At 41.3% G+C, this 144,179-nt stretch overlaps 5 protein-coding genes and 1 non-coding gene across 18 annotated transcripts; 3 read left to right on the forward strand and 3 right to left on the reverse strand.

The window, feature by feature from the left end:
* Positions 1–849: 849 nt before the first annotated feature.
* LOC105096732 (major allergen I polypeptide chain 1) lies at positions 850–84,560 on the reverse strand. 6 transcript variants are annotated; one of them, XM_064489227.1, is made up of 3 exons: positions 4,700–4,762; positions 4,382–4,569; positions 850–3,437 (listed from the first exon to the last, which is right to left on the reverse strand). In XM_064489227.1, the coding sequence occupies exons 1-3, from the start codon at positions 4,758–4,760 to the stop codon at positions 3,408–3,410; spliced, it is 279 nt and encodes a 92-aa protein (XP_064345297.1). In that variant the 5' UTR covers positions 4,761–4,762; the 3' UTR covers positions 850–3,407. The 6 variants fall into 6 exon arrangements, 1 of the variants encoding a protein (XP_064345297.1); XR_010382339.1 differs by lacking the exons at positions 850–3,437; positions 4,382–4,569; positions 4,700–4,762 and adding exons at positions 22,843–23,032; positions 64,575–64,741; positions 83,941–84,560; XR_010382340.1 differs by lacking the exons at positions 850–3,437; positions 4,382–4,569; positions 4,700–4,762 and adding exons at positions 22,843–23,032; positions 61,597–61,723; positions 64,575–65,277.
* Positions 8,519–10,736, forward strand: LOC105096740 (major allergen I polypeptide chain 2). The gene is made up of 3 exons (XM_010989139.3): positions 8,519–8,668; positions 9,130–9,311; positions 10,505–10,736. The coding sequence occupies exons 1-3, from the start codon at positions 8,605–8,607 to the stop codon at positions 10,604–10,606; spliced, it is 348 nt and encodes a 115-aa protein (XP_010987441.1). The 5' UTR covers positions 8,519–8,604; the 3' UTR covers positions 10,607–10,736.
* Positions 14,136–93,402, forward strand: LOC105096730 (zinc finger protein 181). Of its 8 annotated transcripts, XM_010989130.3 has the most exons (6): positions 84,722–84,857; positions 85,495–85,629; positions 89,665–89,785; positions 90,049–90,147; positions 91,136–91,209; positions 91,429–93,402. In XM_010989130.3, exons 2-6 carry the CDS (start codon positions 85,621–85,623, stop codon positions 92,620–92,622), a joined length of 1,497 nt encoding a protein of 498 aa, XP_010987432.1. In that variant the 5' UTR covers positions 84,722–84,857; positions 85,495–85,620; the 3' UTR covers positions 92,623–93,402. The 8 variants fall into 8 exon arrangements, with proteins under 8 accessions (XP_031314460.1, XP_010987432.1, XP_031314459.1 ...); XM_031458600.2 differs by lacking the exon at positions 84,722–84,857 and adding an exon at positions 14,136–14,390 and having other exon boundaries at positions 91,136–93,402; XM_031458599.2 differs by having other exon boundaries at positions 91,136–93,402.
* TRNAT-GGU (transfer RNA threonine (anticodon GGU)) lies at positions 54,135–54,206 on the forward strand. The gene has a single exon. It is a non-coding gene; the product is annotated as a tRNA-Thr (tRNA).
* Positions 57,953–61,584, reverse strand: LOC105096731 (tetratricopeptide repeat protein 1-like). The gene has a single exon (XM_064489226.1). The coding sequence runs from the start codon at positions 60,730–60,732 to the stop codon at positions 59,863–59,865; it is 870 nt and encodes a 289-aa protein (XP_064345296.1). The 5' UTR covers positions 60,733–61,584; the 3' UTR covers positions 57,953–59,862.
* An 8,638-nt stretch (positions 93,403–102,040) lies between the features above and the next one.
* ZNF599 (zinc finger protein 599) lies at positions 102,041–114,858 on the reverse strand. Its single transcript, XM_031458598.2, has 4 exons — positions 114,440–114,858; positions 112,105–112,231; positions 110,682–110,777; positions 102,041–104,510 (listed from the first exon to the last, which is right to left on the reverse strand). Exons 1-4 carry the CDS (start codon positions 114,455–114,457, stop codon positions 102,985–102,987), a joined length of 1,767 nt encoding a protein of 588 aa, XP_031314458.2. The 5' UTR covers positions 114,458–114,858; the 3' UTR covers positions 102,041–102,984.
* Positions 114,859–144,179: the final 29,321 nt, after the last annotated feature.

Consider the following 144,179-nt stretch of genomic DNA (forward strand, 5'->3'; position numbering starts at 1 on the left):
CCCCAGTCATCTTGGGCCTTGCTCTAATTTTTTTCACTCAGACAGCTAGACCTAAATGGTTTAGATATCTCTCTGATTTATTATCATTCCTTCTGTGTTTCTCCTGAAAGCATGTAGGATGGGCCTACCCCTCATGGACTGAGCGTGGAAGGTTCTCCTGAGTCGGTGCCCATCCTGTGTGTCTGGTCAAAGCTGGCTTTGTGATGGAAACAGTGGTGATGTGAGTCTGAGTTTGCCCTGCTATCGTGAGCAGGGCTTCTTCATCTGACGATGCTGTGTTGGCCCAGGCCAGTGTCTGTGCCCCTGCTGCCCAGGCAGGGGGCTGTGTGCATCTCTGTAGGCTTCAAAAGTGGGGCCTATTTGTCTAGCCAGGAGGTGAGTTTGCAGTTGCATGAATAATCTGAGAACGGTGATGATGAATCTGCATGCGTGTTTAATGCTGTCTCATCAGGGCATGTGTTTCTGTCTCATTCAACTATTTCCTCTGCTGAGCACCTCTCAGGATCTGCTAAATACTGTGCCTCCTGGGGGAGACCCTCCTGGAGCACATAAGAGAACACTGCCTCTTACATATGGACCCCTTCCGTTCTGGGTGTGAAGCCGTGGCTAATTTTCCTGAGTCCTGAGCCCATCAGCACACCTAGCCTAAGGATGAGTATAGATACGTCATATTTGTGAAACCATAGTCAATTCTATGTAATAACTAAAAAAAAAGGAATTAAAGGGAAACTTGCATCTAAGATCGAAGTGCAGTGCATTTATCAATGCAGCTCTTCACTGCAGTCATGGGGGCTAGCCCTGTCCACTGCTGTGTGCTAAAATGTAGGGCTTTTCTCTGTTGGGGCTTGTCTCAGTCCTGTTGCCTCTGTCCTGGCACCAGAGTTTGCTCCCATCTCTCTTTCTCTTTCTGGCTCCCAGGTCTCGATCAGTGGAGCAATGTGTACTTCTGCCTGGAATCCCTCAGTGGATTCCCGTGGGCTGGATTGTGGGTACGCCCCAAAACATCCTTGTCAGGTCGGTGTGGGAATTGCACAGTGCGAAGTCCCTGGAGAAATACATGGCAAGAGGGCACCTTCCTTTCCTGCCAGGGTTCCTTGTTGTCTGCGTAGAGTGGATGCTGCCTCTGAAGGATCAGCTGGGGTATCGCACTCCCTTCCTCCTGCTGCCTTCACTGGGCCTCCTCTGCATGAATCCCTATCCTTCCTGATCAGGCAGATGGACATGGGTCGCTATGATAGTTTGTCTTCCCACTAAAGGAGACCCAGACACAGGGACTTGGGGGCAGGCAGTTTATTTGGGAGGTGATCTCAGGTGCTCAAGTAAGGAACTAAGGAAAGTGAAACAGGCAAGTGGGAAAAGCTGGGTGAGGTGGGCAGCCGGGACTCAAGGCCACTGAGCACGTTTCAGAGATTGTGTAGAACCTCACCTCAAAATAGACTGGCCAGGAGTCAAGGAGGCTGTAGTGTTTGAGGGTTTCCCCCACAGTTCCGGAGTGAGCCTGACAACGGTTCAGCAGGCTCCCTGGTGCTGGAGAAAGCCACCACGCAGGGAACAGATGCAAGTGTGTGAGGAGCGGAGACGTCTGCTGGTGGGGGATCATCCACACAGTTGTGGGTGAATTCAGGTCAAGGTAGGTGGAAACAGGGTCTATGCCTCTATGATCTCAGAGGCAAATGTGTGTATGAGTCAGAGATCAAAAGCCACAGGTTTTTGACGTTTAGCTTCTGAACTATTTGAGGTTTGAATGTTAGACGGAAAAAGATTTGGGAGAACACCTGATTCTGACTTTTCCCTGAACCCCAGATTAGATAACGATTCTGTAGGTTGGAGGAGGGCAGTGAGAGGGGAGGGAGCACGGGGACAGTATCGAAGGGTCTCCCCAGCAGCCCCTACGGAGTTCTGTGGGAGCTGAGCAACAGCCCAGATACGGATTGTGTCCCGGTGAGGACAGAGTGCCCCGCATTTGTCCCCGCCTTGTCTTTGGATGGGTCACCGTCACACCTGTACACTCACTGCAGAGCAGGGTGAGTCTTTACCCAAGACAGGATAAGACCCACCCAACTCATCTGGAGTGGCAACTCTGCTTTCAGGAGCCCTGGGGTGTTTACAACTGTAGGACACGGGAGTGGTGGAATGCAAATCCTCTGCCCCACGCCCTGCTCATACCCCCTAAACTCCACTTAGTGCCCTCAGAGGCAGCGCTCCATTTTAGAAGAGCCCTCAGCCAGACCCTGAGGAAGGCGGAGTTGGGGGGCATAGACAAAGAGCCAGGTCTCACTCTGGGCAAGGTGGCCATCCCCTGCCACCCCCAGAGAGAAACAGCGGCCCTGGCTCACCTCTGGGGACCTCCCCTAACCTCCTCACTGTGAAGATCGTAGAGATCCCCGCCCCCCTCCACCGTGCAGAGCCCTGTGGTGTGCACCCAGCAGACCCTTCTCGGGGGGAGCTCCGGTTGTGATGAAGCTATGAGAGAGGTGGTGGGGGTCAGGCCAAGAGGAATCAGACAGGGCGACAGAGGGGCCTGAGAAGGTCCAGAATCACGGTCATGGAGCAGAGCTGCAGGTGGCCTTGGAAGCTCTCTGCCCCTGGATGTCCCCTCTGAGCATTAGACCCAACTTACAGTGTATTTACGTGGACGCAGCTGAATCCACAACTGGGTGGTTGGCGTTAGGATAAAGTGAGGCGCCAGAAGTGACCAGATTCAGCATTGGTACCTTGACCCTTTGTTCCTTCTCTCCTGTCAGGCCCTTAGGACAGGGGCCCCTTCTCACCCATGATTTCACTTTGGCCTCACCACAGCCTTGGAGATTGGAAGTATTTCCATTTTGTAAGTGGGAACCAGAGGCCCAAAGAAGGCCTCTGAGATGTGCGGGGTCCTCCGGTGTGTTGGCCGAACTTGTCTCCCCAGCTGTGGATGGGGCGGGGCGGGGGGGGGGTTAGAGATTCTGCTGCCCGGGAGCTGTGTCATCTTTGCTAGAACTTAACCTCTCTGAGCCTTAGTTTCTTCATTTGTAAGACTGGAATGGTTACCTTTGGCTCTCAAGGTTGCCAGGAGGCTAAAATTTAGTCGCTCATGCACATGGCCTGTGAGTCCTGGTCACAGAAGTGACCAAGCACTCTGATTGTTCTCATTGTCCCCACCCACCCCCACCTATGGAATCTGTAGGGTCATAACAGCTGACAGCATTCAAATCCAGCTGCAGTTGGAAGGCACACTGCTGGTCTCCAGTGTAGGCACATCCCTCCTCCCCTGCCACCCCGAAGCCCTCTCCTGTGAGCTGCAAGGCTTTTATTTCTGGAATCCTGTAATCAGACACCTGGACACGGACACCTGGACGTGGCAGCTTGTGAGACTACTTAGTGATCAGGCCGTGGCTTCCTTGGGGTCTCTGGCAAGGCCGGCTCCATTAACACAAAGGATCTGTGTATATTTTATCCTGTAAACAGAAGGTCAGGGAACATGGTGAGGCCTCAGGGGTATAAGAGACATCGAGCTGCTCTGAATGCTCGCTGGGCACTTCCTGTGGAGGGGCCCGCAGGCTTATTTGGAGGCTGGCCTCTGGATCTGAGCAGGTCAAGGTGGATTCCTCCCAGTGAAAATTCCACCAATGGAACAGAGAGAAAAGGGGTCTCCCTGGTGGGGTTTGGGCAGTCTAGGACAGAACAGGGAGAGGCTGCTGAAGTCGACCTGGCAGGGCTCCAGAGTGGGCACCTGGGAGCTGACCTCAGTCTGTCTCCTCCATCTGCCCCTTGGACACTTGGCCCTGAAACAGCAGCTTGTTCCTACCACCTCCTGGGGCAGCAGAGAGCAGATTCACTCTGATCCTCCACTCTGGGCATCCCAGGCCTGGGGAGAGCAGGAGGGCACTTGTGGAAGACACAGAATGGCCCTTTGAAGTCCAGGGAATAAGGACAAATGTAGTTTTTAGATGGAATAGAGTAAGGGACATGTGGCTTTAAGGTAAAGGAACTGATGTTTGGAGAAGGGAAGTACCCAGTGCCAGTGGTTTACAGAAGATCCAGGTTCATGTGCTGGAGAGGCTGGAGTCAGGGAGGCCAGAGCTATGGGCCGAACACCAAGGCCAGGTGGTGCCACAGAGACAGGAGGGCCTGGAGGGTCCCAGGCCTGTGGCCCAGCAGAGCTGAGCAGTCAGGGCCAGCTCAGGAGCTCGCGGACTAGACTGAATTCTCCCGATTTTTTCCTGCATTGTGGGTGTGTGCCCCACCCTCTCTACCCCCTCATTCATGAGGTTCTTTCTCCTCCCAGATTCCCAGGGAAAGGCCACAGTGGAGAGGAAAATGAGTTCCCGCACCTCCCACTGCCCTGAGCAGACCCACCCAGGCAGGCACCAGAGGCACAGATACACACAGCCGGACCCACCAGAGCGCTGAGAGCATTCTGCTTATCCTCCAGTGTCAGCTTCCCATCAACGCAGCTCTTCAGCTTCCTAGCATTGGCCTCTATCAAACTGTTCGAGTTGTACTGTCTCACTATTGCAATATATTCTTCAGGGGTTCCAACCAGGAACCTGTTAACATCGTCCTTCATGACTGGGCATATGTCACAATCTGAAACACAAAGATAAAGTGACACTCATTGAAAGAAACAACACATTCTTCCCTTTTGCTCTCCCAACATGCTCGTGCTGCCCTGGGAAGGTGCCAGAATCATTGGGGAACCCATGTCCCTGTCACCCACTTCCGCCTAAGATCAGGAGCAAGGCAGCCCCGAGCAGCAGGAGAGCTCCAGCCGGCTTCATGGTGCAGGTGCCAGGTGTTCCCTCCCCACCTGGGGCCCTTTTATAACTGCCTTTGGCTCCACAGTGGGGGCCGGGGGGCGGGGTGGGGGGCTGTGTCTGATGCTTCCTTTTCCTGGAGGTACTGCCAGGCCTCTCCCAGGCCAGAGCTTGCAGTTGCCTGGGGCTGCGCAGGGAGGAGCTGTCTGTGTTGGCGAGATGCTAAGTCCTTGAGCCAACAAGGGCACCGGCTCAGCCTCCCTTCCCATCCTGAGGGCTCCATGCGAGGGTCAGGTGACACGGGAGGCTCAGCAACGTAAATTTCCCAGGTTGACTGAAACAAGGGACAAAAGACTCCCAAAAGAGGCCTCCTGAGTGATGGCCGGTGCCAGCCTGTCACAACTGGCTGCGACTTTGAAGACAATCTGGTCTCGACTTCATGGAGTTCGCAGGAAAGTCAGTGCTTAGCCAATGGTCTCACAGCTAGTAAGTGCCGAGGGAAGGGCAGCGCTCAAGCCCTGAAACCCTGGCCAGACTCTCCTGCAGCTCCCGCCCTGCCCCGCTTTCATCACTTTGTTCTTGATCTGCTCAGCGGCCTCCCTTGAGCCACCCCCTAAATCTGTTTCTGGAGCCCTGAATCCCCCTGCCTGCTGGCCCAGAAGTTCTAGTTGTCTGTTGTCCAAGTCCTGACACCTGGTTACTTTGACAGCACACACAATATTTTCCCCAGCCTGCTTCTTCTCCTGAGTGCCTCTGTCCTGTTCGCACCATCCCCCGTCCAGAGCTCCAGCCTAAAGAAAAGCCAAGCCCCTTCTAATCCCAGAACTTCTGGTAGATTTGCACAACCAGCCCCCCACCCCTGCTGCTTCTTTGAATTTATCCCTACCGTTCTCTCCTCCCTCACTGGCCTCCTTTCTGCCTCTTGACCAGGCCAAGTATGTGCCTGCAGCAGGGCCTTTGCACGTGCCGCCCTCCCTGCCTGCAGTGCGCTTCCTCCAAGTGGCTGCATGATTCCTCGCCTAATTCCTCAAGTCTCTTCATATATCACCTGTCAGAGAGATCTCCCCATACTCGACCCCTTATGTTAAAGGGCGCTGCCTCCCTCCTTCCCCCCACGGCCCTCTCTTCTCCTCCAGCTTCACCTTCCTCCACAGCAGGGGGCGGATTGCCTTTCACTCCCTCTTAGATGTGTAATGAGCTCCACATGAGCAAGAACTTTGCTGTGTGCACTGCCGCCTCCAGAGGGCTAGGACAGGGGCCAACACACAGTAGGTGCTCCACCAGCGTTTGTTAGATGAATGGAAGGAATATCCCATTTTTCTGAAGTCGATCAACAAGACCATCTGTACTTCTGCGTGCTATACATATGCTTATGAATATTGCCTGGGATTAAACAAACAAGGTAAAGTTTAAAAATATTTAGATAAGTCAGAATGAAGTAGCTTTTGCTGGAGACACCTGACTGACCTTTTCTCTGAGCCATCTGTGGGAGAAGAAGGTTGGCTGCAGCCCCGAGCTGAAGTTGGGACACAGGTTTGTGATGACAATCAGAAGCGTATGCCAAATAAGATTCACATCCGGTAACTGCTCTTGGCAAAGTGGCCCCAGGTACTGAGCTCCAGCTGTCAGCTGGCCTCTGCGGAGCCTCTCCTTGCCATGGCTACTGATGCCTGGGGGCTGTACCTCTGAAGGTCACCGCATGAGGGGTCCAGGTGAATGCAGGTGTGCCTCAGAGGTTCTGGGCAGGAAAGTGAACGCCATATGCCCCAGGAGGGACATGCTTGCTCTTTGTCTACCTGGGACAGAATTTCAATGTGGTGGGTCCCCTGGGCATAGGTCACATGCCTGCTGTTCTTCACAAGACACCCCTCACCCCTCCAAGTTCTGTGAGATGACAAAGCCAGGGCTTGGAGCGCTGAGATAACACAGGTTGCTGATATCCAGCCCAGTGCCCTGCCGAGGGTGCCACAAGACCATCTGAGACATCCCCATGGGGTGGGCACACGTGGTTAGGTCGGGGGGAGGTGCTGGATGAGGTCACTCAGCAGCTGCAATGGAATCAGCCCTTTCCTAAGGCAAGTTCTTTTCTTTAAATCAAACTTTATTTGGGGAGAATTTTAGATTTACAGAAACGTTGCAAAGATTTGCCAAAACCAAGAAACTGGCATTAGTACCTTCCTATTAACTGTACTCCAGACTTGGTTTGGATTTTACCAGTTTGTCGATTAACGTCCTCTTTGTGCTCCAGGATCCAACCCGCAGCCTAGACACACTGCATTCATTGTCATGTCTCCCCAGTCTCCTTCGGTCTGTGACAGTTCTTCATTTTTTCTTTGTCATGCTCTTGGCAGTCTTGAGGAGGACTGGCCAGGTATTGCAGAATGTCCCCAAGCTGAGTTTGCTGTTGTTCTCATAAATTAGACTAGGACTCAGACTTTGGGTTGGGGGGGACACGCCAGAGGTGAAGAGTCACCTCCCATCAGGGTATACATGACAACGGTATGTCTTACCGCTGGTTCTATTAACCTCGATTAATTGATTTGTGTGTCTACCAAGTTTCTGCACTGTTTTCCCCTCTCCCTACTTTTTGGAAATGAGTAACTTAGTCTAGCCCATTCTCAAGGAGGGCAGGGCAGTAAGCTCCACCTCCTGGAGGGGGAGTGTCTACATATATTATTTGGGATGTTTCTGTGAGGAATATTTGTCTTTCTCCCCCATTAATTAATTCATCTATTAAATCATTTATTTATGTCTGTATGGACTCCTGCATATTATTTTATACCTTGTGTTATCACCTAATAGTATGTCATTCATTTTGTTGATCAAACTGTTTCTGATTTTGCCATTGGGAGCTTTCCTGGGCTTCCTTCTGCTAGAGTTTTATGGACTATCTCATCTACTTTGTGCCAACAGGCTGCTTTCCTGGAGGAAACGTTGAGCTTGACTCTTGAGAGAGACTTAAGCAGGTGGGGCGCCACCTCTGGCTGACCCAGCCCTCTGGTCTGTAGAACCCCAGTCCACAGTGGCCTGCAGGGCTGTGGACCTCAGTGTCCCTGACTCAGGAGACAGACCACACAAGCTACAACTGCTCACTGATGTTTCTGGTGCAGTCCAAGCATCTCTTGGGGCCAGGTTCACTGAAGCAGGAGGGTGAGACAGCCAGGAGAAGGGCCAAGGTGGGGCCGCTGTGAGTCAAGAAGGTGCCCAGGAATTGGCTCCCTTAGAGTGAGAGGGAAGCTGGTGCTAAGACCCCAAATTGCAGAATCACTAGCCCCTGAGAAAAGCACATGGATACAAGCCCTGCAACTTCCCTGGGAGGGAATCATTCAGAGCCCAAGGATGGCGTCCACGTGTCCTGGGGGCCCAGTCCAGACACTGCAGCAGTTAAGATGTTCAGGGACTTCCGTCAGGCCCTGCTCCCCATTCTTATCTCCAGGACCTAAACTTGGGCAGAAGTAAGGTTTCTGGATGATCTTCTGTCTACCTGTAGTAGTGACGCCCTGTCCTTGACCCGTCCTGTGATTTCATCTCCATGTTTGGGAAAGTATTGCCCTTGGAGCCAGGATGAGTTGGGGGAAGGAAGACCAGGAAACACAGGTGATGGCTGAGGCTGGGACAACAGAGCATTTGGCTCAGAAAAGAGTCACTGAGAAATATCAGCTCCAGTTGGCAAGGATGCTACCACATCTCCAGGAGCTCTTCTGGGTTTCTTACACTGCACACCTCAAGTGCCAGGGGGGCCCCTTGTGCCAGGTCCCTGCCCACAGGCCTTTGGAGCTCCCGGGAGGGGTGAGGGCTGGGCTCAGGGAGCTAGTAGTTTATAAAGCAGCAGAAACCCTTCCCTGAGGAGAGCATTCCAGCAGCTGCCATGATGAAGGGACCACTGTTTGTGCTGGCCTTGCTGGTGACCAGAGAGCTGGCCTTCGAGATGGGTGAGAGTAGGAAGGAGGGAGCAGGTGGCCTTCCTGGTCTGTGCCCCCCTGTCTCACTCCATCCTTCTGTAGCCATCTCCAAGCAGCTTCGATGGACAGAAGTAGGGGGTGGCAGGCAGATTAGTGTCCAGGAGCCCTGCAGAAACTCCCCGAGCCCTCAGTCTTTGAGTGGAGGGAAAGGTTCAGAGCTGGAAGGGTCATTAGTTGTGCACATATTAGCTGAAAGGAAGAAGCAGGCGGGCTGGTACACCTGGGTCCTCACGCTCCTCCCTCCTGCTGGGAGTGCCTCATAGAGAATGTTTTCTGTCTGGTTTGTAAGCAGTCCTGGGAGAGGGAGGGTCTCTGTGGAAGGTGAGTCTGGAGGCACTGGATATATGTGAGTTACTATCAAGTGATGGGTAAACAGGGACGTCCTACTCTGCTGATTCCTTTAATGAGATGTTCTCTGTCTTTTCCTTCAGTGGAAGCTTGCCCTATTTTTTATGAAATCTTTGGCACAGTGGCCCTTGGAAGAAGGACACTGTTGGACAAGTCCCTCGATCAGGTCAATGCTACTGAACCGGAAAAAGCAGCCTTTGGGAAAATCCAGGATTGCTACAATGAGGCGGGACTTACCTCCAAGTTCTTGGATCTGCTCCTCATGGTAATTTACTGTCCCCCAACCCTTACCCTAATGACATACATGCCGCATACTGCAATATGTCACACAGTAATAGACCACACAGTCATGGGATTCATGACAGGCAAGAGCTACAAAGGATGAAGCCCATAAACCTTTGCTCCATTACAGCACATATAATATGCAACCACATTCCACCTGCACATCTAGCCTCTGCTGCTACAGAATATGTACGTGTCTTGCCAATGAGCTCACACACAATTGGAAAATAGGGGACTAGTATCAATGCAACGTGGAAAGTGTGTTGAATAACTCATGTGATTTTTTCCCTAGGTTAGAGGAGCTAGCGCTGCGGTAGAATTTTAATCTTTGGCAGGAAAGAAAGAATTCAGCTCCTGCACATATAAGAGTCCTGTCTGTTCCGTTTTAGGAATATTGAAAATGAGCCCCTGCCTTTAGACTCTCTTCCCAGGAAGGGACACCCTGGCTTTGTAAGGTTCTGGCTCGTGGCCAGCTTCAGTTCCTCCTGTGCCCACTTTGATGGCTAGTCCTCTGGCTCAGAGCCCCATTGCACCTACACTGTCTCAGTGCCTACAAGCCAGAACTTCCACTCTGTTGTTTTAGTGCCCGAGGACCCTGGGCAGTTTCTGGCTACAAGCATCTGCTCAACCAGGACTAGCCAATGTATCTCCTGATGAACTATCTTTTTAAAAATTGTTCGTGTCACACAGTGTTTTATATTTTGCATAGTCTGTTTCTTACCTTATTTTCCCCAAAGTGCTGATTCTGCAAAATGAGAGGTTTTCCAAGAAGCAGAATTTCTTGCAGTAATATGAGCACACAGGGCACACAAGACTGTTTATAACAATGCATGTGCATTCCGTACACCCAATACACCTGTCAGAAGGGGCTCAGGGACAGGAGAAACCCAGACTCTGCCCTTCACCATGCCCTCCAGAACCTTCCATCTCCTCCCCTCCCTGGCACGGCTGGTTATTTAGCTCTCTCCTGACAACTGAGCATGGGCGATTAGGGAGCCGTGCTCCTTCCAGCCGGCCTGATGGCAGCCCCCTGTTCAGGGGTGGGCCTGTGGGCCGGAGGGTCTTACTGGGGATGGAGCTGAATCACTGAGGATGAGCAGTGAGGTGATCCCGGGGAGACAGGAGAGCCGTGCTGTGGGCTCAGGTCCTGTCCCTCCTCATCCTGCTCCCTCCCAGGGTTCCATCACCTTCAGCAGTGACTGCACCACCTATGCAGGGGAAGACTTGAAGGAGGTTTTTCAAGGAAACATTTCCCAAGTGATCCCTTTCAGGAGATAATCTTTGCCAGTGAGGCCTGGTCTGCACTCGATTTTCCCGCCCTTTTCTCCTTCTCAACTGAAGCTGGAATCCGGACACCTGTCCCCACCTGATGTGGTCTCTATCAGGCTGACTCTAATAAAATACCTGCAGCTTTGCCCAGTTGCCTCGTGTCTGTGTGCTGTGCGGGGAGCATGTGAGGCTGCAGGAGGCCTTGGGAGATGGTGAGGAGCTGTGACACGCGTGGTCATTGAGAGCATGTGGACCGGAGTCAGGCGGAACAAGGGTAAATCTAGGCCCTGTCCCTGACAAGTTGCAAGACCACTGGCAAGTCTTTTATCGTTCTCAGCCTGTTCTCTCATCAGTAAAACCGGGACTGTGTGTGAGGATTAAGTTAAGTAACCAAAATTTAACCCCTGACTTCACCAGCCTGGAAGGCTCGAAGTGTTGTCCCGGCCACAGTAGCATATGTCTGACTCTGGCTTTAACCAGAGCCTCTGGTCCTTTACATGTCACTCTCGTAATTGAAAGGTGACTCAGGAGATGACGAGTGGGCTTATCACACGTCCTTTCTTTTTCCCAGTGGCATTCGCCATGTTCTTCTTCTTAGACGGATGCCTTCTGAGGAGGCCGACCTTTCTTCAGGGACACTGAGTACCTCTGCTGTGTTTATGTTCTACCACTGGGACCAGGACCCCCACACAGTGTTGGCCCAGGAGGAAGGGAGAAAGGGAGCAGATGGAAGAAGCTAACCCAGAGGGAATGTATTGCCATGGAAAGAGTTCAGGCTCTGAAGTCTTACTTGCAGGATGTACCACACAGGACAAGTGTCGCAAACACTCTGAGCCCACTTCCAAAAGCATCACACGGGTAACTGCATTGCTAGTAGGAGTCTTGTGAAGGTACCGGGTGGGGGACTAGGTTTTACGTCTGTTTCCTAGAGAGTAGAGCAGTGTCAGGTTACTGTGAGTATGACCCACAGAAATTGTGGCATAACTGGTATAACCTCTTTACCTTTTGGGCCAGGCGGGCATAATAAGGTCACATACAGGGAGGTGAACTTGGGACTTGGGGCTAAATGGCCGGGGCCCTAAGTCCCGGCTCTTCTTTGACCTGCCAGCTGAACTTAAGCTCTTTAATTCACCTGTTTGCTCATTCTACACTTGATTTTACATCTACCAAGTGCTGGACACTCTGCTAGACTTAGTATTAAGTGTTCAGGTCATACTAAAAAGGTCTGAAATTTTATTGAAAGGTACAAAATAAAATTTGAACTGATAAAGAGCTAAATCATTCCCTTGTATGAACTGACCTTGTAGAAACATCAGCTATTCCCAAACCCATTGAAATTAACCCTTGTCCTAATGAAGACTGACTCAAAGTCTGCCCACCCCAAAGAAATGCCTGAAATCAACCAAGAAAGTTTAGAAACACAGGAACTGTGAGGCAGCTCTTTCTCACCAGGTATTGCAGCACAGGTGTAGGTCTACAGCTAATAAACAGTATCGTTTTAGTGGAAGACTAGAGAGACCGTCATCGTCACAGAAAAGAAAACACGTAGGTTTTGGAAGATGTTTAAGATATAATAATCACAGCTCATTGAATCATGAAGAAAGAATGGATTATTTTTTGAAATGGCACTGAGAAGAACGGCCAAACATTAAAAAACAATTGGGATGGACCTGCCAAGACTTTTCCTATGGAATAATGTAGATTAATGAGTTAATTGCTGTAGTTCCAATGGTTATTCATTTGTCACAACTGATCTCTTTGTCTCTATGTTTCTCGGTCTCTCTCTTTCAGTTTGACTTTCGCGATATCACAGTCTATTGTTTTCTTTCCTGTCTTACTGGAGAATAACTTCTCGGCTTCTTATGGTTCTTTGTGTCCTATACCAGGGGTCATTTTCTTTGCATCTCTTTTCTTTTTATATATGCACTTTCTTAGTGATATCATCTAGCTTCAACTTTATCTACAACCTTTGAATTTATATCTCCAGCCCCAGTACTAAAACATTGCAAAACACAGAATAGACCCTCACGAAATATTTGTTAAATTTATTAAATTAATATTTTTTTTCAAAAGTTCTAAAATTTTCATGAGGGACAGATATACACAGAATTTAAATAAATGAAAATACCATGAAAGGGAAATTTCACTAGAACAAAAATGTCATTTCCCCCTAAAAATAGAAGTCAGTTTAATGTAAACTTAATTTAAATTAACAGGATTTTTTTTGAAGAAAAAATGAACTTTTTCTTATAAAATTGATCTTTTCTTATCATATGACCCAGAAGTCCTTCTCCTAGGTTTACACTCAAAAGAAATGACAAGTTATCCTCACATAAAAACCTGCCTGCCAGTGTTTATAGCAGCTTTATTCAGATTTCAGTTTATCAAAACTGGAAAAAACCTAAGTGTCCTTCAATTAGTGAATAGATCAACCAGACATGTCACATTCCTACAATTGAAAGCTACTCAGCAATAAAAAGGAACAAACTATTGGCACATGAAACAACATGAAAGAATCTGAGAAATATTATAATGAGTAAAGAAGCTGGACTCAAAAGATTACAATTATATGGTTTATTTGTATGCCATTTGTGTTGTATTTGGAAAATAAGCAAGAATAGCTGTGAAAGAAATTTATACCCTAAACCAGCCACATAGCATAGTCACTGAACTCCCAGTTCTCTGATAGATACTGATAAAGGTCTGACACACATTCCTAAGTTGTTTTTACAGGAGGCAAATCCCCACCAAACGAAAACTGCTGACTGTAAGCAGGCAGACCCCCAGACCAGTTGAAACCAGAAGATGGGTGATGCTCAAAACTTCATCCTGATGCCAACCATTCTGAGAATTGTGCAGGTGCTGTTCACCACCCTGCAGTCCCCTCCCTCACACTGCCTTTAAAAATTTTGTCCCCTAACTGCACCTTGGGGATGGTCGTAGGACATTAGTCCACCATCTTCCCAGGTTGCTGGCCTCCTGGATAAAGCTGCTTTTCCCTTTTCACCAACACTCGTTTCTCAGGTATTGGACTTTCCAGCAGCAAGTAGCTGAACTTGGGTTCATTACCGGCTTCCTCTGGTTACACTCATGGGGTGAGCACAATCACTGACTACAAAGACAGGCGTGCTTGCTGTGGGAACTGCAGGAGGGCTCCATACTCAGCTCACCCGACATCCGTCTCTCATCTTCCCCAATATGACCCCGTTTGGAGTTTTTTCTCTCTTGTCATTGCGCGAACATACTGTAGTCTACAAAATTGACTTCAGCCCACATGCATTTGAAGAGAATAAGATAATACTTATTAGCTTCCAGGTAACAGGTGGATACAGTGCGTATCGAACTAAAAAGGTTTCACGTGTTTATAAATTTTTTAGCTGTGTGAAGCATCTGAATAAAATGTCTCTAAGTATTTCTGTAATCCGTTGCAGGCTACACGCCACGGAAATCTTCGTGGGCCCCTTTAAAAGGAGCGAGACCCCATCTCTTCATGGGAACTTCTAGGCACTGCTTCTGAGCCCCTCTCCTGGGGAACCTTGGCCGGTGCCCGGATTGCTCGAGAGGGCGCGCCTTGTTAAGGTACGTGGCCCAGCGGGAACTACATTGCCCATGTGCCTCTGCGCAGCGCGTCTGCGGCGCTGGGCCAATAAAGGCCGAGGAGAAAGCCGCCCTCGTACTTTGCGGAACCTGTCAAGGCGGGACTTCCGGCGTCCTCCCTGCGGCGGTCATTTCGGTGATGGTTGAATCGGTTTGTTTGATCCTGTTCTGAACGGTTGGTCTGGCCCGAGGAAAGGTAAGCGGGAAGGGGCGCGAGGAGACGTTTTCCACAGCGCATAAAGGCGGGTCGGTGGCTCGGAGAGGGCGCTGCCCCGGGTGACTGCGCGAGGCGGGTAGGCCGAGGTAGGGGTTTGTCTGAACCCACGGCACCCGGCTTGGTCGCCAGCGTTTCTGGGCCTCGCTCCGCCACTGGTTCTCGGGCGGTCCTGCTGTGGGACCCAGAGCAGGTTGATGCTATATGTCTTAGGCCCTCACTTGCCCAGACCCCCACCTCCGAATCCTGAAGCCTGTGTGTAGACTGGGATGGAGCTGTGAGTCACATTTAGGAGGGGGAGCCTTCAGGTCATGGTGACAATGTTGTAAGGGGGCAAGGAAGAGGAGGGCCAGGTCGGAGGACTAGGCCTCTCTCTCCCTGTCTCTTTTTTTTCTTGGGAGCAAAGAAAAGAGCAGCTTTGCTTTGCCCGGCAAAGGGAGTCACAGCAGGCTAATACCTTAAAGACTGTGAGCCCATCTTCGGGTTGGGGTCTTAAGGTTTTATAGAAAAACTGGATGCTGGGCCTCTCTCTTGAGCACCTGACTGGGGTTAGTGAGCATCACACAGGCAGATGAGGGAAGGTAGTGGCTGGGGGAAGGGAGGAGGTGGGTCTGGTAGGAGACTAAGGCTTCCAAGGGAGGGGTGCACATAAGATGGATGTGGAAGCAGAGCAGTGATGGAGGTGAGAGGCCAATGTTTAGGTTGGCAGAGAAGCTCAGAGCAAATGGGCCAGCTGGGAGAGTAGCTGGGCCCAGTGCTAGGTGTTGAATGAGTCTTGGGTGGAAAGAGGAAGGCCAAGACTGGTGATGGGACAGCATGGGCAACACAGCAGTAAAGTGGGCTTTAATATGTGACACCTGCATGTGATTCTGGTGGCTGAGGCTGAAGCAAGGAAGGAGCATGGTGGAGAGGCCTTTGAAGCAAGAGTAGGGGCTTTCCCTGTCAGTGTGGGCCATTAGAGGTCCGGGCCAGGATGGAATCCTGATTGCATTTGCCAGGCACTCTCTGGGAAACATGTGCAGAGTGGCATGTGGAGGCCGAGGAGATGCCTTTGGTGTGGGCTGAGGTGGAGGAGGTAGCAGTGGCTGGGGCGGGGGCGTTTGGAGTCGTGGAGGAGGTGTGGCTATGGAGTGATGTGTGAACCGAAGGTCCCAGGGACCTGCTCCCAGCAGGAGAAAACTGAGCCCATGTTTATGTCTGGGAGGCATGATCTGGGAACCCCTGGGGAACTCGCTGCAAGAGAGGAGGTGGAGCCTTTCATGCCACGCCCAGTGCGTGGATGGCATTTATTTGCCCAAATGCCTGTAGTTGATGTGGGGTGGCCCAGTGATCAATAGGCAAGAGGAGAGTGCTGGCACCAGTGGCTTCTGGGCCTCGTATATCCTATCCTGGAGCTGGAGAGGTGAGTGGGCAGGGAGTGGATGTTTGGGGGATAAACCTGAGGGTCCTGGTGAGAGAGGCTGCTGAGGGACACTGCCCTCCCCATCATGGTAGGGCAGTGTAACCTTTGAGCATATGTCTGTGAACATGTCTCGGGAGGAGTGGGAAGTTCTTGATGGGACTCAGAGACTCCTGTACTGTGATGTTGGAGAATTTTGCATTTGTGGCCTCACTGGGTATGTTCTCACACTCAGCTCAGCATCTTTCCTTCCCTAGGCTCTTTTCTTCCCTGTTTCTCTACGGGCTGCTCTTTCCTTCTCGCAGCCAGACTATAGACATTTGCTTACTTCCTAGGCTTTCTTGGCATAAGTGTTGTGGGTGCCAGGCTTGGTTGAGTGTACTTCCTTATCCTCTCCCAAGCAGCCCTTTGGCATCCCTGAAGTCTTACAGGGAAGGATATGGGGGTAAGAAGTCTTGTGGTGAAACCAGTGGATCCCAAAGAAAGTCGCTTGGCAGGGCGACTCTCCAGATTCATTGCACCTCTCGGCCCCAGATTCTGCCCTCTTCCCTCCAGCTGACATCTTCTTATGCCTGACTGCCAGGAATTGCAGACACCAGCATGGTCACCACTTGTGGGGCCACTGGGCTATTCCTATAAGACAGTCATCCAAGGCTCTTTTTTGTAATATTAGGTTTTTTTCCTATGGTCTGTCCTGGGGTGGGCTACTCTGCACCAGTGCTGTCTCCTCATCTGCCTTGTCTTTCATTTAGGACTTGCACCTTCCAGTTTCCGTGTAGATGCCCAGCTGGATTTGCGGGGAGAGATGTGGGTGCCTGACAGGGCAAGCGTCACTCCAGCCACAGCAAGAAGGCCCTGGAGGGGGATTAACCTTGGGACGTGGGATGTGGGGGATGACTCCATGTTAGGGCTGGGTTCAGATCATACCAGGAACCTCTCCAGTGCGCATATCATTGTTTTCATACCAATGATGGGCCATATGACAAGGGCTGTAATGTCTATCTTTTAATCCTCATTCTTGACATTTTGCCCCTTTATTGTTTCTACTCTTGACTTCCGGTCAGGGCTAATCCACATCTGTCTGGCTTGCAGGTCTCCCTGTTCGTCTCTACTGCTCCCTTTGAAGTGCTCTCTGACACTGAGCTACGTATAATGTGTTGAGATGTCGACATATTCTATGTAGTCCACGAACACCAGCTGCTTGGTTGCAATTGATTTTCTCTTTTGTTCAGTGTTCATGTCACCAGCAGACAAAACCCTGCAGAAAGCCTTTTGCAGAGAAGTGAGTTGGAGACTTCCTGTGCTGTTTCCCATCACTGTGTCCTTGCACAGTAGACCTCTCCATTGTGTGATCTTGCCAGGCTCAGCAGACCCTTTCTCACCCCCACTTCAGTCCCCTTGTCCTCCCAGTAGTCCTAAGTACTCATTCCTGGGTTTGTAAGAAACACACTTGTGATAGGGCTTCCCCCTACTATCAGGGTCTACATGTGCTTCCCCAGCATTTCTCTGCTTTTGGGTTGTTGGTTTCCAGTGGAGGATGAGCCACCTTCTCAAGGCATGTCCCAGCTCACGACTCCCAGGACAGGTCCAGCCACCCAGAATGCCTGTCCTTGTGGGATGTGTGGTCCAGTCTTGAAAGACATTCTGTATTTTGCTGAGAACCAAGGAATACACCCCAGGCAGAAACTGTGCATGCATGCAGCATGTGGGAGACCAGTCTGATTCAGTGCAAGCATTCACCAGCAACACAAGCAGCACAGAGAAGAGAAACACCTCAGAAGGGGTGAGGACTGGGGTTTGTTAAGAATTGCGGAGTCCACATGTCAGAGAATTCCTTTATGTGTGGGGACAGTGGGAAGGACCTCCTGCCTGGCCTGGGCCTTCTCTAACACCAGACCACTCACAGCAAGGAGACTTCACCTAGAAATACTGAGGGCAGGGAGGCTTTTCACATTGGAGAACGGCATTATAGGTGTGGTGAACGTGGGAAAGCCTTTACCTGCAAAAATAGGCTTGTTGAGCACCAGAGAGTTCACACTGGAGAAAGACCTTATCAGTGCATTGAATGTGGAAAATTCTGTAGTCATAACTGTAGTCTTACTGTACACCAGAGAGTTCACTTGGGCATAAGGCCTTATGGGTGCAGTGAAGGTGGGAAAGCCTACAGCAAAAGCTCCCTCCTTGTTCAGCACAAGAAAGTTAACACTGGAGAAAGGCCTTGTAAGTGCACGGAATGTGGGAAAACCTACAGCTAGAAACATAGACTTGTTCAACACCAGAGAATTCACGCTGGAGAAGGACCTCATGAGTGTAGTGAATGTGGTGAAACCTTCAGCTAGAAATAAAGACTTGTTCAGGACTGCCACAGCAGTTAGCATCAAAATGGTGAAAGATTCAACCCCCAGTAGGCCTTGAGGCTCAGGATGATGAAAGATTTAACTTCTAGTAGATCTTGAGCTTCATTATATGCCCATTGTAATATATTAACATGGTGACGAACACGCCCACAGGCACCATGGCAGTCCAAAGGCTAGCCACAAAAGGTCAAAGAGTGGGAAATGGCCAACTTCCTGGGAAACCCAGCCCCATCCCCTTAGACTGCTCCTTCCACTTATTAGCATATGAAGCCACCAAGCCCATAAAAACCAGCAACACGGTGCCTCACGGCTGCCTCTCTCTCCCTCTTTGGAGACGGCCCACATTCTGCCTATGGAATGTGTACCTACTTTTAATCTGAGTACCCAACCCCCACATCTCATGGCCCTTCTCTTGCCTTTCAGTGTATCTCTCTGAATAAATCTACCTTCACTCAAAAAAAAAAAAAAAAAAAAAAAAAAAAAAAGGACTTGTTCAGCACCAGGAAATCCACACTAGAGAAAGAACTTACAAATGCAGTGAATGTGGAAAATTCTTTAGGCAAAGCTCTGGTCTTACTGAACATCAGAGTTCACACTAGGGCAAGAACTTATAAGTGTAGTGAATGTGGAAGATTCGTTAGCCACAAAAATCACACCTTTCTGGCACCAGAGAATTCATACCAGAGAAAGGCCTTGTAAGTGCACTGAATGTGGGAAATTCTTTAGCCAAAGCTCTGGCTGTATTGCACATCAGAGAGTTCACACTGGTGAAAAGCCTTATGAGTGTAGAGAATGTGGCAAAGCCTTCAGCCTTAAATCCACATTGTTTCGATGCCAGAGAGTACACATTAGAGAATGGCTTTATTAATGCCTTGAATGTGGGAAATTCTTTAGCCATAAGTCTACCCTCATTAAACATCAGAGAACTCACATTGTAGGAAAGCCTTAGGCTAATGGCCTTTCCTTATATGTTACCAGAAAGTTCAAACTGAAGAATGGCCTTTACAGCGTAGGATGTGTGCTTTCTGCTTGGTCAACAAGAATGACACCAGGGGAAAGTTCTGAGAGTAGCCTTTATGAAGTAGCCATCAACCAAAAGTTGTATCTCCTACACCTGAATACCCATGGTGGGGAGGCTCCCCATGAATGCTGGTTATGCGGGAAGCTTTCAGGACCTGAGTTGCAGTTTGGCCTGCCCAAGGCCCTTGCCTGTTAGATCACTGCCAGTGCCTGTGGCGGCAGCCATCTCACCTGTACTGGCTGGCCAATGTGCATCAGGTTACCCGGTGTGCCCAGGGAAGGCAGCCCTCTGTGCCTCCCCCTTCCCTGGAGGAAATCATGAGTGGTCTAAGGTCATTGAGGAGTCACCATAGTTACATTCACACACTGGATGTGATTCATAAGAGTTGGGGGAAGCGAGCTGAAGAGGCTGTACACCATCTAAAGATGCTTCCAGAAATATTCTGGTCACTAAAGCTGTGAGGGATGAGCATGTGTGAATATTTGCAGGACTTCCAGATTTACATTTCCCCTGTGGACAAGGTCACTGGCAGAGCACATCATCTTCAAGGTTTCTGGATTCTTGAGGCTCCCTGGGCTGTTTACTGCAAAGCCACCATTACACAGGCAAGTAAATGGAGACCAAGAGAAGAGAGAGAGTGTAGTCCAAGAGTGTGACTTCTGTGACTCACAGTCTTTATTGCTTGCTGGTCTTTCCTTCCATTTAAGTAGGGGTGCCCCACCAGAGGGATGAGAATAGTTACAGTCAGTATCTTTGTCAAATCTTCCAGTTTTTCAAGAGAAGCAGGAGATCCAGATATTTATGTGAAGCCATTTTTTGGAAAGCTCTTTTGAGATATAATTGGTGGGCAGTAAACTGTACATTTAAAGTGTAAAATGATGTTCTGTCATATGTATAGGCCCATGAAACCATCACCGTGATACATAACATATTCATCACTCTCCACATTACCTCATCCTCCTTTATAATCCCTCCTTCCTCCCAGCCTGGCCCCCCCTTCCCATGACCTTTGACTTACTGTCTTTCACTACAGACTTCCAATTCTGGATATATAAATGGATTAACAAAAATAACAAAATGTTGACTCTTTTGTGCCCTTTTTTCCTCCACACATCATAATTATTTTCAGATTCCTCCATGCGGCATGTATGGGTACGTCATTCTCTTTATTAGAGAGTAGTATTTACTTGTATGGATATACCACAGTTTGTTTTTCTTTTCATCTTGTAATGGATTTGGATTGATACTAGTTTGGAGCTACTGCAAATAAAGCTGCTGTGGATGTTTATGTACTAGGCTTTCTCTTGGGTTTATGTACTAGGCTGTCTCTCAACTTAAAGAAAAACACAACATAGGAGTCGTGAGTTTAAGTTTTATTGAGTCTTACTGAGAACTATAGCTCAGGAGACAGCTCTGAGGAACTGCTGCAAAAATATAGGGGAGGAGCCAGTATATATGATTTTTTTCTTTTTTCTTTTGGCTAGGAAATACACGGAGTCAAGCATACATCTTGGTAAAAGATTACTGCTAATCACAAACAGATTTTTCAAGTCAATGATTTTAGTGCTTATCTATGTATGGGAAGAAGCAAGAATCTGGGGTTACTTAAGTTTTTCCTGAGATACGCATCTAAGTATCTTGGGGTCTATCCAAAGCATAGAGTGCCTCATCCTGTTTTTTTCATCCTGCATTCTCAAGGTACACTGTTGGTGGGTGACTGAAGTGGATTGTGACTTAACCTTTGTGTAACTGGATGATAAATGGTACTCTTTGTTCTTTTTGTTGTTGTTCATGGTCCAATACTTAGGAGTAAAAGGCTTGACTGTCTCATTTGTCCCCAGAGCATTTTAATTTATGCAGTGACTGAGTGCCAACACAGAGGTTAATACCATTGAAAGGCGATTTTATTACATTTCCCAGGGAAAGGGGCACATAGGGCCATGTGGAGAGCACCTGTGTTGGTCAGGAGGCAGAAGAGAGTGAGGGAAAGACAGAGGCCACAGCCTTTATTGAGATTTTTTTTTTTTTTTAAATTGAAGTACCATCAGTTACAATGTGTCAATATCTGGTGTACAGCACAATGTCCCAGTCATGCATATACATACACATATTTGTTTTCATATTTTTTTCATTAGAAGTTACTACAAGATATTGAACATAGTTCCCTGTGCTATATAGCAGAAACTTGAAGAAAATCTATTTATATATATAGAGGCTAACATTTGTAAATCTTAAACTCCCAAATTTATCCCTTCCCACCCCCTTTCCCTGGTAACCGTAAGATTGTTTACTATGTCTGTGAGTCTGTTTCCATATTGTAGATGAGTTCATAGTGGCCTTTTTTCTTCTTTTTTCTTCTAGATTCCACATATGAGTGATAGCATATGGTATTTTTCTTTCTCTTTCTGGCTTACTTCACTTAGAATGATGATCTCTAGGTCCATCCATGTTGCTGCAAATGGCATTATTTTATTCTTTTTATGGCTGAGTAGTATTCCATTGTATAAATATATCACAACTTCTTTGTCCAGTCATCTGTCAATGAACATTTAGGTTGCTTCTGCATCTTGGCTATTATATATAGTGCTGCTATGAACATTGGGGTGCATGTATCTTTTTGAATTAGAGTTCCCTCTGGATATATACCCAGATGTGGGATTGCTGGATCATATGGTAAGCCTACTTTAGTTTTTTGAGGTATCTCCATACTGTATTCTATAATAGCTGCACAAAACTACATTCCCACCAGTAGTGTAGGAGGGGTCCCTTTTCTCCACACCCTCTCCAGCATTTGCTGTTCATGGACTTTTGAATGATGGCCATTCTGATTGGTGTGAAGTGATACCTCATTATAGTTTTGATTTGCATTTCTCTGATAATTAGTGATACTGTACATTTTTTCATGTGCCTATTGGCCATTTGTATATCTTCATTGGAGAACTGCTTGTTTAGATCTTCTGCCCATTTTTGGATTGGGTTTTTTTTTTTTTTGTTATTAAGTTGTATGAGCTGTTTATATATTCTAGAAATTAAGCCTTTGTCAGTTGCATCATTTGTAAATATTTTCTCCCATTCCGTAGGTTGTCTTTTTGTTTTGCTTGTGGTTTCCTATTCTGTGCAAAAGCTTGTAAGTTTAATTAGGTCCCATTTGTTTATTTTTGCTCTTGTTTCTATTTCCTGTATAGACTGCCATAGGAGAACATTGCTAAGATTTATGTCAGAAAATGTTTTGCCTGTTTTCTTCTAGGAGAGCTATCACATCTTGTCTTATATGTAAGTCTTTAAGCCATTCTGAGTTTGTTTTTGTGTATGTGAGGGAGTGTTCTAACTTCATTGATTTACATGCTGCTATCCAGTTTTAGTGGGGTTTCTATGGGAGAGGCAAGGCAGGGCTGAGTAAGCTGCTTAGGATTGGCTAGTTTGAATAATTACAGGAGGTTCTGGACTGCAGAAGTAGTTTCAGATTGGTACCTGGCCTTGTGGTGATTTAGGGCAGGGTAAATACTGACTTGGTGTGTGAGTTAGTTGGTGGTTGGGGCTATAGATTTGGATTGGTTAGTTTGTATATTAAAGATAATTGTAGTGGATTTTAATATCCAACTTTTATAAATGGATAGAGTATTAAAACAAAATCAAAAAGGAAACACGGGCCTTGAATGACAGTTTAGGCCAAGTGGATTTTATAGACAAATACAGTACAAAAGCAACAGAATACACATTCTTCTCAAGCACATGTGGAACATTCTCCAGGATGTATCTCTGTGTTGCTGGCTTTATGTTTCTCAACATCCGGTATCTTTATGCTCATCAGTAGTGACATCTATGTTTTTCAGTTCTTCTTTGCCTTCTGGATCAGAAATAAAAAACAGAACAAAACAAAACCACTTTCCTAATCTAGTTTAAAAGCTGAAAGTCTGATTTCTGGGGTACCACCAATGACTAGTTATATATATGTAACTTAAACTGACCAGCAGGTGCTAGGCTTTCAGGTGGGAATCTGTGATACAGTGGAGAACCAGAGCAAGTGTATCTCTGCCTTTGTAAACCTTACAGGTAACCAGACCTAATCTAATTATTCTGTGTTATTCAGTGGAAAAGCTTAGAAAAGTTTTGAAAAAGTGCAATGAAAAGAAACACCGAAACTGGGGATAGAGAGGTAGTGTTACTTCATACTTGTTTTTTATTTGGATACTTAATCATTTTATGATTAAAAAATGTACTTTTTCCAGCAGTTTCAAGAAAAGTTAAAGTCACTTGGAAAGACTTGACAGAAAGTCATACACAGTCTTTGTGATTTGAGAAACATCTACTGTGTTTGCGACGTAGAGAGTTAGGGAATGTGGTGGGAAGTGAAGCAGTAACTGTGATGACGATCTGAGAGATAATGTAAGAATAGTCAGTATTAACCTTAGTCCTAAGAACAGTAACAAGCTAATCAGAGCTCTAATCAGAAGTATGACATTAGTATCTCTGCTTATTATAATTTACTAAGTATTCCATTAAAATACCTTACATATTTGGTAAAAGCTTGTATTTTTACAGCTGTCAATGCTGAAGCCAAAACCATCTGGAATATACTTGTAGTTGAAAATGTGGGTTTATGAAAACACACACTATGTAGGACCATGGGGCATGTGACTAAAGCGTATTGAAAGACCCTTAGTTTTGGGAAAGATATAAAGAAGCAGGGGTATTTTATTTTTTTCCTGCTTTGTTGCGATATAATTGACATACAGCACTTTGTAAGTTTAATATGTACATTGTATTGATTTGATATACTTACATTGCAAAATGGTTGCTACCAGTGGTGGCTAAAACCTCCATCATGTCATATTTACCATTACTTTTTTGTGCTGAGAACATTTAAATCTATTCTCCTAACAACTTTTAAGTTTATGATACATTATTCTTAACTATAACTACAATGCTGTGCATTAGATCCATAACTTATTCATCTTCTAACTGGAAATTTTTACCCTTTGACCAACACTTTTCCCACCCCTAGCCTCAGATAGCCACCATTCTACTCTGTTTTTATGAGTTTTACCTTTTTAGATTCCACATACAAGTGATGGCATATAGTATTTGTCTTTCTCTGTCTTATTTCACTTAGCATATTCATCTATATGGTCACAAATGGCAGGATTTTCTATTTTCTCATGGCTGAATAATAACTCATTGTATATATATATATACCACATCTTTGTATATTTATTCATTTACACTGTTTTCATCTTAGCTAGTGAATAATCCTGCAATAACCATGAAAATGAAGGTATATCTTCAAGACCCTGTTTTCATTTCCTTTGGATATATACTCAGAAGTGGGATTGATGGATCATATGCTAATTGTATTTTTAATTTTTTGAGAACCTCCCATACTGTTTTCCATAATGGTTGCACTGATGTACATTCACACCAACAGTATACATTGGTTCCCTTTTTTCCACATCCTCACCAGCACTTGTTATCTCTTGTCTTTTGATGATAGTCATTCTAACAGGTGTGAGGTAATATGTCATTGTGGATTTGATTTGCATTTATTTTATGTTTAGTGATGCTGAGCACATTTTCTTGTACCTGTTAGCCATTTGTGTGTATCTTCTCTTTCGTTTTTATTTTTGTTTTCTTCTTTTCCCCCCAACCACTTGTATATCTTCTTTCAAAAAAAAAAATTATTCAGTTCCTCAGGTTGTTTTTTTTTTTCTATTGAGTTGTATGAGTTTTTTATATATTTTGGATATTAATCCCTTATCAGATACAGACATATGGTTTGCAAATATTTTCTCCCATTCTGTAGACTGCCTTTTCATTTTGTTGATTTTTTTTCTGTGCAGATTTGTAATTTTTTTTAATTGAAGTATATAGTAAATTTACAGTGTTGCATCAATTTCTGGTATACAGCATAATGTTTCATATATATACATACATATATTCCTTTTCATATTCTTTTTCATTAAAAGTTACTACAAGATATTGAATATAGTTCCCTGTGTTACACAGTAGAAACTTGTTTATTTTATATATAGTAGTTAGTATCTGCAAATATCAAACTTACAATTTATCCCTTCCCACCCCCTTTACCCCCTGGTAAGCCTAAGTCTGTTTTCTATGTCTGTGAGTTTTGTTCCTGCTTTGTAAGGAAGTTCATTTGTTGTTGTCGTCTTCTTCCTTTTCCTCCCCCTCCTTCTTCTTCTGATTCCACATATGAGTGATATCATATGGTATTTTTCTTTCTCTTTCTGGCTTACTTCACTTAGAATGACAATCTCCAAGTCCATCTATGTTGCTGAAGTTGGCATTTTATTCTTTTTTATGGCTGAGTAGTATTCAGTTGCATAAATATACCACAGCTTCTTTATCTAGTCATCTATTGAGGGAAATGTAGGTTGTTTCCATGTCTTGGCTATTGTATATGTGCTGCCATGAACACTGGATATGTGTCCAGGAGTGGGATTGCTAGATCATATGGTAAGTCTATTTTAGTTTTTTTTAAAGTAATCTCCATACTGTTTTCCATAATGGCTGCACCAAACTACATTCTCACATCTTCACTGTAGTGAATACAACAGTATAGGAGGGGTCCCTGTTCTCCACACCCTCTCCAGCATTTATCATTTGAGGACTTTTTAATGATGGCCATTCTGATTGGTGTGAGGTGATACTTCATTGTAGTTTTGATTTGCATTTCTCTGGTGAATATAAATGCAAAAATTCTCAACAAAATACTAGCCTCTGAGTTCAGCAGCACAGTAAAAAGATCATACGCCATGATCAAGTGGGATTTATCCCTGGGATAAAAGGATGGTTTGACATACAAATCAATAAATGTAATACACCACATTTGTCACATTCCTGTCTTTTAAAGTATTAACTTGGGTATTTTTTAATATAGCATTTTATCAGCTTTAAAAAATTTTAAGATACACTGCTTTTTAAAAAAGCAGGTGACTATGTTGCCCCCAGGGCACATTATCAATGTCTGGTGAAGTATTTATTATTTAAAATGTTAAACTGTATTGTGGTAAGACCATTTAACATGAGATATATCCTCTTAAATTTTTAAGTGTACAATACAGTATTGTTGGCATTACATACAATGATTATGATGATGTGTACAGTAGATCAAGAATTCATCTTGATGAACTGAAACTTTATGCTCATTGATTAGTACCTCTTAATTTTCCCCTCTCTCCAACCTCTGACAACTACCAGTACAGTCTTTGATTGTATGAATTTGACTATTTTAGATACCTCATACATGCAATTATATAGTTTGTTTTTCTGTGATTGGTTTATTTCATTTAGCATAATGTCCTCAAGATTCAATGATTTTGTTGCATATTGCAGAATTTCCTTATCTTGAGGCTGAATAATATTCTGTAATATATATATACATAATGTAATTTTATCCACCTTAAAATATAGTATATTTAATAAATATTATATATTTAATATTATTAAATTATATTACATATATGTCCATTTTCTTTATCCTTTCATCTGTCAATAGGCATTTAGGTTGTTTTCACATTTTGAAATACTGTGAATAGTGCTATTATGAACACAGGAGTGAAGATAACAATATCCTGATTTCAGTTCTTTGGGATAAATACCCAGAAGTGGGACTGCTGGATGATATAGTTGTTCAATTTTTATTTTTTGAGAAATCTCCACACTGTTTTCCATAGGTGTTCCACCATTTTGCATTCCTGCCAACAGTGTACAAGGGTTCCAGTTTCTCCAATACTTGTGTTGTCTATTAGTTTTTTGGTAATATTCATCCTGATATTTGTGAGGTGATATTGTGGTTTTTATTTGCACTTTCCTGATGATTAGTGATGTTGAATATCTTTTCATATACCTGTTGGCCATTTATTTGTCTTTGGAGAAATGTCTATTCAAGTCTTTAGTTCATTTTAAAACTAAGTTATTCATTTTTTAAAACTATTGAGTTGCAGGAGTTCCTTATATATTTTGGATATTAACCTCTTACCAAATACATGATTTGCAAATATTTTTTCCTGTTCTGCAGGTTGCCTCTTTTGATTGTTGCACTCTGTTGCCTGTGCTTTTGGTGTCATATCCATGAAATCATTGTTAAGACTAGTTTAATGAATCTGTTCCCCTTTTTCTTTAGGAGTTCTGCAGTTTCAGGTCTTATGTTTAGGAATTTGTGTGTGTTTATTTTTGCAGTAGACCCCCAGGAACTTTCTTACCTTGTATATCCGAACTTTGTACCGTTTGACTAACACTTCCCCATTTCCAAGCCTCTGGAAACCACCATTCTGTTCTCTGCAGTGGACTATTTCTTTTTTCCCAGGCCTATTGAGGTATAATTGATAAATAAATGTTTTATATGTTTGTGTACAATGTGACATTTTGATATATGTGTACATGTGAAATAGTTATAAAAATAAAGCTAATTGACACAGTCCTTACATCACATAGTTATTTTTATTTATTTTTTACATAGTTATCATTTTTATGTATATGGAGAGAACACAAGATTTACTCTTCTTGTTAGCAGCTTTCACGTGTACAGTACAGTGTTATTACTGTAGTCACCAGGTTGTACCTTAGTCTCCAGCACTTACTCATACTGTACAGCTGAATCTGTACCTCTGACCAGTATCTGCTCATTACCCCCAAACTCTAGCAGCTGGCAGCTACAGTTCTACTTTCTGCTTTTATGAATTTGACTTTTTTAGATTCAACATATAAGTAATATCATACTACAGTATTTATCTTTCTCATTCTGGCTTATTTCACTTAGTGAAATGTCCTCCAGTTTCATCTGTGTTGTAGCAAATGGAAGGATTTCTTTATTTATATATATAATATATATATATATATATATATATATATTATATATATATAAATATTTCATTTATATATATATAAATGAAATATTAAGCCTTGAAATAAATTTTTTTTTCTGTATATTGTGTGAAATAAGGGTCCAGTTTCCTTGTTATGCATGTGGATACTCAGTTTTCCCAGCATCATTTATTGAAGAGGCTATCCTTTTGCCACTTTGTGTTCTTGGCACCCTGGTCACAGATCAGTTCCCTGTAAATGAATAGATTTATTTCTAGGCTCTTTATTCTGTTCCAGTAAACTATATATCTATTTTAATCCCAGTAGTATACTGTTTTTATTACAGTAGCTTTGTAGTATACTTTGAAGTCAAGAAGTAAGATGCCAGCAGCTTTGTTCTTGTACAAGATTGCTTTGGCTATTTGGGGTCTTTGTGGTTCCATATTAATTTTAAAATTATTTCTTTGAAAAAATGTTACTGAAATTGATAGGGACTGCATTAAATCTAGACATTTTAATATTAATTCTTCTAATCCATGAGCATGGGATAACTTCCATTTGTTTGTGTCTTCAGTTTTTCATTTAGTTTTTTCTTTCACTTTATATAGTTTTCAGTGCACAGATCTTTTACCTCTTTGGTTAAATTTATCCTTAATTATTTTATTGTTTTTGATACAGTTGTGAATGGGATTGTTTTCTTTTTTAGAATGTCTATTGATGTATAGAAATGGAACTAATTTTTGTATGTTAATTTTGTATCCTGAAACTACTGAATTTTTAGTTTTAACAGTTTTTTTGGAGAGTCTTTAGGATTTCTATGTATCATATTATGTCATCTGCAGAGACCATTTAAGTTCTTTCTTTCCAATTTGGATACCTTTGATTTCTTTTTCCTCCCTGATTGTAAGGACTGGCAAGGACTTCTACTACTATATTGACTAAAAGTGATAGTGGGCACCCTTGTCTTGTTCCTGGCCTTAGAGGAAAAACTTTCAGCTTTTCACTGTTGAGTATGTTGTTAGCTGTGGACTTGTCATTATAAGGGCCTTTACTATGTTGAAGTAAGTTCCTCCTATACTTAATTTGTTTGGAGTCTTTATCATGAAAGAATGTTAAATTTTGTCAAGTGCTTTTTCTGCATCTATTCAAATGATCATACGGTTTTTCTCTTTCATTTTAATGTGGTATATCACACTTATTGATTTGCATATTTTGAACATCAATGCATCCTAGGGATGCGTCCCACTAGATCATGGCATAAAATCCTTTTAATGTGCTTTAAATACTACTTGTTAGTATTTTGTTGACGATTTTTACATCTGTGTTCATCAGGGATTTTGGCCTGTAGTTTTCTTTTCTTGTAGTATACTTACCTGGCTTTGGTATCAGGTTAATAACACTGGCCTCACAAAATGCCTTTGGAAGTGTTTCTCCTCAATTTTTTGGAAGAGGTTGAGAAGGATCGGTACTAATTCTTCTCGAAATGTTTGGCAGAATTCACTAGCAAAGCCTTCTGGTCCTGGGGTTTTCTTTGCTGGGAAGATGTTGATTACTGATTCACTCTCCTTATTCATTATTGGTCTGTTCACATTTGTCTCCATTATAAAGGCATTGTATGCTTCACAAAATTCATTTCGTCCAGGTTATCCACATTGTAGTTGGCATACAGTTGTCCACAGCAGTCTTTTGAAACTCTGCATTTAGTTGGCAACTCTACCAGTTGTAATGTTTCCTCTTTCATTTATAATTTTCTTTAGTCTTCTCTCCTAAGTTAATGGTTACTCTAGCTTAAGATTTGTCAATTTTGTCCTTTCAAAAAGCCAACTCTTTTTGCATGTATCTTTTCCCAACCATTCGTTTTCAGCCTATGTCTGCTCTTCAAGCAAAAATGTATCTTTTACAGGCAGCATATAGTTAGATCCTTTATTCTTCTTCATTTAGCTACTGTATTTTGATAGGGAAATATAATCCATTTACATTTAGAGTAATTACTGATAGGTAAGGAGTTACTATTGTGATTCTGATGTTTTCTGCCTGTTTTAAAAAGTCCTTTGTTACTTTCTTCCTCTCTTCCTGTGTTCCTTTGTGATTTTTTTTTTTTTGGTAGTGGTATGCTGTGATTCCTTTCTCTTTATATTCTGAATCTACTAGAAGTTTTTTTCTTTTTGGTTACCATGAGGCTTACATAAAACATAGATATAACATCTATTTTTAGCTGATGATGACAACTTCAATTGCATACAAGAATTTCTAACCTTTTACTTCTCCTTCAGCCCATATTATGTTATTGATGTCACAGTTTACATTTTAAGTATTGTTTATGCATTGTGAAATTATAGTAGTCATTTTAATAGTTTTGTCTTCTAACTTTTATATTAGATTTAAAAGTAATTTATGCATACCATTACTGTATTAGCACATTCTTTTTTCTCGTTTTATTGATATAATTGACATACAGTACTGTATAAATCTAAGGCATACAGCATAATGACTTGGCTGTCATATATTGTGACATGATTACCATGTAAGTTTAGTTAATACACATCATGTAATTACCTAGATACCAAAAAAAAAAAAAGGTTTTTTTTCCCCTTGTGATGAGGACTCTTAGGATTTACGCTAACAGGCTTCAAATATACCATACATCAGTGTTAACTATAGTCATCATGTTGTACATTATATTCCCAGTACTTATTTGTCACTGGAAGTTTGTAGTTTTTTGTATTAAAGTATTCTGAATTTGACTTCATCTTTGCCTTTACCAGTACGATTTATACTGTCACATGTTTTTAGGTTATGAAAGTCCTTTTATTTCAAATTGAAGAACTCCACTAGCACTTCCTGTAAAGTATTTCTAGAGGTGATGAACTACTCAGGCTTTTTTTTCCCCTAAAAGAATCTGATCTTTCTTCCTTCATTAAAAAAGTTATTTTTGATGTATAATTGACAAACATAATATATTTAAAGTGTACAAAGTGACTATTCGATATAAATACACACTGTGAAAAGATTATTACAATCAAGTTAAAACATCTATCACTTTTTTCCCCTAAGAATGCTTAAAACATCCTCCCAGCAAATTTCACATATATCATACAATATTAACTACAGTCACCAAGTTGTACATTAGGTCCTTAGAACTTACTCATCTTATAATGGAAAGTTTGTACCCTTGGCCAACATTTCTCTATTTCTCCCACCTTAGCACTTGCTAACCACCGTTCTACTGTCTTCCTACCAGATTGACCTTTGTTTAGGTCCCACATATAAGTGATACCACACCGTATCTGTCTTTATCTGTCTGGCTTACTTTACTTAGCATAATGACCTCTAGATTTCCCTTCATTCTTTTTCTTTTTAATGGAAGTCCTGGGGATTAAACCTGGGACCTCGTGCATGCTAAGCATGCACTCTAACACTGAGCTATACCCAACCCCCTTCCACATTTAAAAAAAAAAAAAAGATTTAAAAATGGGCAAAAGACCTGAATAGATTTTTTCCCCAGAGAAGACGTACAAATGACCAACAGATATATGAAAAGACACTCAATGTCACTAATGATCAGGGAAATGCAAATCAAAACCATAGTGAGATATCATCATACAGTAGAATGAATATTATTAAAAAGTAAAAAGATAACAAGTGTAGGTGAGTATGTAGAGGAAAGGGTATGCTTGTACACTGTTGGTACGAATGAAAAGTGGTGCAGCAGCTGTGGACAGCAATGTAGAGAGGTTCCTCAAAAAATTAAAAGTATAACATGATTCACCAATCCTATTTTTTGTATATCCAAATGAATTAAAATCAGGATCTCAAGTAGTTATCTGTGAATTGCAGCATTATTAACAATAGTCATACAGATACAACCCATATCCAATGACAGAGGAGTGGATAAAAAAAGTGGTATATATGTACAATAGATTGTTCAACCTCAAAAAAGAAGGAAATCATTCCATTTGCAACAACATAGTTGGACCTGGAAGACATTATGCTAAATGAAATAAGCTAGTCACAGAAGGACAAGTACTGCATGATTCCACTAATACACTGTATCTTAAATAAAGAAACTCATAGATATAGAAAATATAGTAGTGGTTGCTAGGGTCTGGGTGTGAGGAAAACAGGGAGTCGTTCAATGGGTATAAAGTTTTGCTTATACTAGATGAATAATTTCTAGAGATCTGCTCTACATCATAGAGTCTATAGTTTAAAAGACCCAGGGAAGTCTGGGAGTTGTTGGATATGACTGTTACCTTGATTGTGGTGATGGTTTCATGGGTGTTTGCATATTTCCAACTCATCAAGTGGTACACGTTAAATATGTGCAGTTCTTTTAATATCAATTTTACCTCAATAATGCTGTTTTAAAAATTGTGTACTCTTCCAGACCTTGAAAAATAAATAGACCTTGATTCTACAGATCCAACAATCTTAATCTAGTTCACTGGACTCATATTACAGATTAGAAAATGAAAGCTTAGAGAAAGAAAGTGATTGACTTAAGTCAATCAATCACTCAGTCTATTTAGTAGCAGAGCTAAAGCTGTAACTGTGATATTCAGCCTCTTATGCCTGTTCTTACACTTGACATTTTTTGCTCCATCACAGATTAGGATGATTGTAACAGAGAGGGATCATGGAATTGCTTATGCATTTGTTCACTAGAACTATAAACTTGAATGTGTATTTCCTGCAATATTTAGTCATGTAATAGAAGGACATAATGTTATTTTCTGTCCTGTAAATCAGGAAAAAACACCTTCCATATCTTCCTTTATTAATGTTTTGGTATACTGTTACTCTTGGAGTACAAGAATATTCGATAGTATAATTGGACCTAAATTCTGTCTGTTTGTTTTTCCTTGTTAGTAGATGCTGACACAGAGCAATAATTGGTTACATTGCATTAGGAAAATAATTCATAAGAGTATCACTTGCCAATAAATTAATGCTGGTGTTTTGCTTTGTTCTTGTCTATAGTGGAAAATTTTTTGGCTTTTGTGTCTAAGCTGATATCTTTTCTTGTTTTTGTTTTGTAGCTGGGTTTATTTTCATCAAGCCAATCAGGTGGTATGAGATTATTTAAGAATTACAGGAAACCAAAATCTAGGAAATAAATTTGAAGACATGTTCACCCCAAAAAAACCCAAAAAGATTCAACACCCTTTCATAATAAAACACTCAACAAACTAGGAATACAGAAAACTACTTCAACATAATAAAGCCTATAAATGAAAAGAACACAGCTGATGTCATATTCAGTGGAGAAAGACTGAAAAATAAGGAACAATACAAGGATGGTTACTCTTGGCACTCATAATTAACATAGCATTGGAAGTCCTAGCCAGGGCAATTAGGCAAAAAAAGAAAAGATATCCAAGACTTTTTATGTATTAAACTCTATAACTGTTACACACACAAACACACACTCACAATAATTGTGAGAAATAATGAATTCCACAAAATTGCAGAATACAAAATCAACACTCAAAGAATGAATTATCCAGAAAGGAACTTAAGAACAGAACTACGACAAATAATCCTAAAACTTATATGGAATCACAAAAGACCCAGAATTGCCAAAGCAATACTGAGGAAAAAGAATGAAGCAGGAGGAATAACCCTCCCAGACTTCAGACAATACTACAGTAATAAAAACAGCATGGTATTGGTACAAAAACAGAATATGGATCAATGGAACAGAATAGAGAGCCCAGATATAAACCCACAAACTTTTGGTCAGTTAATCTTTGACAAAGGAGGCAAGAATGGAGTAAAGACAGTCTCTTCACCAAATGGTGTTGGGAAAGCTGGAGAGCTGCATGTAAATCAATGAAGTTAGAATACTCCCTCACACCATACACAAAAATAAATTAAACTAGCTTGAAGACTTAAACGTAAAACAAGACACTGTACGGAGGAGTATACAGCTCAGTGGTAGAATGTGTGCCTGGCATGCATGAGGTCCTGGGTTCAATCCCCAGTACGTCCATGAAAATATACACCATAAATAAACCTAATTACTTCCCCACTAAAAAAATAAAATACAAGACAAGACACTGTAAACCTCTTAGAAGAAAACAAAGGCAAAACATTCTCTGATGTAAATCTTAGCAATGTTCTCCTAGGGCAGTCTATCCAGGCAATAGAAATAAAAGCAAAAATAAGCAAATAGGGCCTAATTAAATTTAAAAGCTTTTGCACAGCAAAGGAAACCATAAGCAAAACAACAACAACCTACAGAATAGGAGAAAATATTTGCCAAAGATGAGACTGACAAGGGCTTAATTTCCAGAATATAAAAACAGCTCATACAACTTAATAATAAAAAAACAAACAACCCAATCCAAAGATGGGCAGAAGAGCTAAACAAGCAATTCTCCAACGAAGACATACAAATGGCCAATAGGCACATGAAAAAAATGCTCAGTATCGCTAATTATCAGAGAAATGCAAATCAAAACTACAGTGTATCACTTCACACCAGTCAGAATGGTCATCATTAAAAAGTCCTCAAACAATAAATGCTGAACAGGGTGTGGAGAACAGGGAACCCTCCTACACTGTTGGAAGGAATGTAGCTTGGTGCAGCTGTTATGGGAAACAGTATGGAGAGTCCTCAAAAAGACTAAAAATAGACTTACCATATGATCCAGCAATCCCACTCCTGGGCATATATCCAGAGGGAACCTTAACTCAAAAAAGATACATGCACCCCATTGATCATAGCAGCACTATTTACAATAGTTAAGACATGGAAACAACCTAGATTTCCATCAACAAATGACTGAATAAAGATGGAATACTAATCAGCCATAAAACATAATAAATGTCATTTGCAGCAACATGGATGGACCTGAAGATTGTCATTCTCAGTGAAGTAAGCCAGAAAGACAAAAATACCACATTATGTCATATATATGTGGAATCTAAAAAAAAAAACAAACTTATTTACAATAACGGAAGCAGACTCACAGACATAGAAAACAAACATGGTTACTGGGGGTGGATGGGAAGGGGTAAATTGGGAGTTTTAGATTTACAGATACTACTATATATAAAATAGATAAACAAGTTCATACTGTATAGCACAGGGAACTATATTCAGTATCTTGTAGTAACCTATGGTGAAAAAGAATATGGAAACAAATGTATGTATGTTCATGTATAACTGAAGCATTATGCTGTACACCAGAAATTGACACAACATTCTAAAGTGATTATACTTCAATAGAAATATATTGTATACAACAAAACCAAAAAGGAACTTAAGAAAATATTTCCATTTTCAGTAGCCTTGAACAGATTAAATACTTAGGAATCAATTTAACCAAGTAGGTGCAAGACTTGTATAATGAAAACTGCAAAACATTGTTGAAAGAAATTAATGAAGAAACTGATTTAATGAAATGACATCCACTGTAATGGATCAGAGAACTTAACTTTGTTACATGCCAATATTACCCAGAAAAGATTTACAGATTGTGATTGCTATAAAATTCCCAATGATGTTTTCCTTTTCTCTTTTTTCCTCTCCTTTCAGAAATAGAATTATGGAATACCAAATGACCTCGAATAGGCAAAACAATCTTAGAGAAGAATGAAGTTGGAGGTGTCATACGTCCCATCTTCAAAACTTACTACAAAGCTACAGTAATCAGTACAGTTTGGTACTGGCATAAAGAGAGACATATAGACCAATGGAACAGAATATAAAGAAAAGAAATAAACCTTCATATATATAGTCAAGTGACCTTCTATGAGAATGCCAGGACAGCTCAATGAGAAGAGTCTTGTCAAAAAAAGTTGCAGGGAAAATCAGATATCCACATACAAAAGAATGAAGGTTATCTTCTACCATATATAAAAACCAACTCAAAAATGGCCTAAAGACCTAAATGTACAACTGTAAAATAGAAGAAAACATAGAAGAATATCTTTACGACAGTGGATTTTGTAATGATTTCTTGGATATTGCCAAAACCCCAGGCAATTAAAGGAAAAACAGACAAGTGGTTGGCCTCTATCTTAAAAACATTTGAGCATCAAAGGACACGGTCAACACAGTGTAAAGGCAATCTATGGAATGGGAGAAAATATTTAAAACTCATGTATCTGTTAATATCCCAAATGTATAAATAACTTTTATAACTCAATAAGAAAATTCAAATAACCAAAGTTAAAAACGAACTAAGTACTTAGATCAATATTTCTCCATAAAAGACACAGAAGTGGCCAATAATCACATGAAAAGATGCTCAACATCAATGACCGTTAGAGAAACGCAAATCAAAACCAGAATTTAAATTGGCTCACACCACAGCTATTGTCAAAAGTTTTTTTTCCCCTCAGAAGTTTGGTAAAGATGTGGAGAAACTGAAACCCTTCTGCAATGTTGGTATTGTAAAATGTTCCAACTGCTACGGAAAGCAGCATGGAAGGGCTTCAGAAAAATAAAAATGCAACCACCAGAGGAGGTCAAAATGGCATAGAAGGACGTAGAAATCATGTCCATGGAACTCCCACAAATACATGAAAAATACATCTACAGCTGGAACAATTCTTACAGAATACCAACTGAAAGCTGGCAGAGGATCTCTTATTCTCTTATACAACCAAAGCTGCAAGAAAGATCCCCATATAACCAGGCAGGACAAAAGGTGGGCTGGGAGGAGAAGGATTGGGAAGGGACCTGTGCCCCTGGGAGGGAGCTGTGGAAGAAGAAATGTTCTCTCATCCTGGGAACCTCCTTCACCACCTGGGAGTTCTGCTGGGAAAAACGGAGTTGCAGTGGCCTGGACTTTGCCTCAGAGAAGTGTGCTGGGCAGGATAGAGAGGGAGTGACACTGATGGAGGTCGTATCCCAGCCTGACACACAAGCCCGCTGGTGTGCACAGTGGCTGGGTACTGAAACTTGAGCTTCAGCAGACAGATCCAGGGACAGGACTTGGTTTGGCTGGGGAGAGGGGCTGGAGTGTATTCTGGGCTTCAAATGGGAGAATGGAGCATGGGTCCACCATAAAAACCCCATTATCAGTGTGTGAAGCGTGGGGCATGGATCTGCCATAGTAGCCTCATTGTCAGTGTGCTCATGGTCAGGTGTGGCTCCAGCTGTGGCGGGTGTTAGGAGGCTGCATGCACTGGGGCTGAAGTTCAGCCAATTATCTGGGTTTCTGCAGAGAAAGTTCAGGGGAAGGTGCCAGCAGCAGTGGAATTCATGGGATACACACTTGGAGGAGGGCTCACACTTGAGCCGATTTTTGATGCTCCCACAGTGGGCATGGCTTTGGTGGGCTTTGAGAGCTTGTGCTTTGGAAGCACGCTCGCACTAGACTGATGTCCACGCTGATTGTTGGCACTCCCACAGCAGAGATAGGTCCAGGGGCGGAGCCAGCAGCAGCAGTTTAAAAGCACACACACCTGGTGGTGGGCAGTGTTACAGAGTCACACATCCTGGGAACAGTTCCTGGGGAGGAAAACCCAGCTGCTTTTTTTCCCAGAGGGAGTGTTCCAGTCCTGCCTACCTCACAACACAGCTTAGAACTAGATCTGGGGACCTTTACTCCAACAACTGGGAGCAGACCCTGCTCCCAACAGGACTATGACCATCACAGAGCAGAGAGGAAGCCCCAGCCAACAGTGCAGGCTCTGGTCACCACAACACCAGGCTTTCCTCCCTACCCCCAAGCAGTGGGACAATGGCCAGCACACTCTGAAGACAAATGTGACAGGTATCCATACCATTAACAGCCTTTGCACCAAAAATACTGGACTCATACAGGCTACAGAAGGATGCTACCATATAAAAACACCCTTTCAAGACCACAGTAGGTAACAGTTTCTCCTATAAAGTCAGAGAAATTAAGTAAAATGAAAACAGAGGAACTACTCTCAATTAAAAGAAAAAAAGAAATCCCCTGAAAGAATAAACAATTAAACAGACATCATTCTACCAAACTCCAGGTTCAAAAAGGAGGTAGTAAAATGCTAAAAAAAAAAATTAGATTATTGATAGAAATGCAGATCACTGTAACAAGGAAGTAGAAACTATAAAGAGGAGTCAATCAAAATTAGATAACTCAATTGCTAAGATACAAACTGAGCTAAAGGCAATGAATAGCAGATTAAATAATACAGAAGAATTAAGAAGTGATCTGGAAGATAGGATAATGCAAGTACAACAGCAGCCAGGGTCACAAAGATTGTACAACACACAAAGCAATCAGTGTGATAACACCATATCAACAAAAGGAAAGACAAAAACCACACGATCATCTCAGATGCAGAAAACGCATTTGACTAAAATGTAACATCCATTTATGATAAAAACTTCACTAAAATGGGTATAGAGGGAACATATCTCAACATAATAAAAGCCATTTACAATAACACCCACAGCCAGTATAATACTAACCAGTGAAAAGCTGAAAGCCTTCCCGCTGAATTCTGGAATAAGACAAAGATGCCAACTTTCACCACTTCTGTTCAACATAGTATTGGAAGTCCTAGCCACAGCAGTCAGACAAGGAAAGGGAATAAAAGGTATCCAAATTGGACCGGAAGAGGTAAAATTGTCATCATATGCATATTACATGATATTCTATATAGAAAATCTCAAATACTCCATACAAAAACTATTAAAACTAATAAATGAATTCAGCAAGATAGCAGGATACAAGATTACTATACAGATATCTGTTGCATTTATTTACATTTACAATGAAATATCAGAAAGAGAAGGTAAAAACACAATCTAGTTTAAAATTGTGTCAAAAAATACTTAGGAGTAAACCTAACCAAGAAGGTGAGAACCATAAAACACTGATAAAGGAAATCAAAAGTGATTCAAAGAAATGGAAAGATATCCCATGCTCTTGGATTGGCAGAATTAATATAGTTAAAATGGCCATACTACCCAAAGCAATCTGATTTATTGCAACCCCTATCAAATTAACCACAATATTTTTCAGAGACCTAGAACAAATAATGCTAAAATTTATATTCCACAAAAGACCCAAAATTGCCATTGCAATTCTAAGGTAAAAGAACAAAGCTGGAAGTATAACATTCCTAAACTTCAGACAGTACTACAAAGCTACAGAAATCAAAACAGCATGGTAATGGCAAAAAGCAGACATATAGATTAATGAAACATAATAGCTCAGAAATAAACCCACACCCCTACAGTCAATCTTTGACAAAGGCGGCACGAATATACAATGGAAAAAAGACAGTCTCCTCAACAAGTGTTGTTGGGAAAGCCGGACAGCCTCATGTAAATCAATGTTAGAACACTCATGCCATACACAAAAATAAACACAAAATTGCTTAAAGACTTAAGTATAAGACAGGACATGATAAAACTCCTGCAGGAGAACACAGGCAAAACATTCTCTGACATAAATCAAAGCAGTATTTTATTAGATCAGTCTCCCAAGGCAAAGGAAAAGCAAAAATAAACATGGGACCTAATCAATCTTACAAGCTTATGCAACAAAGCAAACTATCAACAAAACAAAAAGATAACCTATAAGCTGGGAGAAAACATTTGCAAACAATATGACTGATGAGGGCTTAATTTCCAAAATATACAAACAGCTCATACAACTCTATCAAAAAACCCCAGCCCAATCAAAAAATGGGTAGAAGACCTAAACAGACATCTCTCCAAAGAAAAGATGGCCAACAGGCACATGAAAAGGTGCTCAACATCGCTAGTATTAGAGAACTGCAAATCAAAACCACAATGGAGTATCACCTCACACTGGTCAGAATGGCCATTATCAAAAAATGTACACATAATAAGGCTGGAGAGAATGTAGAGAAAAGGGAACCCTTCTGCATTGTCAGTGGGAATGTAATTTGGTGAAGGCACTATGGAAAACAGTATATAAGTCTCTTAAAACATGAAAAATAGAGTTACCATATGATCCAGCAATCCCACTCCTGGGCATATATCCAGAAAAAGCAAAAACTCTAATTTGGAAGGATACATGCACCCCAGTTTTCACAGTAGCACCATTTACAATAACCTAGACATGGAAACAACCCACCAACAGACAGCTGGCTTAAGAAGATGTGTATATATATACACACACAATGGAATATTACTGAGCTATAAAAAAGAATGGAACATTGGCATTCGCAGATACATGGATGGATGCAGAGATCATACTAAGTGTAAGTCAGACAGAAAGACAAATATATCACTTAAATGTGGAATCTAAAAAATACAACAAACTAGTGAATTTAACAAAAAAGACTCACAAATATAGAGAACAAACTAGTGGTTATCAGTGGGGAGAGGAAGTGGGGGAGGGGCAAGATGAAGTAGGTGGTTACAAGGTACAAACTACCAGGTATAAAATAAGCTACAAGGATGTATTGTACAATTTAGGGAATATAGCCAGAATTTTACAATAACTATAAATAGAGTATAACCTTTAAAAATTGTGAATCACTATATACTACACTTTCAATTTATATGATACAGCAACTATACTCCAATTTAAAAAAAAGACATGGAAATAACTCATGTGCCTATCAACAGACAACTGGCTTAAGACATGGTATATACACATACCTATGTACATATATATGTATGTATATATGTAACATACATACAGTGGAATACTTCTTACCCATAAAAAGAATGAAATATTGAGGTACACACACACACACACACACACACACACACACACAAGCGCACGCGCGAACACGAACACTACTCAGCCATAAAGAATGAAATATTGCCATTTGCAGCAACATGACCTCAAGGATATCATACTAAGTAAGACAAAGACAAATATTAATGTGGTATCATTAATATGTGGAACATAAAAAAATCATAAGTGAACTTATTTACAAAACAGAAACAGACTCACACAGTTCTCAAAGGGGAAAGAAGGGGATAAATTAGGAGTATGGGATTAACAGATAAACACCAATATATATATGAAATAGATAAATAAGGATTTACTATATAGCATAGAGAATTATAGTCAGTATCCTGTAATAACCTATAATGGAAAAGCATATATATACACACACACACACACACATACACACACACTGAATCACTTTGCTGTATACCTGAGACTAAGAGAACATTGTAAATCAACTATAGTTATTAAAAAAAAAAAACTACCGTATGATGAAATTCCATTTCAGAGTATAATCCAGAAGAACTGAAAGCAGTCTTGAACAGATACTTGTACACTCATGTGCATAGCAGCTCTGTTCAAAATATCCAGTGAGAATCTTTTATTGACTAGTGTAGTATAGTCAGATTTTTAAGCTATAATTATAAAAAGAGATGAATGTTCCTAAAAATGGATAAATACTTTGCAATTATTGATATAATGAAATATTTTGAGAAGAAAAAAAACAGGAACACTCACCAGAAGGTGACCTCACCAGAGGATTTTAATAAACAAGTGGATATAGGTTGGCTCATTTTGTCGAATGGTTCATTTTGTGGATACCAGTCCAGTTTTCCATCATGCTTCCCTGAAGATTTCAGATTTACTAACCTCCAGAACCATGAGGCAATTCCTCAAAATAAGTCTCCCTTTAATGTATTTACTTAGACACATTCTACTGGTTCTGTTTTCCTGGAGAACCCTGATAAAATTACTTCTTAAAAATTTAGGTAAATGAATTTGACATACTTAACATATTGCATGTCCTCATTTAAGAACTTGATGAATCTTTTTTTGTTTTTTATAAAACATTTTTATTTCCCTACCATGAAAATAAATGAAGGTATTTTTGGAACACAGTTCCACTGTTTTTTATTCTCCTATTTCATCTTTGCTTTTGATCTTGCTCTCAGAAAATCAGGGTAGATACGTATCTCTCGAAATGGTTCTGTTGAAGGTTTGCCAAGTGTAAAGTGAGGAACAGAGAATCATCCTCCCTTTAAAGAGAACTATGATCTCACCATGCTGCTTTCTCCAAATGAAATCACTTTACAAGACTCTCGTATCTCCAGCTCTTAACTCTTTTTAGTTCCACATATAGGCTGACTCATTATTGGGCATTTCCAATAAGCATCTTCATTCTGTGTCTTACAACTCACTTTGGTATCTAGTGCCTATCACATCTTGGTGGTTCAGCTGATACTTCCACTGTCATATCCTGACACATGCTGCTACCTCCTCCTGTGATCAGGACAAGGTATAACTATATGTATGGATAACTCTTATTTATGAAGACTCAGGTAAAGCAACTGCTTCTCTGGGAAGTATTTTATATCCTCTGCCATCAAACTGAGCTAGTCATTCCCCTTTAGGATATACACCGCATTCCATATGAACTATTACATTTTTCTGCCACACTGAATTGCTCTGGTATCAGACCAAAGTTCAAACTTTCCTTTCACTAACTATGTGATCTTATAATGTTCTTCACCTTTTTTTTTCTTCACAGCCACTAAAAAGGCTTTATTAAAAAACACTTTTTTACATACAAAAAGTATATTCATGTACACAGCTTGATGAAATCAAAATAACCATGCAACCATTATAACATCACTACAATCCATGGCACAAACTTACCAATCACCTTCAAAACATTCCCCCTACTCTTACTTTGTGTGGTAACATTCAACATAAAGATACACTGTTTTAGTATACTTCCAAGTATAAAATAGTACTGTTAACCAAGAGCTATGTTGTAGAGAGCTCTATAAATTATCTTGTGTAATAAAAACTTTGTACCCTTTGACTAATACCTACCTGCACGTTTCCCCCTCTGCTCAGGCCTTGGGAACCTCCAATCCACTGTCTGTTTCTATGACTATTTTGATTCATCATATAAGTGCTATCACTAAATATGTGTTCTTTTGTATTTGGCTTATTACACTAACCGTAAGGTCCTCAGATTCATCCATGTTATTGCCAATGGCAGGATTTTCTTTTAAGGCTGCATAACATTCCATTGTACTTATGCCAAATTTTCTTTACCTTTATTGAGATGACCATGTCATTTTTAGCCTTCATTCTGTTAATATAGTGTATCACATTATTTTGCTGTGTTTGAACTATCCTTGCATCCCAGGGATACATCCTACTTGGTCACAGTGTATGGTCCTTTTCATGTACTGTTGAATTCAGTTTGCAAATATTTTATAGAATATTTTTCATCCACAGTCATCAAGGATTTTGGTCTGTAGTTTTCTTTTCTTTCAGTGTCTTTATCTGGCTTTGGTATCAGGGTGATGCTGGCCTCATAAAAATAGTTTCAAAGTGTTCCCTCTTCTTTTTGTTTTTGGAAGACCTTATGAAGGACTGGTAGTAATTTTTTTTTCCATTAAAAAATATAAGGTATAACTGTATGTATAGGTGACTTACAGTAATTCTTTAAATGTTGAGTAGAATTCACCTGTGAAACCATCTGGTCCTAGGTGTCTCTTTTTTGAAGAGTTTTTAAAATTTCTCATTCAGCCTCATTATTTGTATCTGTTTGTCTAGGCTTTGTTTATCTTGAGTCAGTCTTGGTAGGTTGATGTTTCTAGGAATTTACCCAACTGTTCTAGCTTGTCCAGTTTGTTGGCATGTAATTGCTCATAACAATCCTTTATAATTAAAAAAAATTCTGTGGCATTACTTGTAATATTTCCTTTTCCTTTCTGATTTCGAGTCTTCTCTGCTTTGTTCTTAGTCAGCCTAGCTAAAGGTTTATTGATTTTGTTTCTTTTGAAAGAACCAGCTTTTTTTTCCCTATAGTTATTTCATTTATTTCTACTCTAATCTTTATTTCTATCTTCTGCTAACTTTGGGCTTAATTTGTTCCTTTTCTTATTCTTTGAGGTATATTACTAGGCTGTTTGAGATTGTTTAATGCAGGAAGTTATCACTATAAACCTCCCTCTTAGTACAGCCTTTACTGTATCCCATTAGTTTTGGTGTGTTTTCATTTTCAATTATCTGCAGATAGTTTTTATTTTCCCTTTTGCTTTCTTCCTGGAGACAATGGTTTTTCAAGAGCATGTTGTTCAATTTACATTTATTTGCAAATTTTTCCATTTTCCTTTTGTTACTGAATTTTGGTTCCACTCCATTCTGGCTGGAAAAGATACCTGGAATAATTTCACTCTTCTTAGATTTGTTAAGACTTGTTTTGTGATCCAGTAGACATTCTTCACTCCTTTGTTTTCTCTGTATTTTCAAAAGAACTGATTTTGAACTCACTGATTATTCCTTCTGTCTGGTAAAGTTTGCTGTGAAAGCTCTATATTGAATTTTTTAGGTCACTGAGTTCTTTAGCACCAAAATTTGTTTGGTTATTTTTAAAGATTTCTGTCACATTGTGAACATCTCATTTTGTTCATGTTTGTTATCCTGAATTTGCTTGGTTAGATATCTGTGCTCGCTCATAGCTCACCAAGCTTCATTATGATGAGTATTTTGAATTCTTTTTCAGTCTATTTGTAGATCTCCATACCTTTAGGGTCAGTTACTGGTGCTTTATTTTACCCCTTTGGTGGCATTGTTTTTCTGATTATTTGTTATCTCTACAGTCTTGCACTGATGTCTGCACATTTAAGGAGGATACCTTTTTTGGTCATTATGAATAAGCTTCTACATGGAAAGCCCTTCACTAGTCAGCCTGGGCACACATTCTGGGAAAGGCAGCTTGCAGGTTCCTCAGGAAGGCCTGATACCAGGGTCCATGGGTGGATAGACCTGTTGTCAGGGCCTACAGGAGCCAGCCTGACACCAGCCATATAGCCCATCTACTGGGACAGGCCTGGAGCTTGGATTTATAAGGGTGATCCTGGGTCGCTGGGATAAGCCTGGAACCTGGCTGTACAGGGTCCAGCCTGTCACCAGGGACCAGTGCAGACTTGGAGCCTGGCTCCACTGTGGAGGGCCTAGGACCTGAGTCATATGGGCCAGGCCTGGAGCATGGGCCCACAGAGGTGGGCCTGGAACCTGGAATTGATGGGGTGAACTGGCACTAGGGACTCCTGAGGTAGGCCTGAAGCTTGGGTCTGCAGGGGCTGGTCTGGAACCTACATCTGCAGTGATGGGCCTGGAGCCTGGGTCTACAGGGTCCAGCCTAGGACCCAGACAGGCCTAGAACCTGAATCTGAGGGGGGATGCGTTGGCTTCAGGGTCCACTAGAGAAGGACTAAGCCTGTGTCTTTGGGTGAAGGCTACCAGGATAGTGGGTCAGGACCCTGGACCTGTGACAAAGTAAAAAACTTACATCACTCTTCCCCACAAGAGAGCTCCTGAGTGGAGGGAACTTCTCTCAGCACTTATCTACGTGGGTTTGAGGAAAAGGTGATGCATGTAACAAACTGTTAATCCTACATCCTTCAATGCACCTTTTCTCATTTATATGCTTCATCTGACTACTGTAATCTCTCACCTGGATACTAGAGCTTTCAAAAGGTTATTTTTGTGCGTGGATCACTGTCAAACTGGATTATCTGTGAGAGCATCTCCTATTCCACTGTCTTGCTGGTGTCACTGTGTGTAAGTCTTAAACTGAGCAAAGCCTACATTTGAAGTAAAATAACATGAAATGATTCATGCAGTTCCTTGAAAGGCACCATTTTAAAATGAAGATAAAGAATGTCAAGGAAACAGTCTGATTTGCCAAAATGGAAGGAAATGGTAAGGAGCTGATCCAAGTTGGGAATCTCTGTCTGGCCATCTCTGGTATCTATGCTGTTTAACCACAAAGCATCACAGAATTGCTCCAAAGTCTTAAATCCAGGCAGTGACATAGATGATGGTGATAATAATGGTGGTAAATCAATTTCAAGTAGCAAAGGCAGCAGGGATCGTAACTGCCAACCCACACACACTCAGGGAGCAACGGATTCTGTTCTCAGTTTTGTCATACATTAAGCCATTTACTCTCACAACAGCCCTGTGAAGTAAATACTTTATTATTAAAGTACCTATATTACCAATGAGGAAACTGAGGCAGAGAAAGATTTAGTAACTTGCACAGGTCAGTACAGCTTCTAGCCAGCAGAGTTGGGATTTGACACCAGGTGTTATGGCTCCAGAGACAGGGCTCAGAGCACTACACTGAGCAGGAAACACCTCACAGCTCTGTCAGGAGCCAGCAGCTGTGGCAAGAGTAGGCCATGGAGGTGGGAGAGAGAGGTGAATGAGAAAATTTACCCATGGGGAACAGGAGAGTAATGGAGGGCAATGGAGGGCCATTTTGGTATTTCATGAAGTAGTATGAATAATAGTTTCCTACAGTAAGGATCCTATAGTGATGAATGAAAGATGAGTGTTAAGTGAAGGCCATTCCACATATACTGGCTTATCTCATGGGAATCTGCTGGTGTTTTATGAGGTGTATGAAAGCTTTCTCACACTTGATGCACTCACAGAGCTTCTCTCCAGTGTGAATATTCATTTGTCAATTTAGATCAGAGTTGTAGCAAAAGGCTTTCTCACAGACTTTGCATTGAAGTGTTTCTTCTCTACTTTGGGTCATATTGATTAATACAAGATGAGTGTTGGTCGAAGGCCTTTCCATATTTATTGCATTCACAGGGCTTCCCTCCAATGTGAATCCTCATGTGTTGACTCAAATTAAACTTGGAGCAAATGGTTTTCCCACATTCTTTGCACTAAAGGGTTTCTCGCCAGTGCGGATCCAACTATGTTGGACAAAACCAGAGTGATAGGAGAAAGACTTTCCACATTTACTGCATTCATAGGGCTTCCCTCCAGTGTGAATCTGCTGGTGCTCCGTGAGGTGTGACTGGCGAGAAAAAGCTTTCCCACATTCACTGCCCTCATAGGGCTTCCCTCCAGTGTGAATCTTCACGTATTTACTCAAATTAAACCTGTAGCAAAAGGCTTTCCCACAGTCTTTGCATACAAAGGGTTTTACTCCAGTGTGGGTCATACGATGCTTAATAAAAGCAGACTGTGGGATGAAGGCCTTTCCACATTTACTGCACTTATAGGGCCTCTCTGCAGTGTGAACCCACTGGTGCTTTGTATGTTTGAAGGCTTTTCCACATTCTTTGCACTCAAAAGGTTTTCCTCCAGTGTGAATCTGCTGGTGCTGCATGAGGTCTGAGGTACAGCCGAAGGCCTTCCTACACTGTATGCACTCATAAGACTACACTTCAGCATGAACACAGTCACGCTGTGCAAGATCCTGACTCCTGGTATTCCTGCATTCACTATACCCATGATGGTTCTTCTGTGCATGATTCCTGGGGGCTTTAACTAGTCTGTGTGGGCCACTTTCATGGAGAACACCTACAGGAGGGACTTGCTCCTGTAAGACTCCAGGGTGCAGACTGTCATCTGTCCCCAGCTCGTCACAATTAGGGCTTATCTTCCCAGGGCTAGTCTTGTGGGGATCTGTCCCAGGCCTTAAGATTCCTTCCTGCATTTCTGATGGCCCTTGTTGAGTTTTGGTTTCTCCAATCCTGGAGTCCCTTGAAGCTCCCTGTCTCGGCCATACCTGAAGTGAGGGTCCCTCAGACAAGAGCAGCTGACAAGTGGCTGACTCTCTAGACTCATTTTTCTCTCGCTCCTGGAAAAGAATTCAATACATACCAATAACCTATTAATGATGCCAACAGAGAAGAAACAAAATCACCACTTTAGAGGGAAAATGAAGATGAAAATAATGCCTCTGAGCTTGTTATGTTTTGACAATCTGAAATCCAGGTTCTACAGTTTCGTTCTTTTCTGCTCCTTGGACTCTTGACATTTAAAAAGGGAAACTCAGGAGGGCTTGGTGAGGCAGAGGAGTGAGGGTCCGGCGAAAGGGTCCTCCTTACAGTCCTGAGTTGAGGAGGGTGGACAGAATAATGATGGCATACCTGTAGTATGTTGGCCCCAAGAGAACATCTCATCACGATGCTAAGAGAGCACAGGTAAGGTGCACCAGTTCTGTCCAGATGAGAGAATGAAAGAGATCACAAGAGGTCTCCCAGGAGGTGTGCCACGAGTTGTTTCCTAACAGAGTTAGAAACTGCCTGACAGAGAAATCGGAGGGATACTGTGGGCAAAGGAGACAGATTGTACAAAATAAATTCTGAGTGAAACCTGGATGCCTAGAGAACTTCAGGGCATGAGAAGATGTTGGAGATATGGAGGCAGAGGGCAAGCAGATTCCCAGGTGTCTGAGTCAGATGTCAGTGAGAACAGTCACTGCCACTCCCCAGACAAGGTTTACAAGGCAGAAGTGAGCACAGTCTGAGTGGACGTAGTGAGTCTGCTGTGCCAGAGGAACAGCCAGGTAAAAAGACACAAAACAGGTACATGCAATCTGGATAATGAACACATACAGCATATGTATGTAAATGGAAAGTTTAACAATATAAAGGAGTACATCCTTCGTCAATGGATCTATAAATTCAATAAGCTCTAGATAAATTCACAACAGGGGTTTTCAGAGAACATAAATATGGGGCCAGACAATTAATCACTAAATCCTATGATACACCTAAGGATGAAATAATACCAAATATCAATTTTGTACAGTTTCCTCTAGAAAACAGAAAAAGATGGTACACTGTCCATCTCATTTTATGAGGTCATCATTACCTTAATATTAAAGCCAAAAACATATTACAAAAACTACAGACTAGTATCTCTTAAGATTATAGACACAAATATACTGAACAATATATTTCTAACTGAATCCAACATAAGAAAGATAACATATCATAAAGAAGAGTCAATGCAGGAATGAAAAGTTGGTTCAACATTTAAAAATAAGTCAATGTAACTGACCCTATAAAATCCAGCCTCCATTCATGATTTAAAAAAAAAACACCAAAACTCAAAAATCTACAAAATTTGTTGGCAAGGATGTGGAGAAAAGGGAACCTTTGTACATTGTTGGTGGGAATGTAAACTGGTGCAGCCACTGTGGAAAATAGTGTGAAGGTTCCTCAAAAACTAAAAATAGAACCATATGGTCCAGCAATTCCACTCTTGGGTATATATCCAAAGAAAATAAAAACACTAATATGAAAAGATACATGCACCCAATGTTCACAGCAGCATTATTTATAATAGCCAAGATATGGAAGCAACCTACATATCCATCAAGAGTTGAATGGTGTGGAAAATATATATACAATGGAATACTACTCAACCATTTAAAAGAATGAAATTTTGCCACTTAAAACAACATAGATTGATTTGGAGGGTATTATGTTAAGTAAAATAAGTAAAAGAAAGACAATTACTGTATGATATCACTTATATGTGGAATCTTAAAAATAAAACAAACTACTGAATGTAACAAAAAAGAAAAGAGACTCACAGATACAAAGAAGAAACTAGTGGCTACCAGTGGGGAGAGAGAAGTAGGGAAAGGCAAGGAGGGGATAAGGGGGTTAATAGGTACAAGTTATTATGTATAAAATAAATAAGCTATAAAAATATATTGTACAGCCCAGGAAATATGGTCAGTATTTTATAAGAACTATAAGTGAAGTATAATCTTTAAAAATGGTGAATCACTATACTGTATACCTGAAACATATATAATATTGTACATCAACTATACAGCAAAATAAAAGGTAAAGTGGGAAAAAAAACCCTACAGAATAGAATGAATATCCAATAATATGTGCAGAATCTGTATGCTGAGAATTATAAAACACTGATTAAAAAAATCAGAAAAGATTTAAATAAATGGAAAGGTATTTCATGATCATGGTTTGGAAGACTCAATACTGTTAAACTGTCCACTCTCTCTAATTTAATCTTTTGATTCTACACAATCTAATCAAAATTTCATGAAGTTTTTAAATCAAGTTCTTTTTAAATATATTGAAAAGGCAGTTACAAAATTTATATGAAAAGGCAAAAGGGAGTAGAATTGACAAAATAATTCAGAAAAAGAACAAAGTCAGAGAAAATACCTTACCCAATTTAAAACCTAATTATGCTAAGTGAAGTAAGTTAGACAAGGACAAATACTGCACATGATCCCTTATGTGGAGTCTAAAAAATAAAACAAACAAATATATATATAAAACAAAACAGAAACAGACTCATAGAGAACAAAACTAGTGGTTACCAGTGGGGAGGTGGAAAGGAGGAGGGGCAAGAGACATAAACTACTATGTATAAAACAGATCAGCAACAAGGATAGGACGTACAGCACAAGGAAACAGAGCCATTTTTGGGAATAACTTTAAATGGAATATAATCTATAAAATACTGAATCACTATGTTGTACACATAAAACTAATATTGTAAATCAACTATACTTTAATTAAAAAATAATAAAACATACTATGAAGTTAAAGTAGTCAAAACTGTGCTGATCAAAGTATAGAAACACGTAGAACAGTGGAATAGAATAGAGAGCCCAGAAAGAGTTACAAATGCAGTAAACTCCTTTTTGAAAGATGCACAGTCAATCCAACAAATAGCTCTGGGTGGTCATAAGGGATCAAAAAAGGCACACCTGGACACCTACCTCACACTTTATAGGAAAAATAACTAAAACAAGTCATAGACCTAAATATAAAACATAAAAACGTAAAACTTCTAGAAAAACACATGAGAGAAAATCTGTGAGACCCAGTGTTCAGCAGTGAATATTTAGATAACAAAAGCACAACTGTTAAAGGACAAAAAACATCAAGAAATTGAACTTAATAAAAATTAAAAATATTTGCTCTATGAAAGACACTGTTAAGAGATGAAGAGACAAGCTACAGATGGAGGTTAAATATTCACAAATCACATGTAATAAAGGATTCTTATCTAGAATAAAGTATCCTTAAATACAAGAAAATAGTAACAAAATGAACAAAAGATCTGAATAGACATTCCACAAAAGAAGACATACAGATGGAAAATGAACATATGAAAAGATGCTCAACATCACTTGTCACTGGAGAAATAAAAGTCAGAACTATAATGAATTACTTCTATACATATTAGAAAAGACTAAAATTCAAAAGAAAAAAACTGACAGTACCAAAGCTGGTGAAGAACCAGAACCATGAGGAACTCTCACTCACTGCTGGTAGGAATGCAAAATGGTACAGCCACTCTAGAATGTATTTAACAGCTCTCTAAAAAGTTAAAGAAATATCAAACAGCTCATCAATCTCATTCCTAAATGTCTTCCCAAATGAACTGAAATCTCATGTTCACACAAAAACCTGTATGCGAACTGCTACGGCAGGTTTATTCTTAATAGCCAAGCACCAGAAGCAACCAAGACTGAATGGCTACACAACCTGGTGGATCCGTCCACTGTGATAATACACAGTAATCAAAAAGAATGAGCTGTAGATTCACCCAATGACATGGATAAACATTAAATGCATTTTGCAAGTGAAAAAAGCCAGACTCAAAAGGTTATAGATTCCATTCATACGACATCCTGGAAAGAGTAAAGCTATGGAGACAGAAGCAGATCAGGGGTTATCAGTGAATGGGGAAGAGGAGAGTGGCTGACTATGAAGGGGACACAAAGGAGAACTGGTAATGGAACCGTTATACTGGGGTGGTGAGAACATGCCTCTATGCGTTTGTCAAAACTCATAGAACTGTATAAACAGTATGTGAACATTTAAGTGTGCAAGTTAAAAATCAAAAAAACAAAACCCAAAAACAGGATGTCAGGGGATCAATCTCAGGATGTAATGCAGACTGTGCCTAATGAACCTAAGTGAATTAAAAACACACAGCATAACCTAACTGAGGGGAGGGAACGTGAGCTGACCTCAGTAGTGCTGCAAATGGTGTTCTACCTGCACAATGTCAGGATAATGACAAAAAATAACTATACATAAAATAAACGTACTCTACTTGGTAAATTTGTTTTCCAGGGAAACTACTTGTATAATTGAGTTGAAAAATAAGTCAATAAATGGTAGATAACGGAGCCAGTTTTGTCATGGTCAGAGAAAGAACTTACAAATAAGCAAGGAGGGAAGGCTAGAGGGAACCATGCTGAACCAGCTTAAAGTTGAGAAGTAAGTTATACATACCTATATTTCTTAGCTCTGTTCTGAGAGGTTCTAGAAACAGTGATGCAGCAACAAAACCACCCAGTGCCTAGACCTTGGTTTCCAAACACAGTCATCCTTCAGTATGTGCAGGGGGTTGGTTCCAGACCAAAATCTGCAGATGCTCTACCCTCTTACATAAACTGGCACAGTGCCTGCATATAACCCATGCACATCCTTCTGTGTACTTTCAATCATCTCTAGACTACCTGTAATACCTAATACAATGTAAGTGCTGTGTAAACAGGTGCTGGCATGTTGCAAATCCAAGTTTTGCTTTTTGGAACTTTCTGGAATGTTTTTTCCTGAATATTTTCAATCCCTGGTTGGTTGAAATCTATGGATGGAGAACCCGTGGATACAGTGGACTAACTGTACTATTATTTGATAATATTTATCAAATAATACTACTTATCAAGGGAAGCAGAGATCCTTGGAGAGAGAGCTCATTCTGTGGCAGAGACAGGGAAAAAGAGAAACCAGAAGCCTCTCACACTTCCAGAAAGTAAGAAAATCCTCAAAAACTAAAGAACAGGAATATGTCAAAGGGATACAAGAGCCAACCTGAAAGAACTCCCGATGTCCAAGCCTGAAGTAATTTACACAGCAAAAGAAATAAGCATAACAGTGAATTATAACCCAAGTATAAAACAAATATACATGGGCCAACACTGATACATAATCAACTGGATAAATAAATGTGGGAGAAAGGACAATTCTTAATAGAGGATCCCAAATAATATAACACAGTTGCAGCTATACAGTAGATACAGTGTACATACTACATGTAGTGGGCAGTACCTCCCCCTCCGCCCATAGTATGGGCTGGACTTAGGGATTCACTTTCAAGAAAGAGTACAGAAAAGGAAAAATAATAACTTTACAGTGAAGAAACCTGGCAGGCACTACCTAAATCAAGTGATTAAGGTCACCACTGCCAGTGATGTCATGTGGATATTATGTATCCCTCACACGAGGTGATGAGGAGGCCACTTCACCTCTGTGGTAGTCTTCTCAAAACTCAGAACCCCAGTCTAAACATGCGTAAAGCCTCAGAGAAACTCTCATTGAATATAGCCTTCTACAAGATGCCTGACTAACAGTCTTCAGAACTGCCAGTGTCATGAAAAATAAGGCGAGACTGAGAAACGGTCACAGGCCAAAAGAGACTAAGGGGACATAACAACCAAACACAATAAATCATCCTGGACTGGAGACAGATGGTGGAAAACTGGTGACATCCAAATAAAGTGTGTAATAAATGAAACTTGACATACGTAGCGTGACTATGTAAGATGTTAACACAAGGAGCAACAGGTGAAGGGAGAGTATATGGAAACTGTAGCATTTATAGAGCTTTTCTGTAACCCTTGAATGATTCTAAAATAAAAAGTTTACTTAAAAATGAACTTTTGAAGGTTCGTTTGTAAGCTATAGAGTAAGTTGTTACGTGGGATATCACAATTACACATAAAAATATTCTAATAAAGAAAACAATTCTCTTACTGCCATTATAAAGGGAACTTGTGATTGGGGTAAAACTCTCTTATATCAATCATGATTCCTCTCAAGCAATATAAACAGGAGGAAATATGATGCAGGCACTGTATTAGATGATGATAACACCAAATCTGAATAGCTGAATGAAATTACTGTGTAAATTGTCAAAAAGTATTCATGAGAAGTTCAATGAAAGACAGGTAAACAAAAGACAAAAGATACAGTAAAAACTAGAATACACTCGCAACATATATAGTTAACAGAACATTAATATAAGGAATGTAGAAAAAAATTCTTAAAAATCTAAAACACTTCCAGTGCAAAACATTAATTGAAAAACAGGCAAAAGATCATGCACTTTCACAGAAGATAACACACTGGCCAAAAAACATTTAATGAGGATTTCAACCTCGGTAGTAATGAGGTAAATGCAAACAAAGACCAGTTTGTACCCATTCAGCTGGCAAAAACAGAGCCCAACAGCGTCAGCTGTGGGACAGGATGTGGTCTGTGCAATCTTCCATTCATCGCTGGTGAACTTAACAAACTGATAAAGCCACGTTAGAAAACACTGGGCAACAAAGTTGTTTTCAATCATCCAGTCATTCCACTCATAAAAAGAATTACAAGTAGTGGGGTAGGGAGTGTAGCTCAGTGGAAGAGCACGTGCTTGGTGAACACGAGGTCCTGGGTTCAATCCCCAGTGCCTCTGTTAAGGGAAGGGGAAGAAATTACAACTAAAACTCCTGCACGTGTGCACGATGACACATATATCAGAATCTTCACAGCAGCATGGGGGGGACCACATTAAAAAAAAAGGAAACAAAATGGATAAGTAGATTGTGATATACTGATGTAATTAATATTTTGAGAAGGAGAAAAACTACAGCTCACACATGGTAATTCTTAGTAATTTAACGCTGAATTTTTAAAAAGCACGTATCCAAAGACTACATTAACGTCTTGGTCCATTCGGGCTGCGGTAACGACATACCACAGCCTGGGGAGCTTACTAACAACAGAAATTTGTTTCTCACAGTTCTGGGGGCTGGAATCAAGGTGCCAGCAGGGTCATACTCCATTGATGGCCTTCTTTGTGGCTCACAGCCAGTGCCTTCTTTCTGTATCTGCACATGGTGGAAGGCACGAGGGAGCTCCCTGGACCCTATTTGATAAGATACTGATCCCATTCATGAGGGCTCCACTCTCATACTTTTGCACCGACTAAAGGCCCCACCTTCTAATGCTACCATCTCTGGAGGTGAGGATTTCAACATGCAACTTTTGAGGAACATGTTCAAACCATAGCAATCAACTGTGATACCGTCTATGGTAAGTTAGAAAACTGATGATAGTTAAAAACAGCAAACTATGCAACAAACTGTTTAAGTATGCTTACAAACAGGTAATCATTAAACCAAGCCATGAATCGACAACTAGGTGAAACAAATTGCTTGAAAGACATTAAAAAAAATCCAACACAAGAAACAGAAAATCTGAAATGCACGACATCAACTAGAGAAATTCAATTTATAACACAAAACACTCCTACATATAAAGTAATGGAATTATGAAAGCAAGTTCAATAAGGTGACTATCTCTGTGGGGAAGGGAGAAGATGGGAAAAGGAAGAAATTTATGGACTGAGGTAGCATATTAGTTGGTAATTCTGTTCTTGCATTGGCTGATGGTGTTCACTGTAGCACTTTTTAGAGGAAATAAATGACTGGAAAGAGTTCAAAAACAAATTAAACATGACAGTACACTGACAAATGATGAGAGTATGTCATAAACCAAGGTTTATGATTAGTATAAACCTACACACCTGCAGTCAATTATAAATGTTAGGAGCCAACAGAGTATAGTGTTTGATATCATGGTACCAGGGGAGAATCAGCTCAGGCTCAAATCCCAGCCACACCGCTTGCTAGTTTTATGCCCTTCAACAAGCCATTCAGTTTCCACAAGCTTCTGCTCCCTCACCTAAAAATCAGAGCACGAACAGTATCTCTCAAAGATCACTGTGAGGATGGCCTGAAGCAGTGCACACACAGTGCTTAATGTGGTGCTTGCAATGCAAAAGCAACGAATACTTGTTAACCATCCTGTCTCCATTGTGGCTTGGATACAGGACACAACATGCAGGAGTTAAAGCTGCAGAACTAAGCAGAGGTGGATCATTCTGGGAGACTAACTACCCTAAAAACAAGAGAGGGCCGTGACATGTGGGAAAGCCAATAATGAGGGGGTGATCAGAGGCAGAGAACAATCCAGTCAGAAGTGGAAAAGGGGCCAAAGCTCAAGTGCAATAAAGTAGAACAGATTTTTGGTGCATAGAAACCAGTATAGTGTGGGGGTGAAGACTGTCACTTTGGTTCAAATCCTGCCTCTACCAAGCAGTCATCTCGACAGTTATTAACTGCCTAAATCTCAATTTCCTGATCTGACACACTGGGAGACTCCCAGTTTCTAATTCGCTGGCTACCACGAGGGTTAACAAGACAATACCTGTAAAGTACTCAGCACAGTGCCTGGCACAGTGTGAATGGTCAGTAAATCCTGGGCCATTATCCATCATCGTTATTACTGTTATCACATTCGGCAGTTAGGATAAGACCCGCAACCTCGTCAAGAAGGGTATCAGTGCTGTGGTCCTGAGCCACCTCACTACTGGACCTCAAAAAGGAAACAGGGAGACACCAAGTGCTGACGAGAATGTGCAGCAACGGGCACCCTCACACAGGGCTGGTGGGAGTGTGAATGGGTGCAGCCCTGCAATACCGTCTGGCAGTTTCTGTTCAAGCTAAACTACACCTACCCTAAGACCCAGTCATTCCACTCTAGTGCATATTCCCTACAGAAGTGAGTACTTACGTGCATATCCACAAGTAAGATGAACAAGAACATTCGTGATATCAGATATAGGAAAAAAACTAAAAATGGCAGTCACAGGAGAATGAACATACTTAGAATGAGATATTGCTGAGTACTGACAAAGAACGGAGTTGAATTATATGCAACCACCAGGAGGACACTTTCAGGATAAAGATCAAAAGAAGACAGACAGGTACGCAAGAAACTGACACAACATTGTAAACCGACTATAACTCAATTTTAAAAAAAAGACACACATGACAATAAACTATGGGGTTCCATTTATGTCAATTCAAGAACAGTCAAAGCTAATCTAAATACCCGTTTCCTTTCTAGGAGGAAGCATGAGAAGCCTCTGAGATTGCAGGGGAAGGTGTGTTTTAGTCTCTGGTGCAGGTAGTGGCCATGGCAGGGGGCAAGACCTCTTCATAAAGTTGGGAAGGGAAGCTACAGGTATGAGACAGGTAGAGATGGTCCGAAAGGTTGAGGAGCAAGAAAGAAGGACAAGAGATAGGTTGTATGCTGAGATATCAGTGCCTCAGGGAGTGGTGAGTGTTTGGATCAATGGTTGTGTGGACTGGGGAGCTGGTACCGGAGACAGATCTCACCAGGAACACAGAGCAGATGTACCCTGACCAGTTAGCAGTGTCCAGGCATCACACTGGCAAATGATGATGAGAGTTAAACCAGGATGTTCATGGTGGAGCTCACGGAGGTGGTGGAGGTCATGGATTCACCAGATGTGAAAAACATAAAATAAGCCAGATGACGATGGGTGGATATTGGGTTAGATGGAGGCCGAGTACAAGGTCATTTCCCACTTTCTCGAGTGTCTTGAGTAACAGGGCCATCCGCTGATACTGTGGAGGATGGAGGAGTGGGCAAGATCATAATTTCCCCCTTAGGCATGAAGAACCTGACGGAACATGTGGAATGTCATGGAAAGGTAAATATTTGGAAGAGACTCCATTGGGCTGAGGAAGAGGCTAGAGACCCTTATTGGCTGACTGAGCAGCGCAGGAAAGCAGGAAAGGGGCAAGACCACGATGCTGCAGTGGCACCAACAGCACACCTGGTGACTCCAACAGTTCTCAGCAGCCCAGACATGGGCCAGACAGAGCCAAATGTCGCCTCTGAGGTTTTACAGTAAAGGAGGGCCTGGAAAATTATGCAAGTAGGGATTGCTTTTGTCTGAGAAATGGGAGGATGGATGAAGGGATGGAAAAGAGTGAGATGCAAAGTACATACAAGCAAATGTAGTATCAGGAGTTCTTTTTTTTCTTGAGTCCAGGAGGATGTGTGAGACTATGCACTGTGACTGACATTAGAAAGATCCTAATAGCTGACTTTATTTTTGAGTTCCTAACTATAACTCAGATGTGGTGCTAAGTACTTTCATGCATTTAATGATCACATCTTCAAACAGTTTAATGAGTTATAAATTATTATTACTTCCATTTTCAAGAGCAGGCTGAGTGGAGCAGACTGGGTTGATGTGGACGAAACCCATCTGCTCTTCTCCTTGGACATACAGCTAAACCTCAGTTCCCAGCTGGGTCCAAAGAGGGACGGCCAACTGCTGAGTCCTTGTCAAAAGAATGTGAGGGGAAGTCTGTGTACGCAATTGGGTGTGATTTCTCTCCTTCCTCTCCTGTTTCCCCGCTGCCAGTGGAATGATGCCAAGGTAACCAGAAAGCCAGACAGAAGACACCTGGGTCTCTGAAAACCTGTGTGATACGAACTCCCATGTGACCCACGTAGACTATGCCATGAGTGAGAAAAATACTTTCCATGTATTGAGTCACTGCGATTTTGGAGATTATCTGTTAAAGGCAGTGAACGTTAACAGCCTAACTTAGCTAAATGGGGCCCAAAAAAATGATGCAACTTCCCTAATGTCACTGGGCAAAGTGAGGTTTTAATACCAAGCAGTTGGGTCCCAGAGCCTCACTCTTACATAATAAAACAGGTCTTTCCCCCAGTGACAGTCAAGGAGGTACTGAGGTGGGAGGACAGAGGGACTTCAAGACAAAGAACTTTACATTGACCTAAGCACCCAACGAGGTGACAACAAGCAGCTTCCCATGGAATTCCAGGGCCTGTGGTCCTCTCACAGCTAAGGCGGCCATGAACCCCACTGCCTAGCACTTGGCCACCCACCTGGACAGACACTTTGGGAGAGGCTTCTCTTCACCACCCATAGCTCCTGCCTGTGCTTCAGTGGGTGGATCAGATCTGGTTTGTGGAGAAAGAAATAAGATGTGTGTATTTTAGCAAAGACAAAAAGAAATGTCTCAATCCTAGATGAAGAGGAGACCTCAGGATGAGGCTGCTCTTGTCCAAACTGGTCTGTGACCTGGGAACCAAAGCCAGGAACGTCATCATTGGGCCCTAAAGGCTGGCTGTCTAGGCTGATCCGTCTCCCTTGACCTCAGTCCTAGAGGACCCCCAAACCTGTTCAGATGCAGTCACAGGACCCAGATGCACCAGTGCTCATGGAACATTAATTACAACCATCGGTAATAACTGCTTTTCTTTACACTGACCCACTTTTCATTTAACTTTAATATATGTCTTCAAAAAGGGAATCTTCTGTCAATTTGAGAAACTGAAAGGCCAGTTTCTCATTTGCCACAAATGCCAAGTTACAAGAAAATCAAAATAGTACTGTTAAGTCTCAATGAACTCACGCTGCCTGCTCAGGGCTGTGAGTCTAAGGCTGTCCCCTCTGTTGAAGAGGGAACTTACCAATAATCAAAGGGGCATTAAAGACTCAGCACAAAACAGAGAATGTCTCCCGAAGCAATCAGCAAGCAGGAAAGCAAAGACGAAAAGAATTGCCTTCCCTGACTGTCCATCAGTGCCGCTTGTCAAGCTTGTGCACCCTCTAAAATCATCTCCTGTACTGAGAATCAGGGCCCACCTAAGAACACATGGGATGAGCATGTACGCATACGGGGCCAAAGAAGCCTTTTACATTTTCTTTTTTTTTTTTCCCGACCATCACAGAAAGTGTTTATTACCACAGAGGAAATCACGAGATGCTGGAGCCCACACCTGGGGGCCTGGGCAGCATGTGTGATCAGGGAGAGGTGGGAACCCCACCAGTCGTGGCTGGGCAGCCTCTGGCCAGCAGGTTTGCTAGGCCCGGGAGACTCTGGCTGGGTTTGTTTTTGAGGAGCTTGGGGAGGTGAGCCTCAACAAGCAGGCTTTCTCCCAGACGAAATAAAGGACAGCCAGAACCAGGGCAACAGCTGCACAGACACTACCTTAAAATGGCAATCAAATTAGGCTCATCACAACAGGAAGTGCATTTAGCCCTGATCATAAAACAAGGGGCAGAAAGGAGCACTGGGCTCTAGTGGATAGCCTGTCTTTGAGATAAGATGCTTTTAAAAGTTAAACATTAGCAGGGCCTTTCCCCTGACTAACAGCAAGCAGCACACAATTTCCAAGCCAGCTTTAAAAGCTATTGTTATCTCTTTTATCTGTTATTATCTGGATTTTGAACAAAATTGATGGAGTAGGAGCCAGTAGAGGAATCCTGTCTGATCTGGAAATTTTCTGTGGAGTCTGAAAGGCTGGAGAAGCAAGTTCCCAAGGTCTTTTAGTTTACCCAACATCTCTTCCTTTAGTCTTTCATTACGTTCTTCAATTTGCTTAGGTAATCTTGTGCAAGCTTCCCTTCCTTGATGTACTGATGGATCTTTTTCTAATATGGATTTACAGTCTTCCAGGGCTTCATATAGCGTGTCGGTTTCCTCATACAACTCTGCTCTCCTCAGTACTGTCCTGATATAGCTGGGGCTTAACTGAATTGCTCTGCTGCAGTCACTGATGGCCATCTCTGTCGTGTCCTGTTTCATCCTTGCAGCAGCTCTGTTTGAAAACAGAATAGACCTGTCTTTCTGGAAGCAGGACAGACACATCTGAAGGGCTCGCCTGTAAGAACTTTCGGCTTCCGTATAACCTCCTTTCTTAAACTGCTCGTTTCCCTCCTCCTTTAGTCGAGTGCTCTCTTCTCTCCTTTTCTTTTTCTCTTCATCGGGCATGCTTCTTTCCAGTTCTATTGGATATTCTTCATCTAGTTCAAAGGAATTCCCATCATTTTCAGGTTTGTTTTCAACCTCGTCCACTCTTGGTTCCTCCTTCTCAAATGAGGCACTGGGGTCATAAAAGCTCTCCTCTTTTACCTGGTCCTCCTGGGGATGGGTCTCAACATCCTGGAGCAGTTTGCTCTGGGAATGGTGATCTTTGGCATTAGAAACTGGCGGACTAGCACCCTCCACTTCCTGGGGATCTGTAACTTTCAAACCATTAAACAGATCCTCTGGAACCCTACAGTTTCCTGACTTCTCCTCCATGCTCAATCAGTGACGGAGGCGAAGCTGAAAGCTCCACAGCTCCTCTCGTGGAGCTTCGTAATGGCTGAGACCCAAGGAAGCCTTTTAAATGAGATTCTGTTTTTTGAAAGGCAGTAGGCCTCACAGAGATGTGTTCTAGTGTCCTGTCGGGTTCACTCATTTTCTGAACATCCCATTACCCACGGGTTCTGCTAACTAGGCTGTGAACCTAACAAGCTTGGCCACTCAGCTTCAGTCATGTGGGAATCTGGAGAAGGGACAAACTAGGGCCAGCCTGTGCTGAGCACTGGGGTTAGAGGTAAAAAGAAGAGTGGGCTCGAGTGGCTGTTTCCTGCCACTAGGACACCCATGTGGAGACAGCCAGGTGAAGAGAAAGAGAGAGATATGAAAAAAAGTACAGAGATAAGTAGAAAAAAGGAACTGAGGGGCTTCTAAAATCAAGGATGGGGTGGCCACTTCTGGCCATGAACTCCCTGTGGCAGAAAAAGCCAAGAATGGCACAAAGAGACCCAAGAAGAGACAGAAAGAACAGAAGACACCAAGGCCAGTATCTAATCAGGATTTCTTCCATTTCCTGACTTTAGTCTCTGATGGTGCCTGCCTGCACATCCTGCCCTCAAATATTAAAAGACACCTATATTTCCTCCAACAAATCTTAGTCCTTTGGCATCTGGCTGTTTTGAGGGGAAACTGGTTTCCAGCCCCAAATTCCTTGTGGCAGACAAAGAAGACTAGGCAGCAGGAAGTGAAATGAACACTCATCAGGACTGCAAGGAAGAGGGAGAGTGTCCTTGAAAGCCTTTTGAACAAAGGGAAGGATGAAGGAGGCTGGAGGTCCCCACAGAAGGAGCAGTGAGGCCTTACCCAGAGAAGCCAGGAGCCCACAGGTCTCCAGCAACACCTCCCAGTACAGGGTCCTCTGGGCAGTGTCCAGCTGCCCCCACTCATCTTGGTTAAAGGGCACTGCCACATCCTTGAAGGTCATCGATGCCTGGAAAGTCAAATAGAAGTAGCTTTGTTGGCCCTGGGCCAATGAGATGTGATTAGAGACTGATGTTCAGTTGTTGGTAAAGGACCATGAAGCCCCAAGGCCAGTATCACTTCCCAGGAGCCTAGGCGCCAAGGGGAGACAGACAGTGACTTTGGGCAAGAATGTGACCGTATCAGAGCAGAAGGCCCTCTATGCTGAAATCATTCCGGAAAGACATAAGACAATTCCAAGGCCATGAGGCCTGAGAGGCAGGGACAGCAAGCACTCTGGGGTGAAGAGGAATAGGGAACAGATGACAGTGACCATAATACTACTCAGCAGCTGAGCCTTGCTGGTCCTCACCGACTGCCTGCACCACGCTAAGGGGTCACATGCGTAACCCAGCAACTACAATCCAGCCCCAGCTCTGGAGCTAGAGTCTGACTTTGAATACAGCCTACTGAAAACGACAGCTGCCTGCCTTACAACCTGGGGGAAGGCAGCTTACTTCTCCAGCTTCTGATTTCCTCATCAATACAATAACAGTTCCCATTGCACTAGGTGGTTGTGAGAACTAAAGAGAAAATGTTCATGAAGCAAACACTGGAATGCCTGGCGCATGTAAGCGCTTGGCCTGTTTCCCCTACTTTTATTAATTCTCTCTCAGCTATGAGGTAAAGACCGTCATCATCTCTAGGGTGCAGTCAGTGACCTGAGGCTCAGGCAGCTCTGGCAAGTCACCTAGAGTCATGTGTCCCAGGAAGAGAGGCAGAACATGATCATCTGTACAAGACCACACCATCTTACCCTCCGGAGACTCATCTCGGAGGTTCTCCCGCCTGTGTACATACTCCAGGACATCTGCTGTCGCCCCCTCGTTCCCAAGTCCATGTGCCAAAGGGACATTTGTCTTGCAACGTTCATATTACACGTCACCTCTAGGCCACCCCAGTCCACTGTGGGTGGAAGGATGGCCGAGAATTCAGGCTCTGGTTGTCTGTGTACAGGGTGTTGACTTTTGGCTACTTAGGAGCTGTGTGACCTTCAGCAGGCCTCAAGTTCTTCTTCCATAAGCCAGGGATAATAATAGAAGCTAACTCTGAGGAGGTGGGGAAACACCTCGACACAGATCAAGTGCTACGTGAAGGCCAGCTGTCATAGTGGTTATTTTTCCTCTTTGCTCCAAGAAAACCCTGGGTGGGTGGGAATCAATCCCTCATCTCTGCCTCTGTAACTACTAGATTTTGTGCACAAAGATGTCAAAAGACAGGCAGGTGTGGATACTTTATCTAGCTACTAACAAGGGCAAGGAAAGACCCTTCTGCGAGGTGACACTGGTGCAGAGCCGGGAAGTGAAAAGGCAGCCCTGCAGAGATGTGGGGACAGTTTCCCAGGCTGAGGAAACTGCAAGGGCAAAGGGAAATGGGAAAGAGCTTGGAATGTTCAAGACAGCTAAGCTGGAGAGCAGTGAGCAAGGAGGAGCAGGAGAGAACAGAAAGGGAGGGGCAGAGGTGGATCTAGCAGGGCCCTGCAGGCCTTGGTGGAAGGTATGGTTGTATTTAAGAGTGAAGGGAATCCCTGGTGGGCAGTCATTCACTCATTAATGACTTAGGGAGCACCAGTTACAGGCCCTGTACTGTTCTAGGTCTGAGGATAAAGTGGAGATCAGGAGCCACGCTCTAAGGGGTTGGGGAAAGGTCCCCAAGAAGGAATGCAGAATACTATCTTGAATGGCCGTTGAGGATTCTAGAGACAAGAAAACAGAGTGAGGGTGTCAGAGATGAGGATAACTTTACATGGAGTGAGTGGGGAAGGCCTCTCCAAGGAGGGGACACAGGAGGGAGCCTGAAATGAAGTGAGAAAGGTAACCACGTGGAGGACAAATGAACAAATACAAGTCCGGACAATGATGAGGGCTATGACAAAAGTAAACACAGTGCCATGCTAGAGAGTAACCCAGGCCTGTTGTGTGTTTATGTCAAAAGACAACACTCCTGCACACCAGCATTACTGAATATGTAACGGATTTGCTTTTCAAATATAAGTGTCTTAAGCAGAAAGACTGATTCACTACTGTCAGTGGTAAGTCAACTCCACTTGCAAGCATCAGATGACAATCGCGAAAGATGAATTCAGGGGCCTCCTTGGCTTTTGGCCTCACGTGATCTTCTGTGCCCTAGCAGAGGAGCGGCAATTCCAAACACGCTATTCCCACCCACCTTTACCCGCAGGTTTATCCCACTTCCCACTTTATTCATCAGCTGTGTAGAGGTTAGAGCTCAGAAAGGCCCAAGTGTCAGATTCTTCTTGGGGGTGAGCCCCTAAGATCACGGCCTAGAAACGCACCTCCCTAGCAACACAATACAAAAATGCTGCTGCCTGGGCAGGGCTGGGGGACAGAAGCACATCACGCCAAGTACCCTTCCCATTTACCTACACCAAGAGGGAACAATTGTAAACATTTCTATTTTACACCCAAGGAAATGGAGGCCAAGCTTAGCGATGGTACTCAGGCAAGGTCACAGCCCTGGGATGGGTGAAAGCTAGAATCCACAGTTTCCGCACTCGGCAGCCCACGTTCCGCTCAGCCGACTGCGGGAAGGTCCACGGATGGACCGTACTGGAGATTCTGATAAGTTACATTTCCCCTTTTCATGCCGCAAACCGGTTACTGCCAGAAATGAGACTCTCTCCATGTAAAACCTCATCTTAGACTTCATGGGCCGCGAATGACCCCATGCCAAAGTCCCCAGACCCAACGGCAGCGAGGGCAAAGTGAAGACTCCCCGGATACCACCGTCTCCTACATCGGGGACCCAGACAATGAAGGTAGTGGTCCAAGTGGGTAGGATCTGGGGCACCCTCCACTTACCAGCGTCGGTTCCATAAGGGCCAGGGCCGTGTTCTCGAATTCCCTGTGCGGAGCCGAGCCAAGAGAGGCGGCGACAGAGACGGTCCCGTGCGCTCCCGTGAACCTTCCCCGCCTCCCCAAGGTCCTGCAGGGCGCAGAGGTGGCTTCTGTCTCCTTACAGTGTTTCCCTGAAAAGTTTTGAAAGGTAGCTTGCTGGAAAGCCCCTATGCACCAAACCACCAGTTTGAAAAGAACGAACCAGTTCGGGACGCCCCGGAAGACCCGGCCAACCACGCAGGAAACGGCCCTTTATGGTCGCATTGGGCCAATTCTCACCGCTTCTCTCTCGGCACAGAATTCTGGGTAATGTAGTTTTTCTCCTGCACGCGGCCAAGCCGGGCCAATCTCCTGAAAGCGGGCCCCGCGACCCCACGTGGGGCGCTGGGAAAAGGTGACCGGAAGTTCTTAGGAAGGGGGTGGGGGTCTAGGAAGGGGGTGGGGACCCCTCATCTTAAAGGAGAAGCAGCTAGGTTTATCTGCCACCCATCCCGGATAACTTTTAAGAGGCAGGATTTCAGATGCTCCCAAAGGTTACAAACCTAATGCACACACCATACTGTACTATGTTTTAGACACAAAGGATGTCTTTGTACCTGAGAGGAAATATATGATATCTAGCTACTCCTCAAATACACAGAGATTGAAGCTTTAGAGTTCGTTTTGTCCACTGGGGCGGTGGGGGTGGGGGTGGGGGTGGTGCTGGCAGGGAAGCAAAACGTGAGAGTTGTGAGTTAAGTTTTACTTGGGACAACGTGAGGGCTATGACATAGCCCAGAAGGCAGAGTCTCAGATAGCTCAGAGGAACTGGTCCAAAGAGGTGAGGTCGGGGCAGTGGGGTCAGGTCAGTATGTATGCGCTTTTGGTGAAGAGGAATACATACACTGAAGCACATTTTTGCAGAAGCTTGCTGCTCGTCACCTGGAGGTTGCTGCTAGTCATGAGGAACAGATGTCTCTGTAAGTGATTATAGTGCTTTTCTAGATATGAGAAGATGCAAGAATGTGGGCTCATAAAGTCTTCTCCTAAAACTTTCTATCTGAAGGCCTGTTCTGCCAGTTTTCCCCAGAGCACAGAGTGCCCCATTCCTGATCTCTCCCCTGAACTCCTTTCAGTGTGTGTTGAAGGAATGCAGTGGCTGCAGCATGGCTGCAGTGGCTAGTGACTAATCCTTGCAGAGGCAGATGGCAAGTGACAATTTTTATTTGGCAGTTTTGTAAATTTCAGTATGTTTTATTAGAGATAAGAGAGAAAAGACTCCAGCAGGGATAGAAAGATGAAGGGGAGGGGAGTTTTTCAGTGGCCCTGAAGCCAGTGAACATGGATAGTGCTCTGCCTCTGGTTGCCTCAGAAAACGTCTGTCCTGTTGGTGTTACCAGTGATGTGTCCAACCTTGCCAGCAACATTATTTTACCCAGGTCCTCTTTCTTAATCCATATCCTAAAACATATTCAATTTCTTTTAGGAATCTGGAAAATATCTTGAAAGGAAAGCTACTTACAAAATATCATTTCCTTCCAGGAAAGAAGCTGTCACAACCCCTGCAAGTGTACCAAAGGGGCCTCTGAAACCTGAAACAAGTATTTGTGACTTTAGGGTCTCAACGCCTTATTAGGAAGTGATTATCACTTCACCTGTATTTGCATAAACAGTAGTATGTGCATGGAGAGTGAGAATATTGCTGAAATACACTTGTAAATTATTTTAATTTCTGAATTTATTAATAGTGACTAAGTATTTATTCAAAGATATTACTGAGCCAAACTTGGGTCTACTGGCCCTCCTGCAGTAAAGTCAATCTGCTAACACTGGGTTGTGGTGAAGAAAAGTATAGCATTTATTGCAGGGTGTCAAGCAAGGAGAATGGGCAGCTCATGCTCAAAGACCTGCACTCCCCAGTGGCTTTCAGAGAGGGGTTTTTAAAGGCAGTGTGAGGGAGGTGGCTGCAGGGCACATGATCAGCTCTTGCACAATTCTTGGATTGCTTGGCATCAAGGTAGTTTCGAACATCACCGATTTTCTGGTTTCAACCAGTCTGGGATCTGCATGCTTGCAGTCAGTAGTTTTCATCTAGTGGGGTCTACTATCCTGTAAAAACAGCTTAGGAATATGTGTCAAATCTTCGTCTATATCTTTCAAGGAACTGGGTGTTTGGTGACTCTGCTTTGTGGCTAGTTTATAGTCTAAATTGTTACCAGCTTCCCAGCCCTACAAGTATTCTTTGTTTCTACATCTTCACATTTCCTAATCATTAACTCTCAAGCCAGCCTTTTGAGACTCAGGGGAAGCCTGGGAGACTAAAGCAAAAGCCCTTTCCTTCAAAGGACAGAGACATAGGGGCTTGTACACAGTTTCAAAGATAGTGGTAGAAATACCCCTGGGAAAGCATACTGTGACAAGTGAAAAAAATTAACATTTTAAGGAACTTTGAGCAGAAGAAACTGAAGTCTAAGAAGTAAGAGTATGAGAAGTAATAGCATGTGCTCTGCTGGAAATTTTACCATATCTGAGGATTTCTCTTCAAAATGTATTTCTTATTTTAATTCTTGAAACACTGAGGCAAGATCCACTAGAAGAAAGTGGTAGAGAGGATATTTAGAAAGATTTCCCAGAATGGTGAAAATGAACAGGAAAGAGGGGTGGGTTGTCATGTTTATTCACTGCTCTGACAAATAATCAGTGAGCAAACAATGGATTTTGGGGGGGCACTTTCATCAGTGTATGGGAGACAAAAAAAGAGACACAAAGACACCTGCCTTCGTGGTACATTCTATTTCAGAAAGATAGGCAAGAAAAATGAAAAAAAAATTACTACATTAAGTAGTTTATAAAATATGGTAGACAAAATGGATATATAGTAGACATAAAGGAGAGAAGGTGAGGGTGCCAAGAAGGTAGTGGAACGAACATTGAGTGAAGGAGTGAAGGGGAATAATTTTTCAGGTAGAAAGTATGAATTAATGATGCTGCTATTAAGAATCGCCTATGTATGGTTACATAGAGTAGGAAGCACCAGGATTCTCTCTCACTACCTAAACAATAATTTCAGCAGACTCATTCTGATATAACTATTTTGGAACTCTGTAGTCCACTGAAGGCTTGCAAATTCCATAGAAAGGCTTGGACAGTCAATTGTGATTAATGTTAGTCAATTTCAGCCCTTTGCATAGTAGCAAGTACCAAGCCTCCACCCTGTGACCGACAAGTGTACGTGTGTTCTTGGAGCAGGCTGTGCATAGCTTGTGGGAGCTAGGGCACAAACAACTCTGTCCTCAAACATCAGGGATCTGTTCTTTGATTTCTGTTCCTGATTAGAGACATGCAGTCATCTGAGGAGCATGGCCATTGTTGTTAAACCTCCCCTCCTTGTTGTGAGCCCCTCCCACTCTGATTTCCAGAATTACCAGATTATTAGATTTAAATGCCCACTGTTCAACAATAAAACAACAAAAAGTCAGCCAGAGGGAACTGTCAGATACCGTGAAGAAGACAGACTGTGGCAATCACAGAGGAGGAGAGTGAGAAAAGGTAGAGGGAATATTTGAAGAAAGAGTAAAATCTTCACAAATTTAATGAAAGACATGACTATAAATATCCCAGAAGCTCAATGAACTCCAAGTAAGATGACCTCAAAGAGACCCACTACACTACACATTATAATAAAAATTTTGAAAGACAAAGACAAAAGAGAGAATTTTGAAAGCAGCAAGAGAGTAGCAACTTATACAAGGGACCAACAGTAATAACATAAGCTTGTTTCTTACTAGAAACTTTGGAGGCCAGAAGGCAGTGAGCTGATACATTAAAGTGCCCAAAGGAAAACATCATTGACCAAGAATCTGCTAACGGCAAAGCTTTCCTTCAAAAGTGAGGAAGAAATGAGAACATTTCTACACAAACAAAAACTATGGGAGTTTGTTACCACTAGACCTGCCCTGTGAGAAATGTCCAAAGGAGTCTTGCAGGGTGAAATAAAAGGACACTAGGCAGTAACCTGAAGCCATATGAAGAAAAAGATCTCAACAAAGGTAAATACATGGGCAATTATAAAATCTAGTATTATTGTAACAACAGTTTGTAACTCTATTTTTTTGTTTCTACATTATTTTTTAAAATTATTAGTCTAAAACTAGTACTATTGTAACTTTCGTTTGTAACTGCATTTTGTATTCTACATATTTTAAGATACTGATGCATGTAACATAATTATTAGCATGTATTTTTAGTCACATGGTATGTAAAGATGTAACAACCAAAAGGGGTGGGGATAGAGTTGTGTATAGGAGCAGAGTTTTTGCATGTTATTGGTTAAGCTGGAAAATTCAAATTAGAATGTAATAATTTTAGTATGTTAAGTGTAATCCCATGGGAATCACAAAGAAACAGCTATAAAATATATACAACAGAAAATGATAAAATAATTTAGATGTTTTAATACAAAAAATCAACCAAACACAAAAGAATACAGAAATGCAGGAAATTAGGGATAAAATAGCTACATCTTTGTTTTAAGTTATATAGAAAACAAGCTGCAAAATGATAGAAGTAAGTCCCTTCATATCAGTAATTACTTTAAGTGCAAATGGATTAAACTCTCCAATCAAAAGACAGATTGGCAGAATAAATAAAAACACATGATCCAGAGGACCTAGGACCTGGCCCCAACACCAGTGGACTGACACTAGTCCCAGAAACCCCAGGGCCTGGCAGCCAGTGACACTGAGACTCAGCTCAGCCCACCAGTGGACCAGCTTCACCCACCAGTGTTTGGGCACGAGCCCCAGGACTCCCTGGGCCCTGACCCCACCTACCCACAGGCCAAAACACCAACTAAAGACCCCAGGGCCCTGCAGCAAGAGCTCCCCCTCAGGACCTGGCTCTGCCCACCAGTGGGCTGGCATTAGCTCCAGGACCTAGCCTCACACACCACTGGGTAGGCACCAGCCTCAGGATCCCCTGGACCAAGGCCCTGCCCAGCAATGGGCAGACACCAGCCCCAGGACCACTGAAGCCCCATAGCCTGACATGTCAGAACCCAACCCACCCATGAACAGGCTGGCATCAGCCCCATGACCCCCTGGACCCTGGCCCTGCCCACCAGAAGGCCAATACTCACTCTGGGACACCTTGGTCCCCTCAGCCAACCACCCTGGGATCAAGCCCACCCAGCAGTGGGCAAATCCAGTTCCAGGCTCCCCCAGGGCCCTGTAATCAGAGGACCAGGAATGTAGCTCTGCCCACAAGTGAGCTGACACTGGCCCTGGGACCCTCTAGGCCCCAGCCCCACACACTACTAGGAGCTAATACCAGCTTCAAGATACCTTGGGACCCTCAGGCAGCTGCCCTGAGGTCCAGCCCCATTCACCTGGGCCAAAACTAGCTTTGGGACACTTCAGACCCTAAAGCCAGCCATACAAGGAACTGCCCTGCCCACTATCAAGCAAACACTAGATCTGGGACCTCAAGCCCCACAACCACACACTACAGAACCTGGCTTTGCCAACCAGTGGGCCAACACTAGCCCCAGGACCCTCCCAACCCAGGGCTGAGTGGCCAAAAGCCTCATGACCAGGCCCCTGGTATCAGTGGCTAGAAACCTACAAACAAGTTTCTAACCAGACCAGAAGCCATCCGTGCCCACCAGACTGCCCACAGTAGTCAGTGCAACAAAATAGAAGGACCCATGCAGCCCACATAGGGAGTTCCCATAGAGCATATAGCTTTGGTGATCGGAGGAGATTGCACTGCTGGGAAGCACAGGGCACCTCCTACAAAATGCTACTTATCCAAGGTTCGGAAATGTAACCAATCTACCACATAAATAGAAATAAAAATAGCAAATTAGGCAAAAATGAGGTGACAGAATATGTTCAAAACAAAGGAACAAAGTAAAACCCTAGAAGAACTAAGTGAAATGGAGATAGACAATCTACCCAATAGAGAGTTCAAGGTAATGATCATAAACATGTTTAAAGAACTTGGAGAAGATTGGATAAAGAGAGTGAGAAGTTTGGTTTTAAGAAAGAGTTAAAAAATATAAAGAAGAATCAAACAGAGATGAGGAATACAATAACTGTAATGAAAATACACTAGAAGGAATCAACAGTAGATTAAATGATACAGAGGAACAGATCAGTGAGATGGAAGACAGAGTAGTGGAAATCACTGAAGCTGAACCGAAAAAGAAAAGAATAAAAAGAAATGAGGATAGTTTAAAAGATCTCTGGAACAACATCAACTGTACTAACATTTGCATTATAGAAGTTTCAGAGGAAAAGAGAAAGAGAAAGGGGCAGAGAATATATTTGAAGACATAATAGCTAAAAACTCCCCTAACCTAGGAAAGGAAACAGACATCCAGGCTTAGGAAACACAGAAAGTTCCAAACAGGATCAACCCAAAGAGGACCACACCAAGACACATTGTAATTAAATGGCAAAAATTAAAGATAAAGAGAAAATGTTAAAAGCACCAAGGGAAAAGCAACAAATTACATACAAGTGAACTCCCATAATGCTATCAGCTGATTTTTCAGCAGAAATTCTGCAGGCCAGAAGGGAGTGGCACAAAATGTTAAAGTGACAAAAGGGGAAACCTATTAACAAGGATACTATACCTGCAAGGCTTTCATTCAGATTTGATGGAGAGATAAATAGTTTTACAGAGAAGCAAAAGCTGAAAGAGTTCAGCACCACTAAACCAGCTTTACAAGAAAGGTTAAAGGGACTTCTTTAAGTGATAAAGAAATGGTCACAACTAGAAACATGAAAATTACAAAAAGGAAAAATCTCATTGTAAAGGCAAATATATGGTAAAGATAATAAATCCACTATATATAAACCTAGTAGGAAGGTTAAAAGACACAAATAGTAAAATAATCTATGTCCACAATAAGTAGTCAAGGGATACAAAACCCCAAAAGATGTAAAATATAAAAACATTAAAAGTTGGGGGGGGGGGCAGCAAAAATGCAGGGTTGTTAAAAATGCATTTGAATTCAAGAGAACAGCAACTTAAAATAATCATGGATCTAGCTCCAGATCTAGATCACTATATATAAACCTCACAGTAATCACAAACCAAAGATCTGTTAATAGACACACACACAGAAAAAAGAAAGTAATACAAACATAACACTAAAGGTAGTCATCAAAGCACAAGGGTATAGAACAAAAAAAGAAAGAAACAGAAAAGAACTACAAAAACAACCCCAAAACAATAAAATGGTAATGAGTACATACCTATCAATAATTATTTTAAATGTAAATGGACTAATTCTCCAATCAAAAGACACAAAGTGGCTGCATGGATACAAAACCAGTATCTATATATAAGCTGTCTACAAGAGACTCGCTTTCAGATCTAAGGCACACACACATACTGAAACTGAGGGGATAGAAAAAGGTATTCCATGCAAATAGAAATTAAAAGAAAGCCAAGGTAGCAATACTTATATCAGACAAAATAGATTTTAAAATAAAGACTGTACAAAGACAAAAAGGACATTACATAATGATCAAGGGATCAATCCAAGAAGATGTAACACTTGTAAATACAAAGCACTGAACTTTGGAGAATCTAAGTACATAAAGAAAACATTAAGATACATAAAGGGAGAAATCAACAGTAGCATAATAAAATTAGGGGACTTTAACAATCCACTTGCATCAATGGACAGGTCATCCAGACAGAAAAATCAATAAAGAAACACTGGCCTTAAATGAAATCTTAGATAAGATGAACTTAATAATGTATAGAGAACATTCTAAAAGCAGAAGAATACACATTTCTTTCAAATGCTCATGGAACCTTCTCCAGGGTAGATCACATGCTATGGCACAAAACAAGCCTTGATAAGTTTAAGAAACTTGAAATGATATCAAGTATCTTTTCCAACCATGATAGTATAGTACTAGAAATCAACTACAAGAAAACAAAACAAAACAAAACAAAACAAAGCAAAAGCAAAAACATGTGGAGGTTTAAAAATATGCTAATAAGCACCCAATGGGTTACTGAAGAAATCAGAGGAAATTAAAAAATACCTGGAGACAAGAAAAATGAAGACACAAAAATCTAAAATCTATGGGACACAACAAAAGGAATTCTAAGAGGGAAATTCACTGTGATAGAAACTTAGCTCAGGAAAGAAGAAAAATCTCAAATAGACAACCTAACCTTACCCTTAATGGAACTAGAAAAATAAGAACAAAGAAAACACAGTCAGTAGAAGGAAAGAAATCATAATGCTCAGAACAGAAATAAATAAAATAGATGGTCAAAAAATCCTCAATAGATTCAATCAATCAATCAATCAGTCAATCAATACCTTGATAGAACAAATCATTGAAACTAAGAGCTTATTCTTTGAAAAGATAACAAAATTGATAAACCTTTAGCCAGTCTCATCAAGAAAAAATGAAAGAGGGAACAAATAAACAAAATCAGAAGTGAAAAAGGAGAAGTTACAAATGACACCACAGTAATCCAAGGGCTCATAAGAGATTACTACGTTTATACATTTAGATACTACAGTGATACGCCAATAAAATGGACAACCTAAAAGAAATGGACAAATTCCTAGAAATCTACAATCTCTGAAGACTGAATCAGGAAGAAATAGAAAATAAGAATGAACCAATTTACCAGCAATGAGATTGAATCAGTACTAAAACAAATCCCAATAGACAAAAGTCCAGGTCCACATGGCTTCACAGGTGAATTCTACTAAACATTTAGAGAGCAGTTAACACCTATAATTCTCAAAATATTCCAAAGCATTGCAGAGAGAAGAACATTTCTGAACTCATTCTACAAGGCCAGCATCACTCTGATACCAAAACCAGACAAAGATATGACAAAAAAAAGAGAAAATTACAGGCCAACATCACTGATGAACAGAGATATAAAAACCCTTAACAAAATATTAGCAAATCGAATCCAACAGTACATTAAAGGATCATTCACCATGATTAACTCAGATTTATCCCAGGGATGCAAGGATGGTTCAAAATCTACAAATCAATCAATATGATACACCACATTAATAAATTGAATAAAACCATATGACAATTCCATTAGATGTAGGAAAAGCTATTATGATAAAACATCAATTTATGATAAAAAAAAAAAGCTCCAAAAACTGGTATATAGGAAACATACCTTAAAATAATAAGGCCCATATATGACAAGCCCACAGTTAACACCATACTCAGTGGTGAAAAGCTGAAAACATTTCCTGTAAGAGCAGGACAAGACAAGAATGCCCACTCTGGTCACTTTTATTCATCATACAATGGGAAGTTCTAGCCATGGTAATCAGACAAGAAAAAGAAATAAAAGAAATTCAAATTGGAAAGGAAGAAGTAAAACTGTCACTGCTTGCAGATGACACAATACTATACATAAAAAATCCTAAAGATGCCACCAAAAAACTACTAGAACTCCTCAATGAAGTTTCAGTGACGTTTCAGTATGCAAACTTAATATACAGAAAACGATTGCATTTCTATACACTAACAATGAACTATCAGAAGGAGAAATGAAGACAACAATACCATTCACAATCGCATCAAAAAGAATAAAATACCTCATAATAAATCTAACTAAGGAGGAAAAAGACCAGTACTCAGAAAACAATGAGACACTGACAAAAGAAATTTAAATTGCCAATGCATGTATAAAGATATACCATGCTTATGGATTAGAAGAATGAATATTGTTTAAATGACCATACAATCAAGGTAATATACAGATAGAATGCAATCCCTTTCAAAATACCAATGGTATTTTCACAGAACTAGAACAAAATATTCTAAAATTGTATGGAAACACAAAAGACTTCAAATAGCCAAAACAATCTTAAGAAACAAGGACAAAGCTGGAGGTGTCAAGCTTCCTGATTTCAAACTACACTATGAAGCTACAGTAGTCTAAACAGTATGATACTGGCACAAAAACAGACACAGAGGGCAATGAAACAGAAAAGAGATCCCAGAAATAAACTTACACTTATATGGACAACTAATGAGTGACAAAGGAGGCAAGAGTATACAATGGGAAAGAGACAACCTCTTCAATAAGCGGTGTTAGGAAAACTAGACATATACATGCAAAAGAATCAAACTGGACTAATTTATCACACTATTTAAAAATAAATTTAAAATTGATTAAAGACTCGAATGTAAGATCTGAAACCATAAACTTTCACAAGAAAACACAGGCAGTATGCTTTTTGATTTTAGTCTTAGTAAAAAAATTTTTTGGATATGTTTCCTCAGGCAAGGGAAACAAAAGCAAAAATAAACAAATTGGACTATATAAAATTCAAAAGCTTTTGCACAGTAAAGGCAACCAGCAATAAAACTAAAAGGCGATCTAGTGAATGGGAGAGGACATTTGCAAGTGATATTTCTGAAGAGAGGTTAATACCTAAAACATATAGGAATTCATATAACTCAAAAACAAACAAACAAACAAAACTCAGAAAACAGGCAGAGGAGCTGATCAGGCATTTTTCCAAAGAAGACATACAGATGGACAACAGGCACATTATGAAATGCTCAACATCACCAATCATCAGGGAAATGTAAATTAAAACCACAATGAGATATCACCTCATACCTGTCAGAATGGCTATTATCAAAAAGACAAGAAATAACAAGTGTTGGCAAGGATGTGGAGAAAAGGGAATCTTCATGCACTGTTGCTAGGAATGTAAATTGGTGCAGTCAATATAGAAAACAGTATGGAGATTCACAAGAAATTAAAAGTAAAACTACCAAATGATCCAGGAATTCCACTTCTGGATATTTATCTGAAAAATGAAAACACAAATTGGAAAAGATATATGAATCCCTATATTCATTGCAGCCTTATTTACAAGAGCCAAGATACAGAAGCAACCCAAGTGCCCATCAATAGATGAATGGATGAAGGAGATGTAGTGTATGCATATATACATATATACATATGTATATATACAATGGAATATTACTCATCCATAAAAATGAATTAAATCTTCTCACTTGTGACAACATGGATGGACCTAGAGTATATTATGCTAAGTGACATAAGTCAAATAGAGAAAGACAGATATTACATGATTTCAGCTATATGTAGAATCTTAAAAAACAAAACAAATGAACAAACATAATGAAATAGAGTCAGAGATACAGAAAAGAAACAGGTGGTTGCCAGTGTGGAGAAGGCTGGGGGGAACAGAGAAATAGATGAGTGAGATTAAAAGGAACTAATGTTCAGTTACAAAATTAGTGAGTCACAGGTATGAAATGTACAGTGTGGGGAATATAGTCAATAATTATGTAGTATCTTTGTATGGTGACAGATTACAACTAGTGTTATCATGGTGATAATTTTGAAATATATAGAAATATCAAATCACTATGCTGAATACCAGGAACTAACATAGTTTTACAGGTCAATTAAACTTCAAAAACAAACTCATAGAAAAAGAGATCATATTTGTGCCTACCAGAGGCTGGTGGAGGGGGCATTAGATGAAGATAGTAAAAAAGTACAAACTTCCAGTTATAAGATTAACAATTACTAAGGATGTAATATACAACATGATAAAGATAATTAACACTGCTGTACATTGTACCTGAAAGTTTAAGAGAATAAATCCTAAGAGTGCTCATCAAAGGAAAAAATATTTTATTTTCTATTTCTTTAATGTTACATCAATATGAGATGATGCATGTTCACCAAACCTGTTAGGGTAATCATTTCATTATGTTTATAAGTCAAATCATTATGTTGTACACCTTAAACTTATAGAGTGCGGTATGTCAACTTTATCTCGATAAAACTGGAAAAAATAAAATCCTCAAACCCTTTTGCCACTTAAAAAAACCCTTTTGCCACTTAAAAAAAAACAGAACAGTGATAAATATATATACACCTAACACAGGAGCACAAAAATATATAAAACAATTATTAACAGAGCTAAAGAAAGAAACTGACAGCAACACAATAATAGTAGGGGACTTTAACCACCCCCTCAACATACATCAGTGGATACATCATCCAGACAGAAAGTCAAGAGATCAGTAGCCTTAAATGTAACATTAGACCAGATGGATCTGATCGATTTTTACAGAACATTCCATCCAAATGCAGCAGAATACACATTCTTCTCAAGTGCAGATGAAACATTCTCAAGAATAGATCAGTGTTGGGACACAAAAGCAGTCTCAATAAATTGAAGATTGAAATCGTATCAAGTATCCTTTCCAATCACAATGTAAGGAAACTAGAAATCAATTACAAGAATAAAACTGAAAAAAAAATCACAAATATGTGTAGAAGGCACAAGTAAATGGAAAGATAGTCTATGCTCATGGATTGGAAGAATTAACATTGTCAGAATGTCCTTATTACTTGAAGCAATCTACAGACTCAATGCAATTTCCATCAAAACCCCAAGGACTTTTTTACAGAAATATAACAAAAAAATTCTAAAATTTTTATGGACCCACAAAAGGCCCCCAATAGCCAAAGCAATACTGAGAAAAGAACAAAGCTCAAGGTATTACACACCTTGATTTCAAACTATATTACAAACCAATAGTAATCAAAACAGCATGGTAGTGGCAGAAGAACAGAAACATAACATAGATCAATGGGACAGAACTGAGAGCCCAGAAATAAACCCACACATATATGGACAATTAATTTATGACAAAGAGCAAAGAACACACAATGGAGAAAGGAAAGTCTCTTTAGTAAGTGATATTGGGAAAACTGGACAGCCACATGCAAAAAAATGGAACTAGACTACTGTCTCGCACCATACACAAAAGTTAACTCAGAATAGATTAAAGACTTGAATGTAACACCTGAAACTATAAAACTCCTAGAAGAAAACACAGGCAGTACACTCTCTGACACTGATCTTAGCAATACCTTTCTAGATATGTCTCCTCAGGCAAGGGAAACAAAAGCAAAAATAAACAAGTGGGACTACATCAAACTAAAAAGCTTCTTCACAGCAAAAGAAACTACCAATAAAACTAAAAGACAACATACCAAATGGGAGAAGATATTTATGAATGATATATCAGTAAGAGGTTAATATAAAATATATAAGTAAATCATACAACTCAACAACAAAATAAACAACTCAATTAAAAAATGGGCAGAGAAGCTAATTAAACATTTTTCCAAACAAGATGTTCAGTTGACCAACAGGCACATGAAAAGATGCTCAACATTGCTAATCACCAGGGAAATGCAAATCAAAATGACAATGAGATATCACCTTACACTTGTCCAAATGACTATTATCAGATAGGCAAGAAATATCACGTGTTTGTGAGGATAATGCAGAAAGAGGAGACGTGAACTGTTAGTGGGAATGTAAATTGGTGCAGCCACTATAGAAGATAGTATGGAAATTCCTCAAAATATTGAGAATAGAACTACCATATGATCCACCTATTTCATTAATGCAAAAAGACATTTGCATTCCTATGTTCACTGCAGCATTATTTACAATAGCCAAGACGTGGAAACAGTGTAAGTGCCCACCAAAGATGAATGGATAAAGAGGGTGTGATACACACACACACACACACACACACACACACACACACACACACACACACAATGGAATACTACTCAGCCACAAAAAGATGGAATCTTGCCATTTGCAATATCATGGATGGACCTTACAGGTATTATGTTAAGTAAACAGAGATGGAGAAAGACAAATATGACTTCACTCTTGTGTCTCCAGAAGACCTTAAAAGATGTAGCAAAATGGAATTCTATTTATGTAAGTTAAAAACTATCTAATTTCTGCATAGAGAGTGGACTGGATGGATGCCAAGAGTGAAAGCATAGAAATGGGTTAAGCAGCCCCTGCAGGTCTTCCGGTGAGAATTGGATGTGAATAAATGAAGGCTGATGACCCATCCTGTTGAGGTGGCATTGAAAACAACACTGTCTGCTGGAATGAATGCGTAGGGAGGGTAAGTGAGGACAAAAGAGGAATACGGGAAAATGTCTGGATGTTCAGCTTTATCTGATAAGTAGATGGTGATTCCATTTCCTAATGTGGGGCTTGAAAGAGGACGGGGATAAGGAGACAATCAAGACTTCTATGTGTGCCCCATGAAGCATGTGGAGTGTGAATTGCCAATGAACAACCAAAATGAGCTGGGAGCTAAAGGGCTGGACATATGGACAGAGAGTTCCAGGGAGAGGCGAGGCTGGGCTATGGATAAAGACTTGGGAGTCTTTTTTAAAAGATGATTTATAAACACATGGAAATTCAAAAGGGAAAACATGAAGGAGATGTGGAAAACTGAGGCCAACTATGGTCGTGGGTCCCTTTAACATTTAGAGATCAAAGAAGAGATGGAGAACAAGCAAAGGAAACTGAGAAGCAGCAGCCACTGAAATAAACATTGAGAAAAATGTGACGTCATAGAACCAAGAGAAGAGACTGTTTGAAGACGGAGGAAGTTGTCAATTGTGCCAAATACTAAGAGGTCAAGAAACGAAGTAACCAAAGAGCGACTCTCAGATTTAGCAACATGCAGATCACTCTGACCTAGAGAAAAGCAGACCCCGGAAAATAACAGGAATGTTCTCTGATATGACATAGTTATGGAGAGACAGTGAAGTGAAAATTGAAGAAACATAATAGCGAAAACATTTCCAAGAAGCTATTCTACTGAGAATGAAACTAGAACATTTTCTGGAGGGAGTTTTGGGAAGAGAGGGTTTTTAAAAGGTGAACTATTCCAAATACTGAAGCATGTCTGAAAGATGATGGGAAAGATCTAGTAAAGACAGAAAAAAATGTTGACTCAAGAGAGAGAAGGACTAATTGCAGGAAGTACATGATTCCTAGGGATACTATCGTCTAGGGGTCAGTATAAAGCATTACTGTTAAGAAAGAATTTTATAATAGCGATGACTCAGAGCAGTAAAGCTCGAATTATCTGTAGAGCATGGTGCCAGTCCATAGGATAAGCTCAGTGAGATGGCAGGTGTATTTGTCAGGATTCTTCAGAGAAAACAGAACCAGCAAGAGATGTGCCTGTTTGTGTATGTATGTGTGTATAGATTAGATAGATACATAGATAGATGTGTAGATAGTTTGAGATACTTATTTTAAAGGGTAGCCTAACACAGTTAGGGGCTGGCAAGTGTGAGTCTGAGTTCTTGCCAGCAGGCTGGAGACCCAGGGGAGAGCTGATGTTGCAGTTGGAAGGCAGAATTCCTTCTTCCTCGGAAGATTTCAGTCTTTTTCTCTTTAGATTTTTGACTGGCTGGATGAGGCCCACTCACATTATGGAGGGTAATCTGCTTTACACAAAGCCTACTGATTTAATGTTAAATATTAAACTCATCTAAAAAATACCTTCCCTGCAACCATCTAGACTGATGTTTGAGCGAACATCTGGGCACCGTAGCCTAACCAACTTGACACATAGCAACACAGCAGGATACATAAAACATTTATGGAGTACCAACTTTATGTCTGTCACAGAGGATGTAAGACAGACAAAAGAAAGTTCCTGGGATTCCTCCTTCACACTCATGAAGGTGCTGTGACAGAGAGGGCTCTGGAAATTGGATTGAGTTTAAGCTGGCAGGAGAGTGGAACCAAACTGGAGTGCTCTAAAACCTGGACCAGGGCAGCTTCACAGGGGCACAGATTGGGAACACTATACTCAGCTCTTCCTGACAATTTCTGGCTGTCCTTTTCCCCGCTTAGGGAATGTGTTGAACCAAAAGACACCTCGGTTTCCCCTAGTTGGCACAGACCACGACAGCCTCAAAAGATGTACCGCGGAACCCTTCATGCATTTAGTTTTGCCTTCAGGAACATTTCTTCAATGGCAGGGACCTAATGGCAGCTCACAGGAAAGAGCCTTATTTGTCGTCGTGGCCCTAAGTCCCCACTCGGTACAGGTAGCCCAGGGCCCCACATGCTGTTTCCCTCCTACAGTTTGGGTGGAAGAGAATATACCGAAAAGGGGTCCCAGAAACAGGTAGATCATTTCACCAGTTACCTGAATTCTTGGAACTAGATTCTAAAATACTCCAGACTTCCCGCTAAGGATGAAACATGGAAGAGAATAGCCTTTTTTGGGGCCCTCTGTTGGTATGTATCAAAGAAGCCTAGAGATGGGCAAATTCTTTTTAATATAATTAATGTAATATAGAATCTAGGCATTTGCCACTTAAAAAACCAAATACGTATGCAACAATGTACATACAAGGATATTCTTTACAAATTTTAGTAAAAATCTGAGCACAAAGCAAATGTTCATCAAGGGGAGGGTGCTTAAATCTGTTACCGTTACGATTCCTGATATGGAACATTGTGGACATTCTAGTGATAATGTAGGCTGTATGTTGCTAATATTGCAAGACATTCACAATTGATTGACAGAAAATGAATGAGAGTACACATAAATCTATATTTTTCAATAAATGATATATTTCTCTCAATAGATTAGCATAAGTCACTTTCTATAGGTAAATGGAATGAGTTAATATTACTTTCTTTTTCTAAATTTTGCAATAGTGTTTACTGATGTTTTGTAAAAACACAGTGACATTTTCCCTCCATCCATTTATTTTCCCAGACTAACATATGTATTGGAGTTCACCTCCCCTAAGCCATTTTTAAGAGAAGTCACGCAAAATCAACAAGTGGGAAAAACTTGATTTACTTAGTAAGCCCCCAAGGGTATTCTCAGGCTTAAAGTCTAAAAGAAGTCCCTTTTTATGGAGCTAAAGCAAGACTTATTCCAATTCCTCCATGATGCAAGAGGGAGGAAAAGAAGTGAGATGGGCACCCCCCTTCCCATCATGGCCACAGATGGACTCCTTGACACCAGCCCTTAGCTCTCCTCAGGGAACCAAGCCAACCTATCAAGCAAAGGCTGTCCACTATTATTATTCAAACATATGCACACCTGAAACTTCCTACTGAGTTCACCCTTCAGTCAGTCTGGTGTTACCTGATACCAGTCACATAAATAATCAGAGATGCGGGATGTCAGAGGTCCTCCAGGATGGAAGGAGAGAACACGAAGTTCTTGTTGGAGGCTCTCCACAGGTTCTACACTGGGCATTCTGGGGTCAGGCTGGGGCCAGGTTGGGAATGGACAGGTCTTCAAATCAGTGACAGGAGAAAGGCTCTTTAGGCTCTTGCATTTAAAACGTTGATCTACAGTGGAATATGTAGGCTTATTACAAAGTGATAGATGGAGAATGAGCCAGGAACGAGGACAAAGACTTCTACAAGCGGTCTCTGCAGAAGTTTTTCACTATGGCAAATACACAGGATTTTTTGATGTCTCCCAAAGCTTAGAGTCTCAAACTTCCTTATCACCCCGAGTCTTAGAATAGTTTCAGCATCAACATGAACTGGCTTTTCTTCTCCCAAGTTCATATACTAAAATGTGCCCTTGAACAGATTAAATTCCAATAGCAAAATCATTTATTGTAGATACTGCCTAATAGAAAAGGGAAAGAAAGTAGCTCAGGGCTAGTGGAAGGGAGTGGGTTCAGCAAGGCATGTAAAGTGTATTCCTGTCTCCTTATTGATCTCTTTTGGACCTACATTCTTTCTCAAGTGACTGGCATATTTGTTTAAAACTGGCTTAATTATGCCTATGCCTCTACCTTTTCTATTAAAAATGCAAATCATCGAGCACTCAGGTGTTAGGGCTTTAGCTTTTAAATAATGTTCTTTAAGCGCTGGCCATAAATAGCTATTGAGACAGAAGGACTGGCCCTCCATTTAAAGTTCTTCTCACCTCTGCCCCCGGTCACATCTAGTCCTTTAATGTTAATCCTCCTTCTCTACGAGCTTAATTTATGTCCCAAACATCTGAGGACTCATAATGGGAAGGCTTCATCATTCTTCCAAGAAACTCAGGAATAAAAGCAGCAACAATGAAGAATCCCTATGTAAGATTTTCTGGAAGGACTGAGCTGGGACTTTATGTCTCAAATTTAGTTTAAAGTGGTTCCAGAGTGGTAGTAATCCCAAATCTCATGTGAAAATAAAATTATATATTCTCTGGAAAAGAATGGTACTTTCATTCAAGGATATTGGGAAGCCCTGTAAAACCCTTTTCAAGGACACACAAAGCTAATCACCAAAAAAGGAAGCAAAGCAAATTGAGTATAAAGAATTTTAAAAATGTTTACAAAGATTCATAAAATCTTCAGTTATTGGTATTATCAGATGCATATTAGGAATCAACTGTGCCTACCATGTTACAAAAATCTTTGAAAAACTGAAAAAAAAAAAACAAAACAAAACCTGTGAGGGAATCATGAATGCTAGATAAATCAGAATAAATTATCCAGAATGCAATATAGAGACTGAAAGATGGAAATTACAGAGGAGGATAGAGTGGCAAGACCTACCTAACAACTAATTGGAGTTCACAAGAAGGAGAAAGAAATAATGGAGAAGAGGCAATATATGGAGAAGACAAATTTGCTGAGCACAGGAAGATGCCACTTCAGACTCAAATTGCTCAACAAATCCCAAGCAGGAGAAAAAAAAATAAAGAATTTCACAACCAGAAACAGTATGCAAAAACTATAGAAAACATATTTGGTTTCTGAATCCAGTTCAAAGCCCAGGATTCTGAGGGGGAAAATTCTAATATTCTAGTCTCTTTAAAATCTTGCATTTGTCTATGTACTTCAATATTAAACTTGTACTTCAATATTAAAAAGGTCATTGTTCTAAAAGAACATTGCCCAAAAGATATGCAATATCAGAAAAGTAAATACTAAAGCCAAGAGACACATGAAAAGATTCCCAATCTTATTAACAACAAAAGAAATGCAAATTTAAGCCACAAGAAGTTATAATTTCGCACCTAGCACAGTTACAAAGTTTGAAAGTTTCACAAAAATCAAGTGCTGGCACTAACAGTTGCCAACCAAAGTAACTGCAAGCTATGGTAGGAGTGCAAATTGGTACAACTTTGAAAAAAAAAATTGCCATTGCTTAATAAAGATGTAAACGGGAAGATACTTTGCACTAGCAAATCTTTCCTTGTTACATATTCTAAGCCTTGAGAGGAATCCAGTTGATGCCACAATATTAAAAAAAACCCACTGCTGCTCTAGGGACGAAAAATACAGTCATGAGATATACCAAGGTGCAAGCATTGCCTAATGATCTTATGCGTGTTAAGTACTCGACATCCACACGAAAATTCAGTCATACTACTTATAACTTTTAAAAAATAAGTAAATTTTAGTTAAAAGAAAGTAAAGGAAACAACCCAAATTTACAATAGTAGAATGTTCTGACCTAGGCACGTCTTTGTCCAGTGACTGTTCAGGCGGGCTGGGCAAAGTCAGAGACTGAAGCGCTTCTGGGGGCCGAGGAGGGTCAGAGGAGTGATTCTTCCCAGGACTGAGGATCTTTGTCCTCAAAGCCCTCACGGGAGTCCTATATTCGCGAGTCCCTCGAGGGTGTGCAATGCACATCGGAGCTGCAGCCAGTGCGCTAGCGATGACGTGACCGCACCAACTTCCGGGAAGTGCGGTGGGTCCGCGGACAGTTGCTGTTGTAACAGCCTGGACAGAGGGCATTCTGGAATATACAGTCCTGGGCAAGTCGGTGCCAATGCTCAAGGCCCATACGAGCTGGACAGCGTGGCAGCCGGGTTTTGGATGAGAGGAGACGTTCCGCTGGTAGAGGCCAGTTCTCATCCCGCAACAGCAAGGGCCGCCCTTGTCCAGGCAGGAGACCGTCTGCGCAAGCGGACGACGTTTCGCCGCCGCATGATTTTATGGAGAGTGTAGTTCTGGGCGCCACTGTCCTCCCAGTGCAAGCAGACGGTTGCCGTTAGCTCCGGAAGGCAGAGTCGTCAGAGACAACTGCAGACCTCTCGGGACTTTGCATGTGTTGCTCTGCGCGCAGCTTCGGGCGGAGTAGTTTCTCACAAAGCCCAGGCCGAGTTCTCGCGGTGCGCCGCGCGGCCGCGGAGCCTTCTGGGAAGTGTGGTTTTTCCGGAGGCAACCGTGCGACGCACTGGCAACTTTTGTCCCTGACGCGGAGGCGGCTGAGAAGTGTATCCCCGGTGTGGCTCATCCTTGGTCCGCCGCTCGGTCGTCTCCGGCCAGGCTCGGAGTTCTCGGTTCTGGAATCGGGGAGGACTGTGGACGGCGCGGTTCCCTCGAGCGGGGCGGCCATTGTCCGCTCGCCGCGACCGGGCGCTTCAGGTACGCGTAGGTGCAGGCTCTGGACGGCCCCGCCCGGCTCGGTGGCAGCGAGGTCGGCTGAGGAGTCAGGCGGGTGTGGGTCCTGGAGGGAGGGCGGCCGGCAGGCCTCGGGCTAACGAAACAGCCAGGCGCTGGACACGGCTGCAGCAGCCTCCCTGGCCCGAGGGTCTGCCCCGCGGTGTGAGCCAGCCAGGCCTTTCGCTTCTCTGGGCCTCTAAGTCCTGCTTGGTGAAAAGGGGTAAGGATGCCGCTTACCTTATAGAGCTGTTAGGAAAAGGAGATGGGAGAGCGAGTGTGTGTAATACGCACTAAAAGAAAATGGCATCTGCAGGTTTTTTTTTTTTTTTTTAAGTCCAGTGCTTAAACCTTGAACAGATTGCTTCAGTATCGCCGAGTTTCAGTTTTCTCATCGTTTAAAAAAGAAATATGTAATGTGAATGCCTACCATGCATAGTGGTGAAGATCGAACGAGCTCTTATTTAATATTATTAGTATTGTTTTAAGAGTTTATCACTTATGTATATAATAGTTGATTTACACGCAGATAGCACGTGGTTACTTCTTGCCAAGAAACACTGTTAATTCGGGGAATGGTTGGAGCCCCAAAAAGTGATTCCCCATGTGATTTTCTATGCAGGTGTGTCCAGAGCTGCAAGATAAGCCTGATTTTTCATGACTGCGTTTTCCAGTTCTTGATCTGCCTTGTCCTTTTATAAGAGAGCCTGGGAAAAGGACTGTGTTCACTATTGGAAACTGCAAGGACATGTTTCAGGTAAGTTAGTAAGTCCCCAAATCTTCTCAAAACACCTGCTTATCAGGACTCTGGGGTTTTTGCTCTAACTCTCCTACCAGTTACTACCGCATAAAGTCCATTTAGGAGCTGGATCTATAATTCCTTTCATTATAGCAAAACGTGGAGCCTGCAGAACTACAAGGTACTGTCTTCTCTCAGTGCTCCTCTTTTCTGCCAGTTTTCTGCTAGAAGCCTCCGTGGAGTCTTGAACAAACCTTTTTTAAAATTACAAGTCAAAATTCAGGTTTGGAATTTTAGGTTATTTGCTTTATGGTTGTCAAAGCTGTATCATGTGGTCTCAATTAATGGTATATATCAGTTCTTTTCAGTTGTTCAAGTCAAGAGATGTTTGGAGTCATCCTTGATACCTCCCTTTCTCTTATAACTCAGATTCAGACACTCTAGTTGGATCTGAAATATACAGAGGATATCTACATGATTGGTTGCCCTAGGGCTACGACCACTGCCACCCTGGTCCAAGCCACCTAGATTATTGCAGTAGTTGCCTTACTATATTCCCTGCTTCTGCCCTTGACCCTCTTCAGTCTCTTCTCAATACAGCTGTCATAGTGAACTTCTTGTTATATAAAATCCTGTCATTCCTCAGAGTAAAACTCTTCAGTGGCCCTAATTCAGAATAGAAGTCAGATTTGTGTAATGACTAAAAAGCTTTGTACAATTAGTCTGTCTTATTACCTCTCTGATCTCATCGTCCTTCTCTGTCTCCAGCCACACTGGCCACTGCCTCCAGGACTTGGAAGTTGCTATACCATCTGCTTGGAATATTCTTTCCCTAGATATACACACTCTTGCATTCTTACCTCCTTTGTATCTTTGCTCAGTGGTTACTTTCTTGGTAAAGCTTCTCTGAACACCTTTAAAATTTAAAATTGCAGTCACTTCGTGACTATCGCTTTAACTCCTCCATCACTGTGTTGTTATTTTTCAAAGCACTTATCACTCACTAACTGATACACTATATTTGTAGTATATGCATATGCCCTTTGTTTGTCTCCTCCTGCTGGAAGAGGTGTATTTTCTTTTTTGTTGACTGTTTTATCTTCATTATCTGGAGTGGTTATCTGTCATAAAACAGATGCTTAGTAAATAATTGTTGAGTGAATGAGTGATGAAAAAATGGCAGGGCAGAATCATGGGGTAGGAGTGAAGCCTGCACAGGAGAATGTATGAGTGGCGATGTGCATGTTGGGCAGAGTCTGTTTCTTAGGAATATTAGATAATAGAATTGGACAAACTTCACTTTTCTAAAAGAAGCTAAAGTGTGAACTGCCAAAATGGTTCATTGATTCATTTTCTAAACACTTAATGAAGAACCTGTTAGGAAGACTCTTACATAGGTTTGGGTATACACTGACATACAGGATTTCGTTACCTAGTGCAATACTGAGAGACCTTTCTACAGTGGTGGAAGTGTTCTCTTTGTGTGCTGTCCAGTATGGTAGCCTCCAGCCCCATATGACTGTTGAGTACTTGAACTATAACTAGAGTGACTGAGGAACTGAATTTTTAATTTTACTTAACTTTTAAGTTTAGTTAATTTCAATTTCTGTAGCCAAATACAGTGGCTACTGTATTGAGCAGTACAGGACTCGTACAGGACTGGTAGAAAAGCAAGAAACTGTAAGAAATTAAGATATTTATGTAATATCCTAAGTTCTGGGGACAAAGATGAATGAACACCCTAGGCTGCCCAGGCAGCTGAAGGGGAAGGAAGAGTTGAAGCATCCCTGGGGAAGCAAGGCTGGAGTTGTTTAGGTGGCACACAGTACCAGGGAGGCAGAGGCGGAAGTGAAGTTTTACCAAACTGAGAGAACACCTTGAGTGTGGGTAGGTAGAGAGGCCTATGAGAGTCTTTTAAGGAAGTACAAAAATTTTGTACAGCAGTGGTTCTCAAACAGGGGTGATTTTGTCTCCCTTAGTCCCACCCAGGGGGGACATTTGACAATGTCTGGAGACATTTTTGGTGGTTGTAACCCAGTGGGGGAAGGGGAGTTGCTTCTAACCTCTAAAGGGTAGAGGCTAAGGATGCTACTAAACATCCTAAAATACACAGGACAGCTCCTTGCAGTAAAGAATTATTCAGCCTAAAATGTCAATAATGCTAAGGTTGAGAAACCCTGATTTAAATAAAGAGCAAAGAGTATCTATTAGTGAGATTATGTGGTGTTCTTCTTTAGACTGTTAATACAGTGATACTCATTAGTATCAAACATAAAATGTAAAATATCTTTGCATGAGTGGAATAAAACAGTGCTTTATGCATTTAATATAGTGTTGATTTTTAAATTTGGTTTATCAGGTGGGATTTGTAAAAGCTAATCATTTACAGACCACTGTGGAAAATAGGAAAAGATGGAATTTTTTTCAGTGCATAGGATAAGGCTAGCATAATCCTAATATCTGGGTAAGAGTAAACACAAATGGAAAAAAAAATTTCCCTGGTGCCAAAAGGGAGATCTCCCTCTCTTAGAATGTTTCCTTGAGAAAAACCTGTAATTGTATGTCCTCTCCCTGTCCCTTTGAGATGCTTGTAAATCTTTTTCAAAGCTAAATAAGCCTCTGCCAATTTCACAAAGTAGTAAGTCTTTCTTATGGGCCTCAGAGCCATCTCTTTGAATTGAAAACATGAAGGAAGATGCGCCTCTTATCTCCCTACCTGTGTGGGAGTTTAGCGTAGGCTTCTGGCTCCAAGTTCTAACTACCTGCTTATCATAAAGATATGAGTTTTATTTTTCTTTGGGATGAAGGCAGTTAATATAGATGGCTACTCCAATTACCAGGTGAATTTAGGATGAACTCTGTGTAGCAAATAATGCTGTCAAGTCCTCTTACTTAAGGACAAGTTATTTATTTTGAAAACATGTATAATGGATTGTATCTGCCTGACTTTATAAAAGGGTGAAAATTCTTTCTGTCCTTGCAGTCTTATTAGTGATTGCCTGTGAAGTGCATTACTGTCTGGTTTCATGCTTATTCAGTAATTAAACTGTTCTCTTTTTAGACCGTGGAGAGGATTTTGTGCTTGGTAGATTTGATTTTTAATTATTTCCCCAATACCTGACAAAGGTAAATTCCCTCTTTAAAACCAAAGACCAGTGTCACTGGTGAACACACATGTGAAATATCCAAATGAAGTAATAGAATATTGAATTTACACTTGGAGTGAAAAATTTGCAATAGCCAAACAATGTTTATTTCACTAATGAAAGGCAGTAATAGTGCCATTTTAAATACATACATTTTTTTGCACGTATTTTAATTTGACTAACCAGTAAATTATTATTGAACATTTAAGCTTTCTTCTAAAATTTTGCTATTTTAAATAATACCATGAATGAGTAGTGTTGGGAAGAAATCTATTTCCTTAGAATATTTTCCTTGCAATGTGTCTTTTTTTTCTTTGCCCTTACTTTAAGGTTGTATTCAAGGACTACCTGTGTCATAAAACCATCCTTCAGTCTTCTTGCCCAGGGGTCTCAAATTATTTTAATTATAGATTATGAATATGAGGTTTAATTATGTGCATAAATGTTTTTGCTTTCTGTTTATAAATTGGTTATGTATGTGTCTATCTTTAATATAAAGATGTCTTTTTTCTGAACCTATTGTATTCTTTTTTTTTTTTTTTGAACTTTAGTGGGTTATCATGTTTTATTATTTACCTGGCATGTAAGTTATAAAAAACCCAATAAGCACTTGACTATATGCTGTCAAGTATTGAATGCTGATTTTTAAAAATTTTATAATTCTATTCCCTTTTACAAAATTAACTCTCCTGAAGGAGAGCTTTTATATTTGTCTCTCATCTGTATTGGACACCACCACCAAGAACGTAATTATCCAGTTATCACTTAACTTAGATCAGATTCCTGATCATTGTCACAACTATTGAATCTTGTTCCCTTTCTTCCACACTAGCATAATTTTACCCCTTGACCAGTGACAGAAGCGGCCTAGGCTATTGGTTGAGCCTAAATATGTGTGCTATTTCAGGTGACATTTAGTGATGTGGCTATAGATTTCTCTCATGAAGAGTGGGGATGGCTGGATTCTGCTCAGAGGGATTTATACAAGGATGTGATGGTCCAGAATTATGAGAACCTGGTATCTCTAGGTAAGCATATCTCCCCCTCGACTCCAATGAGGGAAATCTTTCTTCTGCCACTCTGAATTGCTAGAGATCTTTCTTAGTAAATAGCTGAATTTTTGTTTCACGTTCCCAAGGAAATACATAGCTCTGTTTTGTCCTGCCTGAAGCTTATCTTCCCATTTTAGTGAACATCCTTCAGACTTACTTTGGTCCCTATTTTGATGTTGGTCTCTCCTCCATGAAGACCACAGCTTGAACAATTTTTGTTCTGTAATTTTCCCTGTAAGCAGGTCTTTCCATACCTAAGCCATATGTGATTGCTTTATTGGAGGAAGGCAAAGATCCTTGGATGGTGGAGAGAAAACTGTCAACAGGTATGTTTCCAGGTAAGTCATGGTGAATCAGGCAAAAGAGGTCTTTGTTAAGATGCTTGTAGAAAGTGTGGAGGCATTTTAGGATATTTAAGACATAATGTATTCAGAGATCCAAAATGTAACAAAACTGAGGGATCCTTAGCTTAGATTTTAAAATGACCATTCCTCTATCTCAAATTATCTTTCTGTATTATGTCATCTAATTAACAGTGGGGGTTTTTGCTTTCATAATAATTCAAATTGTTGTTTATTTGAAATGAAATAAGGCAAATTATTCTTTGTAAGTCCATGTAAGTCTAAAAAAGCTGTCAATTAGATGGAAAATCAGTTTTCCCCTAAAGCAGAACTTCAAAGATCAAATATGAACATAAGTGCTAGAGGAAGTAAGGGATGTATAGGAAGGTTTCTAAGAATGATATTTTCTAATGTCAATAAATATTATGATTTCACACAGATCCTACATAAACTCACTAAGCCTCAATCTTTCTGAACCACAGAGTATTTAGATTATTTTGTCATTGTAGCTGTTTAATGCAGTGCTATAAATTCTGCATTTTAAGCATACTAGTCTGACTGAAATTGAGATTAATCAATTTAATTAAATTTAATTGAGAAGTTGCAGAACCAAAGCTGTGTGAGATAAGATGTGGTCTTTCACATAAGTTTAAAAGGCACAAAGTATTGGCTTGGGATCCAGAAAGAAATGCCTTCTGCATTTTCTTTCTGATAGATTCAATTTTTTCTCATGTACTGATTGCCTATATTTAACCATTTCCCGTAATACACTCTGCCTCTGAGCTGTCTGTATTCTCTGTACTCCATTTGAACTTTGTTCAGAAATCATTGAATATATGAGTTTTATCAGAGCATGTGTTTTCTTGTGAGGGTACAGGGGGATGACTTAATTTTTATCCAGTTCTCTTATTTCTACCATAGAGGTTTCTTTTCAAGAAGTTAAAAAAAAAAAAAAGCAGTGTTTTGCTCTCTTGATATATTACAGATTGGGAATCGAGATGGGAAAACAAAGAATTATCAATGAAGGAGGATATTTGTGATGAAGATTCACCCCAAACGGTAATAATGGAAAAAATTATAAAACAAAGTCATGAATTTTCAAATTTTAACAAGGACTTGGATTATATAGAGAAGTTGGAGGGCAAGTGTGAAAACCAGGTAGAACATTTCAGACCAGTGACCCTCACCTTTAGAGAAAGTCCCACTGGGGAAAATGTTTACAAATGCAGTACACTTAGAAGCATCTTCCATTTAAAGTCTGTTCTTTCTGAACCACAGAGAATTTCTGCTGAAGGAAAGTCACATAAACATGATGTATTTCAGAAGAACATACCAACAAATTCAGTTTTAAACAACGAGAATGTCAATGGTGGAAAGAAACTTTTGAATTCTAATGAAAGTATGACAGCCTTCAGCCAAAGCAAATCTCTTGCCCTTCACCAGACTTATAACAGAGAGAAAATCTATACATGTAGTGAATGTGGGAAATCCTTTGGTAAACAGTCAATCCTTAATCGCCATTGGAGAATTCATACAGGAGAAAAACCGTACGAATGTCATGAATGTGGGAAGACTTTTAGCCATGGCTCATCCCTTACTCGACATCAAATAAGCCACAGTGGAGAGAAACCTTACAAGTGTATTGAATGTGGGAAGGCCTTTAGTCATGTTTCATCACTTACTAATCATCAAAGCACTCACACTGGAGAGAAACCATATGAATGTATGAACTGTGGAAAGGCTTTTAGTCGTGTTTCACATCTTATTGAACATCTGAGAATTCATACTCAAGAAAAACTCTATGAATGTCGAATATGTGGGAAGGCCTTCATTCACAGGTCATCTCTCATTCACCATCAGAAAATTCATACTGGAGAGAAACCTTATGAATGTAGTGAATGTGGAAAAGCCTTTTGCTGTAGCTCACACCTTACTCGACATCAAAGAATTCATGCTATAGAGAAACAATTTGAATGCAACAAATGTCTGAAAGTCTTTAGCAGCCTCTCATTTCTTATTCAGCATCAGAGTATTCATTCTGAAGAAAAACCCTTTGAATGTCAAAAATGCAGGAAATCCTTCAACCAGCCTGAGTCACTGAATATGCATCTGAGAAATCACACTAGATTGAAACCTTATGAATGCAGTATATGTGGGAAAGCCTTCAGTCATAGGTCATCCCTGCTTCAACATCACAGAATTCATACTGGAGAGAAACCTTACGAATGTATTAAATGTGGGAAGACGTTCAGCTGTAGTTCAAACCTTACTGTGCATCAGAGAATTCATACTGGAGAAAAGCCATATAAATGTAATGAATGTGGGAAAGCTTTTAGCAAAGGCTCAAATCTTACTGCCCATCAGAGAGTACATAACGGAGAAAAACCCGGTAGTACAGTAAGTGTGGAAAAGCCTTTAAGCCACATGAATCACTATTCATGTGAAAGATCGTATAAGAGAGAAACTGTATAAACAAGGTATTCGTCATAATACGCTACTCATAGATCCTCCCTGATTCAACATCAGAAAATTTTTACTGGAGAAAGGTCTTATGAATGTACTGAAATGGGGAAATCTTTAGCAGTGATACAAGCCTTATTGTCTGTTACAGTTCACACTATAGCGAGACTATAATATGAAGGCAATATATGTGGGGAAGCCTTAGCCAGCATTAATCTCTTGATTGACATAAGTAAATCCACACTGGAGAAAAACCCTTTACATGTAATAAGTATGGGAAAGACATTAAGCAATATGACTCTCTTAAAAAGCATTAAACACATACAGGGTAGATGCAACATGAATATAAAAATTGTGGGAAATCCCTCAGTTAAAACGCATCTCTCATTCTACATCAGAGAACTCACACTGGAGAGAAAAATGTAAGAAATGTAGCCAAGTGTTCACTAAGTGTTCTTAGCTTGCTAGACATCAGAAGATTAATGCTAGAATCACCTGAAACATGTAGGAATTACGTGTAAGTGTTCCTTTGCAATGATGCTAATTTGTAAACAATTCTACAGGAAAACCAATAAGCATATTATAAGTGAATATGCATATCTTATAGTAGCAGCATGCATTTTACTCGAGTCCTACATAGAAATTATCTTTAGCTAATGGGCATGTGAAGATACTTGTCACCCAGTGAGTCCAGCAAATGTTATAAAGTTGAAAATTAAAGTTGCAGTAGAAGTAAAAAGTGGCGTGCATAAAATTTTTGGTCTCTAATAAAATCATTCTGTATATATTGAATGCTTTGACTGACACACTGATATTTCTTACAAAATTTTCCACTACTTTCCTCTTGAAGAATTAAGATCAGCATTACTGTATAATCTTTATGGGAGACTAGCATACCTAGGAAAAACATCCTGATCTCTGTGCTAAGAATGTCGCCATTTTGGTGAGGATGATCCACAGTCCATTTCCAGTTGACTTAATTCACACATTTTAATTTTTACAAGTACCATGAGAACATAACCCAAGAAACTACGTACTATGAGAGATCAGAGCAGGGTGGATGTGTTTTTTAATCTGAATCCTAAGGGATGAGTGCTAATGACAGTAGCCCTCCATAATTGCAGATTCTACATACGCAGATTCAACCACTCGCAATTGGAAAAATAAAAGTTTTTATCAAGGAAGTTCTGAAAAAGCAAAACTTGAATTTGCTGGCAGCAATTATTTATACAGCATTTACACTTTTTTACAGCTATTTACGTGACATTTACATTGTACTAGGTATTATAAGTAATCTAGGGATGATTTATAGTATGAAGGAGGCTGTGCATAGGTTATAACGAATACTGTGCCATTTCATGTAAGGGACTTGGAGCACCTGCAGATTTTGGTATCCGTGGAGGGTAAGGGAGTATGTTGGTCTGGAACGAGTTCCCTGCGAATACTGAGGACAACTGTAGGCAACTGTGCAAGAACACGCGCTTTTGGGGATCATTTTAGGCAAAGCAGACAAGCAAGTTCTATCAGGTTTGCTGCATCTGGAATCCGTTATCAGTGTTAAGTTTCAAGTTTTGTGGCTTTGAGGTGTTTCTGCTGGCAGCATCACTAGTAACAGCAGTAATTTCCCCATCCCTTGATCAGTTATGGGGGTTTGGAATTTAATAGTCCAGAGCTGTGCCCATTACTTCTCCAGCCTGCTCACCAATTTTGACAACATTAATTTCCTATATGTCTTCTTGAAATATTTAAGACAGTTTTTGCTTTCTACACTGAACCTTGACAGATAATTATGATCTGTAAGGGGGATGGCTTCAGATATTCTAAGCTTCAGATAAGAAATGAATAGCTTTATTGCCCCTACAGTTTCCCATTTCTTGCTACTGCAAAGGTGATAGAGGTCAATGATTAGGATTGTATGGGTGCAGTTGCAAGTAAAGCACAGTTACATAGTTTGTATTTCAGATTATGTTCTCTATGGCATTTGATAGTTGTAAGTAAAATTATTTTAAGAAGGAATATCATTGATACAGTTCTGGTGTGGAATGAGTGATAGGGTTTCCAACTGTAGACAAAATATTCTACTTTGGTACATGTGCTACCTTAACTGAAAGCCAAGAGGTGAAGGCACATTCCATAGCAATTCACACTAGAGACAGTGGGTTTGGAATTGGAGGGTAAGTTTTTAATATTAAGAAGAGATTTCTCTTTCCTTTTAATAGTTATAAGGTTTACTTTGATACTGTATGGAATGTTGAAGGATCTTTCAGAGACTTATAATTAAGGGAGCATGGCATGGTATCAAACAAGGATTAAAGATAGTTGTAATTATGGACAGACTGACCCCTACGTGTACATTTAGTTGTGGAGTAATGGCAGTAGCTTTAGGTTTCTCCCATTCTCTGTCCTTCTGTGCTCTCCCAAGCACTGGTACTACAAAGATGAAGTAGTCCTTTAGTCCCCCAGGTTTTATTTGCTTTCACTACACAGTTTTATGCCATTTTGTTATGAGAGGATTCATCCAAATGCCCATACTTTGTCATTTAAAAAGCATGAGCATACACATGATAATGGTTTATAATTCCTGATTTAAAGTAACTTCACAATGATACTGAACTGGGAAAAGAAAGCCAGAGATTTAAATAAAGGTAGAGAAGATTTTTAAAGAAAGCAGTAAGAGGATACGGCTGTACCTTGTCATCGTAAAAGACTGAGCTGAGATCATAATGCTGTTATAATGTCACTGATGGAGAATCATGCTCGGTTATGACTTAACCATTTCTTGAGCATTTACTGTGGGCCTGATAAATAATACACACTCCATACCCTCCAAGAGCTTAAAGGTGTGTGTATGTGAAGAGCACGGGCTCTGGGCCACGCTGACTGGGTATGATCTAAGTTGCACGTGTCCTGGCTCTGTATGACCTTGGACAAGTTAACACGCTGTGCAGTGCCTCAGTTTCTCCATCTATAAAATGATCATAGCATCTAAGGATTACTTTGAAGACTAAATGTGTTAATCAGTGTAAAATGCCTGGTGCCTCAAAAGCATTCAAATAAACATTAGCTATTAATTTCATTGTCATTGTCTTCACGTGGCTGCTTCATCATTCTGGTCTCCAGTGTCACATCTAGTGGGTCTTCCTAATCACCTGTCACTCACCTACTTACTGTTCACCTTTTGGGGGTTTCTTACAAGACATTTCCATTTCCTTCCAACAAATCTCCCTTTGGCATTTGAGCCATCTTTGCAAGGAATATATTTATTATTCAAAATACTCTGAGGAGACACAAAGGACACCAGATAGGAGAAAATGAGACAAGAACACAGCAGGACCGCAGGAAGTCAGGAGGGCTCCCTAACGTGTTTTGGAGAAAAAGCAGAATGAATAAGGCTTCAGGTCCCTGTATGGAGGAGAGGTGAGGCTTTACCCAGTGAGACCAGAAGCCTCAAGTACCTTGGCATCACCTCTTGTTACAGGGTTCTCTGGGCTGAGTGCAGCTGCCCTCACTGTTCCTGAATAGAGGTTACAGCCATGTTACTGAAGGTCACCAATGACTAGAAAGTCAGACTAGTTTCAATAGCCTTGGGCTAGTCAGATGTTACTATAGGCAATTGTGCAGTTACTGGTAAAGATCCTGAAAGAACCAAGGCACATATCACTGAGCATTTCTTGGGAGACCTGCTCTGTACAGGGCATCAAAGGGGAGTCAGACATTGCCTTTTAAACAGGATGCAATTGTGTTATAGAAAAAAAATGCCTATGATTTTGTTCTCAAAGGACGATGACAAGGCTGTGTGGCTTGAAAGACACAGAAAGTAAGCTCTGGCATTAAAGATGAATAGGGAAAAAGTTATAGTGGTAACAGTATTGCTAGCAGCTGAGCCTCATGGCTGTATACAGTGTACTGCACACCTGCACTGTATGCTGAGGGCTGAGGTTGCAGCATTTAAGAATTAAATGTTCCCAGCTCTGGACCCAAATTCCTGGGTTTGAATCAGCCTATTGATACTGACACTTGTCTTCCATTAACCTTAAGAAAATTACTTCATTTCTCAAGCTTTGATTTCTGCATCAAAACTAATTCCCACTCTAACTAGGTGGTTGTGAGAATTAAAGAGAAAATACTCATAAAGCAAACAATGGAGTGCCTGGCACACAAAAGTTGCTCAGTGTGGTTTTTCTTAGTTTTATTAATTCCCCCACAGACTATTAGGTAAATGCCATAATCATCTCTATGGCACAGTCAGTGACTTGAGCCTCAGGCAGCACCAGCAAGTCTCCCAGAGTCACGCATCTCAGGAACACAGGCTGAATCTGAACATCCAGTAGGAGATATGAACTACAGTTGCCCGCCTGGCAATACTGTAGCTCAGAAGATCAAGGTTTCTCTTAGCAGTCACACTGGTCCTCTCATGCCTCCTTGAATAAGAAATATTCCCTTTAGCCATGCTGTTCTTTCAGCCTAAAATGTCCCCAATAACCCCCAAGTTCACCTGCCAGAAGGACAACTGCCTACCCTACAAAGTATCATCCCAGGCTTCCTCAGGCAGTAATGGGGGAAATGAGGGATGAAGAGCCCCTAATAATGGATAGATCAACCACACAGAAGATAACTAAAAAAATAGAGGATCTGTTAGTCAATAAACCAACTACACCTCATGAACTGGATTAGTGCTCTTATAAATGAGATCCCACAGAACTCTAGCCCCTTTTGCCATGTTTGGACTGAGAAGTCTGCAGCCAGAAAAAGTCTGACAATTCTGGCACCTTGATCTCAGACTTTGAGCCTTCAAGAACCGTGAAAAATAAATTTCTGTTGCTTATAAGTTACCCAATCTCTTGTATTTTGTATAGTAGCCTGTATGGACTAAGACAGCAACCCATGGGCCAAAGAGGGATCCAAAAATTAAATCAGAAAATACTTAAAAGACTTATGAAAATGATAATGAAAACACAACCTACCAAAATTTGTGGTATACACCAAAAACTGTTAGGAGAGACATTTACAGCAGTAATTGTCTACATTAGAAAAAAGATTTAATAGAAGAAATTAAAAAAAATTTTTTTAAAGAAACATGCTGAGTGAAGTTATGGCTGAATCTTACTGACTATTGAAGACTGAAGAAAGTATTTCTCCAAAATGTCTCCTTAGATCTATATTGTGCGATTATCCTGAGAAGTGGTTACTGCCCCCAAACTTGAGTGATAGCATAAACAACCTGCATTTATGGCAGGCAGTGAGGGAGGTTCTCTCTCCATCTAGCCCTCACAAAGCCAGATGGAGAGATAACAGTGTGGTAGAGAAGGAAGCAACAGCCTAGGTGGGTCTGGGTTCCTGTCCTGGCTTAGCCACATACTAGCTCTGAGGCCTTGGCCAAATCACACCATCTCTGAATCTCAAAGCTCAGAAACTTCTAGCAAAGATAATAATATCTATCCCACAGAGCTCCATGAGATCAAATATGTAAAAATATGTAACACACCTAGCAGAGTGCTCAGCACACAGTAGCTTCTCCAAATAGGTTAGATCCCTTCCCTATGAGACACCCGGAACCAACACCTTTTCATCTGAAGATATCACAGCCTGGTGTCCAGCCTGAGAAGATCCTATGACTTTCAGAACTTCTACTCTGTTTCTTATATTCTATACTGAAAGAGAAGTGGGCCAAAATTGTTTGTTAATAAATGTTATTGTCACTTGCAAAAAAAAGTCTGAAATCAATAACCTAACTTCATACCTTCTGGAACTACAAAAAGACAAACTAAACCAAAATCTACTGAATGAAGGAAATAATTTTTAAAAACAGGGTGGAGATAAGCCAAATAGAAAATAGAGAAACAAAAGAGAAAATCAATAAAACCAAAAGTTGGCTCTTTGAAAAGATCTTCAAATTTGATAAACCTTTAGCTAGACTGACAAAGAGAAGACATAAATTACTAAAATCAGAAATGAAAACAGAGATATTACCACCAACCTTACAGAGATAAAAAGGATTATAGGACAATACTGTGAACAACTGTACACCAAAGAATTAGACAACCAAGCAAAAATGGAAAAATTCCTTGAAACAGAAATTATCTAAACTGTCTCAAAAAGAAACAGAATATTTCAACAGATCTGTAAGAAGAGATTGAATCAGTAATCAATATCCTCCAAACAAAGAAAAGTTCTGGACAGATTGCTGCACCAGTGATTTCTACCAAACATTCAATGAAGAATTAACACCAGTCCTTCTCAAACTTCCAAAAAATTGAAGAGGAGGAACCACTCCCTAGCTTATTATATGAGGCCAGCATTGTTCTGATACTAAAGCTAGATAAAAATTATCATAAGGAAAGAAAATTACAGATGAATATCCTTATGAATATAGATGCAAAAATCCTTAACAAAATATTAGCAAATTGAATCCAACAGCATATAAAAAGATTTATTCACCATAACCAAGTGGAATTTACCCCAGCAAAGTAAGGGTGGTTCAACATAAGAAAATCAATCAATATAATCCATCCCCATTAATAAAATGAATAAAAAAACCCCTATATGATCATCTCAATTTATACAGAAAAGGCATCTGATGAAATTCAATAAACTTTCATGATAAAAATCCTCAGGAAGCTAGGGATAGAGGGGAAATTCCTCAATATGACAAAATTATTTGTGAAAAACCCACAGCTAACATCATATTCAGTGGTGGAAGACTGAATGCTTTCCCCCTGAGATCAGAAAAAGACAAAATCTGCTTTCACAGTTGCTTTTAAGCACTGTACTTGAAGTTCTACCAGAGCCATAAGATAAGAAGAAAAAAGGTAATCAAAATGGAAAGTTGTAAAATGATCTTTTTTGCAGATGTCATGATCCTCTATATAAAAAATCCCAAAGAATAAAAAAATAATAATAATAAAGCTAATAAATGAATTCAGCAAAGTTGCAAGTAAAATCAGTACCTCAAAATCATTTGTGTATCTATACAGCAATGAACAACCCCAAAAGGAAATTAGGAAACTCTTTCCATTTACAACAGTACCTACAAGAATAAAATATTTAGCAATAAATCTAACCAAGAAGGTGAAAGATTTGTATGCTGAAAACTCAAAAAAACACTGCTGAATGAAATTAAAGACCTAAATAAATGGAAAGATGTCTCATGTTCAAATCAGGAAGACCTAACATTGTTAAGATATCAATATTACCCAAAAAGGTAAGAGTCAATGCAATTCTTATCAAAATTCCTAATCCAACTAAAAGGGATAAAAACTATAAATTATGATATGAAATACACTGGATAGGACTACAGGAAGAGTGAGCATAGCAGAAGAAAAGATGAGGAAACTGGAAGATGTAGCAACAGAAACTTTCAAAATGAAACTGAGAGAAAAACACAGAAGTAACAAAACGTCAGTGATCTTTAATATTAGCTTTCCTCATTATTTGCAAATTCACCTATTCACCAAACTTTATTTGTAACCCCCAAATCAATACTCGTAGTATTTTTGCAGTTATTTGCAGACATGTGCAGAGTGGTAAAAAAAAAAAAAATTGAGTCACCCAACATGCATGTTGCCAGCTGAGGTCAAACAAGCTGTCACTCTTTCTTCTGGTTTCAGCTCTCATACTATAGTGTCCTATTTAGTACCACATTTTTGTATTTTTGTGCTTTTTGTTGGTCATTTTGCTGTGGAAAATGGCCCCCCAAGCACAATGCTGAAGTGTTGTCTAGTGTTCGTTAAGTCCAAGATGGCTGTGATGTGCCTGAGAGAAAGAACGTGTGTTAGATAAGCTTCATCCAGTCATGAGTTATACTGCTGCTGGCTGTGAGTTCAATGTTAATCAACTATATGGCACCTCCAAAACTAGGAAGAGGAAATTCACTAGTCTGTACATGCAGCTATTCCAGAAAAGTATTAAAAGTAACATCTATACTGTGTGATGAAGCTATGAAAAAGATGGAAAAATGGCAAAATTTGTAGATTCATGGGATGAAGACCAATTAAAAAAAAAAAAAAAAAAAGCATAGGAGACAACTTTGTTGCAAGGCTGAAAGCCAAAATTTACAGTCATGTTACCCAGATCAAGAAAATGTTAAACCCTCATCAGCTGGGTGCTAGCTGACCTGCACATTTCAAAAGGCAATACAGCATGAAAAATGTTAAGGCGGGTTCTGCAGATCAGGAGGCTTTAGAATAATTTTTAAGAATACCTAAGTGTTTTTACCTAAGGAAAAGTGTTACATGGAAGAGCAAGTTTCAAAGCCGATGAGACAGGCTTGTTTACAAGGCTGTTGCAAATGAACCTATATAATACAGATGGCCTCCAAAGTCCAACTTTGAATTATTCAAATACCATGCAACCTTGCTATTGTGTTGCCAAGGGCAACTTTAAGTGTAAATCCCCAATGGGGTACAGAGCCCCAAATCCACAGAAACCGAAAAAGAAAAACCTGAACTGTATGACAGTCCACTGTAGGTGAAATAAAAACATTTGAAAGATGTCAGAAATATACTGGGATTTGTTCCACAACTGCTCATCCAAGAAGTTGAATGCTATCTCCAGGCAAAAAAAAAAACCTTGCCTCCAAGGGTTTATTAATTTTGGACAGTGCCCCAGTCCATTGCCATGAAGAACTTGAAAATGCCCACTCCAACTGAGATGTTCTAAATGCTACATCTGTTATCCAGCCTCTCAATCAGAGCCAAATAAAAGCACAACATGAGGGAGCTTTTTAGCAAAGCTCTCCACACCAACAAGGAGAACGCCATGATGGAGTACTGGATGTCGTCACTGTATGCACTGTTGTGTTGGCGCAGCCTGGGATAATATCAAGGAGACTACTATCATTAACTGCTGGAAAAAATGCTTGTCTGGACTGCCCCCCAAAATTTCAAAGGCTTTGAAGGTGTTACAGAAAATATAAAGGACAAAGTCAAACACAATGCCTTTCACATGACATATAAGTAAAATAGGCTTCAATGACTTGACAGAGATGTGGAAGAAATTCTGGCAGAGAAGGCAGTAGAACTCACCAACAAAGACCCGGAAGAGATGGCAATACCAGGCAGCGACCTCTCCTTTGGTTTTCCTGGGGCAAGCCGAGGCCAAGAACCTTATCCACACAGTGCACTGCCCCGTAACACATCCTGCAGCTTTATCAAAATTAGAGTTTTAGCTAATGTTAATCTTTAATTAATTTTAAATTAAAACTTAATCTTTAATTAATTTTAGCTAATTTTTAATTTTCCTAGGACCCTCTTTGCATGACTATACTGTACACCATAGTGTATATGTTCTTTGCGTGACTGTACTGCACAGCACTGTGTACTTACAGTGTTTATAAGTTGACTGTGTATGAGTACTGCACATACGTATTGTTTGTGTGACTGAACGATTTAAAGCAGTACAATTAACAATGGAATACTTTACACAAAATGTGACTGAAGTACTTATTATAATGAAATATTGCATGTGACTCATAAGAAACATTTATTACATAAGGTGTCTTTAAATGGGAAAAAAATTCCATAAAAGGTTATGTAATGATTGGCTGATGAAAATGTGAAGAGAGGCTCACAGGAACCTAAACCTGTATTGCTGTTAGGAGCAATGTTCCAGTGTTCACTAATTCAGTGTTTGTGATGAACTTATAGAATACAACTACCATGAGTAACAAGAATTGACTGCAAATGTGTGTGTGTGTATATGTGTGTCATGATTCAAGCCTTCATATTTCTCACAAAGACTTATGCTCAAAGGTAGACATGACAATGTTTTGTAATAGGGAACTTTTAATAAATGTTAGCAGAGCTGCATCAATGGTCACACTCTCCGGACTATGGATATATATTAAAAAAAAAAAGGGATGAGGCCTTTTTATCTCTCATTCCCTCTTCATCCCCCTGTATACACACACACACACACACACACACACACACACACATGACAAATTGTCAGACGCTTGGTAGGGAACTCAGAAAGCCACACATGTATTTCTTTTTCCTTTACTGCATCTCTTCCTTCTTTTAAAATACTCTTGAGATGGCTTTGTAGTGTAAACATAGGCAGACCTGTTGCTGGCATTTCCCCCCAAATGCATGATAAACACGGAATCTCTCTTGTGGATGACTCTCAGGCGCAGTGCAGAACTGTAGGCTGGGTCAGTTCCTAGCATGACCCGTTAGATGACCTGCTACAAAAAGCTTTAACAGAGATGACAATTACGATGCTCCTCTTCCGTATGGATTATCAGGTACTGAGTAAGATATTCCTCTGGCCAAAAGACTTCCCTGAATAGTTATATCCAAAAGGAAAGGTATTCACCAGTAGGAGTTCACAAACATTGATTGAAGTGAACACTTACAAAAGGCCTTCCTACATCTTTTAAACTCTGGTGTGAATCTTTCGATGGTGAGTGAAGGATGAACTATGGCTGAAGGCCTTTCCGCATTCACTGCATTCAAAGGGTTTCTCTCCAGTGTGAGTTCTCATGTGTTGAGTTAAGGCAAAGTTGTCACAAAAGGCCTTCTCACATTCTTTGCACTCATAGGGTTTTTCTCCAGTGTGGATCCTATTATGCCGAACAAAATTTGCAGGCTGGGTAAAGGCCTTTCCACATTCTCGGCACACATAAGGCTTTTCTCCAGTGTGGATCCTCATGTGTCGAGTAAAGGAAGAGCTATAGTAAAAGGCTTTTGCACATTCTTTACACTCCAAGGGTTTTTCTCCACTGTGGGTCCTATTATGTCGGATAAAAACAGAATGGTGTGTAAACGCCTTTCCACATTCACTGCACTCATAGGGCCTCTCACCAGTGTGAATCCTCATGTGTTGAATTAAGGAAGAACTGTCACAAAAGGCTTTCCCACATTCTTTGCACTCAAAGGGCTTCTCTCCAGTATGGGTCCTCTTATGCCGAACATAGGTGGAGCGGTGAGTAAAGGCCTTTCCACATTCACTGCACTCGTAGGGTTTCTCTCCAGTGTGAATCCTCACGTGCTGAGTGAAGGATGAGTTGAGGCAAAAAGCTTTTCCACATTCTTTGCACAAAAAGGGTTTTTCTCCTGTGTGGGTCATATTATGCTGGATAAAAGTGGAGCGGTGAGTAAAAGCCTTTCCACATTCACTGCACTCGTAGAGTTTCTTTCCAGTGTGAATCCTCATGTGTTGAGCGAAGGAAGAACTGTAATAAAAAGTTTTCCCACATTCTTTGCACAAAAAGGGCTTTTCTCTAGTGTGAGTCATATTATGCTGGATAAAAGAGGAGCGGTGGGTGAAAGCTTTACCACATTCTTTGCACTCATAGGGCTTGTCTCCAGTGTGAACACGCTGGTGCTCTGTGAGGTGAGACCTGCGTTTGAAGGCCTTACCACACTCAGTGCACTTGTACGGTTTTTCCCCAGTATGAAGCCTCGTATGTCGAATGAAATCTGCCATGTAACGACAAGCTTTCCCACATTCACTGCATTCATAAGGCTTCACTCCGGCATGAATCTGTTGATGCCGAACAAGGGCCCAATTCTTGCTAAAACCTTTTCCACATTCCTTGCATTTGTAGATATTTTTCCTTGCATCCATCACAGGGTCTTTTCCTGGTTCTTGGGAATCACGTGCATGTAGAGCATCTTGTGTAGTGACTTGCTCCTGTAAAACCCTTAAACACAGACTATCATCTGTCTCCAAATCACCATGTTTATGGCTCAGTTTCCTAGGGCATGTCTCCTTGTTGGGGTCTGCTCCTGGCCTCAAGTTCCCTTCCTGCATTTCCAACAGTCCTTCCTGATCCCTCACTTGCCCCAACCTGGAATGCCTTGAGGTGCCATATGTCACTTGTTCCTCAAAAGGGGCTTCCTCAGTGAGGGCCAGCTGAGCAGCAGTAAGCTCTGTGGTCTCGGGTTTTGCTTTCTCACCTAAAGGAAATCCAATGTAAGAAAGGTGTCTTTTAGTGATATCAACAGAGAACAAAATAAATTACCACTTTAGTGGAAGAATGAAGATGAAAATAAAGCCTTTCCTGCCTATGGCATTTTAAAACCCAGGTTTACAATTTTTTCTTTACTAATCCTTAGATTCTTGACATCTTTAAAAGGTAACCCAGGAGGAAAAGCTGGGGCAGGGGACAGACAATCTGGAGTGGAGACTCCTCCTCACCCCCTAGAACAGGGGCGGGGGGGCAGGGTAATGATCACCCCGTGTGTAGTGACTGTGCTCCAACATCTCATGGTGCCATGACAGCACATAGAAAGTGCACCCAACCTGGCCAAGATGGGAGACAGAAAGAGGTCAGTGGAGGCTACCTGGTGAAGGTGCTTGCTTCTAAAGGTGAATAGGAATTCCCTGACAGAGGAATGAAGAGAGAGATTATAGCAGGTGACCAGAAGTACAAAGGTTCAGGGCCTTGAAAGAATGCTGAATGCCAGGCAGAGAGAAGAGGATGTTAGGATGGTGGAGAGGTAGGCAGAGACAGAGAAGAAACAAAATCTCAGAATTCTAGACTGTGCAAAAGTGGGGGAGGGTTAGAAGCAACTGGGTGGACAGCCTGAGTCTACTATACCTGAGTAAAGACTAGGTGAATAGACCTAAATAGACAACATCTAGATCAAGTAAACTAAAAACATATTGCATGAATGGAGATTTACATGAAAAAAAGGGATTAATAATATAAAGTTGTCAATTCTTCTCAAATTCATCTATAAAATTTAATACAACTTCAGATAAATCTCAATAGGGTTTTTCATGGATATTGACAAGCTGATTGTGGAATTTATATAAAAGAACAGAGAGACCAGGATGTCTCTGAAGAAGAATAAAGCAAGGAGACTTGCCTTTTGAGGAATAGGATTATGATGAAATTTTATGTATCAAGGCACTGTGATGTAGCACAGATGTAAGATAAGCTGTGAAACTCTCAAAAGGGAAAAACAGAATTGGGAGCTTAAGTGTACACAGGGAACTTTGATATATGACAGAAGTAGCAGAGAGGCCAGTGGGAAAAGGAAGGACTACTCAATAAATGGATAAAGAAAAATCATTTGCCACACGAAAGAAAATGGAATTGTATTTCTACCTCACACAACACAAAAAAATCAATTCTAGACTGATTAAGACTTAACTGCCAGTAGCTAAAAATTAAAAACTTAATAAATAGTGAAAATGACTGTCTTTTAGACCTTGGGAAAAAGGAAGATTTCATAAACAGCATACAGAAAATTCACTAGAAAAGAAAAGACTAGTCAATCTGACTAAACTAAATACATTTTTTTAAAAGGCAAACAAACAAAGGTGGCTATATTAATATCAGATAACAGACTACAGAGCAAAGAAAATGAGACAAAGAGGGACATATAATGATAAAAAGATCAATCTACCAGGAAGACATAACAATCCTAATCTGTATGTACCAAATATCAGAGGCAGAAAACACATAAACCAAAAACTGAGTTGAAAGGAGAAATAGACAAAAACCACAATTACAGCTGGGAACTTCAACATTCCACACCCAAAATGAAAACTGAGCATATTATGCACTGACATTTCCCAGAAGATATATATTGGCTAATCAACATACAAAGAGGTGCTCACACTTCTTAGATATGAGGGAAGGGCAAGACCATTTTATACTCACTTGATTGAAAAAATTTAAGAACCTGAAAATAGCAGGTGTTGAGAGGGGATGAATTCATGGAATTGTTCATACAAGGCAGGTGAAGTGTAAAAAGGTGTAAGTAACCACTTTAGAAAACAAGAGGGCATCATCCAGCGAAGTTCTACTTTTGCTTACCTTATAATACAAAAATTCTAGTTCTGGGAATATTACTAAGAGAAATTCCTACATATGTGTGTGAGAACGTATGTATGTGAATTTTCATGGCAGTACTGTCTGTGGGTACAAACAACTGGAAACAAGAAAATTCCCATGAAAATGGACGAATACATTGTGTTACACACATGCAAATGACTACAGAAGGACAAAATGAGTGAACTATAGCTACATGCACCATGAACTGTCAAGTAAAAAGTGCAAATCCTGTAAGACAGCATAAACAGATACTTTTTATAATGTTCAAATAAAAAAGCAAAATACACACACATAAGTACAATGAAACAATTTTATTTTGGGGGGAATGCCTGTTTTTAATGACATTATAAAAATGGTATGTACACATCTCAAATTAATTTTTTTTTAGCATTTTTTCATTGTTGTAAAATATATGTAACATAAAATTTACCATTTTGAAATGAAACAATCTTAAAAAGCAATGAATAGACTCGAAAGACTCAAATTACCAAAACTGATACAATAAAAAACAGGATATCTGAATAGCCCTGTATTTATTAAAAAAATAAATGTTTTGAACTGAATGTTTGTGTTCCCCACAAATTCATTATTGAAGCCCTAACATCCAACTAATATTTGGAGATAAGGCTTTATAGAAATAATTAAGGTTAAATGAGGTCATAAGGGTGGGGACCTGATCTGAGGGAATTAGTGTCCTTATAAGAAGAGACACCAGACGGTTCTCCCTCTCTCTCCCACCACCCCAGCACCACGTACTGCACTTAGAAAAGGCCATGGTCTCTCTGTCTACTTACAAGAACACTAATCCAATCATGGGGACTCCACCTGCAAGACCTCATCTAAACCCAATCACCTTCTAAAAGCCCCATATCCTAATATCATCACATTGGGGGTTAGGGATCCAACATACAAATTTTGGGAGGACACCAGACATTCAGTTTATAACAATGTTATATGAGAAAAAGCATGTAAGTCAATCAGCACAGAGCATGGCAACTGTTTGGTAAACTGTAGACCATTATCTCTCTTCATTATTATAGTTGTTGCATTTGTCAATCAGAATGTCAACAGTGACCTGGGTGAGAACATTTTTAGTGCTGCAGTTCTGAGAAGAACCATTACTGTGCCTCAAAGAGTAAAGGGGAAGATACCACCTGCTCACCAGTATGTGAAGCAATGAGGACTCCGACACATGGGAGTGGGAATGTGAAGTGGCACGAGTCACTTTGAAACTGATCAGTCATTTCTACTAAAGCCAGTCATATAACTACACCATTATCCAGCCAGTCTACTCACATGCATACCCCCAACAGAAGTCTGTGCTTATATTCAACAAAAAATATGATCAAGAATATTCATAGCAGCATTCTTCATAATATTCTGAAAATGCAGACCAAGCCAAATGTCCAACTTCAGGAAAACAGGTATATGTAATCTATTAATTCACTGAGATACGTACAGTAAGAAGCCAACTCCAAATATATACAACCACATGAATGAATTCCAGGGTCATAATGATTATCAAAAGAAGACAGACATGACAGTATGATGTGCTGTGGGGTTTCACTTATAAGCCTTCAAAACTAATCTATGGCGACAGAGTCTGAACACTGGTTACTTTGGTAGAAGAGGGTACTAACAAGGAAGGCGCACAAGAAGCCTGTCAGGGGCTGGAAATATACTTCTTGACCTGTGTGGAGGATATTCTGGTTTATATTTATGTAAAAATTTCATAATGATGAAACTTTAAGATTTGTACATTCATTATGTGTAAATTATACAAAACCTCAGTATAAAAATTAAAGAATAGGAAAGGGGAAGTCTAGGACTCAGGTATAGATATCTCTTCTGAGAATGAGAAAACTCCCCCAAGAAGCGTGGCTGTTCAGGTGAAACAGTCAACGACGTTTAGATGTTGCTGGAGAGCAAAGAGTATTTTTTAACGTTTCCCCCAAGTGTCAGAAACTTACACTGTGTTTTTTATGTTGAATAAAGAGAAGATGGAGACATAGAAGAGGTAGGAAATAAATGAAGAACCATGTTCCCAGATATAGTGGAGAGACTCATGTATGCCTTCCCATAATCCCTGCCTCATCGTGTTCACAGTTTTATAATCACCTCTGCCTGAATCCTAGCAGGACCTTGATTTGCTTCTAAAGAATAGAACGTGGCGAAGGTGACAGAATAATGTAAGATGTAAGAGATAAAGTCCATGTGTAGCATCCCTCTTGTTGGAGTCTCTCCCACCATCACTTGATTTGAAGAAGTAAGCCGACATGCTGTAAGAGCCTATGACTGCAGCTTTGCAGAGGACCCAGCTAAGTTGTGTCTGGATTTCTGATCCACAATGAGAGAGAATAAATGAGTGATATTTTAATATTGAATAATGAATGACTTTTAATGTTGCTATACAGCAATAGATAACTAATACAGCTGAGAAGGTAGGTGAAAGTGTGATCTAGGCTCTGCTGGGAATTAGCCATAGCTGGGGACAAGAACTCTTCCACAGAGGTGAGCAGGAAGCTGCAGGGATAAGGCAGCTAGGGTTAAAGAGCAAGAAATCAAGTGAATAGCCTTTATTTTCAAAATGAACTAGGTCATATGCTGAGATGTCAGTGGCTAGGGAGGTGGTGATATCTGGAACAAGATGTGAGTGGACAGGGAAGCAGATGTAAGACACAAATCTGGTCAGAGGCACAGAGCAGATACGAGGGGACCAGTTAGGAATTTGTTAGCATCATGCAGGCCAAAGATGAAGGGTGATAATGCCAAAACTGATGGAACTGGGAGAGGTAATGGATTCAGGAGATCTGTATGATGAAAAACGGTCAAGATTCAGCAATGGCTGGATATTGGGTGTGATGAAGATGAAGGCATCGAGGGGCAGTCCAAGTTTGTTTTTGGCTTTCTCAACTTATTGAATGGCATGGCTATTAACTAAAATGGGGAGATGAGAAGAGTGGGCAAGATCACAAGGTCCTTTTCAGGCACGATGGGTGTGAGGTGTCTTTGAAACATTCAAGTGAAGATGGAGAACTGTGGAAAGAGGTGAAGGTTTGAGACAGACTCTGTGGGGATGAGGAGGGGATGGCCAGAGACACTCCCTGGCTGGCTAAGCAGCCTGAAGGAACCCTAGAGGGGAGAGATCTTGAATCGCATTGGCGCTGTCCACAGACTGGATGAGGGGCTGACATGGGCAAATGTCCCCTTGAGGTTTTACAAGACAGGAAGGCAAGAAGATGTTAAAGCTAGGGACTGCTTCTGAATATCTGATTTACACGTGGAAGGATTGATGCATGCAGGGATGTATAGTAAATAAATGACTGGATGGAGGTGGAAAAGGGTGAGATGCGAAGTATAGCTGGAGGTAATCTGCAGAAGAAGAAAGGACTGTCTTTCCTGAATCTGGGGGGATGCTGGAGGTATCACTATTCACTATTCATTATGACTAATAACACTTGAATATTACCAGTAGGTAACTTTTGTTAAGCCACTTACTTTGAGTCAGGTAGTGTGCTTATAAGCAGTTTCATGCTATCCAATTACATTCCCAAACAATCCAACGATGCAGGAACTATTATTATTATCTTTTTCTAATGTAGGCTAAGTTTAACAGACTGAATATATGTTCATCATATCCCTGCCCTTTTCTCCTTGGACATAAAGCTAAACCACATTTCCCAATTTGATACAAAGTACAGCCTAATGCCCAGTTCTTGTCAATGGAATGTGAACGGAAGTGATTATGTGTGCAAGTGTACATGACTACTCCCCTTCTCTCCTATTCCTCTTGGCCAGTTGGATGATGCCAGGGCAACCTTACAGCCACATACTGACAACAGAATGCACCTGGGTCCGTGAATGGATATGTGGTACAGAGCTTCTCTGCTGGCCCACATTAAACCATGGCACAAATGAGGAATAAACCCTAAATCTGTTGACGCACCAAGATTTTGGAGGTGTACCCACCAAGATTTTGGAGATTATCTCTTATAGCAGGAAGCATTAATTCAGCCTAACTTGTACGTCAAAGGCGCAGCGAGATCATGCAGCTTCTCCAGAGTTATGAGGCTGGTGAGAGGCCAAGCGTTTAGAGACTGTCTCTTACCCACATTTCAACCCCAGTAAAGGAAAAGAGTGTGATGGGAGTGGGAAGATAGGGAAATGCAGTTCAAAGTGCTCCAATGACCACTCAAGACCCCAGGAAGGCCACAAAAAGAAACTGCCCATGGAACGTCAGACACTGATTCCTTGGTAGTCTGCTAGCTGCCATGTGACCTACCTGAATAGGTGCTTCTGGAGAGGCCTCTCTTCACTGTCCACAGTTCTTGCCCATGCTCTGGCAGGTGAATCAGCTCTGGTTTGGGAACAGGATGGCCTGTGCATGGAGAAATAAATGAAGCATGGGTATATAAGGAAAGACAAATGGAACAGTCTCAAGTGTACAGCCGTATACACCTCTAACACAATGCCATGAAACTCCAGAAAGGGGACCCCTCCTTCCAGAGGGTTTTCCCTGATTAAATCAGCAGGATTCAACCTTCCTCATGTTTCAGAACTACCAAGACATGTCTGGTTTGGAGCACAACAAATTAAACCAAATCTCTGGGCATAGAGACTGAGCACTGGTTGTTTTGAAAGCTCCCCAGGTGATTCTGCTGCCCAAGGATGGCTAAACACACTGGACTAAATCAACTGATAGTCAGTGGCCCGAGGTAGGCCATGACCTAACACTGCTACACATTCTGAAGTAAAAGTCTTCAATCCAGACTGGAAAGACAGGGCTGATGTGGGGACCTGCTGCCCTAGTTGCTGCTGCATCATCCTGTGGCCACATCAAGGATGCTGGCCTGATGACCTGGACCAAGGAGAGAAACAGCCACCTCAGGGCTTCTCATCGGGTGAAGTAATCAACTCTTCACAGAGTGAAACCAGTATGAGGTGGTTTTTGCAACAGGTAGCCAAACACATCTTGCCAAATGTGAAGACTTAAAGACAGGAGAACTCTGGAGAGAAGTCACTATTTAGGCACCAGGACCCACAGAAATTTTGCCTAGAAAATCCTGTACTTCAAGCCCGATGCACCCAGTTGTCACTTAGCAAATGTTCACAGCTGTCTGCTACATGCCTGGCACCGAGCTCAGTGATGGGGTGGTGGAAAAGGTGAACCGGATCTTCCTTTGTCTCCATTAAGGACTTGAGCTCCCCTCAGGGACTTGGCTGGTGTTGGCGTCTCCACCTGGAACACCTGCTGTGCAGGTACCAGGAGTCAAAGAAATCTTCTAGACTGTGTTGGTCAGAAAGATACCAGTAGCACTGATGATAAATACCTTCCTGTCTGTCTAATTCAACCACTTCTTGGAGAACCTCCCATTAACACCAGGTCCTGTTAACTGGGCTGTGAGGACACTGGACCCAACCAAGCTGAATTCCAGATTATGAGAATCTGGAATAAGGAAGGATGTCAGATTGAGGTCAGCTTGGGTTGGACACTTGGGTAAAAGTGTTGAGGAGAACTGTTTGTTATACAACAATCCGCGATGCAGACCAAGGAAACCAAGCAAGAGAAGGTTAGACTAGAACATGCTGGGGCTGTGGGGAGAAAGGAAGGCAGGTTCCTGGGGTCTTCTCAACCAGCCATGCTGAGAGAGAGGGAGGAATGAAAGAGGCTGAGGGTACTCCTTGGAACAGAGATGAGGCCTTACCCAGTGAGACCAGGAGGCCACAAGTCTCCAGCATCACTTCCTGGTATAAGGTCCTCTGGGCTAGGTCCAGGTGTCTCCATTCCTCCCCAGTGAATGTTATGGCCACATCTTCAAAAGATACCAGTGCCTGGAAAATCAAACAGAGGTGGTGGGGTAGCTGTATGACTATTAGATGAGATTAGAGCCTACTGCTTGGTTAATGGTAAAAACCCAGAGAGATCCAAGGTCTGAATCACTGGGTATCTCCTGAGGACCTAGCTCTGTGCTGGGCTCAGGAGGGAGGGAGATGGTGCCTTTGACAGAATACAAAGGTGTGAGAGAGAAAAGCTGCCTATATGGGAATCTGCTGGAGAGTGACACAAAACTATGATAATCCCATGAAGACTGTGAAGAATAGGGAAAAAAATAATTCAGGTAATGGTAATAGTAGCAGAAGCCGAGCCTCACCGGTCTGCACTGCTTGCCTGCACCTAAGGGCTTCAGACGCTGTGTTAAAGCAACTAAAATTCTCTAGGTCTGGAGCCAGACTTTCCAGGGTTTAAATCCAGCCTTTTGAACCAACACATACTAATTTCTTTGAGCCTCAATTTCTACATCAATACAATAATAGTTCCAACTTCACCAAGTTGTTGTGGGAATTAAAGCAAAAATGTTCATTACTTATTATTTGTATCTTAGATGATTGATTTATTGAGTATGTGTTATTACATTTGACTGTCTTTTATGATTGGATTATGGCATTCTGTTGATTCTTATTTTGTGGTTGGCTTTATTCCTTTGATAACTATGTAATTTAAAAAAGCTAAAGCTCTAAACTGTTCTTAGAAACAAAGAACAGTACATATATGTAAATTAAATAATGTATATAGAAATAAAATATTATGTTTATAAGAGAAAATAAAGCGAAAATGTTCATAAAGTAAATACCACAGTGCCCAGCAATGTCAGTGTTCAATTGTGTTTGTGAATTTCATTAATTCTCCCACAACCAAGGAGGTAAACAACATCACCATCTTTATTTCACATCAGCAAACAGGGGCTCAAAGTTAAGCCGCCCAAAGTCACATGTCTAATGAGAAGGGGCAAGATTTGAACCTAGGTCCCTCTGGTCCAGCCATGATGGGGGAGGAGAGTTAGATTTAATCGAAGTATGGTGGGAGCCCCAGAGGGAGAATCTTTCATTCATTAGCCACTTATTGAACACCTGGTATAGGCCCAGCAGCTTTAAGCCTGGGGAGAGAGCAGGAGCTCACATTCTGGGTTTAGGGAAAGATTCTCAACAAGAAACTAAGTAAACAAGCAAGATAAAGTCATATGACCCTAAGGCCTCTGAAAACAAACAAAAGAGAGTAAGATGACTACAAAGATTAGGGGAGACTTTAGATGGGGCAACTGGGGAAGATCTCTTGAAGGGGACACTGGAACCAGGATGGAATGAAGTTAAGGAGAAAGCCAGTTGAGGAAAAATGGATAAATAAGAGAAGTCCTGAAGGTGATTAGAGCTATGATGAAAGGAAACAGGTTGGCATGCTGAAGAGTAATTTAGGGCCTGTCCTTTGGTTTACATCCCACAGACATAACATTCCTATGCACTGTCATTAATGAATATCGCAATGGATTCATTTTCAAATATATGTAAATGTATTAGGAAAATTGATTCACTGCGTAAGTGGCAAGCCAACTTCACTTGTAGTACTCAGATGGCATCTGCAGAGAGAAATCCAGTGACTATCCTATCTTCCGGCTTATCCAGGGAACTTCCACTTCTATTAGAAGAGCAGCAGTTCCAAAAACGCTGCTCCCACAAACTTCTGCTCTCAAGGCTCTCTCATCCCTTCTCCCAGCTTTCAGCTGGGTTGAGGCCTGAGGCAGGGAGGCATGAGGGTCACACTATGCCTGGGGTGAGTCTAAGATAATATAGCAGGACCAGGAGAGTCTCCCTGCGAAAACCACATCCAGAGTGATGCTCTCTGGGTTGTGCTAAGCACTGACGGATACACGTCACACGCTTACCCTCTCCAGTTCCCTCAACTAAGAGAGAAAAATTGTTAATATTCCGATTTTAGACCCAAGGGAATGGAGGCCAAGAGCAGAGAATCGACAAGCTCAAGGAAAGAACCAGAAATGGGCGCCTCTCTTTATAATCCCTGGCCTGGAATGAGAACTCTGGGTTGGATGTGATTAGAACTGTTGCTCCCAAACCCCATTCTCACAGGTCCTCCAGACTCAAGAGTATTAAGAGGCGAAGAATCCTGAGATTCCCAGTAACACAGCGAATGGAACTGTGCGGACGGCGACCCCAGCGCACGTGAAGTTGCAGAAACCCTCCACTCACCAGCGCCCGCCCCGCCATGGGGCCCAGTGGGCAGAGTTGGACCGCGAGAGGTGGCGACAGAGGCCGGTCCAACGGGCTCAGCCGACCCCTCAGGCCAGCCCTGGGCGGGGGCACCTGGGACCTGTCTCCTCGGTGTAGAAGGCGCACAAGGCCCAGGGCGCCGCCTCCGGGAGCTGCGGGGACCGAAGACTCGGGCCGAGGCTCGGAGAGCAAATCCCGCAGCAAGCGGGGTCACGGTTCATACAAATGCATGGAGGTGGGCCCTATTCTCCTCACTGTCCTTTGCTCTGTCTCGAAGACCTTTTTCTGAGAAGCAGCCACCGCCCGGTGCGCCAGCCACAAAGGCCGGTAAGGACAGGCCGGCCACTTCCAAACAACGCCCGATGACCGGACGCCACCCGTCTTGCCCAAGCTGCCGCAGGCAGTACACCCTCGCTGTCCGTCATTGGCTCAGCGACCGCCGCTGACGTTCGAAGCACTGCCTTCTGGGTAGTGTAGTTTCTGGCTGCATCCTGGTGAACCGGCCGCACACTTCCAAAGAGGGGGCGTGGCTTCGCTTCCTCTTAAAGGCACACGTACAAATTTCCGTGGCCCTTCAGGCAACACCCCGCCCCTAAAGGTCTCTAACACTTGCCTCCGCCTTCTGCACTGCATATTGCTGTCCCAGCATTTCACCAGTCTGAATCAGGATTTACAATGAAAAATGAAGATTATTCTTTAGTAGTGAAGTTATTTTAAAAATGTCCCCCTAATCGATGGTTTCCAACCCACAAATCACATCAGCATTACCTGGGAATTTGTTACAAGACCTCAGGTCCCCCTAAAGAACTACTGAATTAATACTCTGGCGTGGGACCCAGTATCTGCGCTTAAACAAGCCCTACAAGGGATTTTAGTGCTCCAACACAGCTGAGAACCAGATTCCTTAAGTTCCAGAGAATAATTGAGACAAAACTCCCTACTTCTTGGGAGACAACTAAAAAGTGCACTAAGCCTGGAACATAATGATAAGTACTTAAGAGCTATTGCTGTCATTAATATTACTACTTTATATTAATATTATTGGCAGTGTCTTCACAAGGATCTGGCATACACTGCTGTGGGAGTAAATCCGATATACTTCTTTGCAGAGTTATTGGTGATATTTGTCAAAATAGGAAATATATTGACTCTGATTTAACAAGAAGCCTCTTAAGTAGTGTTTAAGATTTTCACTTAATACAGCATTGTACCACTTGGCTCATTTTTTTTTTTTTTCTTAATGGCACATGCAGTAGGGTTTCATAATCTATAGGTAGACCTATTATAGGCAAAAGGATACTTCCTTACAGGCTCCATGATTTGAAATTTGGCATCATTAGGTCTAACTGCCTACAGGCCTAAGTAGAGAGTAAAGTTGACATGGTTTCTAGTTTTTTACTTAAGGTGACATGTTATTTTTAATCTTTAGTTCATAGGAACCAGTACTTTTTACCCATCCAGTCCTCAGGGCAGCCAGGCACAAATGAATGATCATGAGACAGTTAAGTCTAATGTCCAGTGACTCAGAGTCACCCGGTTTTGTCCTCATCAAGGCACTGTCAACCCATCACCCAAACGCAGTTCACAAGAAGACAGCAATAAATCCTGGGGGCTGTGAGAAGCGAAAGCTCTAAGTAAGTCCAAAGAGGCATCTTCAGGATGGAGCAGAAATGAGAAAACACAATCACTTCTGCCCACATTCCACTGCCCATAACTCATTTATGTGATCCCCAAATGGACTGATGAAAACCCAGTCAGTTTCTAGCACAATCCTTTAATTTGGTCATCAGGTATCCTTTTTATTATTTATCCTCTACATTCCACATTCTCACTTACTCCTTAAGGTGACAAACCAAAGGCCCATCCTGTCTCTGACCTCATCTAAATTTTAAGATCTTAGGGTGGTATGTTGTGTTACGCATCTGGTCTAGCTTTTCTTTCTCTTGTTGGAGAGAAATGTGTAGCAGAGAAATGTGTTACAGCTGGGTGTTACAGCTCAGTTGTGACAGCAACCCAGATGCTGGCGAAAGACCAAGCAGCACTCGAAGAGTTGGAGAACTCAGGTTTATTACACCAGCGGGCCCAGAAGAGTTAACACTTCAAGCTCTGGACCCCTTCTGTAGGTTTACACAGGCCTTTTATAGGCTGCCACTTTTACACTTTGCAACATCATATGCAAATAAAGTACAACAAAAGTTGACCAACCAGGAACAAGATTTGTAGAAATAGACCAATCAGGAGTGAGAGTAATAACCAATCAGAAGTGAGAGTAGTAACCAATCAGGAGTGAGAGAAATAACCAATCAGAAGTGAGCTCAGGGAACCAATAGAATTCTAGGTGTAAGTTAGACGCTTTAGAGGCAAAAAGTGAGATAGAGCCTCTCGGCCAGGGAACCGGACGGTGCTAAGAGGAGAGCAGCGGCCCTGCCTAGGGGTCCCGCTGTTCTTTTTATGGGGCTTCCCACCTCACTCTAAGATCAGGAAGATCAAGGCAAAGCTAAAAATGGTCTCCACCCAGACCTGATGTATAATTCTAAGTCAGGGACATGATGGAAGGGCATAAACTGCTGGGGAAAAAGCCCTGCTGAGATTTCTATGCACAGCAAAGTACCTTGCAAGAACAGTGTGAAATATGACTATTTAAGGCCAAAACTGTGAAAGTAATGGAAAAATAACCCACATAAAACTACAACCTAAAGATTGTGTTTAAAGTCAAAGTAAAGTAATTCCAGTTGAAAAGTCTGCAAAGATAAAAGCAATAAGGATCCAAGAAAGGTGTGTTTGTGGACTTACACACATTAGTCATATGAAATAATTATATTTCCTTTTAGAGGTAGAAGGATGAAATTATCACACATATCCCCAATAACACATAAATTAATATGAGGAAATTGTTCTAAATCCACTCTATCATCCAAGTAAAGGTGAAGGAATTTATAAATCTATACTTTAATACGTTAAAGATCTAAATAGATGGAAAGATATTCTGTGTTAATGAATTGGAAGACTGACATAATAAAGATATCAAATCTCCCCAAACTGATATATAGTTTTAATACAATTCCTATCAAACTAACAGCAACATTTAAAAAGTAAATATAGACAAGATTATTTTATAAATTATATGGAAAGACAAAGGAACTAGAATAGGTAAAGCAGTTCTGAAAAATAAGACTGAAGTGGGAGGAATCACTCTACCTGAAACTATAGTAATCAAGCTTGTGAGGTACTAGTGAGGGATTGATACAATGATCAGTGGAACAGAATTTGGAACCCAGAAATACCCTCAAACAAGTACAGCCAACAATATATGGTGAAGGTGCTCAAAAACACTTCAGTGGAGAAATGACAGTCTCTTAAATAAATGATACTGGAGCAAATGAAATTCATAGCCTAAAAATATGCACTTCACACGCTATACAAAGTTTAACACAAAATAGATCACACTGAAATGCAACGTGAAAAACTATAGAATTTTAGGATGTAGGAAAAAAATCTTTGGGATCTAGGTTTGCTGAAGAGTTCTTAGAGATGACACCAAATGCACGCTATGTACAAGGAAAAAAATTAATAAATAGGACTTCATCAAAATTGTAAAATTTTGCTTTGAGAAAGACCCTTTTAAGATTTTTTTAAAAAGCTAAGGCCGGGAGAAAATATTTTCAAACTAACCATCTGATAAAGACCTCATACTAAAATATATAAATATTGTGAAAAAGAATATAAAAATGAATATATGTGTCAACTGAAATAAATGCACAGCCTAAAAGTTGAGAGTTATGTTTTACTTGGCGGGAGGACTCGAGCCGGGATGACAGCCTCTCAGATGCTCTGGGGAACTGCTCCGAAGAGGTAGGGGAGGAGCTAGGATAAATAGAAGCTTTACAACAAAGACCAGGTAGTTGGAACAATAAAAGACTAGTTGTCATCTAAGGAAAACCAGGCATCTCAAGTTAAAGAATTTAGTGCTTTTCTAGGTATGGGGGGAAGCAAACATTTGGGCTCATTGAATTCATTCCTTTGACAAGCATCTAGCTATCTAGGGCCAGTATCCTGTCCTTTCTTATTCTGAGTCCCCTCAGGGGAACCATCGTGAGAGGCTGCAGAGGCTGCAAGCCTGTCCTCACTGGGGGATGGCGGCAGCCGCTGATGACTTGGTTTCAGCATTCTTTGTTTACTGATATGGTTGCAGTATTTTCGTTCACATATGTATGTTCATGTATGACTGAAGCATTATGCTGTACATCAGAAATTGACACAACATTGTAAACTGACTAGATTTCAATAAATATGTATATAAAATCTATAAATACCACATTTAAAAAGTACAATTAGAAAATAGCAAAAGGCAACAAGAGACACTTCATCAAAGATGATAGACAGATGGCAAGTAAGCACATGAAAAGTTCAACATCACTAGCCACTACCATTATGTAAATGCAAATTAAGACCACAATGAAATATCCCTATGTACCTGTTAGAACAGCTTAAAAAAAGTAACCATACCAAATGCTGGTGAGATTGCAGAGAAACTGGTTTCTCATCCATTGTTGGTAGGAATATAAAAATGGTACAGCCACTCCTGAAATTAGATAAGCAGTTTCTAACAAAAGAATAAAAAATGCACTTCCATGTAATGATTCAGGAATTGCATGCCTGGGCATTTATCCCAGAAAAAAAAAAAACTTATGTTTGCATAGAAATTTGTACACGAATGTTCATAGCAGCTTTATTCATAACAGTCTTCGACAGGATGGAAGGGGGCAGGGCACAGCCATTCAAGGAATGCTACAGCCATTAACATCAAAATGGTGAAAGATTCAACCCCCAGTAAGCCTTGAGGCTCAAGATGATGGGAGATTTAACTTCTAGTAGATCTTAAGCTTCATTATACACTCATTGTAATATATTAACATGGTGACTAACACGCCCACAGGCACCATGGCAGTCCCAAGGCTAGCCACAAAAGGTCAAAGGGTGGGAAATGGCCAACTCCCTGGGAAACCCAGCCCCATCCCCTTAGACTGCTCCTTCCACTTATTAGCATATGAAGCCACCAAGCCCATAAAAACTGGCAACATGGTGCCTCAGCTGCCCCTCTCTCTCCCTCTTCAGAGACTGCCCACATTCTGCCTACGGAATGTGTACCTACTTTTAATCTGAGCACCCAACCCCCACACCTCGTGGCCTTTCTCTTGCCTTTCAATGTATCTTTCTGAATAAATCTACCTTTACGCAACTGTGGCTCGCTCTTGAATTCTTTCCTGCGTGAAGCCATGGACCCAACTTGGCAGGGCATGTCCGGGGGGTTCAACCGAAGCCTAGAACACAGCCCTTCTCACGCCCCACATCCGTTTTTCCTGCATCAGTCTCAAATTGGAAATGACCAAAATGTCTCTCACTAAGTGAACGGTTAAATACACTGTGGTACATACACATCATTGAATCATCTCAACAAGAAAAAAGAAAAAATGATTAATACACATTACTTGGATGGATTTCAAAGGCATTATGGTGAGTGAAAAAAGCCAATCCCAAAAGGTTACATGTGTATGATTCCATTTACATATCATTCTCAAAATGACAAACTATAGAAATGAAGGAAATAGAATGGTTGCCAGGGGTGAGGGATGTTGGGTATGGGTGTGCATGTGTATGAATCATATTTTAATTTTCTGTATTATAATTTTTTGAAATCTTAAAAAAGTCTTTCTGGCTGAGAGACCACCCCTCCCAGGGTTGGCTAATGCTTACGGATAGCAAAGGACTTGGCTCAGAACACGCAAACTACCCAATCCAGAGCCACACCTCCTCTATCTGCCTGTGTGCCCAGGAAGCAATATTCTTTTGCTTTAATTATTCCAGGACCAGGTGCCAGGCAACCAGGTCCCACCTCTATACCTTAGGGTCTGCTGAAATTATTCAAACTTAGCTGAATATAAATTGTTTACTCTGTCCTGTCTTGGCTTTCTCACAGAAACCCCAATAAAATCTGTGGCCTAAACCTATCTCTTGATTTTGCTTCTGTTTCCTGACCCAAATGGGGTGTTCCTCCTGTGGCCCTGCATGGCATGCCATTCGTCTCGTTTCCAGGGGAACTATGAGTAACACTGTACTTTTCTTTCAGTGGCATTGACCTTACTGTGTTGTCACTCAGCCACCTTTAAAAATTAAGACCTAGGCACAAAACAGTGTGTGCACAAGTAGGTGGAGGGGAGAGACAGAGAGAGGCTACAAAGGGACAGCACACAAGGCCGACTTTTGTGGTGACAGAACAGCTCTCCATCTCGATTGCAGTGGTGGTTACACAATTCTATGCACGTGATGCAGTGATGTACTATTACACACACACATATTGTATGAGGGTTAAATTCCTGGTTTTGATTTTATAATTTTCTCTACTCATATTTCAACTTTTCAGTGTCAACTCTATGATGAGTAATGAGAGTGGAGAACTGTCTAAAGAATTCCCCACATTACCCCACTCATAATGCCTTTTTCCAGTATGATTCTTTGGTGCTGACCAAATGTGAAACTGTAGCATGCTTTTCCAGATTCACTTCACTTGCATTGCCTTTGCACATTGGGAAAAGCCACTGCACACTTGGTGCTCCTATGAGGCTCCTCCTCTGCCATCCCACAGGGCACTCCCCTGTGAGTGACCTGATGCTGGAGAAAGCCTGATGTGGCTGAGCAGCCCTTCCCAACCTCCCTGCATTTGAAAGTCTTCTCTGTTGTGTTGTCTCTGCACCTCTTCACAAAGGAGGCCCTGCCCTCTTCCCTTCTGATGGACTTCTCAACATTCTGCTGCATCTGTTGCTGGCGAACGTTTACACTAAATCAGAACTGTCTCCACACACCACATAAGTGTGTGGTCTCTGCCCTGGGTGTGTGGCTTGGTATCCAGCCAGGTGCTAAATGTCTTTCAAGAGTAGACCATGTATATCACAGGGGTAGGTCTTCTGAGTGGACAGACCTGCCTTGGGATTCCTAACATGTGACACTCCTACTAAACTCAGAAGGGGACCCTCCTCACCCTCCACTCCATGCCAAAACACTGAAAGCAGACATGCTGGAGGAATTCTTGTTAATTTGGTGAGTGGAAACAGCCCTTCACAAATGTATGCTTGAGCCAGGCATACAAATGTATGCATGCATGGGAACTGTTGGGAAGATGAGGCTGCTGAGGTCACGGTAAGGAAGGGATGCTGTGCACTAGTAAGCCTCTAAATGTCACAGAATCTAGGAGAGGCGTTATCAGTGCCGTGTCCTTGCTAAAGCCAAGGATGCAAGGATGGAGCACAGAACTGGATGGAGAGGCAGGGTCTCCAGCTTACTTCTCTGTAAACGCTTTTCAGCAGGGCCTTGGCTGCTGGTAACACACGAACCCTGTGTGGAACTGTGTGTCCAGACCCAGGAAAAGCTGATTACATTTTTAATCACGTTAACTGCACGCCAATGTTGGAAAGCACTGCAGAGTGAGTAGTAGTGAGGGTGAGGCATGGAGACCACAGGGAGTGGGGCCCAACGTCAGAGTAGAAATAACAAGTGGTAAAGTTTTAAGAACGGGGAAGGAATGATACGGAGGAGGTATGGCCATTAGCTTTGGAACACAAACAATAGTGAACAGGGGACAGGTTGCTGGTGTGATCTGCACCGAGTCCTGACGTTATGCTATCCCCCAGCTCCTCCTTAGCAAGGCCAGACCCCCTCTAACACCTCTTGCCACAGCTGCAGTAATGTCTGCTCTGCTCAGGCACACAGGACTCTCCTCTCATCTTCAGTTGGAGTTACCCAGGTGAACTACTCTACCACAGACTATAGGAAAGAAAACTTAAATGAAACAAAATAAAGCAAACAAACCCCTATGAGGAATGTCTTGCAGGAACAATCCAGTGGTCCCAGCCAAGTAGTGACCATGTCAGTGCCTATAATTCCTGGCATAGCTAGAACCCAGGAAATGTCAGCTAAAAAGGGGAGCAGAACCCAAACCATCAAACTGTCCCTGGACAAGACTACCATCTGAGGAGGGAGTGGCCAAGTCAGATGGGATCCATTGGGCTGATCTCAAGACTAATGACTCTCGGCCCCTTATCTGCAAGCTTCAGGGTGGCAGTGGTTGGGGCAGGCAGAGAAATGCTCAGCTTGGAGTCATGCAAACAGCTGGGCCCTGGAACCCATGGCATATATGCCAGGAAAGTGGGGAAGGAAGAAGAGCCAGCTATGGGAATGAGAACTACCCCTGGGGAGAAAGGGACAGGCAGAACAGCCCAGGCCTTACCCAGTGAAGCGAAAAGTGCATAGTTGCCCAGCACCACTTCACAGTACAGGATCCTCTGAGCCTCATCAAGCAGTCATCCTTGCCCCCAGGGGAAATCAAACTGTGAAATCCTCAAAGGCACAGCCCTTTTTGTGGGGGCAGTTGACTCCATGATCAGCAGGGCCCCAGTCCATCCTCCCATACATCCATCCCATGCTCAGCCTCTTCCCCAACTTCCCAATTCAGAGATACCAGACACTGGTGCCACTGGTGCCCACTCTCAACTCATACCCCAATGATCACTGTGTTAACCCACAAAGACAATAGACAGGTAGGCAGATAGACACTAACTAAACTCTGGGCCTGGTATGCAGGGTATTTTAAGATGTACCTGGGATTTATTTTATTCAGGTATGGTAAGATGACCGACATGGAGAAAACTGTCTTCCAAAGAAGAGTTTACTACTTACAATTCCCAAGGGGAAGGAGCGTGGTAAGCCATGCAGGGTCACATGGAGAGGCACCAGGGTTGGTCAGGAGGCAGAAGGAATGACAAGAAAGCAAGAGCCAGAGGCTACTGTGGTTTTTGCAGGGAGGAATGGGCAAAGCAGGGTAGGTAAGCTGAACAGGTTTTAGATTAGAGTTTGAATAATTTTGGTAAGTTCTGGGCTATGGCATGGTATCCAGTTGTCCTGGCTCTGGCTCTGGGATGATTTAGGGCAGAGGGACAGTGTCCCAGACTGCAGGAGCCTGTTAAAGGAGGTGGGTGGGAGTATGGACCCAGATTGTTAGTTTGCATATCAAAGACTTGCTCATAGGTAACTTGTTTAGCTTCTGGCATTTGAGGCAATCCCTGGTGTTCCTTGGTTTATGGACGCTTCACTCCAGTCATGGATCCTTTTCTCATCTGTGCTGCACATTCTGTCCATTCATCACCAATGATCATCAGGACAAAAGCCTGGTATGTCCACAGAGTGGTGAATAAGCCCCAGCTCAGGCCTTTTTGTAATTTTACTTCCATTCCTGCTAAACCTCAGAATCTATCTCAGATCCACTCCTCCTTGGAATATCTGGCCACCTGCCAGACCCTGATCTTCCCCACATGCACCCCTTCTGGCCACTGTTTTCCCTCCCCTGTCCTTGTGATGACTGCCCTCACCCATTTGCCCAAGCAAGATAATCAATCATCAGTCCTCGGGCCCCACCTTCTCCTTTCTTTCCCTGCTTTCGTCGCCACCATGACCAGAAGATTCCTCCTCCTAAGTCTAACCCACAATTCGACACTCATCCACACACCAGATGCCCCATTTTGGATGCCTGTAACCTGAAAGCCTCCCCAGCCCAGCATAATTGTGTGTCTAGTCCTGCCTATTCATAACCTCCACTCAGGGGTCTCTGGAACATCAGACTCAACATGGGCAAAACCTAATTTGTACCATTTGGCTCCTTTGAACATTATTCTTAAAAATAGATCATGAAGGGTTTCATAACTACAGGCAGGCCTATTGTCTAAGAGATGAATTCTTATAGACCATGTGACTCAACACTTGAGAGCATCATGTCTCACCGCCCTCAGGCCAAAGTGTAAGTGGAATTGACATGATTTCAAGAATGTGACAGCAGTTGACAAGTCATTGTTCATCTCTAATTCTTAGGATCATCGCCTCCCTCCTCCCTCCCCTCTGGCCCTCAGGGCAGCCACACCGGGTGTAAATATCTGACTATGTGACAGCACAGTCTGATGAGCAGCGACTCAGGGTCACCAGGTATTGCCCTCATCAGGACTTCATCAGCCCATCACCTGAACCTGCAATGGCAAGTGTCAATTAAGTATAAGGGCAGCTGGGTGTCCAGGAAGAGGAAAAGGGGTTGCCTAGCACCTAGCCAGTTTCCAGCACAACCTATCAATTTGGCCACCAGATGCCTGTTGTATTATTTCTCCTACATACGTAATATTCTTATCCTTTTTATGTGACAATCCCAAAGCTCATTCAATCACTGCCTCCATTGCAATGTTAGAATTTCTGTTCCTAACCTAACATCAGATGTGGAGGCTATGAACATGTAGCTGTGGTTCAGGGACACAGTGGAGGGGCCTATTCACATTGCTGAAGCAATAACTGCTAGCCCAACTCTCTAAACACGGCAACAGGGTTTCTGAAACAAGAGTATGAAACGAACTACTTCATGTCATAAATGAGAAATTTAATGTAAAATTAACCTGCATAAAACAAACTTCTTATTTGAGGATTTTCTATTTAATGATGATGAAAGGTCATCCCAGGTGAAAGATCTGCGATGATAGAAGAAATGAGGATCCAAGAGAGAGGTGCATCTGTGGATTTAAAAAATGCTCATTATCTGCATAAAGCATGAATAATATTCTATTACGATGATAGAATCATCATGTACAGCTTCAATAACATATACGTATTGAGATGGGACACCTTGATTAATGTTGTAAGTCTCCTAACATTGTGCAGGAAGAAGGTAAAGTATTTGAAACTCTTTGTTCCATTATGTTAAGTGTTTCTGACTTTCAGCTTAAGCAATACTACGAATTAGAGTATACACTGCCAAACTAGAAGAAAGAAAATTTGGATTGTTAATAAGCAATCAAAAGAAATTAAAAAAAATTATCACCTAAAGAACAGTGAGGCAAAGGAACCTACAAAATAAAAGGATATACTTCAAGCCAAATACATCAACTATTACACATTAGATGAATATGAGAGAAATGTTCCAGTTAGCAGTCAGTGATCTTTATTGGCCCCAAATGCCCTTCATGAGGGATATAATTTTCATCAGTGAATTTGAAATTTCATTCAAAGCACAACTAATTCCATGGACAGACAAATGGATAAAGAAGATGGGACACAGAGTATAAAATGGAGGTATTGATGGAGGCTCTTTCCACCTGAGCCCGAAGAAAATGTATGATATTACTCTTACTCATTATGATGAATATTACTGCACACAGAATTCCAATACAAATAGCTAACTTTTTTGAACCACTGACTATGTGTGAGGCACTATGCTATGCTGTTTACGTATTTTCTAGTTACATCCTCAAACAAGCCAATGAAGTAAAATGAGCCAGTGTCATTTCTATCATTTTCTAAATGTAGGCTGAGTATAGCAGACCAACTAGATGTTTACCAAACCCACCTGGTCTTCTCCTTGGGCACACAGCTTAACCATTTCCTGCCTCTGAGAATTCAGGTGTGGCCAAAGCCCTGGTTTTTGTCAGTGGAATGTCAATGCGGTGGAAATGGCAATGTTATGTGTACATATGAGTATGACTTCTTTCATTCCTCTCTCATCTTTCCCCTCTGCTGGGCAGATAATGCCAGGAAAGCCTAAATTAAGCCACATATTGACAATAAAAGGTACCTGGTTCCTTGAATAATTGTGTGGTACAGAGCTTCTCACTGACCTACAGATCTTGGCATAAATGAGGAAAAGAAAAAAATAAAAACAAAACTCCCTGTGCTGAGTAGCTGAGATTAGAGTTTCTCTGTTACAGTAGTTAGCATTCTGAGCACTGATGAGATCATTCAACAGCCCTGTGATCACAAAGCTAAAGAGGGACAAAGCTAGGTGTTACTCCCAAAGATATGGAGCCTGCAGCCTGACATTTAGAAAATACAACCTACTCCTCCCCAAGTAACGTGGGAGAGTGTAACTAGGTAGGAGGACAGGTCAGAGAGCTCCATGGCCACGCAGGCCCCTGGGAAAGTTACAACAAGAGGCTTCCCAGTGGTCCCCCACTGGTCTGCAGGGTGCAGTGACCCTCCACCCCAACCTGCTGGCTATTGGTCACCCACTTGGACAGGAACTTTAGGAGAGGCCTCTCTTCCCCATGCATAGATCTTGCTCATTCTCCAGCAGGTGGATCAGTTCTGGTTTGGGAACAGGATACCCTGACCATGGAAACAAAGGACAGCAGTGTTTGGGAAAGACACCAATGAACCTCTCTATTCAGTGTGATATTCAAGGATGAGATCTTGGAACGAGGCCGCTCCCATGCCTGCAAAGAAAATGCTGACCTGTCACCTAGAAACCAAGAACACAAACACCATCCTGGGACCAAAGGTCTGTAGAGGGTAGTGATGGCTGTCTACCTAACACCCATTACCCTTGATTTCCACCCCACAGGATCCAATTCAGGGCCACTCTTCCCTTTACACACAACCCTGGGACTCCAGGAAGGTGACACCCTCACCCCAGAAGCTATTTTCTCATTAACCTAAGTCAGTGTCTCAACCTCCCTGGGCATCAGAACCACCTGGGGTTGCCTGGTTTTCACCATGAGCCAAATGGAACCAAATCTCTGCAGAAGAAGCCTGGACACGAATGCTTTAAAAGCTCTCCAAGTGATTCAGGTGCCCAGGGAAGACTGAAAAGCACTGGTCTAAATCAACTGATACTTGACTGACCTCTTTGTTTTATTTGGGAAATGCTGGGTGTTCTGCTATTCTGGAGCTATGATCTGTGATGGTGCAAAGTGAGGCAAAGGGAATCTGTATAAACCAGGGGCCATCTGCATCAACAGTCTCAGGACAGAAATTAATCCTTGTGCTATGAATCTCACAAACAGGATGTTGAGTGAAAGATCCTGGACACAAAGCAGTGCACACTGTGTGATTCCAATCATATAATGTTCAAGAACGAGCCAATCCAATATTTGGGGTTGGAGATCAGCAGTGGTGTCTTTAGGAGAAAACTGACTGGGAGACAGTGGGGAACACCTGCTCTGAAGGAGAGAATGCTCCAAAGCTTGATCTAGGTGGAAGTCACATGAGCAGGTACACAGTAAAATGCACACATTGAGCTGGACAATGAAGACTGTACATTTTACTGAATGTAAGTTATACCTCAAATAAACAAGCATATTCAAATAACAACTCATCCTAAAAATTATCATAGTTGTCTTTGGACAGAAGCTTCCTAGACGGGAAAGAGTTTGGTTCAGAGTGAGCAAAAGACATTGTGGGAATTAAATTACTGGAGCAGCAAGAGTCATTCTAGGATGAGGGCCTGACATGGGGAGTGAGTGCTCAGGGGACATTAGCTGTAAGCTGCTTTTTAAAAAAGTTGACCCACATTTTGTTTACTTAAATTGATTTCTTCAGAAAGGGAATCTTGTATCACTTATAAATGGTATAACTAGTTTCAGTTTTCACAAATAGGCTACCATCAAAATACAACAATGAAAACACAACAGAATAATGCTCTAAGTCCCTGCAAGCTTATGTGTCCTGCCCTACACTGTGAGTCAGGGGCTGCTCCTTCTGTTGAAGAGGGAAATTAGCCAAAGTTAGACGAGGCATCAAAGATTTCCCATTAAACTAAGACTCTCCTGACAACAATCAGAAGGCAGGAAAGAGAAGGGGAAAAGGAATGGCTTTCTCAGATATCCATCAATGCCGGCTGATAAGTCTGCATACCCTCTAACATCATCTCCTGTATCAGCAGAAGATTCTGGCCCAGGCTTTCAGAAGCAAGGAATGACATGTAAGAATCAAGGGAAAAAGAAGCCTTTAAGCTGAGGCTGTGTAGTTTCAATGTTGCTGGGTGGCCTGCTTGACTTATGGATCTTTTAGAGAATGGCCACTCATCTCCAGCCCCTGCTCCCTGGATAATGGAGACACCTAACCTAACAAACCTTGACCATTTAGCTTTGCTCTGGTGAGACTCTGGAATCAGGGCCTCAGACCGAGGCTAGCCTGTGCTAGGTATCAGAGTGCATGGGCTTGGTTTAGTTCTTGATTTCAGTTCCTGTTTTTTGGCTCCTCATGGTGCCTGGATGAACACAGGGAGACCAGGAAAGAAGAAGTGAGGCAGGAACACAGCAGGAGTTATGAGTGGAAAGGAGGGTGACTCCAGAGGCCTTGTCTACCAGTCAGGCCTGGAGTGAGAGGGTAAAATGAAGAAAGAGGGTGCAGGTTCGCCACATAGGAGGGAGGTGAGCCTTACCTAGTGAGACCAGGAGCCCACAGGTCTCCAGCATTACTTCCCGATATAGGGTCTTCTGAGCCATATCCAACTGCCCCCACTCCTCCCAAGTGAAGGTCATGGCCAAGTACTTGAAGGTCATCGATACCTGGAAAGTCAAACAGAGACAGCCATGTTGACCTTGGCACTGTTGGATGAGACCAGAGCCTATTGCCTGGTTACTGCTAAAGATGCAGAGAGAACCAAGACCTTAATCACCAAGCACACCTAGTGAACAAAGCTCTGTGCTGTGCTCGATGTGGAGGAAGATGCTGCCTTTGGACATAAGGCAGTTGTGTCAGAGAGAGAGAAGCAGTCAATGTGGGAAACCATTGGAGGACACAAGGTCAGGACCAGTCCACAGGACTGTAAGGTGCAGACAGTAAGTGCTCTGGAGTGTCAGAGAATGGGAAAATGTGACAAAAATTTCAACAAAAATGGCAGCAGCATATGAGCCTCACTAGTTCTCACTGTGTCAGCACCATGCTGAGGGCTTCACGTGCTGTGCTGAAGTGTCTAAAGTTCCAGGTCTTGACTCAAGATTCCCAGGTTTTAGTCCAGTCTCTAGAAACAAAACCTTGCCAGGTGCATGACCTTGGGGAAAACACTTCATTTCTTTGAGCCTCAACTTCCCTATAGATATAGTAATAGTTCCCACTTCACCAGGTTGTTGTGAGAATTATAGAGAAAATGTTGCAAAAGCAAACACTGGAGTGAATGGCTTATGTAAGGACTCAGTGTGTTTGTGTGTGTGTGCGTGCGTGCGTGTGTATGTGCGTGTAAGTGTGTGTGTTTAAGAGTTTGGAAGTCTTTCTTTCTTTCTTTCTTTTGGTAATTAGTAGACTGTATTTTTCAGAACAGTATCAGATTTACAGAAAATGTCAGCAGAATATAAAAAAAAAACCCAATCAAAACATGGGCAGGAAACCTAAATAGACATTTCTCCAAAGAAGAACAACAAGCATATGAAAATATGCTCAACATCACTAATTGTTAGAGAAATGCAGATCAAAACTACAATGAGATATCACCTCACACTAGTCAGAATGGCCATGATTAAAAAGTCCACAATCGATAAATGCTGGAGAGAGTGTGGAGAAAAAGGAACCCTCCTAAACTGTCAGTGGGAATCTAAATTGGTGCAGCCACAGTGGAAGACAGTATGGAGATTCCTCAAAACACTAAGAACAGACTTACTATATGATCCAGCAATCCCACTCCTGGACATATATCCAGAGGAAAATATAATTTGAAAAGACACATGTACCTCAAAGTTCACAGCAGCACTATTTACAATAGCCAAGACATGGAAACAACCCAAATGTTCATCAACAGATGACTAGATAAAGACGATGTGGTATATATATACACAGTAGAATACTACTCAGCCATAAAAAAGAATAAAATAGTGCTATTTGCAGCAACATGGATGGTTCTAGAGATTGTCATTCTATGTGAAGCAGGTCAGAAAGAGACAGAAAAATACCATGTATCACTTTTATGTGGAATCTAAAAAAAAGGACACAAATGAACTTATCTACAAAACAGAAAGACTCACAGACATAGAGAACAAACTTATGGTTACCATGGGGTAAAGGGGGTGGGAAGGGATAAATTGGGAATTTGAAATTCACACCTCTTGGGGAGTAATAGAAATGTTAGCTATCTTGGTTGTGGTGGTGGTTTCATGGGTATATACATCTATCAAAGTTCATCAAATTGTACATCTGAAATATGTGTAGTTTACTGTACAGGAATCATACCATAATAAAAGTGTTTTAAAAGTCAGCAGATACTAGAGAGTTTCCATATTTACCACCTCCTTGCCCAGCTTCCCCTATTATTAACATCTTACATAAGATTTGTAACAATTAATGAACCAATATTGATATATTATTATTAACTAAAGTCCATAGCTAATTCTGATTACCTTAATACTTAATTAATGACATTTTTCTGTTCTAGAACCCCATCCAGGATACCACACTGCATTATTTATGTCTCCTTAGACTCCTCTTGCCTGTGACGATTTCTCAGACTGCTTGTTTCTGGTGATCTTGACAGTTTGTTTTGAGGAGTATTGGTCAGGTATATTGTAGGATGCTCCTCTACTGGAACTTAACTGTTATTCTCATGATTATGGGTTTTTTTCTCATGGGGCTGTGGGTTTAGGGGAGGAAGATCACAGAAGTAGAATGCCATTTTTATCACATCATAAGAAGGGGACATATTATCTACGTGATTTATGACTGCCTGTTGATGCTGACTTTGATTACTTGGCTGAAGTAGTTTTTGTCAGGGTTCTCCACTGTGGTTACTCTTTTCCCCATTGTCCGTATTCTACTCTTTGAAAGTCACTCTGCACAGCCTACTCTTAAGGAGTGGGGAGTTATGCTTCCTCTCCTTTAGGGTTGATATCTACTAATTTATTTGGAATTCTTCATCTCAGGAGATTTGCCTTTTATTCCCCATTCACTGACTTATTCAATAATCTATTTATATCAGTGGGTATTCATATACTTTTGTACTTTGTTATAATCATATATATAGTTACATATCTATATATCTATCTCTATCTCTTACAGTTGGTTCCTGTGTCTCTTTGACATGCTCCCATTATTGTGTGGGGTTTTTTTGGAGTCTTTCCCCACTTTCTGGCATTAAAGATGCTCCATGCATATTGCCCCAGTCCTAGACTCAGCCATTTCTCCAAGGAGCTTGATTCATTTTATTAGAGAATTGTATTAGAGTTAAGATCTGAGCACTAGGTGTGCTCACTGCTACAGAGGTGTCACTGCTTTTAAGCCCTCCTTGGCTAACAAAACAAAGAAATATATGTACATATACTAATCCATGTATATACCATCCATATCTATATTCAACATGAGTTCTTACTGATGTCGCCACTCTAATCCACTACCACATGGATCATTCTAGTCTCCTTCCTTTGCTTATCTGTAAATTCCTGCTCCAACAGTAAGACACTGGGGTTCTACCATCCACCATCCATTTACTTAATGGTTCAATTCCAGTATACATGTAAAGCAGTATTAGAATTGTTAACCTGTACTCCTGTAGGAACAACTTTATTAACTAAAGTGCATATTTGCAGTTCATTTTGCCTTTAGTCTTATAGATCCCATTCATTTCCAAATTTACTTAGGTCAGCACCTTTTCCCCATTCCCTCTGTAAGGTTGTTTCATACATTCATGATACAGTTAGATTCTCTGGCTGCAGTATGCATTATTTTCTGGGATCCCTCTGTTTCCTAAATTGTTATTTTAATTTGCACACATTAAGGTTCACTCTTTGTGTTACACAGTTCCATGAGTCTTGACAAATATATAGCAGTATCATAGAGAATAGTTTCACAGCCATAAAAATCCCCTGAGCTTTAATTATCCATCCGTCCGAGCTTCCCCCTCTCCCCGACAACCAAAGATTTTACCGTATCTATAGTTTTGCCTTTTACCAAATGTCACATAATTAGAATCATGCAATTGCCTTTTCACATTGCTTCTTTCACTTAGCAATCTTCATATAAGAATATACATAAAGAGAAGAATTTAATGAATCCCCAGGTACACGTCACTCAGTTTTAACATTTATTCTAATTTTTGTCACTCTTGTTTCATCTGTCCCCTCCTTTTTTTTTCCTGGTTTGAGTAGTTTAAAGAAAATCCTATAATTACTTCAGTATGCATCTCCCACAGGTAAGAACATTTAAAAAATATAACCACAATGCCATTATCATACCTAATTTTTTAAAAAAAGATTCCTTAAAATACTCAGCCCATACTTAAAATTTCCTGATTATACCAAAGATGGCTTTTTTTTATTGTTGGTTTGTTCAGTTCATCATCCAAACAAATCCAAACATCACATTTAACTGTTGTGCCTCTTAAATCCACCCCTTCTCTTTTAGAGAAAGAAGACAAATCTTTTGCCATTACAAATGAAATGTTGGGCTACGTAATAAACTCTTGCATCAAGCTCATTTTGGTGTTGGCTACAAATACAAACAGCAAAAGATTTTTTCAGAGAGCCCAAGAGAGAATAGATGTTAATTAGAATGAAATTGTAGAAAGGAAGCAGAATTTTGTTTTGTTTTGCCCTGGTGTTGCATTAGTATTTCATCATATCCACTTAGCACTACAACCTGTGCAGAAAATAATCTATGCAAATAGCTTGGTCTACAGAAGTCATGCTTGAAGTGTGATCCTGGGCCAAAAGCATCAGTACAACATAGGAACTTGCTAGAAATGCAACTTCTTGGGCTCAATGAATCAAGGACTCTGACAATGGGGCCCAGCAACCTCTATGTTAACAAGCCCTCCAGGTGATTCTTTTTTAAAAAATAAGTTTCAGGTGTACAACATTATAATTCAACATCTGTATACACTGCAAAGTGATCACAACCACAAGCCTAGTTACCATCCGTCTCCATAGAGCTGATCACTTTCACTCATTTTGCCTGCTCCCATCCCCCTTTCCTTCTGGTAACCACTAATCTGATCTCTGCATCTATGAGTTTGTTTTTATTTGTTTTTTAGAGTTCATATATGAGTGAAATCAAACAGTATATCTGATAAGGGGTTAATATCCAAAATATGTAAAGAACTCATACAATTCAACAATAAACCCCCCCCCAAACAACCCAATTTTAAAAATGGGCAGAGGATCTGAATATTCTTCCAAAAAAGACATACAGATGGCCAACAGGTACATGAAAAGATGTTCAATATCATTAATAATTAGGAAAATGCAAATCAAAACCACACTGAGATATAACCTCACACCTGTTAGAATGGCTATTATTGAAAAGACAAAAAACAAAAAAACACCCAAAAAAACAAATGTTAGAGAAAAGGGAACGCTTGTACACTGTTGGTGGGACTGTAAATTTGTGCAGCCACCATGAAAACAGTATGCAGATTGCTCTTAAAAACAGAGCTACTATATGACCCAGCTATTTCACTTCTGGGTATTTATCTGAAAAACACAAAACACCAATTCAAAAAGATACATGCACCCCTATGTTTAATGCAGCATTACGTACAATAGCCAAGATATGGAAACCTAAATGTCCATGAATAGATGAATGGGTAAAGAAGAGGTATATATACACAACGGAATACTACTCAGCCATAAAAAGGAATGAAATCTTGCTATTTGTAACATGAACGGTATTATTACGCTAAGTGAAAAAGCGGATGGAGAAAGACAAATACCTCCATGTCTTTTGTGCCTTGATAACTCATTTTTTAGAAAAATCATTGAATTCCATTATATGTATGTACCACAGTTTTGTTTTATTTTCTTTTGTGTGTGTGCTTTTGTTGTTCTTTTAGTCTATTCACATATAGAATGACATCTTATTTGCTTTTGGTTTTGGGCAATTATGAATAAAGCTGCAAGAAACATTACTGTGCAAGTTTCTGTGTGGACATAAGTTTTCAACTCAATTGAGAAAATATACAGCAGCATGACTGCTGGATCATATGGCAAAACTATGTTTAACTTTTTAGGAAATTGCCAAATTGCCTTGCAAAGTGGCTGCATTAGTCTGCTTGGGCTACCATAACAAAATATTGCAGACTGGGTGGCTAACTCAAAAACATTTATCTTCTCACCCTAGAGGCTAGAAATTCAAGATCAAGATTTGAAAAATATTCGGTTTCTGTAAGAACTCTGCTCCTGGCTTGCAAATGGCAGCCTTCTTGCTCTGTGCTCACATCGCCTTCCTCTATGTGCGCACAGGGAGAGGGAGAGAGAGAGACAGATCTGGTATCTCTTCCTCTTCTAACATGGACACCAGTCCTATCAGATTAGCGCCCTACCCCTCTGTCTTCATTTAACTTGAATTAGCCCCTTAAAGACCCTATCTCCAAATATAGTCACACTGGGGGGGAAGGGCTTCAATATATGATTTTGGGGGGACCCATAACAGTGGTCATACCATTTTGCATTCCCTGTAGCAAAGAATGAGAGTTCCTATTGCTCTATGTACTTGCCAGAATTTGGTATTAATCAGGTTTTTAAAAATTTACTCAGTCTCATAGATGTGTGTGGGTATCTCATTATAGTCTTAATTTGCATTTCCCTAATAACATATGATTTGCATCTTTTTTTTCTTCCCACTGATGCCACCGGGTGGTGGTGGGGGGGATGGATCAATGTGAGAGTGCTGGATGCACAGGTGTCAAGACCCCTTTGTCCAGAGAGTGGAGAACGGAAAAAGGGCAAACTGTCTCAGAAAAAACTGTGTTTGTATCTTCATCTCTTCCTGTGGTGACTGAGAACAAAAGTCTTTTTAGTCTCTAATGGCTGGTATTTCCCACAAACACTAAAACGATGTTCATTTACAGGTTAAGGGTAGGAATAAAGTTCCGAACGGTGAATTCTGGAAGCTTTATGCCAACAGAAATCCTTGCTCCCGTGTCGAGCACAAAGTTTCACCGTGTTGCATCTCCCCAGCGCTTTAGCTTGTAACAAACTGCTTCTAAATCACAGCTAAACTCACAGCATAAAGAAAGTTCACTGGCCACCCACTAAGCACTTTGTCTACTTTTTGTAACAGCTTTATTCCGCCAGAGGGGTTCACCATTCCTGGAAGCACCACAGTTACATCTTTTTATACGCATGTTTTCCCTATGTATATCTTCTTTGGTAAGGTATTTGTTGAGATCTTTTGCCCTTTTTTCAACTGGGGTTTTTTATTATTATTTTTTAATTGAGGTGGTTTGTTTTCTTACTGTTGGGTTTAAGTATTCTTTACATCAAACATTTTGAAGCTCTGTGGTTAGGAACATCCACATTAAGGATCCACATTATCTTCTTAGAGAATTGACTCCTTTATTATTATGTAATTTCCCCCTTTATACACGGGAAATTCCCTGCCTCTGAAGTGATGTTAATATAGATACTTCTGCATTCTTTTGGTTAGTGATAGCATGGTATTTCTTTCTCTGTCCCTTAACTGTTAACCTATCAGTGTCTTTATATTTAAAGTGGGTTTCTTGTAGATAATATATAGGGTCTTGTGTTTTTATCCACTCTGAAGTTTCTGTCCTTATAGTTGGTGTATTTAGGTCATTTACATTTAAAGTAATTATTGATATAGTTGGACTAATAACATGTTTATAACTGTTTTTACCTGTTATACTTGTTCTTTTTTAGTATTTCCCACTTTTTCCTGCCTTCTCTGATTTTTTTAAACACTGTTTTTATTGAGTTATAGTCATTTTACAATGTTGTGTCAAATTCCAGTGTACAGCACAATTTTTCAGTTATACATGAACATACATATATTCATTATCACATTTTTTTTCGCTATCAGCTACCATAAGGTCTTGTATATATTTTCCTGTGCTATACAGTATAATCTTGTTTATCTATTCTGCATTTTGAAATCCCAGTCTGTCCCTTCCCACCCCCCTGCCTTCTCTGATTTTAAATGAACATTTTATATCTTTCCATTTTCTCTCTGCTCTTAACATGTTGATTATACTTTAAATTTTTTTTTTACTGGTTCCTTCAGAGTTTGCAATATATACTTACTACTAATCTAAGCCCACTCTCAAATTATGCTGTACTGCTTCATAGGTAGTGCAGGTACCTTATAACAGTATTCTCAGATCCTCTGTCCAGTCCCTTATAACACTGCTAACATTACTTCCACTTATCCATATGTTATAAATACCCAATATATTTTATTATTACTTTGAACAAAGTTACTTATTAAATCAATTAAAAATAAGAAAAAATAAAATAATTATTTTACCTTCATTTATTCCTTCTGATACTTTTCCTTTTTTTTTTTTTAATGGAGATTTGAGTTTTTTACCTAATATCATTTTCCTTTTCTCTGGAGGATGTCTTTTAACATTTCTTGAAAGGCATTTCCTCAGATTTTGTTTATCTGAGAGTTTATTTCTTCTTCACTTTGAAGGATAACTTTATTAGATACAAAACTCGTTTTTTTTCTTTCTTAAATATTTCACTCCACTCTCTTCTCATTTGAATGATTTCTAATATAATTCTTACCCTTGTTCCTCTATAGATAAATTGCTTTTTGTACCCCTCTTCTGGTTTCTTTCAAGATTTTCTCTTTTTTACTGGATTTTCTGAAGTTTGAATATGACATGCCTCTGTGTAGATTTTTTTTTTAGTATTTATCCTGCTGGGGTTTTCTGAGCTTCCTAGATCTGTGGTTCAGTGTAGTCCTTAATTCTGGAAAATTCCCAGCTATTTTTACTTCAAATATTTCTCCTGCTCTTCCCTCTTACTCTCCTCCTGGTATTCCGATTTTGTGTCCTTTACACCTTTGGTAATTTTTCTGTAGTTCTTGGATATTCTATTCTGTATTTTCATTCTTTATTCTCTTTGCATTTCCATTTGGGAAGTTTCCATAGACATATCTTCAAGCTCAGTGATTCTTCAGCCATGCCCAGTCTACACATGAAACCATCAAAGGCATTCTTCATTTGTGTTACAATATTTTTGATCTTTGGCATTTCCTTTTGATTCTTAGCATTTCTGTCTCTCTGCTTATATTACCATTTGTTTTTATATGTTGTCTACTTTTTCCAATAGAGCCCTTAATCAGTTATTTTGACTCAATATGTTTTACTATTTTTATCAATCCTCCACAGGTATGAGGCAAACGCCAGCATCTTCTCCATATCATGGTCAGTGACCTTAGCAAGTTGTCCACCGTGTCCTTAGTCTAATGAGCAGAGGCAATTCTTAAACCTAGTTCTCTCTAGTCCATGGTCTATATATATAAACCCTATGACTCCACTATCAATTTGGTAATAAGGATGTGAAATATTTCCATTATCTGTTACTCTTGTATTTATTTCAGCTACCCTTGAGCCCATTTCTGTAGGCATGAACAAAGAAGCAGAGCTATCACCACATCCCTCACAGAAAAGGCATCTGAGGGGGGCTGACACGTGCCCTGGCACTGGGGGACACACACCACACTCATGATCTCTCTAGTCTCCTCAACCCAGGGAAGGAGTTGTAAATATTCCCATTTAGACCTGAGGAAATGGAGGCCAACTATAGAGAGGGAAACCTTTCAAGATCACAGCCCAAGAAAGGGGCACAGCCAGAACCAACACTGAATTTTCTAGACTACAGCTTGTACTCTTCTCTGCAGCTCACTCCCTGCATCCTGTGTGTGGTCAGAGGATTCTGAGAAGTTCTATTTTTCTCTCACTGGTACCCTGAGGATGAGGGGGTTCAGCGAAGTGGGGAGGCTGAGGTGGTGCAGAGGACAGGGGACTGGGGCAAAACATGGGGAACAGAGGAGGCAAGGGGCATGGAGGACAGAATATGTAATTGTAGCTATGGTGTAGAAATGGACCTAATTTCAGGGATTAGATGAGCCTGCCCCTTTCCTGGTGACACTCAGGTATCTGTTGTCCATGCAGCCAACTGCATGTCCACTGCCCACCAGAATGGGGTCCAACCAGCGTTAGAACAGAGGGAAGAGCATGGTGGACGGGGGTAGGAAACCTGCAGCCCCAGGAGGGCCCCTGAGTTGTAAATACTTTTACCTATCTTCCGCAGGACATGTCTGCTCCCTCATCTAGGCTAAAACTCCCAGATTCCTCTCCTGCCCAGATTATCTGCTGGGCCTCAGACCATTAACTAATCACATTGCAATATCTCTACTTGGGGCTCCATTCAATCATCAAATATGGGTTAGTCTCTAAGTTATGACAAGTTAGGCACACTGGCTCTCTGTTCTGACACCTATCAGTGCATCAGCAAATCTCCAGGGATGGAGTTTTGTTCTCTCCAAGCCAGGGGTTCCTGTCTCATCACACTTGACCCATGGGAACTGTGTGATTGTAGCCATATGGCCTATACACCAGGCATTGGGGTACCCCATCACATGCCTGTTTCACAAGGCTCCACAGAGTATTTGTATCACCACACTTGCTGTGGTGCGTCAGTATCTCCTCCTGTCTCACAGATCACCGGTATGTTTTGCATATGTCAGCTGAATGTGTCTCATGTCTGTTACACATCTTTTCTCTATGGATATTGTGTGTGTATCTGGGTCCAGGCTGTGTTAAAGTGTTAAAGTCCCAAAATCTGTCACACAGTGTCCCAAGGGTATATGTGGGAACCTTCCAAGGTTGTACTTAGGTATATCACAACCTGTCACACACAGTCCCCCAAATATATGTATATGACTCTAGGTTGTGCTGCGGTCTCACTCACTACACATCTGGCACATTTAGTACCTGAAACTTCTGTGTGTCTCTAGACTGTGCTTCAGTGTGCTAGCAAAACATACTGTCACACCATGTTTCCAAGTGTGTCACCATCACACATCTGTCACATTTGTGTATCCCCCAGTGTTACCGTTACACACCTGCCTGCCAGGAGCAGATCCCAATTATACATCTTGTCAATATTTCGTTTACAGAAAAGATGGGAGAAGGGTAAGTTAAATCAGAAAGTTGCAAGAAACCAAATATAGAATGAGATCAATTCTAACAGACAAGTGACTCAGCAACTTCAACAAATATATACGGATAAAAAGGAGGTAAATGGCAGCTATGGGTTAAGAGAGTTATGAAAATGCCTATTGAAAGTCATATGGATACATTTTGGATACTGATTGCAATGAATCACCTTAAAAATAAACATATTTTGGAAACAACTGAGAAAACTGAGCACTGTAACATATTTGAAAGGATTTTAGAGGATTTTTATTTTGTGTGATAGAGCCCTTATATTTGGAAATGCATCGTGAAGCGTTTGTGAATAAAATGACATGATGTGTAGATTATAAGTAACTCAGTAATAAGCGTGGGGATAGATGAATTAAGAATGGCCATGAAATGATAAATAATGGAAGACTGGGGAATAGTTCATGGAGCTTCAAAACGGTTCTCTCCAGTATATATGTGAAAATATACATTACAAAGGGAGAGTATGTCCATGTAGTAATAGGTTTATGTTAGTAAGAATGGATTAAAAAGAGCAGGAGGAAATATTTTGGTTTCAGGAGTGCAAACATATATCAAAAACATCAACTGTACCCTCTATGTGCAGTTTAAGTCAATCATATCTCAGTAAAGCTGTTTGAAAACTAAAAGTACTAAATACTCATAGCTTGTCCTTCCTAGTCATTTTACTCTTATCTATGTTCTTGGGTTAATTTACGGCAACTCTATCAGCATGGTGGAAAAAGAATATAATGATGTGCTACTGAGCATCTCTTCTCATTCCATGTTCAGTGACATCACGTTGGCATCTTGAAACTGACCGCTGTGAGACCCTACCAGGTATAAGGGTGAGATGGTTTCTACAACAGAAACTTGCAGTAGAATAAATCAATAAATCTGTTAAGGGCCCTGGACAGGCTAGAAAGCGCAAGACAGCTCCCGAAAGCTTCCCAAAAACTTAGAACTTACAGAGAATCTCCTCACTGTGGATGTTCACATTTAAAAGACCCAACATCAGGCAGATGTCTTCCTCACAAAGGCTCTCCTCTAGTGTTGTTATACTGAACAAGGAGGTTGCACATTCCCTTTATGTCTATGGTGATTCCTCTGTGTGAATTTCCTGGTGCCAATGAGGTCAGACTATCAACTGAAGGCTTTCTGAAGCTGAAGGCTTTTTTTCTTTTGACTACTCTCAAAAGGTCTTTCTGCAGTGTGGACTTTTCTGGCGCTGAATGAGGTTAGACCTTTGGATGGAAGACTTCCTTAGTTCATTGCACTCATAAAGCCTATCTGGTTGAATATTTGGTGCTGAATCAGAGAAAATCTTTGACTGAAGGCTTTCCCACATTCATGGTACTTCTCACACCTTTCTCCATTGTGGATTTTTTAATGCTGAACGAGGACAGACTTTTAGCCTGAAGTTTTTTCATATTAGCTTCAGATAAGCTTTCAGTGATAAATCAGAGGAGACCTTGAACTGAAAGCTTCACCACACTTGCTGTACTTCATGAGGCCTTTCTCTAGTGTGTAATCTTCAGTGCTGCATAAGGGAGATGCTTTGGCTTCTCCACATTATTTGAATTCTCCACATTATTTACACTTATAAGGCCTTCTTCTAATGTGAACTACCTAATATTTAATGAGGCTGAAGCTTTCCAGGAGCCTCTGCCACACTCACTGCATTCAGAAGGTCTTTCTCCAGTGTGAAATCTCTGGTTTTCAATAACGCTGGAGCTTTGGCTAAAGAATTTCCCATATTTACTGCATTATTAAGGCCTTTCTCTGGTGTGAACTCATTGGTGAGAACAGCTGTGTATTTGCAGATGAAGACTTCCATGTTTGTGGAACTTAGAAGTCCTTTTTCCATTGGGGACTCTCTGGTGCTGAACAGCTGTGGGTTTATGGTTGAAGGCTTCCCTGCACTTGTTACACTTCTAATGATTTTTCCCACCATGAACGGCCATCCTACACTCAAAATGGTATGCTGCTGTGTGGCTTCTTCTGCTGTAAGTGGCCTGGTGCTAGAGGAGGCCAAAAGTGACCAGGAAGCACTTCCCAACTTCGTTACAGGTAAAGGCCTTGGCACGTGGGATTTGTAGCTCTTCACAAACAATGCCCTGCCACATCTCTTCTGAAAGTTTTTCTCTACTGTGCTGCTTCTGATGAAGGTTTATACTGAAAGAATTGTTTCCCACATACCCCATAAGTGTCTGGTTTCTGCCTGGGATGTGTGCCCCTTTCCTCAGCCAAGTGCAAAATGTCTTTCAAGACAGAGACACGTCTCCCAGGGGTGGGATATCTGGGGAAAGGGACCTGCTGTGGGAGTCCTGACCTGTGACACTCCTTCTACAGAAACACTCTGCTCAGAAGGTGCATCCTCATCTTCCACTCCACGCCAATAACCTGAAAGCAAAGAAATACAGGTGAAGTGCAGTTGATTTTGGTGGGAAGGGGCAACCCCATCACAAATGAGCATCTGATACGCTAATGAATGAGTGTACATGAGTCCAGAGGATTATTGTCAGGAGGAGGGAGTTGGAATCAGGTTGAGGAAGCAGCTGCTGTGCGATAATGGTCCTCTGGTCCATTAAAGGTCACAGCATGGGGGAAATGACAGACACAGTGAAGACCAAGTGAAGGAGAATGGATGAGGTGCAGTGTAAAGAGGAGGTCTACAACTCACTCTGAGGTTTTTAGCACTTGTCTGCTGATGACACAGGACTGCTGTGCAGAAGGGTGTGTTTGGGTCCAAGAAATCTCAATTGCATCAGAGTAGCTCATGTTCAAAGACTACTTAAAGATACGTGCACATCTCACAACACAATATACATGGGGCAATGGTGGAGAACACTGTGAGCGGGAGCAGTGGAGAAGAATGGGTGAGATGTGGAATCCATTATGAGAGCTGAGAACTGAACTGGGCTGAGAGTGTAGAAATGACAAGTTGGCAAAGTGTCAAGAATGGGTAAGGAGGCCTTTTCTCTTGCCTTTTGAGAAGGCCTGAATTCTATCTATGGAATGGGTATCTCCTAGGCCTCATGGCCTTTCTCTTGCCTTTTGAGATGGCTCACACTCTATGGATTATGTATCTCTCTGAATAAATCTAATAAATCTACTTTTACTTAAAAAAAAGAGTGGGTAAGAAAAAACAGAAATGAGGTGTGGCCATTGGCAATGGCACCAAAACAGTAGTGGAAACAGAACAGACTCATAGTACGATGTGAACACAACCCTGATGTCACATCCTCTCATCTGCCACTCAATAGGACCAGGGACCCTTGGGGTCCATTCTGTGGAGCTGGAGTCTGTCCACCCTGAGAAGCACCCATAACTCTCTCCTCTACCCTCAGCTGAACACAGTACCTGGATAATGCAAGTTCTAAGGAAAAGACTGGACAGGTGAGTGGCCAGCACTGGCCCAGAGCAACTCAGAGTGACAGACCATAGGAAAGAAAACTAAATATTACAAAAAAAAAAACAAAACAAACCCCACAAAAATGCAGAGGAAGATCTTGCAAGAATAGCCCATGGGCCACCTAAGTAGTTACCATGTCAATGACTGGAATTCCTAGCGTGGCAGATACATCAGCTAGAGGAAGGAGTAGAACCTAGGCCAGGGAGGTCACCTGGCCAGAGGAAGGGAAAGCAAAGTGGGATCCAAAAGTCTAACTGCAAGACTCCTGACCCTTTCCCTTCTAGGCTTTGGGGCAGCAGGTATTGGGATGTGCCTGAAGAAGAAAGGACAGTGCAAACAGCTCAGCCCTACACAGAGCACCTCCCCAGGGACCTGTGGAAGGAAGCAGTGTATCCATGGTCCTGATGTGAGAAGGACTGATCTGTCCCTGGGGAAAAGGGAAAGGTATTGTGGCAGGTATGAGGTTCTTACCTAGGGAGGCCATAAGTGCAAAGTTCTCCAGCATCACATCGCAGTACAGGAGTTTCTGTGCCTCATCAAGGAGAGCCCATTCCTCCCAGGAGAAGTACACAGCCACATCCTCAAAGGTTACACTGCCCTGCCATGATGAGGAGAGAGGAAACCATGAACAGCCTTGTGGGAGCCCATGATTGGGTTAACAAATTGTAACAGACCCCAGCCTCCTGTCACCTTTAAGAAAAACAAATGTGCTTAGTAACTGCTTTGTAAGCAGGTGCCTGTGCATCCGCACTCCTGTCTCCTTGCTGTAAAAAGCAGAGACAGTGCCTTGCTTGCATGGTTGAGGTTTTAGTTAGCACTCTGCTCATTGCAAAGCAACGACCCAGGCCCTCAGCTATAAATGCTGGGCGTGCCTGCTGTTAGATAGTCTATTATCCCCCTAACAAGGAACTGGCTGGTCTGGTGATCTGGTTTGTAATTAACATATCTAAAGAATGTACCTTGTTCCCCTCTCCCAATGACTTCCCTAAAGATAAACTAAGCCTTTATGCTCATTGTGGATTCTACAATCTCTATCTCATCCTGTCTTTCCCTAAATTCCCGCATACCATTATGCAACTGTTAATGACTTTTTCCTTTGATTATACACAATAAATGTGGGAGCATTTGAGAGGTTTGTGGAGTTGGCTCCCGACTTCCTCTCGCTCTCTTGACTTTTTCCACAGAGTCTCAAGTAATTCATTCTGTCTCGGTGGGACTTCTGCCAGCCAAAACCCACACAGCCTCTCTCTTGAGGACCCCCCAAACATATCCCCACATATCCACCCTATGCTCATATTTCTCCCCAGTTCCACAACTCAGATGAGGTATCAGGTTCTGGTGTCACTTGTGCCTGCTCCCTCCTCACAGCTCCATTAATTACTATGTCTGGACTTCTGCAATGCTAGGCAGGTGGGCACACAGATGCCATGAAGATCTGGGCCTGCCACGCAGGGCTCCATCTATCCTGCCAGGCAATTCCCAGGAAGTCACACAGGTGGGGCCTCCCAAACACAACCAAACTTGGGCCCTCCCTTCATCCTTCAGTCCCCAACACCAGGACCCTGGTGACATCA

Source organism: Camelus dromedarius, chromosome 9 (genome assembly GCF_036321535.1).
Source record: "Camelus dromedarius isolate mCamDro1 chromosome 9, mCamDro1.pat, whole genome shotgun sequence".
Lineage (NCBI taxonomy): Eukaryota > Metazoa > Chordata > Mammalia > Artiodactyla > Camelidae > Camelus > Camelus dromedarius.

Bases quoted from the DNA above. Each gene is read 5' to 3' on its own strand.
- LOC105096732 (XM_064489227.1), bottom strand. From the start codon at position 4,760: ATGAAGCCGGCTGGAGCTCTCCTGCTGCTCGGGGCTGCCTTGCTCCTG. The intron at 4,570-4,699 runs GTGGGTGACAGG...TTTGTGTTTCAG, and splicing joins GCTCCTGATCTTAGGCGGAA to ATTGTGACATATGCCCAGTC. The intron at 3,438-4,381 runs GTGGGTCCGGCT...TTCTGTTTACAG, and splicing joins AGAATGCTCTCAGCGCTCTG to GATAAAATATACACAGATCC.
- LOC105096740 (XM_010989139.3), top strand. From the start codon at position 8,605: ATGATGAAGGGACCACTGTTTGTGCTGGCCTTGCTGGTGACCAGAGAG. The intron at 8,669-9,129 runs GTGAGAGTAGGA...CTTTTCCTTCAG, and splicing joins AGAGCTGGCCTTCGAGATGG to TGGAAGCTTGCCCTATTTTT. The intron at 9,312-10,504 runs GTAATTTACTGT...GCTCCCTCCCAG, and splicing joins TCTTGGATCTGCTCCTCATG to GGTTCCATCACCTTCAGCAG.
- LOC105096731 (XM_064489226.1), bottom strand. From the start codon at position 60,732: ATGGAGGAGAAGTCAGGAAACTGTAGGGTTCCAGAGGATCTGTTTAAT.
- LOC105096730 (XM_031458600.2), top strand. The intron at 89,786-90,048 runs GTAAGCATATCT...TTTCCCTGTAAG, and splicing joins TGAGAACCTGGTATCTCTAG to CAGGTCTTTCCATACCTAAG. The intron at 90,148-91,135 runs GTAAGTCATGGT...GATATATTACAG, and splicing joins GTCAACAGGTATGTTTCCAG to ATTGGGAATCGAGATGGGAA.
- ZNF599 (XM_031458598.2), bottom strand. The intron at 110,778-112,104 runs GTAAGGCCTCAT...CTCCATGCACAG, and splicing joins TGGCCTCCTGGTCTCACTGG to GCCATCCTGTTCCCAAACCA. The intron at 104,511-110,681 runs GTAGGTCACATG...GATTTCCTTTAG, and splicing joins CTCCAGAAGCACCTATTCAG to GTGAGAAAGCAAAACCCGAG.